General features: G+C 32.2%; 10 protein-coding genes, 1 long non-coding RNA gene and 1 other non-coding gene across 27 annotated transcripts; 8 read left to right on the top strand and 4 right to left on the bottom strand.

Moving 5' to 3' along the window:
• The first annotated feature begins 8796 nt into the window (after positions 1-8796).
• On the top strand, positions 8797-12255 carry LOC100793785 (methylsterol monooxygenase 1-1). The gene is made up of 5 exons (XM_003525724.4): positions 8797-9307; positions 9476-9798; positions 11272-11419; positions 11519-11551; positions 11745-12255. The coding sequence occupies exons 1-5, from the start codon at positions 8978-8980 to the stop codon at positions 11802-11804; spliced, it is 894 nt and encodes a 297-aa protein (XP_003525772.3). The 5' UTR covers positions 8797-8977; the 3' UTR covers positions 11805-12255.
• Positions 12256-13571: 1316 nt separating this feature from the next.
• On the top strand, positions 13572-13644 carry TRNAK-CUU (transfer RNA lysine (anticodon CUU)). The gene has a single exon. It is a non-coding gene; the product is annotated as a tRNA-Lys (tRNA).
• A 13202-nt stretch (positions 13645-26846) lies between these two features.
• Positions 26847-30006, top strand: LOC100804722 (uncharacterized). Its single transcript, XM_003525505.5, has one exon. The coding sequence runs from the start codon at positions 27385-27387 to the stop codon at positions 29650-29652; it is 2268 nt and encodes a 755-aa protein (XP_003525553.1). The 5' UTR covers positions 26847-27384; the 3' UTR covers positions 29653-30006.
• Positions 30007-34035: 4029 nt separating this feature from the next.
• On the top strand, positions 34036-36022 carry LOC106798876 (uncharacterized). 2 transcript variants are annotated; one of them, XR_001388547.3, is made up of 3 exons: positions 34036-34228; positions 34464-34560; positions 35819-36022. It is a non-coding gene; the product is annotated as an uncharacterized lncRNA (long non-coding RNA). The 2 variants fall into 2 exon arrangements; XR_001388546.2 differs by having other exon boundaries at positions 34036-34560.
• Positions 36023-42338: 6316 nt separating this feature from the next.
• On the bottom strand, positions 42339-56810 carry LOC100791669 (SNARE-interacting protein KEULE). 2 transcript variants are annotated; one of them, XM_006579554.4, is made up of 22 exons: positions 56573-56810; positions 56291-56472; positions 54637-54695; positions 53493-53574; positions 52943-53021; positions 51755-51805; positions 51566-51662; positions 51430-51462; positions 50899-51024; positions 50600-50791; positions 50425-50508; positions 50238-50336; positions 50043-50119; positions 48733-48829; positions 44516-44641; positions 44264-44359; positions 44009-44134; positions 43858-43935; positions 43235-43425; positions 42876-42966; positions 42695-42784; positions 42339-42597 (listed from the first exon to the last, which is right to left on the bottom strand). In XM_006579554.4, exons 2-22 carry the CDS (start codon positions 56364-56366, stop codon positions 42544-42546), a joined length of 2004 nt encoding a protein of 667 aa, XP_006579617.1. In that variant the 5' UTR covers positions 56367-56472; positions 56573-56810; the 3' UTR covers positions 42339-42543. The 2 variants fall into 2 exon arrangements, with proteins under 2 accessions (XP_006579617.1, XP_003525770.1); XM_003525722.5 differs by having other exon boundaries at positions 44015-44134.
• A 1122-nt stretch (positions 56811-57932) lies between these two features.
• On the top strand, positions 57933-64144 carry LOC100804193 (uncharacterized). Of its 4 annotated transcripts, none has more exons than XM_014775481.3 (5): positions 57933-58208; positions 58881-58942; positions 61807-62547; positions 62643-63612; positions 63686-64144. In XM_014775481.3, exons 3-5 carry the CDS (start codon positions 61820-61822, stop codon positions 64127-64129), a joined length of 2142 nt encoding a protein of 713 aa, XP_014630967.1. In that variant the 5' UTR covers positions 57933-58208; positions 58881-58942; positions 61807-61819; the 3' UTR covers positions 64130-64144. The 4 variants fall into 4 exon arrangements, with proteins under 4 accessions (XP_014630967.1, XP_014630966.1, XP_014630965.1 ...); XM_014775480.3 differs by having other exon boundaries at positions 58881-59014; XM_006579553.4 differs by lacking the exon at positions 58881-58942 and having other exon boundaries at positions 57934-58208; positions 63686-63877; positions 63965-64144.
• Positions 64145-74774: 10630 nt separating this feature from the next.
• On the top strand, positions 74775-79145 carry LOC100790082 (uncharacterized). Of its 2 annotated transcripts, XM_041015917.1 has the most exons (8): positions 74777-74997; positions 75444-75934; positions 76044-76204; positions 76292-76372; positions 76507-76582; positions 77633-77707; positions 78321-78383; positions 78720-78858. In XM_041015917.1, exons 2-7 carry the CDS (start codon positions 75487-75489, stop codon positions 78338-78340), a joined length of 861 nt encoding a protein of 286 aa, XP_040871851.1. In that variant the 5' UTR covers positions 74777-74997; positions 75444-75486; the 3' UTR covers positions 78341-78383; positions 78720-78858. The 2 variants fall into 2 exon arrangements, with proteins under 2 accessions (XP_003525769.1, XP_040871851.1); XM_003525721.4 differs by lacking the exon at positions 78321-78383 and having other exon boundaries at positions 74775-74997; positions 78720-79145.
• A 2119-nt stretch (positions 79146-81264) lies between these two features.
• Positions 81265-84846, top strand: LOC100789553 (peptidyl-tRNA hydrolase ICT1, mitochondrial). Of its 9 annotated transcripts, none has more exons than XR_005891289.1 (8): positions 81266-81601; positions 81667-81726; positions 81814-81896; positions 82479-82543; positions 82644-82677; positions 84179-84249; positions 84346-84530; positions 84630-84846. XR_005891289.1 is itself a non-coding variant. In XM_003525720.5 (8 exons), exons 1-7 carry the CDS (start codon positions 81334-81336, stop codon positions 84487-84489), a joined length of 672 nt encoding a protein of 223 aa, XP_003525768.1. In that variant the 5' UTR covers positions 81266-81333; the 3' UTR covers positions 84490-84530; positions 84630-84846. The 9 variants fall into 9 exon arrangements, 5 of the variants coding, with proteins under 5 accessions (XP_040871131.1, XP_040871132.1, XP_003525768.1 ...); XM_003525720.5 differs by having other exon boundaries at positions 84399-84530; NM_001379564.1 differs by having other exon boundaries at positions 81276-81601; positions 84399-84530; positions 84624-84844.
• A 1559-nt stretch (positions 84847-86405) lies between these two features.
• On the bottom strand, positions 86406-87535 carry LOC100788494 (uncharacterized). Its single transcript, XM_003525719.4, has 2 exons — positions 87326-87535; positions 86406-87240 (listed from the first exon to the last, which is right to left on the bottom strand). The coding sequence occupies exons 1-2, from the start codon at positions 87383-87385 to the stop codon at positions 86650-86652; spliced, it is 651 nt and encodes a 216-aa protein (XP_003525767.1). The 5' UTR covers positions 87386-87535; the 3' UTR covers positions 86406-86649.
• Positions 87536-94413: 6878 nt separating this feature from the next.
• Positions 94414-98231, bottom strand: LOC100779591 (protein NSP-INTERACTING KINASE 2). 2 transcript variants are annotated; one of them, XM_003525712.5, is made up of 4 exons: positions 97469-98228; positions 96546-96806; positions 95581-96453; positions 94414-95201 (listed from the first exon to the last, which is right to left on the bottom strand). In XM_003525712.5, the coding sequence occupies exons 1-4, from the start codon at positions 97893-97895 to the stop codon at positions 94711-94713; spliced, it is 2052 nt and encodes a 683-aa protein (XP_003525760.1). In that variant the 5' UTR covers positions 97896-98228; the 3' UTR covers positions 94414-94710. The 2 variants fall into 2 exon arrangements, with proteins under 2 accessions (XP_003525760.1, XP_025984432.1); XM_026128647.2 differs by lacking the exon at positions 94414-95201 and having other exon boundaries at positions 95576-96453; positions 97469-98231.
• A 4496-nt stretch (positions 98232-102727) lies between these two features.
• On the top strand, positions 102728-104705 carry LOC100782821 (40S ribosomal protein S13). The gene is made up of 5 exons (NM_001354116.1): positions 102728-102835; positions 102931-103003; positions 103084-103222; positions 103532-103718; positions 104351-104705. Exons 1-5 carry the CDS (start codon positions 102813-102815, stop codon positions 104382-104384), a joined length of 456 nt encoding a protein of 151 aa, NP_001341045.1. The 5' UTR covers positions 102728-102812; the 3' UTR covers positions 104385-104705.
• Positions 104706-106089: 1384 nt separating this feature from the next.
• On the bottom strand, positions 106090-111583 carry LOC100776401 (maspardin). Its single transcript, XM_003525710.4, has 8 exons — positions 111166-111583; positions 110876-111001; positions 109650-109748; positions 108204-108346; positions 107582-107690; positions 107221-107328; positions 106694-106834; positions 106090-106603 (listed from the first exon to the last, which is right to left on the bottom strand). Exons 1-8 carry the CDS (start codon positions 111235-111237, stop codon positions 106178-106180), a joined length of 1224 nt encoding a protein of 407 aa, XP_003525758.1. The 5' UTR covers positions 111238-111583; the 3' UTR covers positions 106090-106177.
• Positions 111584-115045: the final 3462 nt, after the last annotated feature.

Here is a 115045-nt window from a genome sequence, read left to right as displayed (position 1 = left end):
TTGACGCCGTTAGGAGACTAGCTAGCTCACTATGCGTGTGCTCTTTTGCTGAGGTAACTGGCAAAGTGAATCGATTGTATATAATGACCAGGTTAAAAAAAAAACAATGAGTGGGTGATACAGTGGATGTTCAACTTGGTCAAGAAACCAAAAGCTATAGAGATATAATTTCAGGTAATATGATATAATATAATGTAAGATAAATTTTAAGACAAAATTCAAAAAGAGGTGTGGTACATGTAAATCCAGGAGCAAGAAAGACCCACATTGTGGTTTTTAATGAATGGATCCGCCATCGTTTAAAGCTCCTTTTTTGAGAAAAGCCAGCATGCATGAGCATTAACAGTCACAATTACTCTGCATCACTAGATTGATCATTTATATATAGGCCACATGGTACTCGATCAATGCTTAAACTCCGCATGCAAATCAGTTCGCACCATAATATTGCAGATCCTATGATATGTAACACATTTTTGTCAACATTTTACAGCTAGAAGAAAGCACACACATACATGCAACACTTGGGAGAATCTTTTTCAGTGGTCATTTTAGTCCACGCACCAAATCATTTGCACCCATCACATCATCGTCACCGCTTAGACCACTCATCCAATTGATGGGTAGGGGCTCATCATCGGATCCAATCATCATCTCAGTCTCAAAGTATCTATCCCCTGTCCCACCCCATCATTTTTTTGTCCATATAGATAGCCGTATAATATTTAAAACTGTTTCTACAGTTAGGAGCTAGATTCGTATAATGCTTTTTTTTTTCTATCCATGCTAATTGAAGATAGCTACTAAAAAATAAGTACTTGGTTTAATCAACTGAACTAATTCTTTCGTGCAATTAATGCACGTTGTTGATTATATTTGATCATATTTTGTACACTCAGGAGCACCATTTAAATAGATATTATTTTAAGAGACTATTCTTTAATTTTTGCCTAGAAAATATCCGGAGCTAAAAAAAAGCAGCATTTAAATAGCACTAGTGAATTAGTTTGAAGTACTTCAGATATATGTGAGCAGAATGCCGTTTCAAAATAGCACTACTCGTCCAATTTTTAATGGAGCATGCTTGATGAAGGAGGAGTATATTGCATTATTGCAGTTCTGATATTACAATTATGGCACTTATGAGTCTCGTAATAAAGGTGGGGCTGAAATATTGATAGCAGTAACTCGGAGTGATCAGCTGGATGAAGATGACGTTGCTTTCACTTTGGAGTTTGCCAAAGTTGCAGAAAAGGGGAAGGGAATTGATTGATAGTAATTATAGTCAAACCAAGAAGTAAAAGAAAAAGAAATTAGGTAGTATTAATTACACTTGATTAATGATCACTGCACTGATAATCAATTTTTAAGTAAGATGAGAGTAGGCTAGGATAACAATGTTGTCGATGCAAATATATATGATTGAGAAATAATAACCGCGAATTTCCATGACTAAGAGTAATATATCAATATCTACGACATTTATAGATTATAATCAAGGTAAGAATCGAAGTATATAATTATCATGATCGGAGAGAGAGATATAGAGAGAGAGTGATCTGTGAAATGTGAACATTAATCAAAGACATAATCGATTGCAAAGGGTATATGAATAAGCTGACTAGAAGGACAGCAACCAAGAGCGTGAAGGGAACAAATGATTAAAAGATAGGGGTGATAAGTACTCATGCTCCCGGTTGGCTCATGTGAAGGACTAGAGCTAGCTCCTTTTCCATTGCAAAAAAGATTATCACACCTGTGTTCTAATGTTAATTGTCTAATACCAGAATTTCAAAGCTTAATTAAGCATCATGGTAATATCTAGGTGTAATTAACAAGGAGCCAAAAATGTATAATTAATTGACACGTCCTAGCATTTTAGATTGGCATGAGAAACATTGGTTTTCACCTTTTGAAAGGGTGGCCAGCTTTTTATAGTCATATCTTGCTATATATTACTATGTGTCCTAATTGATGTGGAATAGCCAAGAGTCAAAAAGATGCACAGGGATTGTACTTTATGAACGGCGAGGGATGGAGCCCCCTGTGACCTCCACCTGTGCTAGGTTTTACCAGCTGCGCCGTTGTTTTTCATGATTTATTAGTTAATTATGGATTAATTTATTTTTTAAATAAGTGTTTTTTAAATGTAATAAACAGTTTTCTTTTTGTTTTTTTAAGAAACACATCTGATGTATTTCTTAAAAAAATACTTATTTTATAATTATTATTTTTTTATGTTTAAACAAACTTATCCTATATGTAGTACTAGATACATGCATGCTACTATATTTTCATTAAAAAAAAGATTATACTATTATACAAATACATACACATGTGAGATGATCCTGTGAGAGCACGGGTCTATTTAGACAAAACTGACATATATGTATCCATCTATCTATTATTTGCTTATAAAATATACTTTATCAAAATTAATTCTCATTTTACTTAAAGAAATGGATCTGTAATTAATTTGAAGGCATAAATAGGTGTGATGATATTTAAAATTAACCTATGTCCCTTCTCAATGTTCCCGTATTATTTTTAAAAAAGACATCATTTTGAAGAGACAGCACGATGACAACTTGAGAAGGGACAGCACAAAAATTAAATCTATCATCTTTTTATTTTCTCCTTTAGATATATACAAAAATTGAGACACTTGAAAGTTATCAGTTGAACTAACTGATTAATTATGTTATTATTTACCTATACAATAGGGGCGGGACTCATCTAATTCTATTTTTATTATATTTCTCATTTATTTCTTTCGTTCCTATTAATAAAACATCCTGAATCAGTTTTTTTTATATTTTATTTTAAACTTATTCTTCTTTAAATAGAACAGTTATTTTATGCGCAGTATTTTATTTTAAACTATAGTTCACGAGCTTACGCCTAATAATAAGAGAACAATATCGTTTAAGCGTATATACTGCGCATCTTAATGACATGACAGAATGTAGTTGATACTTGGATATTTTATTACGGATACTTAACCATTCCATTATTATAATACTACATTAAAACTTCAAATTTGTTGGCCTTTTGCGGCGATCAAAACATTGGAGCTTGGTTAATCAATTAAATTGTCAGTATACACAATACTTCTTGTGTCACATTATACTTATTATAATTATAGTGTAAAAAAAAATTATCTCAAAATAATTATTATAGTATTAATTTAATTTTTCAACATATCATTAATTATTTTATTTATTTATATTCCTTATAATATTTATGATATATAACAAATCAATAAATAAATTATATATAAGATTGATTTTATAAAATTAATATCTTCTTTCATTTATTTATTATTATTTTATATGTATAAAATAACTTAAAATAATAATTATTTTAGAAAGGAAAAAATAATAATAAAAATATATATTATCAAATGAGAACATTATATATATATATATATAATGCACACACTTTATTTTCATTATGAGTGCATTAGTAATCAATATCATAAATATTTGAAAAAAAAATCAATAAATTTATTTTTATTAGTAAGTTTAATATATATAAGGATATTAAATTAATTTATAATTTAATTTTAAAATAATCATTTATCTTTCTTTTTTCATCTCTTTCAGCATTGAATTTTTAGACAATATTTTCTCTACTCTTTCATTAATATTAAATCATCTCTTTCCTTTTTTCTCTCGTAAACATTAACTTTTTAATCTCTCTCCTTTTTCATCTCTCATCATAATAAATGTATTATGGAAATTTTGATAAATGTATACTTTAATTTATAGTATTTTTTTTTATAATTTCAGGAACATATTAAGTGGAAATAAATCAAAATAATATGAAAATGTTGATTTTTATACAATACACAATGAACATATAATTGAGTATAAGGAAAAGATTAGGTAATTTTTTTTAAACAAATGATTACTTTTTTTAAAAAAAAAGTAATTAAAAAGGATTTGCTTCATAAAGATTACAAAAAATTTATTTATTTTTAAATATGGCTCAAAGAGAGCAACAATTTGGTTGAAAAAAAATATAAAAAAATATAATTTACTATTATATTTTACTATAATTGTTTTTGGAAAAATAGTTATTTTCCAAATTCATTTAAATAGAACAACTATTATTATTATTTATAAATAAATCTAAATCAGACACACTTAATATTTTTAAAATATATATATTAATTTAATGTTTATGAGAGATAAAAAATAATTGATAATTTAATGTTTATGAGAGAGGAGAAAGAGTGACCACATAGTATTAAAAAGGTTACGTATTACTCTAAAGAAACCAAACATCACTAGCAAAACTATAAACTAGTGCTATTTACCAAAAAAATGAATGAGAACCAATGGCACGGAGCGTGTTTGCTCTTTGCCGATAATACTATCTCAAAATTGATTTACTGACACATAGAAGTTTATTGATTTTTTATTTAAATATTTATGTTATTGAAAAACACATGTGTGCATTAGTCATCCCCATATTAATTTAATCATAATTTACACCCCCACTTTTCTTAATTAACTACATTTTCTTCTAAGTGAATTTACACGATTAATTACTAAATCTATTAATCGCATTTTTAATATAAAAAATGTTGAATACTAATTAACTTAGCGTGTTTCTAATGTATCAAGAAAACTAGCATTTTAATTATATATATATATATATATATATATATATATATATATATATATATATATATATATATATATATATATATATATATATATATATATATATAATCATTTACTCTCTTTTTTTTATACAACAATCATTTACTTATATAAATTAAAATGATTTTATATTATTTTTTAATAATATAAAAGAAGTGATCAAAGTTATTTCAAGAATAACTCTTGCTAACCTTATTTGTTTTGATAACTCTATAGATTATATTTTGTTTTTTTTAAATTGTTAAGAAATTGCACACAAATTATTATTATTTAAAATAAACTAATACAAACATCTATTAATACTTTTAATTATATAAAGGTAAGGAACTATTTACATACAAATTATGGAGTTAATGTGCTTTTATGTTTTTTTATAGGCATTAATGTGCTTTATGTAATAGTAGCACTACAAACAGGGGAGAATTTTTTTTAAAAAAAATAACCCATGGAAATCCTTTACATCAGTCTGGGAACATATACTGAAAGAATCAAAGTTTGTAGGATACATGATTGGAATATAATTGGCTTTTGCCCTAAAAACACATTCGTGTGTTCAAATTCCTAGTAAGTAATAAGTAACCTTGAAATTGTTTTTTTAAACACAACTCAATATACTTCCTACATTATCCTTTATAATTAACTGGACAAAATGGTGTTGAATCATTTTTTTTATGCGAAGAAATAAAAAATAAATATCAAAAGTTTTAAAAGAATTCACGTATTCTACTTAATTAAGTAAATTAAACCCTTCGTTAGTGCTGAATCATATTTCGTAAATGTTACGTTCTGGCATTACAAATTTGTCATCTTTTCCTAGAAAATATCATTGCATTGTAAACATAAGAGCTGAGAGTATCGAGAAGTGAAAATGGTCATCATGCTACACGTACAGTATGCTTATGCTCAGTACTTAAATTTAAAATCTTTCATTAAACTGAAATAATCTTACACTAATTCATCTAAGTGTTTGGTAATAATATATTGTTGTTTTGTACGTACATTTATTTATTCATTGGAATATAATTAAGGTTAAATTAAATTTTGACTTTTTTTTTAGTTTTTAACTTAAAATTTAGGCATTTTGTTATTTTCAAAAAACAAGTTAGAGTTACGAAAATGTCTTTCGATCTAATAATTTTGATGTCTTCCAAAATACATGACGTGACAAATAGAAATAGAGGCAAACAGATGGAAGGGTGAAAGTTAAAAAATAATAATATGTTGATCTATTAAATAAATAATTTATTAACAATTACCTCTTATAATTAATTTTAAATAATTAAAGAAAAAGATTTTAGCTGGGATAAAATGAATACCTTTCAAATTAAAAACCTTATACCTTTAGTTATTTTTCATATTGACAAATATTAGTTATTAATGATCAATTTTTTTTAGTGAAAAGAATCGAATCCGTGATTTTTTTTTATTTTCTTCTCATTTTACTGCCAAATCATCTTATAACTCCACTATATACTTTTACTTAATTAAAATCAATTCTCAAGACAAATGTTAACAAAATTGTAAAACAAAACAGTTAGAGAAAAAATCTTATTAATAAAATGATAAAGATGAAATAAAAAATACACATAATAATAATTTTATTTATTTTTATAACAACTATTTTACAAATCATTCTTAATATAATTTTTAGTTAGTTTACAGTGTAAACAGTATTACGTTGAAAATGCTTAAAAATCGAATTATTGATTTACTAGGAATGACTAATATTTTATTAAAAAGAATTATCTTTTTTATGACATTTTCTCTTCACATTGGTTTATTATTTCATTCTCTTCATTGATTAATGTCATCTTTTTTTAATATGTAGTATCTGATCATTACATAATATTATTTTTTAAAATTTTTTATTGAATAAAAAAGCTTACGCCCTTCTATTAAGGATTGAAAAAAATTGAAAGAGATTTATTATAGTAAATAAATAAGTTTACAATCCTAAAGTTTCAAAGGATAATTTAAAACCAAACATATTCAATAAATTATTTTCCTTCCATAAAAAATATTTTCCTTAGTTTGAAAAATTCTCATTATTAAGTGAGATAAATTTCTGTTAAAAAAAGTGAGCTAAATAAATGTTTAGTCGGCCTTGTCCTTTTCAAAATTATTTCCATTAGTTTGAATTTTGAAAAGGTTTATTTCTTAAGTTTGTAATTATTTCTTACAACTTAAAAATAAATATTTTTGTAAATATTTATAAAAACAAAACTTATCACGGAAATATGCTTTTCATTAAGTTTTGACCAACAATAAATACTTCGTTATTTTTCTTATATAATAAATATATCGATATAAAATAACTTTTCCAATACAGCATATAATTTAATACAAATAGAATATATATTTTATCAGTCTCAATTATTAATTTATTACATTACATATGGCTACAGGCCCACAGAAAAAAGAACAAAACAATGGTGCCAAATAAGAAAAAAAGTTGTTTTGGTTCAAGGGAGAAAAAAACAAAAGTAAAAGAGATTAAGAAAAACGAATGGTAAGGACTAATTTTTTGTGAATATGAGCAAAATTTGTTGGGAATTAGTATGTACAAAGATTACTCTATTAAAAATTAATTTTGTGAATATGAGCAAAATTTGTTGGGAATTAGTATGTACAAAGATTACTCTATTAAAAATTAATTTTGTATTTCAAAGAATAGAAAAAATTTATGTCAGAAAAAAAAAGTAGATGTGGACGGCCGAAATCTATTATCTACGTGTTTGGAATCACCTTGACATAATTTTTTTTTGTACATTTAACGAGTAATTTCCACGTCATAATGAGAGTGGTATTATCATTCATTGGGGGATCTAGAATCGGAAGCCAATGGAAACAATGTATTTAAAAAAATCTAATAAAAATTACCATATACATGAAGGTAAGGACAAGTATTAAAATTATAAATTTCAAATAAAAGTTATCATGGCTTAATTAAGATGTGTTTATATGAGAAGAAAACATATTATAATAAAAGTCGTGAATCAAACTATTTAGTTACACAATATAAAATAGGATCAAAATGCTATAAAAGTAAATGACAGCTACAAAGGAAAAAAAAATGCAAGAAAATAAAGGAAGTGAGAGATGAAAAAGTAGAAAGAAACATTTGAGATAAATAACAAAAAATTACTAAATTTATTGGAGACTTTGAAATCAATATATAAATGAAACAATGATAAACATATAAGAAAAGTGAGAAAAAAGAAATAATTGGTTCAAACACTTAAAATAAGTGATATAAATATTAAAATTAGGGTGTTTATTTATTTATTCTCACCTAAAAATAAGTGAGATGATGCAAACATATAAAATTGGGGATACCAAATATCAAATTTTGACACAAATACAAGTGACCTTATTACCCTCAAATACACAGAGGTTCCTCGTTATCACTCCAAACATGTACCGTGGAAGAAACAAATATCAATTTGATTAAAAATATTGACTATTAAGATATTAACTTGATTATAACGTAAATTAAATAAATAATTTAATGTTATATAACTCTTATCATATATTTTTTATCTTATCCTAATTTGATAAGGGAAAAAGGGCCATGATTAATCTAAATTTTTTATTAATTAATGTTTTCTGAATTTGATGAAATTGAAAAAAAATCAAAATTACATATTTTTTAAAATTGAATAATCAAATATTTTTATTTTAAAATAAGAGACCAAAATCACATATGTTAAAAAATAAGAATTAAATATCTTTAATTTAAAATATGAAAATTAAAATTATATATTTAAAAAAATAAAAAGAACAAAATTACATTTAACTCATTTTTTTAATAATGTATGATAGAAATACATAATATTTGTAGATTTTTTTATCATCTTTAACAAAAGTATTTGTTATATTAAAAAGGTTATGATATTTAATTTCTTATTCTATATATAGAAAAACGGATGCTTTTCTTATTTCAGGTAATAATATCTAGATAAGTTTTCCTCGGAAAGAAAAAGGCAGTAAAAGATTTTAGCAATCAGCATCATCCTTGTGTATCAGTATCATAACATCATTCACATGCATTAAAAAAAAAAAAAAAGGTGTTCCGTTGTAAAAAAAAAAAGAGAAAAGGAGTTCTATAAATAAGGGCAGTTATGCATTTTGAAAATTCCCGCAAATATTTGTGGCAACAGACAAGCATCCAGCGCAGCATCCACCACGTCCGCAAAAATCACACACCGCTTCCCTGTCCCCTCCCCTCTCTCACATCCATTTCACATCACTCTACACTAACAGAAAAACAGTCCTCCGCTGCCGCCAATCCTAGGGTTCCGGTGACAATGCTCCCCTATGGTTCCATTCCGGAGGCCGCGGCGGCGCTGGGCCGCAACCTCACCTCCGCGGAAACCCTCTGGTTCAACTACTCCGCCTCCAAGTCTGATTACTTCCTCTACTGCCACAACATTCTGTTCCTCTTCCTCGTCTTCTCCCTCGTCCCCCTCCCCCTCGTCTTCCTCGAACTCAAGCGCTTCTCCTTCGTCGCTTCCCACAAGATCCAACCTAAAGTCCGTTTGTCCCTCGCCGAAACCTTCAAGTGCTACAAAGACGTCATGCGCATGTTCTTCCTCGTCGTCGGCCCCCTCCAACTCATCTCTTATCCTTCCATCCAGGTTCCCCTCTCCGCGCACTATCTTTTAGTTTGTTAATTTTGTTTGAAATGTCACTTTGGGCATTCGAACCCATAACCTCTCCCTTTTTCCTTCACCTTCACCGTCACCGTGATTTTTTTATTTATTGATTTATTAATCACTTTTTTCTTCTTCTTCTTCATCTTTTAGATGATTGGGATCAGGACGGGGTTGCAATTACCGTCGTGGAGGGAGATCCTGTCGCAGCTTCTGGTCTACTTTCTCGTAGAGGATTACACCAATTACTGGATCCACCGGTTTCTGCACAACGATTGGGGTTACGAGAAGATTCACCGCGTGCACCATGAGTACCATGCTCCCATTGGATTTGCGGCGCCCTATGCCCACTGGGCCGAGATCTTGATCCTCGGGATTCCCTCCTTTCTCGGGCCTGCCATGGTTCCTGGTCACATTATCACCTTTTGGCTATGGATAGCCTTGCGCCAGATTGAAGCCATTGACACCCACAGCGGGTAACAAAAACTTACTTTCGATCTCTAACAGTCCCTTGCTCGCTTTTTCTCACCTTTTTCTTTTTAAAACCTTCATTGCTTTATTCTAATTTTCCACTGATAAAATGCTTGCCAAGTAATAGAAATCTCTTATAGCTAATGTGCTGCATTTTTTGGAAAGAAATCTGGATTCTCTCCATTCAAATTATGTATCAACAGTAATACAGTAACTGTGTGGATGTGTGCAAATTTGACTGCACTGAATCAGGGTTCCATCTCTTCCTGCTTTGCGCACGGACACTCCGTTCTGTTCTGTTCTCCTTTGTTTCATCCGTTTAGATTTAGTGGAGGCAAAGTGTATTACTTTTTCTTTTTTAAACTTTATGTCCTTTTTCCGTACTATCTTTGAACTGCACCTAAGATTTATTACTGTTACTTGTGACCTATCTACCAAATTCTATCTTGTTTGGTAACGCATTTTGTACCATGGAACTAAGTACGTGTTTGGAAACGGATCACCGATGTGGTTTTTCACATCAAAGTGTGCTTTTCACATCATAGGCATGAGGTTTTTGGCCTCAGAATTTGTTTCCAAACACGCTCTAATAGTTGCTTTTACGTTGGCTTGGTTTGGGTGTGAATTTGTGCGTATGTGAATCCTGGATGGTAAATCAAACACGCATGTAAACACAATGATTTATTAGCCAAGTTTCCGATTTTAACTGAAGAGAAGTCTGGACGAAGGTTGAGGAGCATTATATTTTCTGTTTGTAATCATTTAATAATGTGAAATCATTATATTTGATTTGATTGAGAGTTCTGTGCCGAAGAAGAAACTTGGTTACGAACTTGTGGGACCTCTGTAGTTTATCAGGAAGCAAAAGTTTCTTGAAGGGTTACTATTGTAGGGGAACATTTTGTTTGTTGTGATCAATCTAGCAACCACAAGTTAAAATTGAAATTTGTCTTGGACAAACCTTTGCTAGTTTTTGCATTAGTACATATAATGTTCTTAATCATGCTGAGAAATGGATCTTTCTGGTGTTTGCTGTCTCAACAATATACAGGTCAAATTGTTATTTGTCTAGGACAATTTGCCAATTTTTGATTAAGTAAACTACACCAAGAAATAAATCTTTCTGGTGTTTGCTGTCTCAGCAATATAGAGAACTAGTCCAGGTTGATGCAAAACTGAGAGTCAAACTGATTTCTATAAAGGTTTTGTTTATAGAAGGGCACAATTATAAGGACGATGGTTAATTTTGCGGGGATGGAATATCCTTGTGGTGTGTCCAACTTGAAGTTCCTAATAATTGCTGATTTTGCCTGTAGGATTTACCAGAGGCCACTCTTTCTTTCCCATTGATAAACACCAGCATACTCCCCTCTCTCCTTTCTCCCCTTTATGAGAAGTTTGCTCATCATTCTTTAGTTCCTGCATTGTAATTTTGGCACCTGGCCTTATATTGTATTGCCGACCTTATCATGTCACAGGTATGACTTTCCCAGGAGTATCACAAAATATATTCCATTTTATGGTGGCGCTGAGTATCACGATTACCATCATTATGTTGGAAGACAAAGCCAAAGCAATTTTGCTTCAGTTTTCACATACTGTGATTACATCTATGGAACTGACAAGGTTATATCATCATTCTGGAATTATTTTGCTGCATAAATATCTGCACAGTCTTTCCACATGTCATATTGATTTGCTAAGATTCTACTTTGTTTGTCACAGGGATATAGGTATCAGAAAAAAATACTTCAGAAGGTAAATTTATAAGCTTTGTCATTGAGAAATGTGATTGCTTCTTGTGACTTCAGTTACATTAAGAACCTTTTATTTTGCTTAGATTCTGTTGACACTTCTCTTTTTGTTTTGGACAATTTATATAATATGGGTATACTATATGCAATGATTGACTTTTTCCTCCCCATCTCTGTTGCTTTGTAAATTGATTTAGTTGAAGGAAGAGTTGGCAAATGGTGTTGAGCAGAACGGAGGATCATACAAGACTGACTGAGAGACTGAAGTGTCCTAGGTGGTTTCAGAATGCATTGCCTGTTGACTCTTTGGAACCACCAAAATTCTTGTTGACAAATATATCTGTTGGTGGTAAAATATATGTCTTTGGTTAGCTTCAGGGTGGATATTAGTAGAATGGAGCTTTACAATTTGTAGTCTCGTGTTAGAAGAGGGGGCGCGGGAGGAATTTCTTCTGTTGTCATGTTCTGGAATACCAACATTTTGGTTTTGGTTTCATGTCTGTCAGAATGCTCCTTCCCCAATGGGTTGTAAATTCAGAATCTTCTTTTGTCATGTTCTGGAATTCAAACATTTTGGTTTTGGTTCATGTCTGTCAGAATGTTCCTTCACCAATGGGTTGTAAACTCAGAAATACTATGAAATAGGCTTCCTCTGCTCGGATGTAACTCGAAAATTATAATAAAATTTGGAAATTCGGTTTTATGAAATTGCACCAAGTGTTCATAATCAGTCCCTCATATGTGCAAGTCTGCGCGGTTGCTTGCTGATGGCTACAATTCTGTGCTGTTTGGTTTGGTTTGTGCAATATCTTATGCACGGAATTTATTTAATATTGAAATTTGAAACTGGTTTAGTGGGTGTTTGGATTGACATTTATTCACCTTTCAATGTGTATCCGAAGTTAGAAACAACAGTTTACATACTCAAATTATACCATCTGTCCATGTCCAGTTTATAATTTTCAGTTGAACGTGATAATTTTTCTTTAAAACTATATTCTCCACAAAAAAGGGATCAGGAAGTTTGGAGCGTGCAAGTATAAAATTTGACATTTGAGTTAAAAGCCATCAATAAAGTTTCTTTAGATAAACGATGTGATAGGAATGAGAAGGTTAAACATCCTATAAGTGAAGGAAAAATATATAAATTTTAGGTTTAAGGTTTTGGATTAAAATGTGGTGTCAAGTTCAATTATGTAATTATTCATGTCTCATTGGTAAAAATATTTTCAATATTTACCCCTTTGATTGACCAACAATTGGTATCAAAGTCGATGGTTTGATTTGGTAACCGATTCGGATGAATAAAATGGAGGCGATAGATCCATGGACGTTGGAATCTCTTGTATCGAAAGTGTACTTGGCGAGTGAGTTCATGTATGAGGGCCAAACAATGGGTCTCACAGTGTTGGAGTGGTACAAGGTATTAGAGCATGTTGGTGACAATGGTTAGGTGGGTCAATACAATCATGATTAAGCTCTAACGGTCACTACTGAATACTAGTGGATTGAAAATGACTTTCATTCGAGAAGGAGACTATCATGTGAAAGAGATTCACATTTGAGGAAAAAATTATTGAAGTACAAGTGTGAGGTGAAGTCCTACATTTTATATCAATGAGAAGGTTAAATACCATATAAAAGTGAAGGAAAAATTCATAAACCCAAATTTTAAAGTTTTGTGTTAAAGTGTGATATGTAGTTGCATATGTCCCATTAATAAAAAAATTTCCAATATTTACTCTCCTCAATTGTCCAATAAGAATTTATTCAAGAATTCTTATTATATGAAAATTTAATCACATATATCTGATTGTGAATTTAATTAAAATAAGTTAAAAAATATTTGGACAACTTTATTAAGAAAGTTAATGAAAATATTTTGTTTTTTTATAGGAGCTTATTTTCATAATTCTTAACAAGTTATTCATGACTTTTTTCAAATGTCCCACTCAATATACCACACTACAGTATGAGAACATAGTTATTCATCTTATATTTTGATACAAATGAATTCTACAAGTGCCCGTCTAGCTCAGTTGGTAGAGCGCAAGGCTCTTAACCTTGTGGTCGTGGGTTCGAGCCCCACGGTGGGCGTTTATTTTATTTTATTCAAACTAATTCTATTGTTATGAGATTCTACTGAGCGACCTCTTAGGCCCACTGTATATTAGGTTAGGTCCAATTCGTAATTATTGCCCAAAACCATCGATGGATCGTGAAATGTGATTTTTTCTCTGACCAAAAACCAAAATAGTGGCGATTTTCTTCGCAGTAGTGGTCCATATTCTCCGTTGCACATATTGACTTCAGCACAGATAAAAGAGTTTTTTTTTCTTCCAAAAAGTAAAAACGTCAAAGCAGAGAAATATTAATATAAATATGGTGTACATGTCTCAGTGTTGTTAATTTTCTTCTCTCTTATCCTTACTCCTTAGTATTACCATTAAGTGAACATTTCTTACATTGGAGTTGGAATTGAGGATGATGAACTTATTAATCATCCCATGTAGCTTCCAGCTTATGCAGGTAATTCTTCTAATGGAAGCAGAAAATCTCCCAGAATGTCACCGATTATTGAAGCCGACAATCACATGGTCTTTGTGGCCAGCTGTTTATAATCTAAACAATTTTCATGCTTCAAAGTTTTCAGGATATGTTGCCCATGATGCTTGCTTTTTTGTTTTTTTTTTTTCCACCACTTTTTATAAAGTCAGTGAAATTGCAAATGTGCTTTCTCATTGTTCCAGACATTCTGTGTATCATTGTATCATTTATAAATATGAACTTCCCACTATTTTCCATACGCGTGGGTAAGAATCACAACGTAACCATAGGATCCGACCCGAATCCATGACCAAATAAGGAGAGAATATTAAGCTATTTAGAATTATCATTATTTTTTTATCGATAAATATTAATTTTTTGATTTTGTTAGAAATATCAGTCCAAAAATCTGAATCCACAGTTTTTTTCCTCTCTATCTTGTTTCCCTACTATACATCTCCACGGATTATCATTATTTTCACTAATCTTGGAAATTTTCTTCTGCTCAACATCCGAAGAAGTATATTCCATGTGTATCACTAATTTTTTTTTTACTTTCTTTTACACATAAGTTATATATGGATATTAATTAGAAAATTAACATCCTCTGAGAGAAGTGGATCGGTGGCGGTGTTTAAGTCAAATCAAATTTAAGATACGTGATTATACATAATATATATATATATATATATATATATATATATATATATATATATAATATAATATAATATAATATAATATAGGCTTTCTACCCATCACTAGAACTCGGCTGAAATAAAAGTTGTTTCTTTTTGCCTTTAATTAGTTACTGTTTGTGTCGTAGTGAAATGCTTGCATTTCGTGTGTTTTTTGCCTCCTTTTTTGTTCTTCGTATTGGAATATTGAAGAGTCTCGATGGGTGCTGAGAATCAATTAATGAAAATTCAATCGTGATACAAATTCAGGAGGATAAACAAATTAAAATTTATTAACAATTTTGATAATTTCTTCTTGCATTGTGAATTACAAGTATGTGATGCAAAATTAATAACGAGGATTCTAATTCGCATGTGTATGTAAAAACTAAAAACTGGCTGAATGGGGCAAGTATGGTTGGAGCTTGAAAATATGATTGATTGTGCAGTTGTATTTCTAAGACCCGTGACTACATTTTGGATGGACTTGTGCGGATTTATGATAGCTAATCGTTTTTTAGAACTAACTTGTTACGGTACGATAAATAAATGGGAGGACTTTGTGCATGTCACATTATTGTTGATAAAGGTCATCAAAGAGTGTGAGGTTCGTGCACTGGTTCAATATTTTCATTTTCTACAAGTGACTTAATTAATTTTGGTTTAAAATTGTTGATAACTGACAATGACATCTTCAGGAACTTCTATTTTCCCACTCAATAAGTGAAGATTGCATCTTTCTTGTTCAGTCAGATGCAGAAGCTGATGCTGCATGAATATTGGATATTGCTATTTGCTAGACAGTAAAACTTAAGTTTATTTTTTAATGTTGTTTAACAGGTTTAAGAACAATATTTTTTTTTTTATAATTATCAAAACTTCAAACCTCTTAGAATTTTGTTTCGGGCTGCATGATATTTCTTAAAACAATTGCTCAACACTTTATTGTTTTTGGTACACTTGATAGTTTTTTGGGTACGTGCGTAACACTTTTATTTGGAGGAAGAGTGAAATATGAAAGAAAGAAATAAAAGAAAAAAATGAGATGGAAATAAAAAGAAAATAGAATGGTTTATATATATAAAAATAAAAAAAAAAAGTCAAGAAAAAAAATCTGTCAGAACTTTTCACTATCATTAATGATGTCATATTTATTAAAAAAATTAAATTCTCATTATTAGAAGTTTTCACTAGCAACTCCAATTTCTCAAGACCACATCAACTGGTTTATTTTGGTACTAATTAAAAGAACTTCATTATTCTATATAAAAAAAATCCGATGATAAAATGAATTAATACCCGACACTGACCTCAAAAATGAAAAATACGAGAAAGAAAAATATTCGACTTTTGTAAACTGTAGTACTATATATTTTTCAGATTCTTGTTCATATGTTGAGATGGAAAGAATTACCATATTCTTCTGGTTCCAGTGGAAGAAAATAAAAGCTAGCTAGGAAAAGGACTTATATAGCAGAAACTAATGAACACAAATTTCCTATAGTAAACATAAGAAAATGACACGCTTAAAGAATAGAGCGCACATGCCATTGCTGAAATGATCACACACAAGAGAGTCTATGTTTAATTAATTAAGGCCCAATTGTAGTTTGTTCAGTGTATAGGGAAGACAAAACCCAGTAGGCATTGTTTAGCAATCCCATCCCAAAATTATCTGTTTTGTTTGTATTACAGATCACATCACATGCCTTTTTATTTTATTTTCTGAGCATTGGGTCACCAGAACAGCACAATGAAGTGTAGAACTTCACCTAATTCGGGGCTTGATTAATACACATTTGAATTTCTATTCAAAATTGACCAATGCGTGCCAGAGGGGTCTGTTTCATCTTTTTACGTATTCAAAAATTGCTTTCATTGGGAAGGTGGATCATGGATGCCAATTTTTTCATCCGGTTATTGACTCCTTCAACATTGACTATTTGCACCTTCTGATTCGGCAATAGTTGTGTGGTCTGTACCTTTGTGTAACTGTCATATATTACAAGCATGCTTGAAAATATGCTTATAATTTATTTAGGTTAAATGTTACTTTTTTATCCATTATGATTTTAGTGTTGTTCCATTTTGGGACATTAAATTTTAAAGGTTTTATTTTGATCTTTTATGTTTTTAAAAGTTTCATTTTGATCTTTTTTTATTTCCGTTAACAAATTTTAATGTGTCATTAACTTTTAATTTTATCTATTTAGAATGCATTCAATCACCTATTTTTTTAACCTTCATCATCTTTTTCAGCAAACTCCATAACTACTACAACACAAACAATACAACCACGGTCAACCACTGGCCACTCATATCTACATCCCATGCAACACTATAATCATCATCAACAAATAAATTAGATCTACAACCTCTATCCACAAGACAACACCATGGTGCCTTTCTGTAACCACATAACGATTCAACACCAACATAGGTTAGAAATGTTGGATCCTGACGATGATGACAAACTTTAGTTTGATGTCGTGGTAGTAATTTTGAATCTTGTATCAATTTGCTAACAAAAATAAAAATGAAATTTTCAAAAACATAAAATATTAAGATAAATTTTCAAAAACATCAAATATCAAAATGAAACATTTAAAACTTAATGTACCAAAACAAAAAAAAAAACACTAAAACTTCAATGTCGTGATAATAATTTTGGATATTGTGTCGATTTGCTAACAAAAATCAAAATGAAACTTTCTAAAACATAAAATATCAATGAAATTTTTAAAAACATAAAATACTAAAATAAAACTTTTAAAACTTAATAGAACAAAAGTTACATTTAATCATTTATTTACTACTAAAACTTAACCACTTGCTAGATGATTTATGCAGCGAAACTAAGGATCTGCTTGGGTAGAACGAAATAAAATGCAATAAAAGTGAATTGAGATAATTTTTTTGAATTAAAGTATAATGTAAAAATATGAGTGTCATCTCATTTAATGATCATTTAACTCATTTTCAATTTCCTTTTACTACAAAAAACCAATTCTAGTTTTCTTTTTCTTTTCTGGCGGGTTAGAGATGGTAATTACTAATGAGTTTTCTGTTTATTCTTTCATATTATTGTCACAAAAAAGGTGCATTGACGATGCTTAATCTACTAAAAAACAGTAATACAGTTTAATCTCATTAATTTAATATTGGTAAATTGCTGTCACACTGTTTCAACTTATGTACTGCATGTTTGTTTTGAAGCGTTTCCGATCATGTCAAAACAGACTCCAGCAACTATTGACTGCTTTTGTAATGCGCATCAAGCTGGTGAGAATGAAAATCCAAACATGCTAGCAGTATTACACAGGATTTCCTTTTGACATAATGCTCACATGAGCACTGCAACTTAAATTTAAGCCAATTCCATTACCACATATCGTGGGGTTGAATTATATAATTGAAATAAGACTATATATAATATCTATTGGGTAAGTAAATTTTCATGTTATTAAATTAAATAAATATCTGAATAAAGGTTTTGAATTTTTTTTATTTGTTATTTACACTTTTAAAAACTAGTGAATAAGTTAACTACTTTAAGTTGCTGCTTGGTATATTTATAAGAATAGAAACTACCTTTTTTTAATCTATGAATGCGGATTTTTTTATATTAATTTTAAATTCTAATCTAATTTTTTCATACCTCGGTCTAGGTTTTAAATGATTCATTAGGCAAATCCACTAATCATATAAGTCTAATAATTAACAATAGATAATTCTCTTATTTTTAAGCATAATTAATAAATAATTTTTTTATTTCTAAGATAAAAATATTTCATTTACCATTCAATAGTAGATCAAAAAGGTTTCAGATATCTCATACCACCTATATAAGATATGTTATCTCTCTATCCCACATATTTCTATTCTAACTCTTATTGACTTGAATGTTAGAGTCATTGCAAGTAACATCACACCGTCAACAAATAATTTTCATGGAAGAACCATTGCACAAAAACAAATAATTTAATTTGACAAACAAAAGTTTCAAAACAATATTAGATTTTGAAAACTATGTTAGACTGTGTGTTTCTAAACAACCAACACACAATTTAATATGGTTTATAGAGTTTGAAAACATGGTACGAAAGGCTAGTGTCTTGAAAACTTGGTGGTTGTTTTACAAAATCTCCTTGCATAAAACCATTAAAAAAATTTATATCCATTTCAAAAAGTTTAATGTTTCTATATGTAGCAAATGCAAGTAAGACCATAATAACTTTTATTTTAACTACAAGTATTTGGTAAAGTTTGTATCCTTTTTGTTGGTTAGTCTTGAGCTACTAATATTGTTTCTTACAACTTTGAGTCTGTTTGAATACAAGACTAAAAGTACTTTTGAAAGCTTCTTTATGGGAAGAAAACTTTATATTTTTAGTAGAGAAACTTTCATAAGTACCATAGCTTATATCCAAACAAGCCCTTTACCATCTTCATCAAGCTTGTTGCAAAACACTCATTTGGTTCCATTGACGTTTTTGTATTTAGGTTTATTGGTTTAGGGACTAAGGTCCACACTGTTTTTGACGAATATGTTGAATTCTTCTTTTATAGCCAAGATCAGTCCATCATTTGTTAGTGTTTCTTCCATGATCTTAGGTTTAAACTCTGAATATAAAGCAAAAAAAGCATTTTTCATAAGAAAAACAATTTGGTTCTTATTCCTTTAGTCTTTTTACCAATGATAAGATCTTTTGGGTGATGCACATAAAAAACTTCCAATCATGATAAGTATGTCATTCTAGTTGACTACTTTGGATCGTTTATTGAGATTGATTATCTTAGATTTTTTTATTGCTTCTAACAATGTTAAGTGAACCAATCCTCAAATTTACAAATTTGTTTTTAAGATTTGATATTCTCTTATTAGTCATTAGTTCATCATTCAATCTAACATGAATAAATTCTTCTACTTAGAGTTAAATGAGATTCTATATGACTTTAAAATATATCGGTATACAAGAAAGATTCATTTATCAATCTTGAATCAAACTTTTTAAGTTGATCCTTTTTGTTTAAAATAAAACATTCACATCTAAGTTGGATCTTCTACCTCCACATAAGATTTCCTATTAAACTATGATCTTATTAATATCTTGTGTTTGAGTAGTCATAATATCTTATATCGCTTAAGAGTCGAGACCAATAATCGTTTATAAATATTTTCTCCTTTCAACCCACTAAGATGTTTTTATAAGAATAAAATTGTGATATTGAACCAAACACCTAAGCAAATAATAGGTGAATTTGAGGTCGAAACATCATATTTTAAACATAATATGTCATATTAACATATATAAAATCATTTCAATATGTTTAATTAGGTAATTTATAATGATAGCTAGTTTTTTAAAAAAATAAGTAAATAATTATCTTTTTAATTGCATAGATATTAAAACCATGATAGTATATAATAGATTGTTGTCAAAATTTTTGACCCACATCATCACAAAACAAAAGGAACATTTTAGGGGTGGGGAGTTAAGAACAAATTCTATTAAATAATAATTCTTGTAAAAAAATAATCTTATACAAAAATTGAATTCATCCACATGTGTTGCATCATTTCTGTCCTAAATCAACAGGAAAAAAAATCATTGTTGTCCTAAGATGTTCTAACACGTTTTTAGTAATTCTTTTTTTAATGCTTTTTCACAAATTATTCAATGTATATGATCCGTAAATATTTTATATCATTATTCAAATATTGCGCTGACATTATACCAAATCAAGTATTGCATTGGGAAATCATTCAACTTAATATATAAAATGAAAATCAAAACGTAAAAGTTACTCAAGTTGTCTCGTTGTACGATCTACAGTGCAATACTTGTTTCATGTTTCACAACAAATTGAATAAACTATTTAGGAATAACTAAGTCTTTTGTTCTTAATTTTAGTTTTCGAGTTCTCAGATAAAAGTTTGAATAGTAAAATTTCTTGATTTTTTTTTTCTGGTTTTAGTTCTTGAAATAAAAATTTAATTGATTAAGGTCATTAAACTTTTTTAAAAAATAATTTTTAATCCCTTAATAAAAATGAAATCTTGTTATTTTTATTTATTTAATATGTATACCGGTACAATTTAGTATTCCATTGGGATGGTCTAATACTCATTCAACCACAACCTAGAATCTCTTAGGCATGACTTAAGATCCTTTTGACATAACCTAGTACTCTTTTGGCCTGAACTTGGAACTCCTTTGGCATGACCTAAGTCCCTTTCGACGTGGTTTAGCCTAAACCTGGAACTCCTTTGACATGACCTATGCACTCCTTCGACATGGCCTAGCACCCCTCTGGCCACAACTTGTAACCCTTTCAGCATAGCCTAGTACCCTGTTGGCAACCATTCCATTGAGGTTAAGAAATTTAACTTATCTTATCTTAATATTATATTAACATTGTCATGTAATCCCATATTACACCCCCTCAATTAATAGGGCCGACTTAAAGTCCAAGCAGCCCAAGCAAGGGCTTTAGACTCCAAAAAAAAGGTCCTAATTTTTTTTTAGTACGAATATACCTAAAAAAAATTATTGTAAAATTATATTTGAAAATAAATTTTAATTAAAATATTATAAGTAACTGTTAATCCTTTTATTGGTACCGTAAGTAACAATTAATGAGCAACAACTCTTCACCAATGTCATAACTTTGTTTAAAAAAAAGAGATTTAATAGTTAATAGCTAAAGAAACCCTAAAACTTTTATTTTATTTTGAGTAAATAAAAGACATTATTCTCAAATTTGCTTTAAGTCTCTCAAGTCTTTGAGAAGAGGTAAAACCCATTATTATGTGTATATAAAGAGTTAAGTTCTCAAGGTAACACACATTTTTCTATCCACTCTCATTATTTTTAGTGTCTAGACCTAACTAACTTGAGTGTGGGAGTGCCTTTTACAGGCATCTAACCTTTCAAAGGATTGTTTCATTGAGTGCCAACGACACATCAAAGTGCCATAAGGAATAAAGTATTCGACCATATGACAAGGAGTAAAGTATTTGACCATCTTTAAACAGAAACAATATGATTTCAAGAATTAAAAACCAAAATTTTTAAATAGATAAATAAATTTGACTGGTCAAACTTTTATTAAGGGACTAACAACCTTAATGAAAAAGTTGACTTTTTATTAAAGAAATACAAACTCAACTAGTCCATTACTTTATTATTTGTCTTAAACAAGGAAATAAAACAGTTCACAAATACTAGTAAAATTAAAATGTTTAGGAAATTAGATTTTCATCGAAAATTTCTTAAATCATGAGTAAAATATTGTTAGTTTAAACATGTTTTAATGCAATAATTTTTTTTTAGTCTGCAATTTAAATTTTTGATGATCTTGATATTTACCATCACTTATTTATATTACTCTTATGAGATAATGACTAAAAATAAAAATTACCATATTTCGTAAAGACCCAAATTAAAAAACTAAAAACAAAAACAAATATATTTATGAAGTCTACAACAAAAATTGTTATATTTTCAAATATATAAAATCAAAATTGTTATTATATTTAAAAATATGAAATATAATATTGCTAACAACAACTTCATGGTTGGGAACAAAAACAGATAAGGACAAACATTACATAGATAAAAACAGATATTTGTTACACAAACTAAAAATGGAAATTGTTATATTTGCGTAGAAATTTAATATATTTAAGCCAATATTTTTTGTTTTACTTTTGTCCAAATTGTAGTTTTGAGTTTCTAATAAGTGCAAAAACAAAAAAAAAAAATTGTTATGCATGAAAAACAATAAATATCCAATTAGTGTGCATTAAATTTAATTTATTTAAAATAAAATATTTTAATTTATAAAAAATATTTTATTCAAATTAATTTTTTTAACATATGTTGCAAGTATAATATTACTATTTTTAACATGTGTAGCTATATTCAAATCCTTAGAGTACAGTCCACATAGTACTTCCTCTGATCAAATTAATTAATTTATCGAGATTAAATAAATAAATTAATTAGTAGCATTATATTTATTCTAAATTATATGTTTTTCTTTTCAAAATTATCTCTGATGTCAACGACACATGCTTTCATTCATTTTTTTTCAAATATTATTATTAGTTTTAATTTCTTTAATATCTCTTATCATTGTTATATTTATAACTTTAATTTTTATTGACTATGAATGTAAATAGTGAAAGTAAAATTTCCAAAAAAAAAAAATAGAATCTTTCTTTACATATAAGTACTTATATCATTTCATTCAAAATTCATAGAAACTATAAAGACTAGTAAAGATGAAGTCATACTAGCCAATTTATGGGCAACACATTGACTTGTCTCTTGATAAAGCCAATAACAAAACTTGGATTATTTAATAACAACTTCCTGCATCATTCATCTAACAGGGACCCTAGCTCTGAATGATCAACAACAAATTTATTAACCTTATGGAAAGTAGTCTTATTTTCCACCTTAAAATTAGACTTTTAAAGAGCATAACACATTAATGTATTTTCTTTACTATTTATTAAACTCTGGATAATTCATAATTAAGAATATTTTTATGAAAAATAATTAACACATGATATATTATGGATTGAGTCTTACCGAACATCACCTTTTAAATTAGGTCTTATAAGAAAATTAGAAATATTATCTTTTTCAGAATCAATTTGAAATTCGACAATTTTCATGTTCTCAATATATTTAATGAAAAAATTCATGAGAAAAATCTCTAAAAATGAAAATAAAAAGAAAAAGTTATTCATTTTGGTCTCTGTAGTTGCACAAAGTTTACCTTTTAGTTTTATGCATTTAAAAATTATTTTTTTAATCCTTGTGCAAGCATTTTTTCTAATTCTATTTTAGTTCCAATCATTAAAAAAATTGACGTCATTAACTTATGCTAATGTGACATCAACATGTGTTGAAAACTTCATTTTAGTCTATATATTTGCACTATTTTTATGTTTTGGTCTATATAGTTGTACAAACTTTACATTTTAGTTCATACACTTAAAAACATCCCTTTTTGGTTTTATTTTGGTCCATGCCATTAAAAAAACTTATTAATAGTGAATTGTGTGGCATTGATGTGTGTTGCATCCTAAAACTATTCTTTTAGTCCTTATATGACCAATTTTTTATGTTCTAGTCCCTTTCAATGCCCTTTTTATTTCTTTTTCTTCCTTATTCTTTTTCTCTCCCTTATTCGTTTCATTTTTTTTCTTTTTTCTTATCAACATCCCCTATTTTTTTTCTTAATTCTCACCGACCATAAATAAGAGAGTTTTGATATTGTAGAGATCATATGTACTTCTTAGACAAGACACGTAGCCTGGGAGAAGTGACTTGTGTTAGCACTTCTTGCAATGACAAGACTTACTACATTATTTTAATATATGACCGTTAGAAACATGAAAGTTGTCATTTAATTTTTCTTAGATTACATAATGCTTTCGCCATGCATTGCCAACAAAAAACTATCTTTATTGGCGATGCATGACAAAAGTGTTTTCATTTTCAAAATTATCATAGTTTAACAATCATCAAAATAAATCTAGTAGTTTCACATCGTCAATTTTGATTATGTGGCACTATTAGAGAACCTAGAGTAAATGGAGTTACATGACACAAATATCCAAGCAATTGAAACGATGTAGCAAGACCTTGCCATTACAAGGATAAATTATTACTCACAAACTACCTCGTCTTTTCTAAGAAGTGCAACTAAGCTTTGCAATCTCAAAACTCTATGAATTAGGATAAATGGGAATTAGTTAATGAAAACGAATTAAAAAGAAATAAAACTCACAAAATAAAAGGAGAAGACAAGTATTGAGGAAAAAGAAAAAGGGGAAGAAGAAAAGACAATCATGCAATTCATTACTACAAGAAACCTTTTAACAACAGTTCTGGAAGGCCAATGCAACATCACATTAACACCCGTTATCTATGTTAATTTTTATTTTTAATGGCAAGGACAAAACATGACCAAAAGTGATTGCAATGGGCTAAAAGGGGCAATTTTTAAGTTGGGGACTCAAAGCTAAAGTTCGTGCAATTACAAAGACCAAATAATTAAATTTCAAAATAAAAATAAGCATACTAAAAAAATTCAACTATATTTTTACTTAGATTTAAATGTTTTAAATTTTTTCACATATCTTTTTATTTGGTTTTGATCTCTAAAAAAAAAATGTAACTTTCAAATTCCCAACATTTTGTTAGTGTTTCCTTTTGGTCCTTGGTATCAACTTCTATTGATTTGCTGCTAATGTGACTAATAGATTGAGACTTCACACACTCAAATTAGTGAGACTATTTATGATGAGTTTGTGATTAAAATTCTAAGTTAAGTTCCAAATCAATTCTTTGTCAAACCAACTTCATCACACAACTGATTTGCATCATGTTAAGGGGATGACGTACAAGATGATGCATCAAGTGAGTGATTGTGTGCACACATTAAAGCTAATATACAATCATCATGAAGAGTCAATACATCAACATATTTATTTGGAATTCCAAACCCTCTAGGATGTGGACAATCTAAATGTGTTGAAGAGCCACAAGATGTATGATCAAAACAAAGAAATCTATGCTCTTCTCAACTTCATAGACACTATCTGAAAAGAAAACATAATCTACACGAGAAACAACTGACAAATCTCTTTTATCAGATTCTTCAAGGGCTGACATAACCTCGATCCACATCACATCATGCACAAGAACATTAAGTTGTCAAATTTGGCAATAAACTCATAGAAGAAGGTAAAGATTTGGGTCATTGGATTTTAAAGAAGATGATGGATCCATGCACTTAATCAATAGGAATGATTGTGTACATTAGTCTGAAGAGGATCAACATTGACAACAATGATGAGCAATAGGATGCATATACAGGGGAGCATGTGAAGCTTTAGGATTAGCTTCAGAGTTCTACATCACACATCATTAGATGAGGGTAAAGGTTCAAAGGATGTTCTCCTTTGTCATGAACCCAATTTGGTAAAGAACTAGTTTAGTAGATTTCGTCTACTCTGAGTTTGATTGGGTCAAATTAAAAAGAATGAAAGAGAATTCACAATAAATATTTAAATTAAAATAATGTGTGAAAATATGAGATCTATACCAATTTTTAAAAATTTCCCTTCAATTTCCTTTCATTTCTCAACATCCAAATCCAAACCTCTATATTTTAACCCTAAACTTATACATATTCTTACTAATCTTACATGACATAACTCAAGTGTTACTTTTTTAAGTCCCATCAATCACAAATTAGCTTAAGTTGATGATAATAACTAAACAAGAGTCCTAAAAATGTCAGAAATTTAAAGTTACAAAAAATTTAAAAATACTAAAACCAAATAGAGCTATATTTGTTAATAGAAAATATTTTTAAGACTTTTAGTCATTTTAAATATATAAAATTTAAGTTAAAATCCTTTGAAATAAAAGTGCATGATTAATATACAACTTTTTTTTATTATTGTTCAATCATAAACTATGAATTTATTATTATATCTCTTACTTATTTTATATCAATTAATTTTTTCTTTACATTATTCAAAAAATACTGTTCAACTAATTCTTGATAATGGAAGTGGAAAAAATGTTTTTAACAAATGTTAATTAGTATCTAAAATACTAGTTAAGAAATTAAAAGTAATATTTTTTTATTAAAATGCATCAGTAATATATTTTTATTGTAATTTTTAATGTGCTATTGGCATGAATTTCAATAAAAAAATTCATTTACTATTATTTTAAGATATTATTAATGAAACTCAATATTTTTATTATTACCAAAACTTCAATATGATAAAAACTGAAAGGAACATTAAGAAACTCATTAAAAGTCATAATAAAACATAATATTCATGTTTTAATTAAAATGTTTCACATTTAATACTTTAGGCTAATTAGAGCATGATTAACACTTGCCTAAAAGCATCAATTAATTAATACTCACCTAAAAGAATTCAGCCCACAAAACAAAAAAAATGATTAAAAACAACATAGAGAGGATAATTTTATGGCTAAAAACAGCATTATAAAAAAAAACCCGAAAAAAAATTAAAGAAAGGAAAAAAGAAAGCGACAAGGACAAAGGAAGACCCACACGAAGACCCGAAAAACAAAAGAGAAAATAAACAAAACTAAAGGGGAAAACGAGGAAAGAAAAGTCTCTAATGGCGCGTGTGTCTCACTCCCCAATCATGAACTACGTGGGAGTCGCGTTCCCGGAAAGCTGTTTCCCACGCGCAGACTCAAGCGCGTGAAAAAGCGTCGCCCTTTTTCTCTGTCATTGATCTGAGAGTGGAGTAGTAGCCGTACGTGTATCTGTTCCACTCTCATTCGCTTTGCTATTTCGGTCTCATTCACTCACTCTCTTCACCCACTCACTCAAAAACCTCTCCTTTTTTCTTTCATCATTGTAACAACAAACAAACCCTCTTCTATGGACTCTCGCCGGAACTTCAAATTCCGGCCACTCTCCGGCTAAATGCTCCCTTCCTCGGAGCCCGACGACGACGACGATGACGTGAAATCGTGATCGTGAATCGTGATCGCCCCTTTTTTTTTACACTCTCATTTGTTCACTGTCACTCGCAATGGCGGCGACGAACGCCGGCTTGGCGGCGGCGGACTCGGCCTCCGCCGACGAGGCGGCGGCGAAGACGGCGCAGAAGCGCTACGAGGGGCTTCTGATGGTTCGAAACAAAGCGATAAAAGGAAAAGGCGCATGGTACTGGACACACTTAGAACCCTTGCTGGTTCACAACACCGAAACGGGGCTCCCCAAAGCGGTGAAACTCCGTTGCACCCTCTGCGACGCCGTTTTCTCCGCCTCCAACCCTTCCCGCACCGCCTCCGAGCACCTCAAGCGCGGCACGTGCCCCAATTTCAACTCCGCCGCCAAACCCATTTCTTCTGTTTCCCCTGTTCTCCTTCCTTCTTCCACTTCTCCTCCTCCTTCAGCTTCTCCCTTCAACCACCGCAAGAGAACCACCACTTCCCCTTCAGCTTCGGGTTCAGGCTCGGGTTCTCTCTACCACGCACCCTCTCGGTTCGGGTCAGGTTTGATTCCTCAGCAGCAGCATTTGATGCTATCTGGTGGGAAAGATGATTTGGGAGCTTTAGCTATGTTGGAGGACAGTGTGAAGAAGCTCAAGAGTCCCAAAACTTCTCCTGGGCTCGCTTTGAGTAAGGCCCAAATCGACAGCGCGATTGAGTTTCTCGGCGATTGGGTCTACGAGTCTTGCGGCGCCGTCTCTTTCTCGAGCTTGGAGCATCCAAAGTTCCGAGCTTTTCTCGCGCAGGTTGGTTTGCCGGCGGTTTTTCCGAGGGAGTTCACCGGTACGAGGTTGGATGCGAGGTTCGAGGAGGCTAAGGTTGAGTCGGAGGCGAGGATTAGGGACGCGATGTTCTTTCAGATTGCGTCTGATGGGTGGAAGTGGAAGAGGGAGAGGGAGAGTTATTATGAGGATGATTCTAATTCTAATTCGGGGTTGGTGAATTTGAGCGTGAATCTACCGAATGGGACCAGTTTGTACAGAAGGGCGTTGTTTGTTACTGCTTCTGCGCCTTCAAAGTATGCGGAGGAGGTTATGTGGGAGACAATCACTAGCATTTGTGGGAATCTCGTGCAACAGTGTGTTGGGATAGTTGCGGACAGGTTCAAGGCCAAGGCCTTGAAAAATCTCGAGAATCAGAATCATTGGATGGTTAATCTCACTTGTCAGTATCAGGGCTTCAACACTTTGATCAAGGACTTCGCCAAGGAGCTCCCTTTGTTCAGGACCGTCGTTCAGAATTGTCTCAAGCTCGCCAATTTGTTCAATTACACCTCTCAGGTGAGGAACAGTTTCCACAAGTACCAGCTGCAGGAGTATGGCCACACCTGGCTGCTCCGGGTGCCGGCTCACGAGTTCGAGTTTGGGCCCGTGTGTGCTATGATGGAGGACACACTGAGCTCCGTCCGCGCCTTGCAGCTGGTGCTCATGGATGAGCCTTTCAAGATGGTGGCCATTGAGGACCAGGGCGCGAGGGAGGTCGGAGACATGATTCGCGATGTGGGGTTTTGGAATGACTTGGAGGCTGTCCATGGTTTGGTTAAATTGGTGAAGGACATGGCTCAGGAGATTGAGGCAGAGAGGCCTCTGGTTGGGCAATGCCTTCCCCTTTGGGATGAGTTGAGGGCAAAAGTTAAAGATTGGTGCTCTAAGTTCCACATTGCAGAAGGGGTTGTGGATAAGCTTGTTGAGAAAAGGTTCAAGAAGAATTACCATCCTGCTTGGGCTGCTGCTTACATTCTTGACCCGCTTTACTTAGTGAGGGACACTAGTGGGAAGTACCTTCCGCCGTTTAAGTACTTGACACCAGAACAGGAGAAGGATGTCGATAGGCTCATAACTAGACTCGTTGCAAGAGATGAAGCGCATATTGCTCTGATGGAGCTCATGAAGTGGAGGACAGAAGGGCTTGACCCGGTTTACGCTCAAGCTGTTCAGATGAAGGAGAGGGATCCGGTCACCGGGAAGATGAGGATTGTCAATCCACAGAGCAGTAGGCTTGTGTGGGAAACTTATTTGACTGAATTCAAGTCCTTGGGGAAAGTTGCAGTGAGGCTAATATTCCTTCACGCAACCTCGTGTGGCTTCAAATGCAATTGGTCATTGTGGAGATGGGTTTGTGCACAAGGCCACCATTCCAGAACTGCACTCAACAAGGTGCAGAAGTTGATATTTATTGCAGCTCATTCCAAACTTGAGAGAAGGGATTTTTCCAGTGATCAAGATAAGGATGCAGAGCTGTTTACCTTGGCAAATGGTGAGGATGATGTGTTAAACGACGTTCTTGTTGATACATCCTCAGTGTAACATTTTTTTTTTTTTGCCCTCTTTTTTTTATTATTTTTGGGTTAATTAATCAGTTAGGAATTTTAATTTTTTAGGATTTATTGAATTCTTTCCACTACCCTCTTCTTTTTCATGTCTTCTTCCATCCTCCTTTTTTTATTCACTCCCTTTGCATTTTGAACACTCACTGGAAGGACTTTGAGCAATTCTCCATCTTTTACCCTGACATGATCGTTAAGTTGTTAAATACGGGAAAGCGGGAAAGATTATAACGCCAGAACTGGAAGGATGTTGTAGAAATTTTATTCCTCTTGTAGTTTGAGATAAATAAGATTTGTAAAGGGGAAGTTTTTATCGATTCTCCTTTGATTTTAAGACCGTTTCCCCACTCAAACTTTGTCACCATATTTGTAAATTCAGAAGCAAGCATGCATGCATTTTCAAGGGGACTTAATTGTGAAAACAGTGTTCTTCTGTTTTGCATCTTTCAGCTAAAAGCTGCAATTGATGCCTGCCTATGAATGCATATTTAGTTTTATAGTTTGTGTAGCCTTTGGCATTAGAAATTAGAAATTGTCTTAATGGAATGTGTGGTTTATTTATTTTTCAAACTCATGTTTATATAGAATCTTCAAAGGTACAACACCATTGGATTTGTAAAATCTGGAAAGGTGCTTCGCTTTCAATCACTCTAGATTGAAGGCTGCCATTCCAAAGGCAATCAGCTTTCTGTCCCAAAGTCAAAGTTGAGTATGAATCATCCTAATCTCGACTTGAACTCACATAAGCCATGTGGTGTAACTTTATGGCCGCTTAATTAGTCACCATGTTGATTCCTTAATCATCTTGGTATCCAGATTCTTTTGTCAGCAGAATATAAAGAAGCTAGGTACTTTGATCCTTCTTCGTTTGTTATCTAAAGCTGTTGTCCGGTCACAAATTGACTTCACTTTCCGCTGGCAAAAAAGCCTCCTCATCAACCTCCGTTTACAGAGAATCACACACAAGGATACTAAACATCTTTATGGTTTTAGCTATAAAAAAATAAAAATCCAAAATTTTGTTGTTTCCTCTTGTGAATTTTTTGAGCTCAAATTCATATTTCCATTCAATAAAGGAGCAACTATAATTGAGTTCTTAAGTAGCAGAATATAGAGGTTTCTGTTATATCTCTAAAGCATGTCACATTACTTCATGACAAGCTTCAGAGGTATAACCTAGGGGCACCATAACTATACCCACGAGAAAAAAAACGTTGTACTTGTCAAGGGTATTCCTGTTTAGATGTTAAAAACACTGGAGAGCAAGGCCTGGAAATGTTGGTTGGTGGTAGAACTTATTGGACCATTTATCAAGAGGAGTTAACCAAAAGTATCCGATAATGGAATTGACTTGAAATCTTTTTGGCACTAAGGAGTCCTTACCAGTCAAGCGTCAAACGCATGATTCTCAAACTCGAGAGAAAAAAAATAAAGGGTTTGGTTCCTAAGTGGCAGGTCTACCTAAATCTATCCAATCTTTGCTCCTCTGGTCTCAACTGTGAACCCACCTTGAAACAAACCAAAAAATTATTACGTGTTCATGAAGCAGCAACTAATGCATGTTTTTTTTTTTTTTTTTTTTAAGTTTTACACCATTGATTCTAGACTCATACACGTAGATTTTACGCACTCATAACTTAAAATTAACGGTGAAAGATCTTGAAAACATTTGCTAATTGCTGTTCCAAGAGTAATATTTTTATAATATTAGAATCTCTCTCTATTTTATCAAGCATTGTTTGTTAAAACACTAGATATCAAAGTTTTCTTGAGTCAAATCATTAATCTTTGTGGTTTGGCTAACTTCTCTTTAAACATTCCAAAGGTTGTGAGGTTCATGCAGAGCCATTGGATGATGCACCCCATGACCATGATTTTGTGAGAAAGCTTCTGAGAAGACCTGCAAGGGAAGATTGTCGGCATGAAGCAGCACAGAAGATGCCGAGGAGCATTCTTCAACAACCAAGTTTTACAAAGTTCCTTCTTTTTTGGTTTTCTCTTCTCTTTTCTCTTTCAAACGCTAACTATCTCCACTTTACATGTGGTTGTGGGGTTGAAGGAAAATTTATTAAAATTGATTTGTCTGCTAAAAAGTCCCATTCCTTAAAGTCTTAATTAAACTGCTTTCGAGAACTGTTGGTTGAAGGAGAGAAAAGGTGCTCTTAACAGTTTATTTGAAAGTAAAAGGGAAGGATTTATGTTGTTGTTATCGCATGTATCAAATTCAAACGACAGTATCACATATGGATGCTCATATTCTTTTGAAATAACAACATAACATCATAGAATAGATAAGTCCAAGACACAGTTATATCTGTATCAAGGGGTGGAATCCAGCTCGATCAAGTGAAATACTACGTAGATTAGTTTTTCTCCCACTTACATTACAATTTACAAAGTATAAACAAAACTTTGATTCTATAAGAAACCTAAAGATTTGATATAGTTTATTTCTCGTTTCTTCTTTCCCTCCCTTTAGGTTTGAAACGAGGCTAGATTAGATTTAATATTGCCACCAAAGTAGTTAAACAAGCTTTGTGCTCTTTTTTTATTTTATTAATGAAAAATAAGTGATTTTTTTAAATAATTTAAAATAACCATGCTAACAAGTTTTTTTCAATGGGAACGAGCTCAAAACTCAATTCAATGTTTGGCAGAGAGGGGCTAAATATAAAAAATCCATCTTCACAAAATACTGAAAGAGTTCCATCTACATATTTGAATTTAATACTATAATCAAGTTGAAATCGAACACAGGGAAGTTAGCCTAGCTAGCTAACAAGTGTTTTGATTAGCTAACTTTCAGGAACAGCCAACAACATTTGACATCTGAATTCAAACCATTTATTTCTTCACAAATTAAGGGAGTTAATAGAATTTTTCAGGCGGTTTTTTTTTCTCCTTAATTTGTGAAGTTAGTCTAGCTAGCTAACAAGTGTTTTGATTAGCTAACTTTCAGTAACAGCCAAACCATTTGACATCTGAATTCAAACCATTTATTTCTTCTCATTAGATCATACTGTTTGCATTTTTTTATAATTTAATTTTCTCAGCAGGTTCTTATATGTGCCATAAAACAAGAATTAAAACATTGATTTTTGTAATAATTTCATGATGTGCTTTGTATGTCTTCCTTTTCGGTAAAAAACAAAGGCTAATTGATAGTGTACTTATTATGCTCATATGTGGCAATTATGCTGCCATTGATAATGGCTGAGATGGACCCTCTCTTCTTTTTGAGAGAGTGGATTTAAGTTATCGATCATTTTCCCTCATGAGCAAAGCAGTTACTCATTATGGAAAAGCTGCCACTATTCTATTTCACTCCTATTTTTACAGAATAATTCTTAATAAATAGTATCATATATACTTCTACCCCCAAGGAAAAATAAAACTTCACGTATTATATATAAAGAAATAAATGGAAACAGAAACCTGACATACCCTCTATTCCATGAGACTATGATCTAATGTCATTATAATCATAATATATATCCTCGGAACTGTTTGAAATACGAATCTCTCTTTTGGATGATGGTTTTCACATTCACACACCCACCACTGCAAACAGTAAAAGGGTGAAAGGGTTAACCTAAGTGGGGGAGTAGTCTTTAACTTTAGGCGAATATCGTAACAGATCTATTATTTAAACTTCTAAAAATTAACATTTTTGAGTTATACATTGATGTAAGTGTATATACAAGGGTTTGTTAACGACTCATTTCTATTAGATAATTTCATTAACAACCTCCACTAAGATTTCATTTTACAATCACGTTTTTATATAACTGAATTCAAGATAGGAGATTTAAGTCTAGCTAGTAACCATATGTTAATATAAAAAACAATATAATATTTGGTATTTTATATACATATATTGAAAAATATAGCTCAAAATATAAAAAGGATTTTTATTTATTGTAGGCATAAATATTTTTTTATCTTTAATAAATATTTAATTTTTGTGTTTATTTTTTAATAATTTTTTTATGTTTTACTTTGAGTTTCTAATAAATAATAATTTTGTTTTTAGTACTTGATATTTTATTTTAATCTTTAATAAATTAACGAATTTTTTGTTTGTTTTATGATAAAATAACGAATTTTGTTATAGCTCTGACTAATAAAAAATGAAAAAGAAATTACTAGAAAATAAATATAAAATTCATTAATTTATTATAAATTAAAAAAAATTCAAGGAACAAAAATAAAACTATTATTTTATTAGAAATTTAACATAAAATAAAAATTTATTAAAAAATAAATATAAAATTAGATATTTATTAGGAATAAAAATTTATTTAAGGTTTTTATATTTTGATGTTTATGAAACATATATTTGTCAATGAAGTGAGTAGGAAAGTAGCTAGAAGGAAGAAAATGGAGTATAGTAGTTGTATCTTATCTCCACCTCTCCCTGGTTGGGTCTTCTAATTACTCATTTAGTGGACAGACAGAAATCATTGTCGGCAAAGCCTTACCAAAGCTAAAAGTTCATTCATTCTCTCTCTCTCTCTCTCTCTCTCTCTAGAGATTGATCCTTTTTCACCAGTATGGTATGCAGTGCACCTCTCTACATTTGTGGTTTCAAGGGAAAGGAAAAGGGAAATATTATGATTAGTATTGGACGACACTCTCTTTATACGAGAATCTTCCCCTGTTCCAATGCACTAATTATGCAACCTTTTTTAATCTTTCCCTCCCCCATTTTATTTTATTAATTATTATTATTGTTGTTGGTTTTACTTAATACTAGCTGACTTTATTTGTATGTCCTTTTCCTCTCGGAAGAGCATTGATGCTTGGCAGAAAGAAGAATGCCGTTGTGACTTGTGCTTCAAGATGGGTACCCACACGAGTACCTGACATCTCTTAGTTTTAATCTTTGGTAATCATTCCATTGCAGCCTTTGTTTCGTTATTTTCACAAAATTTAATGACATCCCATCCTTCAAACTATGTCTCACCCCTTTTACTCCTTTTTTTCTTTTTCTCGATCTTCTGCTATAGCTAGTTCAAATCAAATTATGCGTCCTTCTAATTGCTGACTTTTTGATTTCAACTTTGAATATTTGGAAATACTGCCCAAATTAAGCAACCAGCATATGCCTTTTCCTTTTACTTAGCATAGCAAGAAGTGCATGAAAATGGTGCATGTTCAAGAACCAATAATCAACAACAACCATCTTAACATGTGGACTTTATAAATTATCAATCAAAGACTTTAATTCGGTGGTTTGATGTGGTTGATTAATTCTACATGCAATTAAGATTGTAATTAAGGTTTGAGCTTATTGTGTTACAATTAGTGACCTCAAACTTATGAGATTTGTTATTAGAATGGATGAGAAAAAGACTTAGTTGTTATCAGTTGTTAAGCAGCTTCATGTAGATTGATTTTGATTTAACATGGTGGATTCCTTTCTTATGATGGTATGTTTATAAACTTCATTTTCACCCGGAGAAACCAAGAAGGACATAAAAAGAAAAGGTGCTTTACTAAATATAATTGATCATTGACTATAGATTGAATTAAGAATGAACAGTATACAAATTTTAAATCAAAAGTCCTTGGACAACTACTCACATCTTTTAAAGTTCCATATGTTTTAATTTTGCATGTCCCTATACATGAATTGAAAATGTTTCTTCCCTCTTCAAGACCAAAACAGTGCATGAAGCATGGACCACCCTAGAATTTTTACCCTTCAACACGTTATTTCCGTTCTTAGTCAAAACTGGACATATATTTATAACCTGAATTGAAAATGCTTCTCCTTTGTAGAGAAAGATACGAATTGAACTACTTGACTACTTCTTCACTGTTGTTTCACATGGAAAGTATAGTACATATTTTTTTTTTTTATCGTACCCTTAGGTTAAGAAATTTATCTCTCTCTCTCTCTTTCATAAACACGAGTCCAAAAAGTCTTCAATCTTTATGTATTTTCCACCAGCCCCAGGCTCAACTTGGTTTTCCTTATACGTTTTTGCTTTGATTATCTATATACATTTGTCTGTGGTCCTTTCCCTTTACGCTCATGTACATATATATAAAGACTATATTATTGTACGATTGCTCCCTCCACAGTGACTAGTCAGAATTAATTATTGTTCCTTTTAACCAATTCTAGCTAAAATTTTCAGGCGCACAGCAGCTACTAGCAAGCATGAGTGTATTTTCTTTCCTACTCCGTTTGAGATAAGAGAACCATAGGGATAGAGCAAACCAAATAGCAGTTCCTTCAACAGATTGGATTTAAATTGTGAAAGAAACACTTGATCTTTTTTTTCTTCTGTTCCCTTTTTCTGTATCTATTTCATGAAAGTAACCTGTGTCATGTTTCCTTATGCATGCTTCTTATTATTTTTCTTACTATTCTCCTAGTAATTTATAATTGAGAAATTGTATTTGTATAAATTTTTTTATATAAAAAGAAAGAGATTTAATTTAAAAAAGAAAAAAATGTGTGACAAAATGACTGATATAATAGAAAAGATAAAATCATAAATAAATGTTATATAAATTATATAACCCTTTACAATTTGAGTTACTTTTTAAATATAATTTTTAAATATAATATCGGACTGTATTATTTTTTTTGGTGGGGGAGGGGTGTTTAAGTAAAATCATTCATATGTGCCAAAGTGTTTATGACTTACTTTTACGGCTTTTTAAATCCTTGAGAAACCTAATTATATGGTGTACAATTCAGCCTGGCCCTCACAATTTATTCGGACCAGGTTTTTCTTCTTTTTGTAAGACACACTTTTTTGTTTTTAATATCACTTGGATTCAATTTAATTAAAAATTTAGCATTATGAAAAGAAAAAACTCTCACGTGTTGAGATTAAGTTAATCAAGCATACAGATTTCAATAATAATACCTTCCCCGAATTGTAATCGATATTAACAATGTAAGACACATCTAATTAATTCGATAAGTTATGTGTCACAATCACTCAAACTGTGTTATACTCTAATGGTTAAAATATTTCTCTCCCAACTTTTATGTAGGTCGTCACAGGCTCGAATAAATTAAACTGAACTAGTAAATTAATCCATGATGATACATAAGTTCAACCTAGAGTTTTAATTTTTTAGTCTTATTATACTGCTATAATTTCCCACAACTGTGTATTGCTTCAACGTGGACACCTAGAACTAGATACACCATCATGGTTCCTCATGGAGATGTTTTATGAAAGGACTAATATACCCTTGATACAACTGAGAATCCAATGCAATGGGGAAAGGGTAGAAACTGTAGTTTGGGCTTGAATGAAGTTGCTTTCGTTGCCTGTTTGTCCCTGTACAGAATCTCTAAACGAGATATGGTGGGTACCAGAATTGGCATTTCATTGGCTAGCTTAGTGCTAAAGAAAATTTTGGTTGGATTAGTTATCCACCTTCACATGATATGATGGCTAAGCACCTCTTTTAAATTTTGCCCAATTGCTCAATTTACAAGTCACCTCACCTTGGCCAGTCACTAGAGGAAATACGACAAATACGCCAACATACGTGATAAATAATATGAAATATTGTAATATGAATTTATAATATGATGCTAATTCAAGAGGACTTTAAGCAATCCTGAACTGTTACGTTCACTTATAAAAAATAATTTATTTAACAAAAAGGACATGTGTTTATTTATTTTTGTAAATAATCACATACCCAAATAATAATAATCTTTAATCCAGTGAATTGAAAAACATCCCATACCTATGACTCACAACAATAAATAATAATCTAAGAGGGCCTTGTTTTTTCAGTGGACCTTTTGGCCGCTACGCTACGCAATGTATTTGCTAGCACCAGCAACTCATATCAAAGTAGGTTTTTGTGTCTGCCATAGTGAGTGAATCCGTTTATAAGGCTAGTTTTTGTTTAGGCCTTTGAATTTGCCCACTCGTCAATAGGGCCATTCCATACACACACACACAAAATAACCGAAAGGGATTGGTCTGTAGCCTGTTTTTAGGTTAATACGTTCAATGTTTTTCGACTTCAGACGAGGATCAACGATCAACATTTATCGTTGAATGCTTCATACATATCCTCTTTTACTTTTAGGACCAACAGGATTTTGAATGAGATACTCTTGTGTCAATGTCCGTGTCCATGTCTGCATGTATATGGTGGAATTATAATCGGATGAGCTCCAATAAGCCGGTAATGTACGTGCATTCACATCATTTGAAGCCAAACCAAAAAATGAGTCATGACTGTCAAACTCTAGTGCAATTGGTGTGAAGTTATTTTAGTTTAATAAATAATCTTGCATTCAAGTTTCAAATATGTAATTACATTAAATATTTGTAAAAAAAAGTTTTATCATCCATAATAATCATACTTTATTAAAACAAGATTATATAATAACAAATATTTGTGATCCAGAAAAAAAAATCAAGTCACATATTACAACATGATGATTACTGAATATGATTGTGTAAACTTAATTTGATTTAAAAAGTTGAATAATCGTTTACAGTTACAAATATGTCAATTTTACATATAGACATGCATTAGGACCATCAAAATATGAGGAAAAAATATTATTGTTTATTATTTAAATTCAAAAGTGATAGTTGAGTATTTTAACTAATGATTGAGTATAGTTTGAGTGAAGGATATAAAACTGCGTTAAATACTTGGATAAAGAATTTTATTGTTTATAAAGATATTATTCGATTTGAATAAGATTGTCTGTAATGAAAAAAATATATGTGGTTTAAAAAAAAATTGTAAGTTTCCCCCAAAGAAGGGAAAGAGGAAAAACATATATGGATTAAAATTTATAAATTTAAATATGAATGATTTTTTTAACTGAGTTTTTGTAAAATTAATATTCTATTTTCTTTTGTTTCAAATTGAGGTAAAATTTAGTTTACAACCCAAACAAACTGAAAATTGAATAAGAGATCGAATTTTTTCAATATTAATTTTTTAATGGACGTTTGAGCATCACAACTGAAAGCAAAACATAATCTAAGTTTTCCCCTCCATGTCCCATTTCTATTCCTTCTATTCTATGCTCTGTACTCTCACGGATGAAAGAGTCAATCACTTTCTACATTATCGTACCCACCAAACTTACATTCCCTACACATGATAACTTGGGGTCGGGTAAATTTCTTAATTCACAGGAAACAATCTGCATTCTACAATATTACTGAAATATGCTCCTTGGAAACTTTCAGATCTCTGAGATTTTCTATTATTATTAATTATTTCCCATATTTGCTGAATTCTAATCTGTATATGATCAATCCTGATTTGCTGAATAAAGGGTGGTTTTCAGTTTTTACCTTGTTAATGTCTGTTTCTTTCATTAGAAAAATTTATGTACAGAATGCATTGGGAAAAGAAGATATTTGAGTGATGATGGAATCTGAAGCAGCATTTGAAGATTTTAATGTATTTAAAAAAAGCAATCTACTTAATTAGCAGCTACCACTAGGCAATATGGAGAAGTAATCTACTTATTTGAATGACGAAACAATTTCACCCAATGACTTTTTACTACATACAGTATGAAATATATGGGAGGGATCCAAATGGTTATGTTATGTTGGCTGCATGTGGTCAATGTGCGAGGTAAATGATCAGATTACAGGTACAGTGCATTTGTTTCTCTAAATAGTTACGTATCTGCAGGCATGCACATGCAGCTAGTTGAGTTTATTGAACTAATTAGTAATTACATTTCTCTTTGGATCAAGGAGTGGTTGTTGCTGGATATTCTAAAACAGATAGTTTTTAATTTAAAGACAATGGCATTGTCCTCCCATCATATATAAATCATCATTTATATTTTTTAAGGATAGCTCTCAACAAGTTCTTTTCTTTTTCAATAACTCTTTGTATATATTAAATTTTAATAATTTAGTCATTAAATTAAAAAAAAGTTAGTAGATCAAAGTCTACAAATTTTTATAAAATTTTGAAATTATTTGATATTTTAGTAAATAGATTCAATTTAATGTACAATATACTTTTTAAATATACACGTAAATATTGCTTTAAAATTACATAATTATAAATATCATGGCCATTGTGTTATCAAGATATTTAACTATTATATTAATAAAATTTAATATATAAAAAGTTATTTAAAGGAACATGACTTTAACAAGAATTATTCCGAAAATATGTGTGTGGACTGTGGAGGGCAACTCATATTTGGAAATTTTCGACAAACAAACATTGCATATTTCAAAAATTTACAAGTAAACTTAAAATATGAATTTTTCAATTGTAATTTTTTTATGTATATAACTTAATTGCATTTTTTATCCTTAGACTTTTAATTTTTAATGAATTTTATCCCAACAAATTAATTTGACATATTTTAAACTTAAATTTTAAGAAATTTATCAGTTTTACTCATGTCATTTTACTCATAACATAATTATATTTTTATCCTCAACTTTTATTTTTTGGCAAATTTTCCATCCGACTTTTTCATTTTTTTGTTGAATTTTAATTTTTTTTAACAAATTTTACCCCAACTTTTATCCTTATTAATACATAAATAGTCAGCGAGTGAATTTATAAATTTTTTAAAAGTTGGAGATAAAATACATCAATTTAATTTATTGAAAATAAAATTGGTTAAAAAATAAAAAGTTAAAAATAAAAATACAATTAAGCCTATGTATCAACGTGCAACACAAAAAAAAAAAAGTCTCATTAATTCATATTATAATAATTGATTGAAAGAATTATAAAAGAATCCGACCTGCCGGATACTAGTCCACTGCAGTCCTCCGCTTTACCAACTGAGCTAAGGTCAGATCATGTTTATAAGCTTTCACGTGTTATATATATTACTTTGTTATATTAAGATTTAAAAATTGATACCAAATTTTTGGCATCAATAAAAGTTCATAGAACAGTGTAGAAAAAAAGTTAGTTGAAGAGGGGAAAGACACATAAAAATTCATTAAATAAGAAATGAAACTTTATTGTTTTTGACGATAATAAAAAATATATATTTAAAAGATTATATTAAACATGTATTGTTAGGATTTCTCAAAAATTAATGTTTTGAAAAAAAATTGTACTGCTACCATTGTCTTTTTGTATAAAATTTTTAAAAACTATAAAATCATGAATAGATTTCATTAAATAAAAAGTAAGACCTCTATTTTTTATATGATTTTTAATAAATTTTAGTTAATAGTAAAAATTATGTTACAGTGAAAAAAACAAAAATGTTAGTAAATGATTTTCCTCAATCTTCACGAGAGAAAAAAAAATCATTGCTTTACAACATTTGTTGTTTATTGACTATGAAAAAATTATAAAATACTAAAAAATAAGTTAGTAAAAAAATTACAAATTTCTCAAAAAGCTACTAGATACTACCTCTGGTTCTTATTATATAATCCAATTAATAATTCACCAAAATAAAAAAATTGATAAATTTAGTTGAAAATATTAAATTTATCTTAAATTAGTATTTTTTTTCTTCTTTCAAAACTACTCCTTGAACAAAACTAACAACCTTTTTAAATTTTCAATATCATTTGTATGAATTAGCATACATGTATTAACATAAATAATATATTAATAAAAAAATCAATGGATGGTTAGAAACACCAAAATACACAAAGAATTAGTAACATACATTTTTTTAAAATATCCAAAGGAACATTTATGTATAATAGAAAAAGAATACTAATGGGAACATTAATGAATTATATTTTTCTAACTATCACATCATTCTAGAAGTAACTTTAGTTAATAATATATTTGTTAAAAAATAATTAATGCATAAGAAATTTTAAATTAGACCTTATAAAAAAACCAAACCATACTTTTAATTTAAATCTTATAACAAGGGCCATAAGTATTAAAAAAAAAAAGGTAGTATTGAAATTCATACAAACTCAATTTGGCTTGTAAAACAAATAGTACAAATATTTTTATTTTAAATTATATATGAAAAAAAATATTATTAGATCAAAATTAATTATTACAAAATTTATTATGTAAACTTATATACGTATTAAATATACATTAAAAATTTTAGTGTTATATATAATAATGTTAATTATTTTTATAATACAACTAGCTTATTAGCTTAATTAGTTAAATTGTCATATTAACAACTTAAAAATCATAGACTCAAGACCTGTATGAACCTTTATTTTGTAAAACATATTTTTAATATAATATGAATCACACGGATTATCAATCAATCCGTAAGTCTGTATGAGATTATATGTAAGAATTTTTTTATAAGTCTGTATGAGATTATATGTAAGAATTTTTTTATTTTTTCCTCTTACTGCTGGGTATATTAAAAAAATACTAGATACTGGAAGAAAATCCCTTTAATTAGCTGCCTACAGTGGGAGCCCTTGCCTTATTAGTCAAAAGATTTTGCTCCCAGTAACCCCTTTTTTGGTCCAATCATTCTGTGTTGTTTAAAAATTGCTTCCTGCACCTTTCCAGAATGTGTTTTTACCTAGATTGATCATTTTGGAAGCCAAAAGGTGTACCAATCCGAAATGTAATTTTACATACCGGATTGCCAAATCCGGAAGCCAAAAAAGGGTGCAGGAAGCAACAGCCCTCGTTCTGCTCCTAATATCCAATCCAACCAATTCTTGTAAAGCCGCTTTTAACGAAAGTGTGTTGAACGAATAGCAGTTACCAGAAATTTTTCAAAATTTAAAATTGTCTCTATCCAATGAACAATTCCTAATATATGCACAGTTTAACATTCAGTGGCTTGACTATACCACGGGTCAAATGTCCAAAGAATTTGTTACATGAGATGAATAAACACTATGGATACAACACGTATATTAGAGAAGCAGAAGATCATCTTCCAGTTTTCAAGTGGGTGACATCGTCATATCTGGAGATCATCCAATGAAAGTTCCTGTGCTGTCAGCATCTTCAATTTCTACAAAACGAAAAACAATATGAAAGGGCGGTTATGGGAAATTGCAATATAAGGAACAACATATTTGACCTTGAAGAAAAGGTAAACACTATAATACCGTGATATATTGTGCAGGATCATCAATACTTGACGAGCCTAGTATAACTTCCCTCTTCAGCTTGCCAGTAAGCTTGTGGCATATCCTAAGCTGATGATTAAAACAACGTATCAGACCAGAAAAGCTAGAAGGAAAAAGAGTGAATATGACAACCTCTTTTTATCAAAAGTATTATTCAAACCTCAGATCTGGTCGCTCCACCAACAATGAATATAAATATTCTTTGCCCCATTTTCTTGAAATCACTGGATGCGTGTTTTAGCACCGAATCGCTATATACCAGCAGAAAAGGATGAAAATTAAATGTGAGTTTTGGAATGCAATTCCAACAGATACTCAGTAGTCCCCTACAAATTATTATCTATAATAGCAAACTGATGCAAGTATACAACACAAGTACACAGCTCAGAAGTTGGGAAGAATAATAAGGCAGTGGCAAAGACAGAACAGGGTTCATAAATGAAGTGAAAAAAAAAACTGATTTCACTAGAAGCGCTCATCATATTAATGACTTGTATTGAGGAGGAAAGAAAGTAAAACCTTGAATATCCATCATCAGAGCCTCTAGGTCGAGCCCAAGTTGGTGTACGCCTTGATCTCATTGAATGAGCAGGAGGATTTTGAGTTACTGGTCCAGCATAAGGTGTACCGTGGAAAGTTGGACTTGGGTCATTTAGACAAGGATAGTCCAGTTTTGATAATTCATTTTTGCTAACTTTTTCGATGAGTTCCTGAATAATGATCATCCAGTCACCACATATGAGGCTCTAAAGGCTTTATAAGCAACCCATCAAATCATCATAAAGATAACATTATAAATTAAAAACGTCATGACTTGGAAATGCAGTGTCCTTTATTTTCTTAATAATACAATGAGACTAAAAGACTGTAAGACATAATAGCAAATAACCACTAGCTGAGTGAGTGCCCTACTCCGAGTCTCTGTTAGCCAGCATATTTACAACAAGACTTGTAGGAATATTCAAAGAACCAACTACTTCTGATTCTTTAGGCCCTAGAAAACATCATAGGCTCATCTATCATGCAAAGTTCATAACTAAATAAGAGAAGATTGTTCAACAGTAGCTTTACATCCTCCCCATTAAATTTTCATAAAATTAAATATGTTTTATGTGGGAAAATTGTATCAACTTAATTTGTACCTCTATTATGGGATAAAAACGTGATAACTGCCATGTCTCCTCTTCACCAGAACGATCTTTCCTTGCTGCACGCTTTTTCTGACAATTTAAAGAAACAATTTTCAGAAATAACATTACACTGGAAAAATAATATATTTAAACTAAAAATTACCTTTACCTTGTGCATATCAAATTTAAGAGCAAAAGAACTCGTCGAAGTCTTTTTGGTATCAGGTTCTCCCCCAAGCATTCTCAAATTATTTATGGCAATTGTATCCTCATCTGTCAACTTTGCTACCTGAAAAGTATTTGAAAGGTTACATGTTACAAGAATATTGCATAGCACCATCATTGATAACAGTATTATTTGACATATTAAGTCAACAGCAAGAGGCAATAGTTGACACCAAGTCTAAAGAAACCACACCTTCATTAAATTCAGACCCTTTTCACCCTCAAATTTCTCAGGATATATGGACGCAAGAATCATTAACAAGCGCAACTTATTTTCACGACTTGTATCCTGCATAAACATGGTAAGTAAATGAATTTTAACAAATGAAAAAGCAAAAGTTCTATTTGTAATTTCATGACCTTTTCTGCAATAAAAAACTTTCTTATTTTGTCGACTAACTAGGTGTAAGGTACACCCTTTTCATTTCCTATATCTTAGAATTACTTCGTATGTAGTCAAAAATTTGATCACATCTTTCATCCCTGCATCTCCAAAAACAAGATCTTGCTCTAGCTTCCCAAGTTCCCGAAGTCCTGACTCCCTAATGATTCTGTTAATTTTTCCTGCAATCTGGACAAAGAAGCTCATCATTTGTACACATATGAAACTCATTATCATAATCCATTCCACCATTGTAATAAATTCAATTAACAGGTTAAACTTAAAACCCTAATGGCAATTGCTGAAGAAAGAACTATCAGAAATACTCAAATATCTAACAAACTTAATTAAGCACAAAAGTTATTTATTCAGTCACAATCAGCAAAGATCTTAATGAAAATCAAATATTACACACCGGGGGAGGGGGGGGGGGTCTTTGACCAGGGTATTCCCATGTGAATTAACCCTCAGCCACTGTTGTGACAGGTCACTGGTCTCAATTGTAACAGTTCCCAAGGGGTTAATCTCAATGTGAGGGATGCCCTACCAAAAATGGAAAATATGTTACCAAGCATAATATTATTATTCATTTATTTACTGCATGATAACAGATAATATCTATAAGTTCTATATTTTTCAGTAACAAGGAACTAAAATTTTGGCTTAAAACAGGCACCTAGGGCCTGGTATGAAAGGTTAACCAAAACACTTCTGACTTTTGGCTTTGTTCAAAACAAGTGTGATCCTTCCCTTCTAGTGTTCAAAACTGTTTCTGACTTCCTTTATCTGTTGATATATGTTAATGATATTATCATCACAGGGTCATCTTCTGTTCTTATTCCAAAATTAATTACCAAACTACATGCTGTCTTTGCTCTTAAACAACTAGGTAATTTGGATTATTTTCTGGGTATTGAAGTAAAACATTTGAGTAATGGTTCTTTGTTGTTATCTCAAGCTAAATACATTTGTGATCTACTTGAAAAGGCTAAGATGGTTGATGCCAAACCTATACTCACTCCTCTGCCAAGATTGTTTCAGTCCCTGTTGCTGATGCTACTATCTATCGGTCAGTTGTTGGGGCACTTCAGTACATCACTGTAATTAGGCCAGAACTAAGTTACAATGTAAACAAGGTCTGTCAGTTTATGTCAGAACCTACGGAGGAACATTGGAAGGTTGTCAGGCATACTTTAAGGTATCTGAAGGGTGCTATAGACTATGGGTTGTCTTTAAAATCTGCTCCTTGAGGAGAACCCTATACTTTGGAAGCTTTTTGTGGTGCTGATTTGGTAATGGATATGGTTGACAAAAGATCAATTTCAGGGGGTTGTATTTTCTTCGGTCCTAATCCTGTTTCTTGGTGGTCAAAGAAGCAAACATCTGTTGCTCGATCAACGACAGAAGCTGAATATCGAAGCCTGGCTGTTACTGCATCAGAACTTCTATGGACTAAATCCTTACTAAGAGAACTCTGCATTAAAATCACTACTCCAGCTGTCTACTGTGATAATCTCAGCACTGTTGCCTTGAGTCATAATCCTGTTCTTCATTCAAGGACAAAACACATGGAACTAGACATATTTTTTGAGAGAAAAAGTTTTGGATAAATCCTTGTTGGTGTGTCATGTGCCTGCCTGCCTATGCTCAACTAGTTGATGTGTTGACAAAGCCTCTTGCCAAGCAATCTTTTCTGGATTTGAGGTCCAAACTCACAGTGCTTTCTTTCACTGCGTTTCAGAACACTCTGCGTTTGAGGGAGGAATAATAGATATAGACGGTTAGTTAGTTAGCAGCTGAGTCATTGTTGACTCAGTATAACAGTTAGTCAGTTATACAGACAGTTAGTTAGCAGTTGAGTCATTGCTGACTCAGCACAATAGTTAGTAGGTTAGACTAACTGTTATGTAGTTAGAATTCTCTATAAATACACTGCTGAGCATTCAGTTGTAACTAACCAATTTCATAATAAAATAACAGTTTCTTAACTTTCAGTTTTATCTCTTTCTCTTTCACTGATATGAATTTCTTCATGGTATCCAGAGCTTCCTAAAGCCTTCAATGGCAGTTTGATCCTAATTTTTTTTGCTTCCGCCAACATATTCTATTCAGTTTGTTATTTTTGTTCGTGTGATTCAAGCGAATCCTCGATTTTTCATTCTGTTTGGCATTCCGATGCTGTGTCTTCTTCAATCGAGTTTTTAATCCTGTTTGGATGTGATTTTTGGTTTGCAATTCTGTTTCTCCGTTGATCGCAATTTCCTTTTGCATCACGATCTCAGTGTTTAAGTGTTGAAGTTTTGCTTCTCACAATCTCCATATCAGGTTCTCAGTTGTGTTTTCTTGTTTCTGTTCGATTTCGCGTCCTGTGTTTGCTATGTCGTCGTCACCAATCAATAATGTTCCGGTGACCGGAGGTCCAGTCAACTCCTCTGGTGTTGACAATAATTTTGCGTATCATGTTACGGCTAAACTTACGGATGATAACTTTTTGCTTTGGAAGCAGCAAATTGAACCAGTTCTAAAGGTTCATCGTCTTCAACGTTTTGTTGTCAGTCCTCTTATTCCTCCAAAGTATCTTACACAAGAAGATGCAGACATGGATAAAGAAAATCCAGCTTATGCAGCAAGGGAATATCAAGACCAGTCACTACTTGTTTGGCTTCAGTCGTCCTTATCTGAGGCAATTCTGTCAAAAGTTGTTGGCTGTGTTCATGCACATCAAGTATGGGAAAAGATACATAATCACTTTCAAGCTAAAACAAAAGCAAAATCCAGATATCTTCATGGAACTTAGGAATACCAGAAAAGGTGAACGCTCCATAGGTGAATTTCTCACTCGTATAAAGACAATTGTTGATTCTTTACTAGCCATTGGACAAACTGTTTCTGTTCAGGAACAGATAGATGTTATTCTTGAAGGTTTGCCAAGTGAATATAAATCACTGGTTACTGCAATAAGCAACATGATTGATCAGTTTGAATTTGAGGAGATCCAATCTCTTCTTTTGGCTCAAGAACAGAGGCTTGAAAAGTTAAGAGAATTCTAACTACATAACAGTTAGTCTAACTAACTAACTGTTATGCTAAGTCAACAATGACTCAGCTGCTAACTAACTGTCTGTATAACTGACTAACTGTTATGCTGAGTCAACAATGACTCAGCTGCTAACTAACTAACTGTCTATATCTATTAACTTCTATTTTATGTCCTTGTAGCTAATCAATTAGTTCTTACTGAATAAGTTTCTTTGCAAAGATGGAGCCCAGAATGCAGATGAACCTAGTTAGAGCTACCAATCATGAACATGTTATCACTCAATAGAGCTTCATTGATAACAAGGACCAATTGTGAACATTTCAAATAAAATAGGGATCAAAAGAACAAAAATTAACGAGTCAAGGATCAAAACCAAAATTCACAACCTTTGTAGGGACCAAAAACATATTTACTCATTTAGTTTTACCATGATAACGTACCACTTTGTTAGCCACTTCAATGCCCACGTTATCATTTAACATTAGGTAATTAACAAGGACTGATTTTGCATATATTGAATTAATGAGGGACTAAAATCAAAAGTTTAGAATTTTGTTGGGGCAAAAAATATTTAACCCATTAGAATATTGTAAGTAATGAGTAATCGCTGTAACTTCAAAAGTAAGGAACCTACTAATGAAATAATAAGCCTTTAGGGAAGGAGGAATGTGTTTCTCCTTTCTTTTCTGTCAACAAAATATTTCCTCAACAATAACAACTTTATCCCACTAGAGGAGGTTGGTTACATGGATCACATGACACCGTTGAACTTGGTCAAAAACCAAATCCTCATATACATTATACACCATGCGATAGCTTTTAATAATTTCCTCCAATGTCCTCCTTGGTCTTCCTCTGCCCCTTTTCAGACTAGAACCCATGCAATCTACTCTCCTCATTGGTTCCTTTAGTGGTTTTCCTTACACAAGTTTTAACCAATTTTCTGTCATCTTGTCTTCAACAAGTGTCTTACAAATATCTCCTTGTATACAATTATTTTGTATCTTGTCCTTTTTTATGTGGCTATACATCCACCTTAACATTCTTATTCCCAAAACATAAATAAAGGCCATTACTTATGGTGTCACTTTCCTTCTTTTTTTTCTAAACAGGGAGAAGGTGGTAATAAGGGCAAAAACAAAACTCAAACAAATGCCCAACTAATCCTACATGCAATTAAAATATGGTATTACCAGAGTGTAAAAATTTAAAATGTTTATAGAAAATCTATAGAACTAACCTCTACATGGAGGGAGAGCTTGTCAATTTGTTCACTGTATTGTGGAAGTGCTTGAACCATCTTTTGTAAGTCCCTTGTCGACATTTCACCACTACCTCTATAGATGAAAAGCAAAGTTGTTTAAAGTTTATGATGACAGTAACTAGATAATGAATAAACATATAAATTACAGATCTAGGCTTCATTAAATTTTACAAGGGCCACACTATTTTAACAAGAAAATAAGCATGCCTCTGGTTTATTTTTCAAATCAAGGATTTGATCATTTTACACTACACTACAGTATATATTAGCTTTTAAAAGGATTGGTCCTTGACATGCAATCAGGACCAAGTGGTCAAGAGTTCGATCCATCGATGCCCATTCTTCTAAACAAAAAGTTGAATCTTAACACAAAGTGGAGTGGGCTTGAATACTGTCTATGCTTTTAGCCCAAGCTCTCTCTGCATGAGGGGGTGTTAACTGATATAAAAACATAAGAAAAATGATAAATGGTACAAAACTACAAATATGTTTTTTGTAAAACATTCATGATAAAGGTGAAAAGATTGAATTTTGTCAATTGCCTATTTACTTTTCAACTTTGTTTCTCTCTCTTTCCAACTATGATTAAATATTAGGCATGCAAATTTTTAAATAATGTAACTCAGCCATGCATAATACATATTTGAATATTCCTACTGTTGGATAAAACTGTCAAATTACATATTCACATAGTACAAATATCATTGTGAAATGATATCTGAAAGGAACTGGTTCAGATTAAGCACACAAGGAATGAATTTTATTAAGAACCCTAATTCCCAATCCTGGTCCCAATTGGTTTCACAATCAAAAACAAGGCAAAGACAATGAAGTGAACGCTCCTGGACTTTTGAAAGATCCAACTCTCTCCAAATTCCCACACAATGAGTGATTCCCTCATGACCCCTCTTCCTTTTTATATACATCATCACCCACTTCACTCACTAACTAACTAACTAACCAGGGGTTACCTATCAATATCCAAATGTTATTTGTATCCTTGGGTGGTAAGTGGAGGTGTTACTACTGATACAGATAAACAGAACTTTCAACACTCCATGTTTGGGCCCCCCCCCCCCCCCCCCCGCATGCACGCACAAGCACACAAAAAAGAAATAAATTTTTTCCTATCTTCTCAAATCATAAAAGCTTTGGATACGAATTACAAAATTAGACAATTTTTTATTTCCAATATATTTTACACCATTACTACAGTTAGGGCAGAATCAATAGCCTCTTAGATCACCATGTCGTTGATGAAAAACTCCCACAAAATTAAGACTAACCTTGAACCATGTTGGATTTGTGCAGCTTTATTCTTTGAAATGAAGTTGGTCATCTTCTCATGCAGCCGTTCACTAGCCTGGCATTGGCAAGGCCATCAATACCCAAAGGATCATGTTGCTTAAGTTGTAAATGGAAGAGATAACCCTAAATAGTAAACTATAGAGCCTACACCAAATAGTAAAAGAAGGACATACATCTGCAATATGTGCATGACGAAGTTCAAGCCATATAGGATCATGATCCTCCAAAAGAACCTCTTTTCGCTCAGGTGGACCACCAGTCTTGCTAGGAACCTTAAGAATACAGTATATTTGTATTTATAACAAGAAAGTGGACACAAGTCACAACAGTTTAGAGGGGGAAAAAGATATTATAGAACACCTCATGAACATATTTATTTCCCTCCATATTCAACAAATCACGGCACATGGCATCATATGTCCATTCATGTATCACAGGAGCAATCTACATATCCAGAATAGCATTATAAGCAATATGATAACAGTTTGTTGAAATAATACCACACATCCATAACTGGCAAATGGAGATAAGAAACCTGATCAATAGTTCTATCAATGATGAGCAACTCGCAGGACTCAGTCTGAGGGAAATTAGGTACAGTTTTTTTATATTTCATAAGACAGTCCCAGACACCAGCAGCAAGTTTTGTAGGAATAAGATCATGGAAGGTAGTCATTGTGGTTGCATCTAGGGACTTGGCAGCACGAAAGCGGACAAAAGGAAATTCCTAGAGAAACATTTACAGAACATTGATTACAATTTTAGAACAATTATAGAACATTGATTACAATTTTTTAATTTCTATGATAAAAGAGCAAGGCATTGACTACATACTCTTAATGAAGCAAAAACTGTAGCAATCCGAGTAGCCATCACATTTAAACATGCAACAGCTTTACGATTATTCTCCTCATCCCCAAATAGCTCCACTAAAGCTCTCTCATTGTTTGTAATGAAGCCCTGCATTATCATGACAAAGATTACATTACACAGAAGAATGACAACACCAAATAATGTGATGTGGATGGCATTAGAAATTAACAAAGAAACCATAATGAGCACATTTGAAGGTTGATAAATATCTCTAAGGGGAAGAACCTCAGCAAGCAGGTTTCATGAATTTTGAGTTCCAACAACATAACTATACATATCAATTTTTTTGTTGGTGAGATCTTGTAAAAGCAATATACATGAATGATTAAAATTGTCAACTTGCTAAGTAATATACATGTCGCACTCCTACATGTCATAAGTTTTAAAACTTACTAAGTAATGAAACAAAGGAAAGTAATTGTATTCATATGAAAAGAGATGACAATATGATGGTCGAGCAGTGAAATAAAGTACAAATGTACAACCACATACCTGACTGTCTATGGTAAAATACTCCAAGTTCATCTGCATTCAAATGAGGGGACAAAATTACACTAAGCAAAATGTGAAATTATTTTGGGGAAAATTCAATTTTCATGTAGATTCTAAATAAAAAAAAAATCTTCACCTCTCTCAGAGCACCTATACGAGGCAACACCTGTGCATCTTTTTTAATTTCCATAACCAATTCTCTGGCAATAGGTGAACTAAAGAAAACAAAGGCCCTACAAGAACACAGGACAAAACAGGATTGAAGACCAATTCCCGAAGTCAAGATGAACTTGCACTCACAGGAGATAGCATAAAGATCACATACTTCCTGTACAAGGGTTTCCTTCCAGACATGTCGGACAAAAACATAATAATACTGCCAACAAAAAGAATAAGGAAAATAATTAGGTGTGAAACAATTCTATAAAACCCCATTGCATAGGTTAACTAAAGCCTCCATCAAAGCTAAATGGAACCATTTTACAGCCACAAAAGATCAGAATATTTATCATTCAATAACTTCAATGATATGTGCATCACTAGAAGGGAGAGAAAGAAGGACAAAGTGATAGAACGAATGACAATATAATAGTTATGTTTCATGATACATTTAGTAGATAAGAGGAAAAAATATTAAAAAGTGCAGTATAATTCATGAAATATTGAGTAGACATGAGGGAGGAAGTTTAACAAAGAATCAGATTCATAAACAATAAAATAAAAGGGAAATTAATTGGCAGAAAATATAAGAGACCGAAGAACAAAAATTAAAAGAAATAATACACTCAAATTCAAAACCCTTTACTGGGCCACTTTGTTCACAATTATAAAAAATAATTTTAAATAAGCACTTTTAAAAAAAATGCTTTTTCAATAAGCAGATAGGATTTGCTTCTTAAAATAAGCAGAAAACTATTTTTTTTTAAGTAGAAGCAGTTTAGACAAACACATTAAAGAAACAAAAAACTGCTTATTTTATTAAAATAAGCACTTTTTCAACAAATAAGTTTAAACAAACTGGCCCATTAACTGAGATTTTATTTTCAACCAAGAATTAGAGTTATACTCACAAAATAACTTTGAAACTGCATGTCTATAGAGATTAGCGACATACTTCACAACAAACTTTGAAATATACATACCAAACAAGCAGATAAATATACAGGAAGAGTCATGCACAACAATGATAAATTCCTTGCACATTTTCAAAACAATAATGCTAAAACTGAAAACTATCAGTAACACAATCTCTCCTTTTGTTTTCTTGGCCAGCATCAACACTCTTACTTTCCTCACAAGTATTTTTGACACGATGCCAAACAATAATCTTCAGCATGAGCAAGTTTAATTTTTCCAGTAAAACTAACAGAAATCATGCAAAAACAACCATGACATGCCAACAGAAAATCAGCCTCTAGGCCCTCTACTACTGTGTTTACGGTCTATAAGGAATTCAAATTAATTTAAGACAACACATTAAATATGCCACAAACGTGAGAGAAAAGATATGTACTTCTCTCTGGTTGGCTGGATGAAGTATATAGCATCCATGGTGGGCAATGGTTGCCTTCGCTTGAATATGTCTTCAACCACTACAAAAAGAAAAACAAATCACATACCATACAAGAATTAGAACTAGTTGAGCAAAATATGGGTGTCTATGGAATAATTTTCTTCCGAAAGTGTAATCATATTCCTTCAATGGCATCAAGCTAGAAAGGAAGCAACTGTGTTTTTTCTTAACTCTTTTTGTTTAGGTAACTTTTTCTTTTAATTCTTAGAAAAGAGAAAGTGAAGGCAAAGGGATGGTGGTATTAGAAACAACAAATTAACAGAAAATTAACCACATATAACAGAGTTAAAATATCTAGAATAGCGTATATTCAGATTGCAATTTTTGGAGTATAAATAAGTTAAATTTTACATTTGAATATCAGAACTCAGAATAAATCAAGCATGGCATTACACCCAAATCATGAAAAATTCATGGAAAGTCTTTCACTGACAGTGGACAGAAGAAAAATAATTACTTATTGTTTAAGAATCAATCTTGGGATTCTTACATGAAACGCCTTCATCAGTGATATCAGCCATCTTGCAAGAATGAGACATTATCTTTACAGTAAGTTTGTCCATTATTAGTACCTGCAGGCAAGCAGCTCATGAACCAATACAAGATGATAAACAATTGAAGTATCAATGTTTTTACTAGATTTCAAGCTCTAGCAGATTTCTTGAAAAAGAAAGGAGTGTGTGTGACTGTGTCTGTGTGTGGATTTAAAGTCATCCTCCATGTGAAGAACCAAGAATCCCAAAAGCTTATTTTTTAGAAGGCTCGTGCATGGTTCTTACATCCAACACAATCCCTCACAATCTTGCACTAGAGTCCTTTGAGCTTGAAGCATGAATAATGCACAAGCCCAATCGAACTCTAGACCACTTGGTCGTTATAAGTTCTAATACCACGTAATGAACCAACTATTCCAAAGGGTTATGTTGTCCAGTAAAGGTTTATGAATGGTTTTGATATCTAACACTCCTATACATTAAAAGGAAAGAACATTGCAAAAGCTCTAAAATCACTCTACATACCTAACAAGGAGAGTACACTGTGAGGAGAACATTGAAGAGAAACCCCCCAAAAAAAAATTACTCAACAGCAGTGATAAAAAGATCTCATCCTGACAAACTGCTAAATGTTATATTAACCTTCTTAAATTGAAAGGAAAAAGATTCACAATATTTTTAATGCTCCAGGAATCTCCTGATCAGGCCAGCACTTTGTCTCCAAACTCAATCCCCCTCCCTTCTCTCTCTCGCACACACAGACTAATAGTCATCAAACTCTGCTGCTCACTTAATAGTTGATAGTAGTACAGAATGTACAGAAAAATGACAAATTTCCATAATGAAACTATAAATTGCTAACTAGTAACTACTTGGACATGCAGCTCATAGATATAGATCCAATGGATAAAGAAACCATTCTAAACATGATTTAGCTAATTGACTGTACTTACAAGAAGGTGAAATATTGGAAAGATTTTCTAAATATGTCCTATGTCCAATCATCAGCATCATAAAATGAAATTTCTTCTAAAAATTCCTAGAATGAAATTACAGACTGAGGCCAAAAAAGACAGAAGGATGGTCCATCTGTAATTATGGTGAAGCAGAAAAACTCAGGAAGAATTCAGCATCTTATACCTTCCATGTAGATTTTGAATCCCCTGTTTTCGCTGACCTAAGCATTTCATGTAATAATCCTACAGAAAATTTCACAACAGAGAAATTAAACGAGATGATCAGATCAGAAAGCAATTAATCATGGTTAACTTTTAAGCAATTTACTATTAAAATGTTAAAGGGAAGAAAAAGAAAATACAAAAGCACTTCAACTATTCAAAACATGTTTTAAACTTTCAATGTCCATCTGCTTATGAGGAGGATAAAACAATCCTGTATTGAGTTTGGTGTCAATATTAATAGCAAAAAAAATCATAAGACATTGTACAGTAATAGAGTGTTCTCTCAACTCTTTAAAGAACAGTAAAAGTTATTTGGAGTGATTTCATTCATCTTGTATTTTTCCTTGTTTTGTTTCTGGAGACATAAGTAGATATACAGTTAGAGAAAAAAAAGTGGCGTACAATAACAAACAAATAGATAATCAACTAAACAAATGAAAAACACAAATAGCCAACAAACATGAAAAACACATAAATTAACCAAAGCTTGTCAATCTCCATACATGTTTGCTACTAAAAAGACTCCTCTAAAATAATTATGATATGCACACCATAAGGACACTAGGAACAAGGAAGACCACTTCTAGCCTGATAGGATACCATTTCAAATGGAGTTTTGATGTCAAAACACGCATTCCAAAGCAGTTTTAGCAGGAGCAAAAACAATTTTGCAGTAGTGTAACAGAGATTCAGACAAACTCTTCATCCCACAGAGATAAAATGGTTAATAGCAAGAAATTATCCCAAAACTCTATCATTCCTCTCTAACCATAAGCACCAAGTAATAACATACATACAACATCAACAACAACAAATGCCTTATCCCACTAAGTGGGATTGGCTACATGGACCACACAATGTCATTCAGCTCGATTGAAGACCAAATTTCAAAGATATAATCTACCATGAGATCCCTCTTAACAACTTCCCCTAATGTCCTTCTTAGTCTCCCTCTCTTCCTTTTTCAAAGGACAGAAAACCATGCAATCTATTCTCCTCATTGGTGCTTTCAGTGGCCTTCTTTGTAGGTATTCAAACCATCTTAACCAATTTCCTGTTATCTTTTCCTCAATCAGTGTTACACCAATATCTTCTCATAATCGTATACAATCATTTCTTAACATGTCCTTTCTTGTGTGTCCTTTCTTAACAATTTTCACCGCAAACAAGAAAAGTGCAGAAACTTGATCCTAATGACTGAATGTCACTCTAGCAAATTCCTTATCTCCCGGACTAGAAGATCCGAATCCCCACTAAGTAAAATGTCCGCAGAGTTCCCCTTAAAGCAGTTGAATCTACTGTCCAGCATTACCACAAACAGATGCCACTACCGGCAAGCTTCACATTTTAACTCACCAGCTGCTGGCTTGCCTTCACGCGCTCTGTCATTTAGCTGACAACACTCACCAAGCACAAATTGTATTTGTATTCACCGAGATCAGAACCTCTAACAGAACCAAAAGCGAAAAAGAGAAACAAAGAGAAAAGAAAAGTTTGACTATCCTCACAGACACTTAAAGTGAGTTTAGAACTTAAATGCGAATTGCTGAGAGAAGCAAATCAGGAATCAGGAATCAAATTAATTACAAAAAAAAAAAGGAAGAGATACTCACGCTCGCGGCTAACTTGTTTGAGACTCTTGTATTCAGCGCCATAAGAGGAGGACGAATCGGAATCCGACATTGACATGGCGGCGACCTTGGTCTCTGTGCCCTAAAACCTCCAACCGGTGATGGATCGCGAACTGAGAGAGAGAGAGAGAGAGATCGCCGACGAAACGGAAAATCTGATCAGGCTGCGAAAACGGAAACGGTATCTTCAATTTGAATGAATAAACTAAAATCAAAAGAAGAGGAAGAACGGAAGAGTAAATTTATGGTGCCATTGTTATTTACCGAGAGTTGAAGGGAGCATGATGACGACGTGTTGAATGGTGCAAAGGGTTGAAGGAGTTAGGAATCGAGAAGGCGTTAGGAGGTCAGAGACAGAGACGAAGAAATTTCGCAGAAGCGGAGTGGACCGATTGAGGACGAGGTCCTTTCCTGAGCCGGAACCGCATGTCGCTGAACCGCCAGTGGGCTCCACCCCCCTAACGCCAACTCATTCTGCTATCATGCGCCTCTCTACAACTACCTCCCTCCTTATCGTCGGATTCGTTTACTTTTCAGAGAAAAAAAAATGATAAAGAAAGTTTTATACCGCGTTCAATTATAACTTTTTTTTATTTTTATGATAATTATTTTAAAAATTATATTATTAATATATTATAATTAAATAATAGTATAAAACTATTTTATATTATTAATATTGATCATTAAATTCTATTTTTTAAGTTTTTATCCGATTTCTTCATTAAGGATAAAAATATTCTATGATTTAACGTTTCAACAAACTTTTTTTTTTTTGCGTTTACTCATTCTGCTATCTAGCTTTTATCCAATTGGTTCTTTTTTTTAAGAAAAAAATATTTTAAAATTTCAACAAACTCTTTTTTTTTTTTTTGCTTGGACGTTTATTGCAAAAATTTTAGCGTACGAAGACAATGTACTAACTTAAGGGAGAAAAAGCTTCTACATCTAAACAGTAATCTCCTAAATTTATTTTTATTTGTATCCTTAAAAAATAGAAGAAAAAAATGGATACAAATTGAAACACTGAAATAAGTAATTTGTTAAATAGAATATAAGAATTAATTAGATTTGCATTGAGAATTGGAATAATAAAAAGGTTACAATAAATTACTTATTTTCTGAAGTATCTTTCTGAAAATATAATACAATAATACATTGTAATCAATTTGCAAAAATATAAGTACTTAATTATGTCAAGAGCAAGATTTATTTCTTTTACTTTACGTGTGTTTGGATTTCAATTTCATTTTATTGAACTCACTTTCTACTCAATCCAACGCTTACATTACTTCTCATTTTATACATTGAACAAGACAATTCTCCATTTAAAGTGATTCTAATAAATTTCCAAACATACCATTAGGACATAGATGATAATGATCATTCCTCTCCATTAAAGCATTATTCATATTTTTCAATAAAAAAATATTAACATTTTCATTTAATAAAAATTATTAACATTTACGTTCAAAAATATATCTTATATTTTTGTCTAATCCAATCAAAATTACTACACCGATCATCATTTAATGACAAATTCGTTAGTTGGTTTGTGTCATTAAACTATTTTATTAAGTTAACAACCATTTAAATTTTAATCTTTCAAGTTACACCTTTAAAAATACAAAAGTGACTAGGAAATACTTCTCCTCCCCGAAAGACCCTGAGTTGCTCTCAGTTTCATTGAGCCGTATTCCTGTCTGTTCTATCCTTCATTTCAATCTTCAACCACGAACCCAACCCTAGCGGCAAGCCCGTTTCTAAGCCTCGCCGGCGCACAACCCTGGCCCCTTTCTCAATCTCGCCGGCCCACTCCCTCTCTGAATCTCGACGGCGTAACCGTAGTTGGAGTTGTTTGAACGGAGACACGTGCAGAGTTGGAGCCGTTCGTCGAGTTCAGGTACTTAATTGCAAGAATTTGGGCTGTCAAAATTGCTGACTTAAACGGCTGCATTATGCTGTAAAAAATTGCAAACGTTCAATGGGCCTTTCCTTTCTCCTCTTTTTCGTTAGGACTTAGGAGGCAAGGCTCGGGGGATTGTTTTTGTGACTTTTCTGTTTGATTGTTTGTGTGAAACTTGTTTGATTGGTGCACCTGTATTTTATAAATTGGACCTATCCTTATTTCGTTGTCATCCTCCTCCTACTGGTTTATTGTGCGTGTGAAATTTGTTTGATTGCCAATTATTATTTTCTGCTAGTGGTTTGGAACTTGTAAAGCTTTAGATGCTATGAGTAGTTCACCATTGGTTCTGTTTAGATGCTGTTAGTAGTTCACTAATGCTAATATGAAAATTCTAATATTGAAATAATAATGGATCGGTTGTTCAGTAATGGTGATATGAAAATCTTGTCCAATACTTCCTACTTATAAGCAGATTTTCTTAAAAGTACAAAGGTGATTCTTGGTCCTTTACTTTTGAGATTTTTATTTTAATTAATTGTTCTGTATCTATGTATTTTAGAAGGCATCAAAGCATGACAACTACTATCGTGGATTGTTGATGTCAGCTTTATAGAGTTTTTATTGCTGTCCTAATCTGGATTTGTTTTTTCTGTAATCTTTCGTAAGGGCAAGTGTTTTCCCTTGGATGATCTTGGTGCATTTTTCAAATTATGAATGCAACACTAGAGGTCAGTCACTCATTTGTTAAGTTGAGGGAATTGCCCAAGAACTAAAGTTATTTACTTGTCATCCTATGTAAGGTGAGCACTAAGCATCATTTCATCTGTTAGTATTTAGTAACCGTGCATAGATCGATTTCCCCCCATCGATGCCTCTTAACAGTGATTGGCTAAGATGTTTTAAAAGATAGCCATTGACATCGATGGTTGATACCAAGGCTAAGGGATGGATAAAGACTAGTTCTTTTGGGGTGCAAATCAAGACTTAGGAATTATGATATTCACTAAAGAGAGACTAGGGATATAGGAGAGAGAATGAATAAAAATGATTTTTTTGATGTTTGATTGATTGATGAACAAAACAAGGAGAGAATTTTTCCTCCAAGGGTTTCCCCTTTAACAAAAGGCTTCCTGTTTTACAACTGAGCTATTGCTTGTTTATGAAATACTAACGGATCTGAATGCCCCTCTTCTACCCGTCTCCTACTATTTAAGCTAAATCCCTAATTACCTACTCTTGACCACTTTAACTGTGCATACTGTTGTAAGACTACTCTAACTGACCATTCTCTGTGCCCCATCAAGTTCCTTCTTACAACCCCTTATGATTTTTATTTTTTTTCCTTTTCCTTGAATAAGGAGTAAAATATGATTTAGGGCTCGGGTGTAGTTTTATGGACTGACTTTTAAATCACGCTGGCTAAACATTATCTGGCTAAATGCAGCAAGTAATCTGTTTTTTTTTATTTTAATGAAGGGTATAATACTTGTACATTATTAGGTATTCAGTATGAACTTTTTTTTTTTTTTTTTACATTTCCCTCTTATTTGATCAACCATGCTAGATAGCAATATTGTTAAAAACCAGACCATAATAGCTGGTTACTGTGAACCTGATATGCCTTTAGGTCAAACACTATCCAGCTCTTAATCACATTTTCAAAAACCGCAAATTGAACTGGTTGGACAATCAAAACCAGGATTCTGATGTTTTGTGGTTCAATCTCTGCTTCTGGTTGTAAAAAAAGTCCCTTAACCTAAATACTGGGTATGAGCATCTTGCAATATTATTGGTGATAGGCCAAGTTCTAAATTAGGAAGTTGTAATTTTATCAGGAAGATATTAGACAGCTTTTTTTAGTTTTATTTTTTAATTAATTAATTATATGTTATGGTTTATATATTTATAGTGATTTATAGGTTATGTGATGGACTTGTAGAAGGCAATTAAGGTGTCAATTTGTTATTTCTAGTGTTTTGAAGGAGGAAACTCCTTATTAGGGGGAAAACCTGTTTGTTGATGATGTTTATACTCAAATTTGGCCTAAAACCCACATTATTTCTATAATTTATTAAGAATTCAGTGCGTTTATTTCTTGAGTCCAACAACAGGTGCTGTCATGTTTCTACTGTAGTTATTTTTTTAATTAAATTGCCTGATGATCATGTCTTAGTTCCCCTTTGATAGAATACTAGTTGATAAACCAATCAAATATAATGCTGAGCACAAATTACATTCAATACAGCAATACACTTGGTGTCCCAGATACAAAAGTCTCTTACAAAGAGTATTCTCTATCCAAAAACTTCAAATAGCAACACCTGCCTCATTACACAACTTAGTGAACTTACTATCAAATCTACCCCAATACATCAATGCTATCAATTATTTCTATGAATAACCATCATCAAGGCAATTTCTCATTCTAATACAGAATAACTAATGCAAAATAAGTTATTTTCTATCACATAATTATTAATGCATTACTTCTCCTACCCTTTAACTGCCAACATTACAGTTATTATTACACTTATATCTAGTAATATTTGACTGCTCATGACAACTATTATCATCCCATCACTCTATGCATATGAACAAAAGATATATATACTGGCAATCTCTTCATCTACCACTGGATATGATTGCTCAAGTCACCTTTAGAAATTCCAAAATTTCATCCTTCACGGACAATATATATAGATAACAATAGCAATTCTTTTTCAAATTCAATTTTTAAATGAGTTACATCAACGTGTTGAGGGGCCTTTTACTGCATTGTCTTGGTAGTTTTTCTCTAAAATGGGGAATGAATACTAACCAAACACTAAACATACTTTGATGTTCTTCAGAATTTGTTTTTCAAGATCTATGAACACAAACTTGTCCTTGTTCCAAGTGAAGATTTTTTGCTTTATTATGTAAAAGTTGTAGCGGAATTTTATTTTTTGTATGCCAATTTTCTTTAACATTTACTTCCTTTGCTTAGGCTTTGAAGGATAATGTAACAAAAAAAAAAAAATCTAAAACATTTATGCCAGCTTGTGGAAAACAATAGATGTTGTGCAGTTTGATTTGGATTGTTGTACTATGACTTGTCAGGTTGCCACTTTCATAATTTTGAAGCTTCTCAAAATACCTACATCAATCTCCAACTCGTAGATGCACATAGAATAAATTATAGTTTGAACTGGCTTCACCATTTGTTTAATTATTTTGTAGTGATTTTATCTTCAAGAGTTCATACGCATTTCTGCTGGGTGTGCATGAGTTGGGTGGTCTGTAAATCATACAGTTCAAGTTGATCCATATGTTGAATATCAACATACAAATCAACTGATCCGTATAAGCGTTATGGATGAAGTTGATCCATAAGCTTATACGGATTTTGAATTTGTAACATTTATTTAAGTTTATTTTTTTTTTAATTATTACTTTGTTTGTATTGTCATTTTAAAAAATAATTTAATTGTTTATACGTGTAGAATGATATAGGGTTTTTGTATTTTACTAATCATGAGTTATTGTGATTGACAGTAAAAGATTAGTTGTATTATATGCATATTGCGGTTACTAATCATGAGTTATTATGTAGAGTTTTGTATTATATGGATGCAAGAAGTGCATGTCGTTCTTCCATTAGAAGAAGTGATACTGAAATGCAACATCTAATAAAGCTTCTTGAACGGGATCAATATATTTATTGGCATAGATTAAAGGATAAAGACGTGGTACGTGATATCTTTTGGTGTCACCCTGATACAGTGAAGTTAGTCAATGCATGTAATTTGGTATTTTTTATAGACAGTACCTACAAAACAAACAGGTACAAACTCCCACTACTTGATTTTGTTGGGGTGACACCAACAGGGATGACATTCTCTGCTGGTTTTGCATATCTGGAGGGTGAACGTCTTAATAATGTGGTATGGGCTTTAAAACGATTTCGAGGTATATTTTTAAGACGCGATGCCCTTCCTGGAGTTATTGTGACTGACAGAAATCTAGCATTGATGAATGCAGTGAAAACTGTATTTCCTGAGTGTACAAATTTGTTGTGCAACTTTCACATAAATAAGAATATCAAGGCTAAATGTAAATCATTAATTGGTTCAAAACATGCTTGGGAGTATGTCATGGATGCCTGGGGAAGTTTGGTTGATTGTCCTTCTGAGCAACAGTTCGATGAATGCCTGAAAAAGTTTGAAATGGCTTGTTCACCTTGGCCAATGTTTGTTGATTATGTCAACGAAACATGGATAATCCCACACAAGAAAAAATTTGTTACTGCTTGGACAAATAAGGTGATGCACTTAGGAAACACAACAACAAACAGGTATGAAAATGTTCAATTATTTCTATTAACGTTGATGAATTGATGGAATTTTATTGTTGTATATGTTTATTGTTATTTGTGTATTTGAAATGTAGGTTTGAATCTGCTCACTGGGCTTTAAAAAGAATGTTACAGAATAACCTTGGAGACTTATGCAGTGTCTGGGATGTCATGAACAACATGATGACGCTGCAGCACACTGAAATTAAAGCATCCTTTGAAACAAGTACACATGTAGTTGGATATGTCTTTAAAAAAACCTTATACAAGAGACTTCTTGGAATGATTTCAAGATATGCTTTAAATCAGATTGCTGCTGAGTTTGAGCGTGTACATTATGCTGGCAAGAATCCTTCCACTTGTGGTTGTGTTATGAGAACTACACACGGTCTTCCTTGTGCATGTGAACTATCTAAATATGTTCTTGGTTGCATCCCATTAGATTCAATTCATATGTTTTGGAGGAGACTCAATTTTTCAGATCAAGGGTTATCTATGTTCGAAGTGAGCATCAAGGAAGAGATAGAAATCATATTTAAAAGATTTGAAGAACTTGATGTTTGTGGTAAGTTAATGCTGAAGAGTAAACTTCGGGAAATTGCATACCCTGATCAAAATTCTATGTGTCATCCTCCAGCAAAGGTTAACACAAAAGGTGCACCGAAGAAATCGATGAACAGAAATCCAAGGTCAACAAAGCGTGATCCATCTTACTGGAAGTATGTAGATGCTTTTCATTCTGTGCAAAATAGCAATTCGTCAGTGAGGCATAGTGTATCATCTTCTTATCAGCCCAATCCAAGAAGGATCATGCCTATGTTGGACCAATTTCAGTCATTTATCCAGGATTTCATTGATAACATTGTGGATGTCAAACCTGACAGAAACTGTGGATATCGATCGGTTGCTAGTTTATTAGGTATGGGTGAAAACTCTTGGTCGTTGGTCTGCAATCATCTGCTTAAAGAACTTGACAAATTTTCAAATGACTATATTAAGCTCTTTGGTGGCATGGACAGATTTAAGGAATTAAGGATGTCACTACTTGTTGATGGGTTAACCAAGGTATGTAATTTATGTTTTGTTTTTAAGAGTTAACTTTAAAATTAATTTTGACGTGTATATTTGTTTCATTCAGGTGAATATGGATAAGTGGATGGATATAATCGACATGGGATATGTTATTGCATCAAGGTATAATGTAATCCTTGTATTATTGTCTCAACAGCAAAGCATGACATTTTTTCCTCTTAGAAGTCAACCACCCACAGATTCCTCAGTGCATCGCATAATTTGTGTCGGTCACGTCTATAACAATCATTTTGTTCAGGTGCATTCTAGATATATAACGTTATTTTTAAATTTATGCAATCAGTTGTCTACGGTTGAGTTAATATTGTTTTTGCATGTACAACAGGTTTATTTAAAAGACTGTTGTCCTTTACCGCCTGTATCATTGTTATGGTCTAGGAATTGTTATCCTCAAGCAAAACATTGGCCAACTTTATATATTAGTAGAATGCAGCATTACCAAAGCTTCATGATGTTCAAAAGAGACTATGTTGATATAAATGAAGACTGAACATGTACCTTTTAATGGTTGATTGTTATGAATTTTAATATCACATTAGAGTTATATGTCTTTGTATATTTGTTGAATTAAGTTTGAACACATTAATTTTAACATATAGAATTAGTCCCTTAATTATATTTTAAGATTTAACTTGGTTTCTTAATTTTTTAATGTATGCATGTATGATAAATTGTTGTCTGAGTTGACAACACATTGTGAAATGCATGCGTATTAACATAAAGCGTGACAGGACATTGTTAGACTTAACATAAACAGAAATCATATGCACGCGTATCTATTTTAAAAAAAAAATTGAAGCAATGATCGTGAAAATCATTTATATGTATGACACACTCGAGCATTGTAAAAAATCACACATTTTCTTCCAATCCAATTCTTAGAACAAAGTATGACATTCTTGTGAGAAATAAGCAGTCAGACAATTGTGAACTTGACATTAGGTTTTATTTTTTCAAATTGATCAATTATTCACAATGACAGTGATGTTTATTTTCAAACTTTTACTCCAGTACCTATTCGAGTACCTAACGCTTGTGATTTTCAAACGTTAAAAATCAAAATACATAATATCCTTCAGTTAATCGACAAACAATATTTGGATGAAATTTACTATTGGTAGCCATTCACAGATATAGGTAACTAATTTCGCTTTCGATGTATGCAACTAAAAAATGATGATAATATTAACACAATGTTAAAGTGTAATCATCAATTTTCATGTGTTGGACCAATTGAGTTATTATGCACCACTGGTAGAACACCAGATGGTATATAGGTGGAACATGTCACGCCAACATGAATTTGTTGGTTACTCGTTCAGAGGAAAAAATCCCAAAAAAGTTTGACATTCCTTCCAGATGTACCATGGATGAACGGAAGGATTTGATCAAACAAGTTACGCCTCATGGGATCCCCCCGTACGATATTCATGAAACACAAACGGCAAAGCGATTATTTTTTTGACAACCAAGTCACCATGAGTATTTAGATAAAATTATCAAATTCGAAATTATTGAACTGAAAATCAACAATGACGTGCTAAAGGTCTTAGTGCAGTCTAACTACCGGAAACAATTTTGGCCAATAGAAATTTTAGCTATTTTTAGTAAACATGTGAAAATGGAAAATGACGTGTCCTTGTCACAAATTTAGCATTACTTAGTTGTAGTATTTCATGTCAATTTTATTTCTTTCCACTGTGTTGAAGTTAATGTAATGTTTGAATTCATGTCTATTATGGAGTGAAATCGTATGATTATTATTTTATGTTCATGGTTTACCTAAATCAAGAAATTGGTTAAATTAAAATCATAATAGTGGGAGCAGAAAATAAATTTGTTGGTAAATAAACAAGTATAGAAAGATAAAAAACAAAGAGAGTAAATAAAAAATAAAAAAAAATCCCCCATCAATCAACTAAATAAAAAACAAAGAGAGTAAATAAAATATAAAAAACAAAGAGAGTAAATAAAAAATAAAAAAATTGTGATCATACTACTTCTATGAAATTTAAATCCCATGTTCATTTCAACGTCAATTTTTTTTAAAAAAAATCAAACTAGTTGTTTTATGTAAACTAATTTATCTAATAACTTTCTAAATGGGTAATAAAAGTTCTCAAATAATCTAAAACAAATAACTGTATATACATATTTTTGAATTTCATAATTAATTATGAAGTTATAATTAATTCTGAATTTTTTTGTAAAATAAAACTAAAATATAATTAAAAAATATATCTAAAATTAATTTTAAACTCTCAAACAATTTACTAACGTGAAACAAAACACACACTTCACATAATTTAGATGCAACACATAATGACTAAAGATACTTTAAGCCTATGTTTGTAACAAAAGAGAAAGATAATATTGACGAGATAGAAATGAGGTAGGGATGTTTGGTAAGTAAGAGAATAAGAAAAAATAATTTCAAAATTACTCAGATCCATATTGTATTATTTCAAAATAGTTTTTAGTTGTTTACTTCAATTTGGAATCACATTCATACTATTTCGATGAATTTGGAATCAAGTAATTTAAAAATAAGGTTTTAACGTTAACACTAATATTATAAACCAAAGTAACTTAAAATATACAAAATGTTCAGTCAAAAACAAAATATTTTCAAATACAAGAAAAGTATATACATAGTCCAAATATGATAATATAAAATGTGTAAAGAAATTATGGTTGATCCGTGCGTCGCCTACATCGAGACCTCACATATACATTGTCGTCTTCTGTGACACCCCTAACAATCCTGATGCATTCTTCCATGACCTCATGTGTCTCTGTGCCTGCCGTGACTATCCTAAGGTTGAGCAGAAGCTCCAATGTTTCAGCGATCGCATGGCAAGCATCCTGTTAAATAGAAAACAAACAAATTAGACAAATTAGTATTAAAATAATTGACGTAAATGGCATTTGATACAACTAAGCAAATATTAACACTTACCATTGCATGTCTAAGTTGGTCCACATGAGAATAGGCATGAGTCAATGTTGTTACTAGTGGCTCTGGGACCTGAGGGATATGTGGCTCCACAAATGAGGCATCATGCATCGCAGGTGGATGTTGCAGCATATCTGATTGTTGTGCCGTGGTCATGAATGGATGAGAAATGATGAAGAACTAATCCATGTACTCGAGCGCACACTGACCTAGCACAAGACATATCTCACCTGCTGGTGCAAGATGGTCTGAGTAGTTCATCCACATGTCGTCTATTTCTTCAAATGACACCCATGAATCGACAGCCTCTGTAGGAATACTCTGGACGTATCTGAACTGGCGCATGACCCTCTCTGGTCAGTGCCTGACGGCAACGGGCCCCCATCGTAGCTAACCAGAAAAGCATGAAATCAAATCAATCTCTTGAACGGGTCGATGCTCCCCATAAGGCATCCAACAGACATCAGGAATCCTGAGTTGATTCAGACATTGCATGTACGTCGCTGTAGATATGCACTACTCAGTTGCCTTCGTAGCAATCCACTGACATGCACGTGGTGACACCTCATCGTAGTCCGGATCAGCCATACACTCCGCAACTGATGGAAAGTGCTCATATATCCAACACTACAAAGATTACATGAAAATCATACAAATTTTAAATGAGCGTCTTAAATACCCTATTTAAAACATTATTGTAATTAATTTATGAAAAACATATTAATTGCCAGTGATGTAACCAGCAAGTTGTCGACTACTGCTCCTATAAGCATCATTCAAATGATCGTACATATGCACTAAAGCAGCAGCTCCCCATGCATAGCTCCCACTCTGACTCAAGTCACGCAGAGCGTCTAAGAAGACAACATGAACATGGGTTGCACTCTTGTTAGCAAAAAGAGTGGAACCTAAAAGATAAAGAACATAGGCACGAGCTACAATAGTCCAATGTCCGGCCTGACATCTGCTTTGATATATATCTCGTAGTCAAGATAGGCATACGTATGGTCCATGACACTGTGTTGTCTCGGCCCTGACTACCTCTTCGGATACCTCTAGTAACTCAACCAACATCAACACATCCTCGTTGACATGCAGAGGCTCGAAGGTATGGAAGGCACCAACAATTGGAAGATGAAGCAGAGATGTCACATCATCCAAGGTGATGCTAACCTCTCCCACGGGAAGATGGAAACTGCTAGTTTTCCTGTGCCACTTCTCCACAAACGCGAATATAAGTCCCCGATTGCTAGTGTTTACTGAACACGCGATCAAAGAACTTAGTCTTATGGCAGCAACTAGACCCTCAATTTCATGAGCAGGCCTACCAAATTTCTACACCTTCCTCCCATGGGAGGATAACTTCAATTCAAGATGTTCCTGAATTGAAGTATAAAAGGAATAAACACTTTATTAACATAATAATTTAAAGGAACACAAATTTCAATAATAACAGATACTTAACAAATAAATTAACTTCAAAATTATAAATACCTCTCCATTCCATATGCTAACTGCAACATGGTTAGCATACTCGGTAAGCACTGATGGGTCACGTGGCCCACCTGGAAATCCCTCAGCATCATCACCAGTGTCTGCACCAGGTGCATGTACATCTGCAGCTATAACAGGGTCATCTGCAGCTACCACAGGCTCATGCTCGACAATAGGGGCAGCTTCCCGTTGCCTACGTGCCGATGCTGTAGGCCTTCGCCGCTGGGGGACATCATCTGAATGATGATCATCCTCTCTCCCCAAGGCTTTGCTTATAACCTTACCTAAGGCACGACCCAAACCTCTAGTTCTAACCATGATATACAAATGTTTACCACAAATTCCATCACTAAACCACACAAATTCATCACAATATTACTTTTTCAAACAAAACACAATTCAACAACTTATACCCTTAAAAAAGTAATTTCATTTTCAGTTGTTACAGTGTTTGAATCAATCATTTGGAAAGGACATTTTGTGTTAAATTTTGCTAGACTTTGATGTTTCTCCCAATCATTTTTTATTCAGTCAACAAATTTTGCATTCATACATGTGATATTTTGCAGGATAATCCTTGTAGGCATAAACCAGAAATGGAAAACACACTTGAGTCTTCTGGCAGTCCATGACATAGAAAGGTATTTAGCATGATCTACTATGCTGTGAATGTGTCTTTGTGTACTCTATGAAGTCAGATACTAATTTCAATCTCTTAAACATATTTCCTATAGATATCAGTTTGGATATTTTTTATGGTGAATAAATATCAGTTTGGATATTCAAAAGAAAAAATGATTTAAAAATTACTATGCATATATATCGTTGTCATGTTGCAGATATCAGCCAGATGGGATTCGGTTGAAGCATGCCGGCCTATAGTTGATGAAGCACCTATGTTTTATCCAAATATTAAGGTACTTATAATTATCACTATCATAGTATTATAGTTTTTGGTGGTGGCTATATTGTATTTTGAATTAACTTTTTGTTTATACTCTAATTAGGAGTTTGAAGACACACTTGGTTACATAGCTAAAATTCGCTCCCAAGCTGAACCTTATGGCATATGTAGGATTGTCCCTCCAGCTTGATGGGTACCACCTTGCCCTCTTCAGGAGAAAGATTTATGGGAAAATGCAAAATTTTCCACTCGTATTCAGCAAATTGACTTGCTTCAGAATAGGGAACCCATAAGAAAAAAAATTAGGGGAAGGAAACGAAAATGTAGAAAGCAGTCAAAGATGGGCATGGGTATGAGAATTGCCAAATCAGGTTTTGAAGCTAATGTTGCTTCTGAGCCTGAGGAGAAGTTTGGATTCCAATCAGGGTCAGACTTCACACTTAAAGAATTTCAACAATATGCTAATGTTTTTAAAGATTTCTACTTTGGATTGAATGATGCCAATGAATATGAAAAAGTTAGCGATAGTAGTCACTAGTAGAGATGAAAACCCTCTGTGGTGGAAATTGAAGGTGAATATTGGCGAATAATAGAGCAACCAATTGATGAGGTTGAGGTACTAATTGCGGTTCATTGATAATATCGTTAGTCTTACTATCACATAATTATGCAAAAAAATTATATATTATTCTATTATTTTTGAAGGTGTATTATGAAGCTGACTTGGAAACTAGATCACTTGGAAGTGGTTTTCCTAAGACATCATCCTTAACTAAGAATGAGTCAGATAGATATGCCCTGTCTGGTTGGAATTTGAATAAGTTCCCGCGACTGCCAGATTCTGCCTTATGTTTTGAAGGAAGTGATATCTCAGGAGTTGTAGTTCCAGGGTTGTATGATGGAATGTGCTTTCCCTCATTTTGTTGGGTAAGTAGTGAGAATTACATTTTCTCAGTCTAAATCTATGCTAGAAACAAAGTTTAAGGCATAACAGATGATTTTACTAATTTTCTTCTTAATCACTTTCTGTATATGTCTGTGGAGTTATAAAGTTTAAGTTATTTTTCATGAAAGCTTTGTTGAAAATTTTAAAATTTGTCTGTTTTTTTTAAATATAATTTAATTAAAGGTTCAGTGGAGAAAATAAAGGACTAGAACTAGTGTTAGACATAGACTAGAATCCAGATAGGGGTTGCTACAAACTGCATAATTATTGCATCCTACACATATACAAATTGTATAACTACGCAAATTCATCACAATCTAATTAATAGGCTAAATACTTATCTAAAGTATGTGGTTCACATTTACTTTAGGTATGTCAATGAAATTCTCCATAACTACTTATAGGATAAGTAATTAAAAAGGTAAAAGGTTGAGTTCCTCCTATAACCAAAAATAAAGTTATGCGCTTAAGTTATTCGCTTAACCAATGGTTTGGCTTGAGGTATTTGCTTATTTTAAGTCATTTGGCTTAAGGTATTCCACTAAAATGAAAAGTAATGCAAACTAACCACATTTCCAACCAATATCAACATGTTCAAACAATTAAAACATTATACAATACAAACCAAAAAGCCTCAAAACTAATATCAACTTCAATTCAAACCAAAAAGCCTCAAAACCAAACCAAAAAGCCTCAACATGTTCAAACAATTCAAACATTATACAATACAAACCAAAAAGCCTCAAAACCAAATTTCAAACCAACATCAACTTCATCAAAGAATTAACGCATAATTTGAAACTTATTTCATTACTCAATCGTACTCTACTTCATCCTAAAAGCCTCAAAACTAACCATAAACCCTCATAAAAACCATTTTTCATAAATTATAACCTATTTTGCATTTTTTAAATTAAAATAGATTCATACGAATCAAGTTGATCCGTAACACTCGTACAAATCACCTTGATTCGTAAGAGTCTTACGGATCAAGGTGATCCGTATGACTCTTATGGATCAACTTGATCCATCAGGCATATACGGATCAACTTGATCCGTAAGAGGGAACTTCATTCGTAAGACTCGTACGGATCAACTTGATTTGTATTATGCTTATTTCATCCGTAAGTCTGCATACTATTACGGATCATCTACCTCCTACTTGATCCGTATGCATAACCCTATCACCTACCTCTAATGCGGATCTACTAAATCCCTATGCGGATCAACTTAAACACATTACAAACCAAAAAAGAAGTAGAAACAAAAATCATGGGGAGAAAAGGCTTACCTCGATGTCGACGGTGGAGCACAGCCCAATGCACGTCCTCAATGCCGTCAAAGCAAAGCTCCAAAGCACAATGCAAGGACAAACAAGGGGATGAAGAAGAAGACAACTACGCAAGAAGAAGCAGAGCGACCCAATAAGAGGTAAAGAAGAAGAGTCGCGTGAGAGAAGGAAATGGGGAGGCATTGGGTGCACAGTCGTGTGAGAGAAGAAGAAGAGAAATGGGGGCGTTGCACATTTGTTTAAAAAAAATACCCAGGGATATTTTTGTCCCTTAACATAATATGTTGGGTGCACCAGCAATAATGTTAGATGCATCTAGCATCAGCCTCTATATAAATACCAATCTCATGTTTATTGAGACTAGGGATTAGAATAGGCCAGACCAAGACTTTGAATAAGTAGGTCTAACCTATTTTTATAAAACTAAGGCTTTAGTATGATCTATTATTTATCATGTTTATCGAGAATTTTTTTATTATCAAAATGTTAGTAATAAGATTTAAATCTTCTTTTTTTAAAAAAAAATAATTCAAATCTCTCACCCGATACTCCAATAACACTAGGCCACATGCTAATGGATTTTTTTGATACATTTATAAAGTTTATAATATATAGAGAAAAGGAGTTAGATACTGTGTAAAAAAATTTGCACGATTATCCAATATATATATATATATATACCTTAAACTCGAACAAAAGTTACACATACATGTACTACCGAAATACATTAAAAGGTTAATTAATAATATATGATATAAATATTGACCATTTAACTGGCATATTCTAGTCACGAAAAATTATATTTATTTGAGATATAATGTATTTATATTTTGTAAAAGTATATTGATCTATACTAATTTATATATTAACTTATTAATTTATCTATAAATATAATACTACTACTAATGATAATTTATCAATAATAATAATAATATATGTTAATTAATTTATTTAATAGTAGTAAATATGCATTCTTTGGTACATGAATGAAAATTATAATTTATATAACTCTTGTAGTTTTTTTGTTTTTTTAAAGTAGTATAATATAATGTTTTAAATCCTTGCAATATATTAATACACCAATAATTAATAATATCATTAGTATTAATTTGTCCAAAAAATTATTAATACTGATAATATATATATATATATATATATATATATATATATATATAATATGTAATTTTTTTTATTTAGTTATAGTAAATATATGTACAATTTTAATTCTTATTTAAGGTATATATGTATTATCACTTTTATTTACGAGTTAAAAGATTCTATTAAATATCAACAAGTTATTGGTTTAAGTGGTCCTAAGCTTGATCTACCTAGCATGATTATGGAAGTTAAGGGTGTGGACTTCAAATCATTGACCATTCTAATGGAAGGAGGTTAAAAGTGCATTTAAATATAAGTTTTTTAATTAAAAAATCCCAAAAAAGATTTTTTTTAATTTTAAAATATTTTTTTCCCAAAAAAGCATTATCCTTTTTAAGCTTTGACTTTTTTTTTTTATAAACTAAAAAAATAAGAAAATTTCCTTATAAATTCTAAATATCTCCTTTTTTCATTTTATAAAGATAAAAAATCCTTTCATAAAAAAATAGGTATCTTTTAAAATTTTAATTTAAAAATATTTTTTTGTTAAAATAAAAAATATTGTTATCTTTAATAATATGGAAAAATAATAATAACTAAAATTCTAAAAAAAAAACTTGTTCTTACCATGGTAATAAAATATTTTCTATGTAATTTTGTTTCATTAATTAGAGATGTTGCTCCCAGAATTATACTTAAGAATTAACTTTTTTTTAGGATTTTCCAATATTTTTTTCCTTCAAAATAAAAAATGGTGATAACTCCATTGAAATATTTTTTGTTGTCCTCGTCGTGATCCTTGTTTTGATAATATACCAAATGTATCTCTTGGATTTCTTCTTGTTATATACCTTGATATTCCAAGAGAGAACCGTGATATCATTAAACACATTTGTCATTAATAATCATGCGAAGAAGGACTTAACGCTTAAAGGGGCTTCAATGGGCATGAAAGTCCATTGTAGGAATAATTTAATTTGGTATTTCATCAACCAAAAATATCAAAAATTGCATAATCATTATTATGAGAGGCTCCAATACGATGGGGGTCTAGCGGTATTGCCCCACTAAGTAGCCATAGCAACCACATTTAGCACAAATGATGCGCAAGCCTTTATATTTGAGCATATAACTGTGATCATTAAGCCATTCCTTCCAAACGATAAGTTGACCAAGGTCAATTTCGACCTAGATCCTCATAAAACATCCTCTTTTGACCCTGATAGTATTACAAATGACCTTCATAAGGTGGCTCAGTTGCTAACAGGAAACTATTGTCATAATACACCAAGTTTAATCTAGAAAAAAAATACTTAGAACACAATTGTTCAACTTTCGCATAGGGGATGTGAATTTTAGATTCCATTTTATTATTGCCACTAAGTGTTAAAATTGTTGTGTTTTTTTGGACTGTCTTCTTATGTGGAGTAAAAACCCAAATGAGAAATACTCTTATTATCTCATTTAGTTAAATGGAGAAGGGATTAGGATGAGGGAGACTCATTTGTGAGGAAAAAATAGTTACAAAGAGAGAAAGGAAATAAAAAATCATTTTGATTTTCTACACCCATCAAAGAGCGTTTTTCATATTGTAACTGCGGATTCTTTCATCATTAGATCGAGCTGATTTTTGGACCGCAGTTTTGTTTGGTTGGATTGTCAAAACAATATATGGAAATAGAGATAAGTGTTTCACATTCTCTATTCTACATTTTGGGGGTTTTATCTTCTTGTCTCTCTATTATAAGCATTGGTGTTCTGTTTTGATTTAGCTACTTGTAACACGTTTAAATGCACTTGTTTGATTGAAAACTCTCTTTGTACCTTTATTGATTATAATGAAGTTATTTTTTTGGTCTAGACGACTCGTGATTTTTACTCTTATTGTATTCAGGGGTTTTTCACATTAAACAAATTGTGTGTCTTGTTTTATTTCCGATCCCCTATTGATTCGTAACATATCCTTGCAAATTTTGAAGAATTTATTTCTGCTGCTTTATTATTTATTGAGTTTGTTATTGTGTTGATTTTTTTCCCTTAAAAAATATCATTCAAACACCTGTAATATTTTCTCTAACCTTCGATATTGTCATACCAATGTTCTTCACCAAAAGTTTAACATTAAAATCCTGTCATAGGCAGCATAAATCATGAAATACGCGTTCATCCAAATGCGGCAAACAATTGCCATTTTTTTTTTTTCATTCTACGCGAACCAAGTTCTAGGATTGTTTAAGTCAATAATAATGTGTGGCGGTGTAATTATTTCGTTAAACAGATGCTCTGTCGATCGTCGTTACAGAGAAAGTAAAACATCTTCTGTCACCATTTTCGTTCTTTAAAATAATATTTACTTACATATATTCTTATAAATTTAAAAATTAAAAATTTAATACCGGTTAATTGGACAAATTATTACACTAGTAATGTATGCATAATACGTTGTTGGGCTCATATGGTTATGGTGAGAAACAAAGCCCAAAGCCCATGTGATGTTCGTGCACGGTGAATGATATCTCTTGGCTATACACTTATAAATACTAGAGAGTTCTAATTCCAGAATTGAATTACGAATTATCCAAAGAATCTTTATAAATAGGGGACTATATTTTTTGTTTAAAGTAAATTCATCGATCTTTCACTTCCACTTTCGTTTTTCTCCCTCTCAGGTACTCGTCTCTTTCAACATCTCGTTTTCATTTTAGGGCTTTGAATTTTAATTGTGTCGATCTCTTTTCGTTCTATGCTTGCTCGTTTTTCATTCGTGTGTGTTATTTGCTTCGTTTCACCGACCTTCGTGTTTAATTCTGCTCGTTATGACGCTGTTTGGTGGATTGATTCGGTATTTGAAACTCGGTGTATGCGAATTAGCCTTTTGTTCTTCTTCTTTTCTGAGGCCTTTCTAGGGATTATGACGAAGCCGCTAGTGTTTGCATTTGAAAAATAATGATTAATATTTTTATATCCTCTGACAACTTACGCTTGCAGCAAAAATTGAATAAAAATATAGGATCATTAGGCTTCCTAAGGAGGATTTACTATAAGATTATTGTTGAAAAACTTGTAATCCTTGATTGTTAGTTGAATGGTTTATTGCGATTTAATTACCTTGCAGGACATCCTGTATTAACAGTGAAAAGTGCATCTGAAGAGACAGAATGCAAGGACCCGGGGGTGGCAGGGATCGTTTCTTTGATTTTGGCGATCCTTTTGGTGGTTTTGGAGGCTTTGGTTCCTTTGGACCTCCCAGGAGTTTAATCTCAAGCTTTTTTGGGGGTAGGGACCCATTTAATGATCCTTTCTTCGCCCGACCTTTTGGAGGGATGTTTGAGTCTAGTCCCTTTGGTGGTCCTACTGGATTTCCTTTCCCCCCTGGTATGAATCCATCTGGGTTCCTTGAGCATCCAGCCCCGGGTTTGGATCCATCTGGCTTCCTTGTGCGTCAAGCTCCAGAGCCTAGTAGACAAAGGAGGGGACCAATCATTCAGGAATTGAACTCTGATGAAGAAAATGAGGAAGCAACGGAGGAGAGGAAAGGCAATCCGAGAAAGCATGGTAGGTCAGACAGTGAACCCTCTGTTGAACATCCAGATGATGAAATTGAAGGTAACGTGTGTTTTGCCTTCTGCAGTAGGTGCTTTTGCTCTATTTCCCAAAAGGGGCAGCTTGGTTTTGCTTAGGCTGATTCCCCCCCTCTTTTTGGTTCATGTTGCAGGGAAGAGGAGTAGACTGGCTGGAAATGAGAGCAGAATCAATATAACTGGGCCTCGGCCTCAATCTCACAGCTTCTGCTTCCAGAGCTCAACTGTCAGCTACGGTGGTCCAAATGGGATGTATTATACATCCTCAAGGGCAAGGAGGAGTGGAAGTGATGGAGTAAGCATTTGGATTGTTGTTTAAAACCTAGACCGAATCCAAGATTTGCAGAATAATATTTCTCTGATGCCGTCTTTGTTGTGTTAGGTGACCTTTGAAGAGAGGAAGGAGGCTGATAGTTCAACAAGGAAAGCTTCTCACCTAATTTCTAGAGGCATTCGTGGCAAGGTATTCATATACTATTCTCTTTGGTTGCTATGTTAGATTCAGTTGGTTTGGTTTTGGAATTGCTGTTAAATTTTTAATGGTTTAACTTCTAACAGGTCTCTTATTTTATTTTACTTACATATGATATTTTATAGGGACATTCTCTCTCAAGAAATCTGAATTCAGATGGTAGGGTAGATACTATGCAGACTCTGCACAATATAAATGAAGGTATGCCATGAATCTGATATTCATGATTCTTATGGTGTGATATGACCATAGTAGTCAATGGTGCGTTATAGTGCCACTATAGCAGTGTTGCCAAGGGTCCCGGCTGCTCCATGGAAGCCTGGTGTGTTACAGCTCATCGTTGTGCCTGGAGTGGCGTGAGTCCTTGCTGTTATTGCGGTGATCATGACCGGCATTGCATCAGTGAAAAAAAACCATTTTTTGGCCCCCCAAACGATGTCGTTTATTGCTGGGGGAGGGGATCTTGGGATTTCTTGCCCCTCATCAGGATGCAAACCTTATTTCCCCATTCCCCCTCCTTTGGAAGGCAAAACATTGCACTACTCTTATTGGTCTATTCTCTCTTTAACGCAAACCATCTGACCTAGAGCTTTCAGCTATGTTTCCAGCCAACCTGCATTCTGTGGAACTCTGGCACACCACTCTGTGGTCTTTACTCTGTTCACATGCTTTGGGTTCTGTTATGCTGACGTCAAAGAGGGTTCATGTTTTGTTGTGTGTGCAATATGTCCATGTTTTGTTTTATGTTTCTTTAACTGTTGTGTTCAAATAGTTAAATCTTATGTTGCCGTTTCTTGCTGTACTTTTTTCTTTTTCTTTTATATTACTGGCTTGACTCTTGTTATTAAGCTGTGTTTGGCTATAGTTATGACTTTTAATTATTAATTATGAACATGCCTTTAATTATGGACATTTTTTAATTATTTATATTATGGTCATGGGTTCAAATCCGGAAACAGTCTCTTTGCATATGCAAGGGTAAGGCTGCGTACAACATCCCTCCCCCATACCTTCGCATAGCGAAGAGCCTCCGGGCAATGGGGTACGAAGTAAAAGTAAAATTTATATTAATATAAAAATTATTTAATTTATATGAAGTAATTTCGTAATTGTGGAATTTGTGATCATCCTGCTATCCGCTATCTCACTATAGTGGTTGATAAATGATAAATATGGATATGACATCTACTTTCACAATTCCATATCCTTGTATGTCAGCATTCCTGAAGGTTTTGGGTTGTTATTTTGTAGATGAGCTTGCTGGCTTTGAAGAAGAATGGGAGGAAAAGGGTCAAAAGTATTTGCCTGGATGGACTGGCAGTGTTGGTGAGTAATTATCCTTTCTGCTACTTGGGGATGTGGATGCTTAATCTCATTCTCTAGAAGATATCTCTACAATTTATTAGAGAATATTGACAGTTTTATGTTTAAATATCGGTACCAAAAGTTTCCAAAATGACTTTCTTGTCCTCTTTTTTCTGTGTTTTGTTGTTTTAAATTCATGTTCAATTCTTTCCCCTGTTCTTTTAGTTTCTAGTGTTTGCTTTTGCTCATTTTTATCTGTTTATTTATTTTAAACAGCTGTAAGTATGTTTTGACGGAAATCAGTGCAAATGAAATGACATGCTGTTTTGCTATTTTTAGAAACTACATGGCCATCTTATTCATGAGCACATTCATAGCACCACTGTTTTTGTGTTTTCTTTTTCCGGTCCTTTTTTCTCCAATCTCATTTTCATTTTTCTTTCAACTTTCACATTCTTCCACACATTTCTGAAATAATTTTTAACTTGAACATACGAAAGTGTATGCCCACTTCTAGTATGTATTAAGAGATATGGCTTTCACATATGTGCTTTCTATTGTACATGGTTATGAATTTTCTATTGTATTATTGTATGGAAAACTAAATTAATCATTAGTATGATGATATTCTTAGCTTGCGTCCTTTATTGGTGAGAAGTAAAGGTGACAATGGCAGAGAAGTGCAGTACATTCAGTGGTATGGAGAGGATGGCTTCAGTGTGCCTGTTGTTATTATAGTTAATTGTATTTTAAATGCTATGCTATAATATGAATGATTAATGAACAATATATATCTCTTGTGAGTATGCTTTTTATGTTGGTATACTTTCATTTATCTATTATATTTGCAAATTTTTTGTGTCGTAGCTATCATGTTTATACATAATTTAGAAAAGAAGCAAACCAAATATCAGATTCCGTTGCAGCATAAGTCAAATAGTACCATATGGTTGTTAGAGTGTATATTTCTTTCTTCAAAGCAGCAATAGTCCATTTGTTTGTCATTTTTAATGTGTGTTTTTCGGTGTTTCAGAAGCTAGCGGTAGTAATAGACAAGCAGTGCAGGCCAGGCGCGGAGGTTGGGCACTCCCTTCTTCGGAGCATAGTCATGCCGTGGGAACAATATCTGAAGCTAGAGATGAAGTTGGTCCTCGCACACAGGAGAGGGTTAGGACAAATTCAACTGGTAGGAATGCATACCGTCCAGGAGTAGAGCGTGGCCGAAACTAAGGCCCTAATGTTTTGCTCAAATACCTGACTCCCAAATTAACCATCTACTAACCCCTCTGCAATCTTCATGTTAGTAACTGATAGTGTGCTTCTTCCTTTTCCCTATATAGCTATATGACCATTTTGGCCGTTACTCTTATGCTTTTATTGGATGGGTTTGTCCATTGAAATTGTTATGGTGATCATAGGGGTCTGAGACCTGAATGCATAACAAAATTTATAGCTGTCATTCATGAGGCATGAGGTGTTTAGTTGTTTTATGGTGCGCATGATTACTTGCACCATATCCAGAATATATTATATCGGTGAGGTAGGGGCGTGACAAAAGAAAAACAGATTTGAACTGAACTGTTTTAAAAAAATTGAACCAAATCATTTTCATGAAAGATTTGGTTTGGTTCTTTGAAAAGACTGAACCATGTGTGTCAAACGGTTGACCAAATTGGATTGAAATGAAATGATCCAAAAAAGAACCAAACTGTTTTGATAAAAAAAAAAAAAAAAAGCCGACCTATTTTTAGAAACAGTTTGGTTTGAATCAAATCATATAGTTCGATTCAGATGGTTTTTTTGTAAAAGCCAATTTTTTCAGTTCTATCCGTGAGTCGACTAAGTGTGGACTTAATTAAATTAATTTTAAACGAGCAATTTTGTTTTGGGCGTGGAACACGAACGAGCCACTTACGGTTAGGTGGCGCGCTGCCTTATGATTTACGTAACGCTGGGTAATAGGTTAGTTAAATTGGATAACCATTTCTTATTGGGTAAATAATGAATCATCGAATGTACTCCATTTTTAAAATCCATTTTAAATATTTTAGGCTTCGGCCTTTTTATCATTTGGGTCTTGGATTTTAGTGTTGAGATATAATATGTATAAATATTGAATTTATTATAGAATTTTTTTATTGTTATAAAATATATAATGCTTTTAAAAAATAATTTGTTAAATAACTTAAAATTTATTAATCTTCATTTATAAGATTTTTTATTTATTTAGAGTGAAGATATTTGTATATAAAAATAATTAATAAATTATATTTTCTTATTAAATGATTTATGAATGTATAAATTTGTGTTAAGATCCGATTATTGATTATTTGAGCTGTTAGTGATTCATCTACATTAAAACTTGGCAAATTATCTTACAATTTATGATACTTTTTTTTTTACGTCTCTAGAGATTGACTAAGTGCAACATTGTTTACCCAAAAGACCATAATTTTCAGCTTATTTTGAATACTTAAGTATGTAATCTTTTTTTTAATTAGCCAAAAAGACCTGAAAACATAATTCAATGTTTTTCTTGTATTTTTTTTAATTTTCCTTTTTCTAGCGTGACGTGAAAATTTATTTACAAGAAAACTTTGTAGATAAGCATATAAAACCTACCTATTGGCTGAAACTTTTAGTCGGTAAGTCTTTAAATATGCTAACTAATATATACATTTAAAATAAAAGGTAAATAGTTGATCACTTGATTTTTATTTATTTTTATTTTGGTTTGATCTTCTAATTTCTTTAGTTGTATTATGATTTTTTTTAATTGATTATTTTGTTAAGTAAATAGTTTCAATGATGATAAAAAAATTGTCAGAGTTGATAAAAAAATATCATAATTGACTGAAAAATAAATTGAAACAAAAGAATAATAGAGGAAGTGACATAAACTCAAAATGAGAGTAGATTGGATTCTTAAAGAAATTAAAAAAAAAATTGTCCAATATAGCATGTTTTGGAATTACATGAGAAACTTGTTTGACATTATAAGTCATGTCTACAAAAAGCTACAACTATTTTTTTTTACTGAAATAAAAAGCTACTACTTATTTCTTTATTTTTTTCACAGATTTGGAATATTTTTTGGATTAATAACGTGTTTGTGGTTCCCAAACATATGTTTTAACTTTTTCAAATATTTAACGTCACTGTAAAAGGATAAAAAGAAAAAAACATATATATAAAAAATTAGAAACTGAATGCTAGTGTTTCAAAATTGATACAAATTATTAAAAAATTATTTATGAAATAAATAAATGATTTTTTTAACTAATAAAAAAAATTAACTGAAATATCTGGTTGAATATAGCTATAATTATGAAATAAATTATAAAAATATACGGCAAAAAAAAAATAAAGCTAGAGGAATAAAACATTTAATTTTATTTTAAAAATATTACAATAAATTTTTTATACAATAGCAATAATAATATTTTTATAATAATAATAATAATAATATCATAATGTTACTTATATTTATTTAAATAAATGAAAATCAACTTCTCAAACTTATTTTTTTAAATAACTTAAAATCTTATACTATTTTTTAGTTAAATAACTAAAAAAAACCGGTACCAATAGTCGAATACCATAACGCAAATTGAAGACGAAGCAGGAACCACAATCTGGGTTGATCTATGAGTACCGGCACCACTAGAATGCTAGTGAAGGAGATGTTGCAACTCTCTTCTTCCACACTTCACTTCTCTTCTGCGTTTCGCGCCCTTTCTCCTCCTTTGCCATTCTCGATTCAATTGCGACGCTCGCGCCGCCCTGCAATTCGATGCGCTTCCTCAGACTCCGACAAAGTATCGTCTCGGCTGTCGCAGGTTCAGCACCTTCTTCAACAGGCCGAACACCGTGCTCTCTCCGCCGACCAGGGCCCACCTCCTAAAATCACCTTAGGTTAGGTCCCTTATGTCTCTTCTTATCATTTTTCAAATAATTATTTTGTTTTGGTTTGGTTTCAGATCATGTTACGGTGAGCTTTGCCAGAAGTGGAGGACCTGGGGGTCAGAATGTCAATAAAGGTTCGTTCGTTCGTTGTTTTGTTTCATTTTACTTTCTGTCATGCTTAGGAGGCTCTTTAGTTGTCTTTGTTTGTGCTGATTGGGCAGTGAACACTAAGGTGGACATGCGCTTCAACGTTAAAAATGCATATTGGTTAAGTGACAGGGTCAGGGAGAAGATTTTGCAAACGGTATGTCACTACTCACCACTAATCTTTTCTGGCGCAAAATCCTGTCACTAACTGTTTACATAAGCCTTAAGGGGACGTTGGGTAGGAAACAAGTCTTTTCATACCCGGAAAACATAGATTCCTACGAAAGTTGATTCTTGGGAATCATTATTCCTGTGAATGTGTAAAATAAGTTGATTGATGTAAAATATGTAACTAAAACTTTTCCTCCACCTGTGAAAGTTTAATTCCGACCCCCACCTTAGGAATGTTTTTGAGAAAAAGTGAGCTAAAATTGATTCCCAGGAATCATAGTTTCCTGACAATTTTTTTTATTAATTGCATACCAAACATGAGAATCATAGTTTTCCACTTTAAGATTCTTGAGAAAGTAAAAACTTTCCATCTACTTAACACCCCTAAATGTTACTATATGTCAATTAATATTTGATGTGTATCGAGTAGTGCACAAATTTCACTCTATATCTTAACTGGTCACTTTTTTTAATCTCGACCTTTGTTGGTTTATTCCTGGTTTGAATGATCATCTACTTACATCTACCATACGTTCTATTGATATTTGATTTTGTTGGTGCTGAGCAGGAGAAAAACCGTATTAACAAGGATGGGGAGCTTGTGATTTCTTCAACCAAAACTAGAACGCAGAAGTTTGTGTCTCCCCTTTTGTACTATTTGTTTTCTCTTTTCTTTGTATGTTGCAAGATTGGTTGGCCTTATTCTGCCCTCTCTTTTTTTCTTTCCTCTCAGGGATAACATTGAGGATGCTTTGGCAAAGCTTCAGGTAACACTGGAAAATTTAGTATATAATTTTTTTTATTGAAATTGTTCAAGAGAATGTGTTTAGCTTTAGGTGTTATTGTCAAAGCATATATCTGATATCTCCAAAAAGCTTATACTCTTTGGTGGAGACCCAGGAATTTTTTTCTTCTTCTTACTTTTGGTTCTCTACAGTTATCACTTATCATTGCTTGGTACATTTGGAAATGATTATATTTCTATCTCTTGTTTTCTTACCGGAAACACAGTGAAAAGAAAGTGATACTTTTGTCTTCTTAAAGATGTTTGCCAAGTAACGTCAACTACAGGAGACAGACTTTTTTTACTTTCTGATAGCTCTGAATTTGGTTACTTCTTAGTCTTTTCTGGTTTTGGGGATTGGAGGTGTTCACTTGTGAAAAATGTGCGGTTTGTAATAATTCAATCTCTTACAGATAAACAAACCGGTGGAAGAATGCAGCTTAGGATGGTGACTTGGTGGTAGACATATCTCTTCCTCATTTCTGTATTCTTGTATTGTACTCAGACATTATAATTCAAATTTGAAGATTTCTGTTGTTGGCTATTTTTTTTTATTTTCTTATGAGTTAGAGTAGCATCTTAATGGAAAATGGAATATATCTTGGAGGAGTTTGTACAGTGGTTCCTTATTGTCTTCTCCGCTACTCATTGGTTGCTTTCTTCTTTATCATTGAGTTGGTTGATTGTCATATCCACATTTTGGATCGTTCATTCTCAACATAGGTCATTTGTGCCATAATAGAAAAAAATAACAGAGAAAAGAAAGGGGAGAAGAATCAGTTCCATTAACCCCAATGAATCAGTGGTTACAATCCTGTATTTATAAACTGATCAGTTAGAACAACTAACTAACTCTAACTGACTTAGTAACTAACTCTTAACTAAATAAGCTAACCTAACTCAGGTTATAAACTACCCAGGACTGCAGTAGAATAACTGCATGTCCTTTACAGTACTCCAATATTCCAAAATGCCCATAGTAGTGTTTCTATTTTTAGACCTTATTGGAGCATAGGACAGCGACTTTACTCTGCTTCTGCATATGTGACCATTCTCTGCTTGAGTTTGATGAAGGCTGTGCATTTGAAGGAGGTGGCTACTTGAGATAGAGATTGATTGGGTGATTTTTTCTTAAAACAAAACCTGACTGCTGCATTGTGAAAGCATGTCTATCACTGGTCCATGGTACTTGTTTGGATCCAGATAAGGACTAATGGGAAGGAAAATGTCTTAGTTTTATTGCAATATACACCAAATATTTTGTATGAAACAACCATGCATGCTAGTGATTCCCTTTAAAAATATTGGTTAGGGTCATCTATGGTATGATGTGTTTATTTGGATATTAGATTTAAGTTATCTAATATTCCTTTTTCCCCCTTTTCAACAACATAAATTGAGTTCATTCACTTCTTTTCTTGTTCCTAAAAACTGGCTTTTACCTAGCAATGGTGCTTTTCTGTTTATTTAATGGCAAAAAATAGGAAATCATTGATGCAGCATCTCATGTCCCACCACCTCCCTCAGAAGATCAAAAGAAGAAAATTGCAAAGATGTAAGAGCACTTCTCTTTTTGTGTTTTCTAGTACTTCAGGTTAAATACAATTTCTTATTTTCACCACCATTTTGTTTGTGGCTTCTATTACACTAGAATGATGAAGGGCATGTGACTGACAGCTGTTAATCAAATTTGCACTTTTGAAGGGCTGCCATAGGAGAACAGAAACGCCTCAAAAGCAAGAAGGTGCTTTCAGATAAGAAGGCGTTCAGGAGAAGTAAAAATAGCTGGGACTAATACGGTGTTGTCCAGAATCTTGAAACTGTTTTATGATTTTTGTAAGTTCCCCATTATCGGTTACTTGAGATTCATTCGTCAAACATTCTGTAGTCGATTTCACCATGCCTATATTCTCAATTGATGTCTTTGAGCTGCAGGACGCAGAACCACAGTCCTCTGAATTCTAATACTACCATATTGGATACACACAGTAGATGAATGGTTGAATATAACCGTGAATTCGAGTAGCATAGCCCAACAAGCAACCAACCCACTGGATGGACCTCAATGGTGGTTAGTTAGCCAAAATTGTGATGTAGCTAGGATCTAAACGAATACGATATTTTCAATTAGAAATATCATATATTGGTTGAATCTGTAGTGTTTTTCTTTGTCAGCTTTTTGCCCTTTTAATGCGCCCTTGGCACGTGTCCAGATTGATGGATCTATATAGGCATTGAATGTCAACAACCCTGGGAACGTGCTTCACGTAAAAACACGTCAATACATAATGCCGTTGCCAAAATTTTGTCAAATAAATGACTCCTGGCTGAAGAAGGATTCTTCGAAAAGTTAAGGATTAGTAATCCTTTTAAAAATTAAAAATAGAAAGGTTAAGGATTAGTAATCCTTTTAAAAATTAAATTTGGTGTTATACATATGCAAGGAACTTGTAAGTAAAAATATTTAAAGTACTAATTAAGAAAGTTAGTTAATATTATTACTTTTTAAATTTCAAGTAAAAAATAAGATTATTTTTAAAATATTTTTTATTGGAACCTGTGTTATGAATAAAAATAAGTTCTTGAAAATATTATTATAATTAAATGGAAAAGTGTTTTAGAAATGATAGTATTAAATATGATAAAACTAATTAGATTTATTTATATTTAAATTTAATATATAAGATAATTTTTTTACTTATATATAAGTTGAAAGGGAATAGCCGGAAAGGGTTGGTTCCTTAGTAGGTTCGTATTGTTACATTTCCGCGATAGAATTTTTATTTAATCGCAGTAGGTAGAAGAACAGTGCCACTTGTATTACCCGCAATTTGCTAAAAATTGATAATTGAATGCATTGCTCTTAAACAAATACACGATAAATATCAGTTTATTTTCTTATTGCTTTTAACCATAACTCATGGTGGTCCTATAAACTACAAGATTCGGGATGTCGTGACTAAAATGTGTTTTCGTGCTGTAGGGGCTAGGCCCTAGGACCATATATGATTGCAAATTGAATTTTTCTTGCAGTAGCACAAAAAACGACAGTATGAAAGTAAGAAAAAGATATGAAGAAAAAAATAAGTAAATAACAGAGACACGAAAAAATAGAGATAGAGGGGAAGCAGATGGATGTGCTTTAACTGATTCAATATATATGGGGTGTTATCCGTGTGCTGTGAATGATTCAAATTTCAAAGATAGATGGGGTGTTATCCTTTCCCTTCCCCAAAATCTGAGCTGGTAAATTCTTACTTGATAGATAAAAGAAAATATTGAATGTTTTAAAAGTTTTAAAACATTAAGTTTCTTTATTTTTCATTTAATAATTTTTACAAAGAAAAAAAATGTTTTTAGTTTTTATACTTCCGATTAAGTGTGTGATTGTTTTTTTGTTGAACAAGCTTCAACCATAGGGGTGAGTTGCGGACCTAGAGGACCTAGCAAACTTTATCCACACACTCGTGGGCTATTAGCTTAATTCGCCAAATTTATGAAATATATGAATTTCATCTTTAATAACATTAAAAAGCAAGATGAACTTCTTGAAATGACATACTAAATTTACAAGTTTTTTAAAGTTTAAGGAACAAATTCAGTGATACAAAAACAGAGGGACCAAATTTATAAGAGAATTTTTTAAAAAAATATATATTAGTTGGGTTAAGAAAAGGGACAATCTACAGAAGAGAAGATCAGTCATCAGAGTAATTAAGGTGCTATATTATAACGAATCATAAAACAAATAGAATGGTCTGTGCCATACACAATTCATGCAGTATTGTATCTGCGTATTTACACAAGAGCAAAATTGTATACCAGTTACGGACATGCCTTTCGTAAAACAAGTTAAGAAAAAAAAAGACAAGATAACCTAGGCAACTATACTTAAGTTTTGTCCTAATAGAAGCACTGCTGCTAAACCTAAAAACGTGACCCGAGTGAGACAAATTCATCGTCTAATAACGTGCACCTCCCCTGATTGTTGGTCAACATGCTTGAACCATTTCTTAGCAGCCGAGCCTCCCCCAATGGCCGACACGTGTGCTATCTCAAGCCCCTTCCCCACTGGTAGATACACCGAACGAACAACACGACGCGACCCTTCTTCCAGCACGCTCCGCCATCTGAAACCGGAAGTAGCACTATTGGTGGCGGAGTTCACGTTCTTGCTTATCAAAACTGCACCTTTGTTACTCAGCTTCGCGAGCCTCAGCACTCTCGAGAAGTTCACGCGCGTGGAATCCACCACCATGACGTCTATCCCGCCGGCCAACCCCTCCATCACCTCCTCCGCCTCCCCCACCACTATCTCCGCCGACATCCCCGCCTCCCCCATTCTCTCCGCGTACTTCGATCTCGACCTCTCGTCCGGCACCACGCACACGTGCCTCCCTCCCGTGTGCGTCCTCGCCACGGCCAACCCCACGCTCGTCGCCATCACTCCCCCCTCCGACCACGTTTCCACAATCAGCTGCGCGTTCCACCCCGCCGCCATTGCCGACACTAGCTCCGCCACCCCCGATTCCCGGAAAATCCGACACTGCAAATAAAACAAGAGTTAGATATGCTTACATAAATAAACGAAATAATGCCGTAGAAAACACAAAGAGCGTGCTTATGCTTACAGATTGAACTGTTTCGATGTATGCTTTGGATGCTGTCTCTGGGGACCAAACTAGTTTCATTCTCCTCCGATTGGTTTTTCTCTGTCTGTGATTGTGAATAACTGAATATGGGAGGAATTGAGTCACGAGGGATGAATATATAGTATGAATAATGTTAGCGAGACAGAGAGATGGAGAAAGAAAGGGTTTCTAGAGAGAGAGAGAAAAGTAGGACCGTTGACATTTATTCCATCCCAATCTGACGTGGTTGTTAGATTCGGATAACTCCGATTTTTCTCTGCTTGTTTTTCTTCACAAATGTTATTCTTGTCTCTCTGTCTCACTGTTAACAATGCTTTCCCTGTCATGTCTTACGTGTACTGTGCAAACGGAATTTAGTTGCACATTCATGACCGAAGATTGGAAAGAAATAAAGGAAAAAAAAAATTAAATTGAAGTTAGTATTGTAAGTTTTGTTGGACGAATATTACATATAAAGAAATAAAGTGTGAGATAAAATAAATAGTTTATTTTTCATATACTAATTTTACACTATTAGTTGTCTATCAATAAAAGATATTATTAATGACTTTTGAGATAATTTTTATAAAAATTAATGCACTAATTATACTAATTTATGATAGAGTGTATATATTATTTATTCTAAAATAAGTTATGTAATGAAGAGAGAGAAAATATGTATTGTAATAAGAATTTGTTAAAAGAAAAAAAATATATATATATTAATGAAGAGAGAGAAAATATGTATTGTAACAAGAAATGCAAATGAAATTATGTACTAGTAGTATATATGTTGTTAATCAAGAATCCGATTTGGTGCATTTATGCATTCACAAATCAATATCATTATAGGAACATTGAACAATTTAAATTTTGAATGTATATTTTAAAGTGTAATTTACAAGATAAAATATTATCTGTTTTTTGTAAACATGACTGTAACTGTGTTAAATTCGAAGCACCGGGATATCTTACTATATTGTCCCACAAATCATCCCCTTATTCTTTAAGGAAAGTATTTAAATTTTTAAAATATCAAATATATATTTACTTTTTATCCAATATTTTATCATGATAGGTATTAGGAGAATAAAGTAGGATGATGGAACAAGATGATTTATAATTATTTTGATTGGTATATGTTTTTTCTAAGATTTGTTTAACTAGAACATGTGTGTAATTTATTTAACCTTAGTCATATCTTTTAATATCTTACTATATCTTATCTAGTCACATCTAATCATATCTATCATCCAGGTTGTTTTTATATTAAATAAATAAAATTATCTCAATAATAAATGCTTTACAAATTACAACTTACAAGTATTTTCTTAATAAATCTTTAACTATTAAGGAATTTTTTATTAAATAGAACAATAATAAAAAAGTTATAAAAAAATAAAATATCATAAATAGCCAATCATTATTTTAATTTTATGTACAATGTTTATAAACCTTCAAGAAAAATTAGCACCCAAACACTGTGAGTCCCAATAGTTTTTTTTTTTCAACATGCATATGTAAGCCCTAAACACTAACGCACATGAAGTGTCGTGTTCTCTTCTATGTCGTTGTGTTCTCCTTCATGTGTCATCTTCTTCACGTTAGTGTCTTCTCCTCCACACAAACATTCTTCACTCCATCGTCTTCTCCATGGGGTGTTCTCCTATGCACAAATAGAGGGTCGTTCTCTCCATTGTCTTCTTCGTGTGTCTTTTCCTTTGTGGTTGTGCTAGGCTCGTCTTCTCCTTCCACGCTCATGTATCTCCTGAGAACTTAAAGCTATTACAAATGTATCCCATGAGGTCTTAAAAATGTTATACATGTAATCTCTGACATTTTAAAAATATTACACTTATACCCTCTATCTTTTACAAATAATAGACGTATTCTTCTCTATTTTACAAAAATTACACCTAATATCCATCTTCCCTCTCACTTGTTGGAATGTCAACAAGATACAATAAAATAATTGGACATCATCAAAAACAAAAAATAATCAACACCAAGATCATTACCCTACCAAAACAAATTAGCACGAGCTTCACCGTATTCAACAACAGTAGTGATTAATAAAGATTCAACTAATGATGTGTCAAAGATAAGATTTTAAACGAAAGAAGGAGATGAAATTAATTTTAAGATTAAAATTTTAATAAAAATCATGTACCTATCATATGATCTAAAAAATAAATGAAGTTAATATTATTACTTGTAAGAGATGTAAGTGTCACAGAATCACAAAAGCTAAAAAAAATTTCGTAGTGTAAAAAAAAGTATGTATAAATAGTACAAATATGATGAAAAATTGTTGTAAGTCACTCATTTATTTATAACGAACCTTTGGAATACTGATAAGAAAAACTTTTGCGCGCCTGTCGGAAAGGAATGCCTTGTCTGTAATAAAGTGGGGAAAACGACCGCAACTACGCATATTCTACGTTTGTTTAATATTAAAATATACAATATAGTACAAAAGACAGAAAGAATACATGGGGGATAGATGGATAGTGAGTCATGACATGATAAGAAAGAAAAATAAAAAGAGCATGCAAATGGAGAATTGGACATTGTCAAATGAATGACTTATATTCGTTGGTGTGCAATCTTAGAGAATAAGAATTCACGGTATAAGAGTTAGATTACTTCCAGAATTGTCTCAGGGGTTTCAAGGTCACCGCGTCCATAACGATATTGATATGAAGAGGATCTCATCTGAGTCTGAGTCCCATTCAAAACCACATTTTCTAAGTAGGTATCTATGCTGACCAGGTGCTGATATGTTCGAATACTTACCCAAAAACCCTGATTTCATTCTATGCTTAAATATGTATTAGGTTCTGGTAAGTTAAGTTTTTTTAATAAAAACTTCGTACCCCATTGTTCAGAGGCTCATGGGGAGAGATATTGTACGGGAGAGATGTTGTACGCAGCCTTACCCTTGTATATGCAAAGAGGCTGTTTCCGGATTCGAACCCATGACCAACAAGTCACCAAGACACAACTTTACCACTGCACCAGGGTTCGTCCTCAAGTTAAGTTTTTTTAATATTTTATTTATTTTTAGTTTCTTTAATTTATTTATTTTTTCAATTTTAATCCTTATAAATACAAATTTATGGGATTTTATATGAAAAAAATTAAAATATTAAATTTGAAAAAACACAAATTTATTAGACTAAAAATGAAAAAAAAAATTACCAGGATCAAAAATAAAAATAAAAATAAAAAACTCTAACCAAAAATATATTTAACCCTTAATTTTAAATTTGCAGAATTAATCTCATAAAAAATAATGTGCTACTTAGCTTCGATGTTACGCTTACAGTAACTCCACAAAGCCAAATACTACATCATTAAATCACATTCCATCTGTTGATTAACGTCACCTAGTTAGGTTATGGTACTTATCCTCCCCTCGTTATCGCCCATTTGCCCAGTCCACCGTATCTGGACCACTTGGGGTGCACATACACAAATTTTTTAACATGTTAAACTTATAACCATACGATATAATATTTCAATTAATCAACGTAACGATGTATTATAGTCAAATAATTGTTTTTTTGTGGCGATACAAATTAATGGGTTAGCATTAACAAGATTTAAAATATGCTGACCCGGGCCCACGTTCCGATTATGACCCTCCAAAGTTATTATCAGCACCAAATTCACCAGCTCCATTTTAGTATATAAAGTATATTCCTTTGCAGATTAAAAAGTGACACTTACCTCCCCCTGTTTGTTTGAGAGTTTAAGAGGGAAAAAACAGACAGAGAAAATTAAATCAAAGAAAAAATGGAAAAAAAAATTGTTTTTAAAAGTCTAATTTTTATTTTTATTTAATCAAATAAAAAAATATATTTTGTATGTTTTCTCTCCTATTTATTTAATTTCTTTCCTCTTATATCAAGCAACTTTGACTCAATTGTTTAAACTGCTTTTTAAATTATGAAACCAAAGTATAAATGGTTGAAACATTAGAGAGCAATAAAGTGTGAGTTACCAATGGGAAATCGTATCTTATGAAGTTATGAGTGAGTCATGGACTCATGGTTACTGACCTGACACATGGGCATAATGTGCAGCTATCTTTTTCATATGAAAATTTGAATTATACAACATTATTAATTAACGACTTTCACCAATACAGATGCTCTTTATCCTTTTTTTAATATTTTTTTCTTCTAGAATTAATTTTTTAAGAGTAAGTTAGGTCTAGTCTATTTTTAATATAAAGTAACATTAATTTTTTATTTATAGAAACATGAAAAAATAATGAAGAAAAAGAGAAAATTTCCTTCCACTTGGGTCCGAATTTCTTTTATTCACATGTTCACGAGCTTAAGACCATTGTAACTTCAATAAAAAAAATAAATAAAAAATTGAACCTAGCTTTTGTTAGCCCCCTTATAAATGAGCAACTTGCAAAAACACACTTTTTAAAACTAAACTAACCAAACAAATTGAGAAGCCTTGACAATTTCGTGGGCAAAACAAAACAACTATTTAAAATTCGGTATACGCTACTTTGTATAGAGAACACTATAAATTAATTCCAAGGTCTCATCATGTCGATTGATCAAGTTCTACTTAAATCAAAACATAGATGATAATAAAAAAAGCACTACAACAAACTTTGACTTTGTCAATTAAAAGCTGTCAGTAATATGTAATTTTCTTCAGGTAATCATCAACCAAATTTCTCTTAAAGTTAGTAAGGGCATCAGAAAAGAAAAGTTCTACAATTAAAGTGAAACTGTTGTTAAGTTGGTTTATACTAAAATACATCAGTGTGCCCATGCATACAGATAAAAAAAAGGGGGAGAGAAAGTGAAGGGAAAAAAATTATGAGGATCATTTAAGAAAAGTGTAAGGACTAAAATATAAAAGCAGTATATTATAAGAATCAAAAACATGTTTAAATCATATAGACTAAATGTTTTCAATAATTTTTTTTAAAACTAATTGCTTAGTTTATAAACATACTTATTTGAATGAGTTTTCCCCTTAATTTCAGTGTCAGCATGCTATATGTAAAAAATATTGATATTAATACGAGACAAATGTACATTTGTAAACACTTTTTTGGACATATCTTGAAAATATTCCTGATAAGATGTGATTAAGTGTTTATACTAAGATGTATCGTTTTCATTTTTTGAACTTTTTTTTATAAGCTCTCATTCTTTGAAGTTTGAACTGAATCCAATTGTGAGACCATGTCAAGACAATATTCATGAACGGATGGACGTTACCGCGTTGCTAAAGGAAGACACAATCGTCTATTTTTCTCCAGCGTGAGTTTGTGACCAGTAGCTACACCAAGATAATTACCAACTTGTCTAGATACTTAGCAGAAAAGATATTAATTTAACAAAACTAGAATTCCATTAGATAAGAAAACAATTAGATATTTCAATCTGAAATATTGAAATCTATTAATGTAATTACTTAAGGTGTAAAATGAAATAATGTTATCTTACTTCTCGATTTTGGTGAGACTTTTGAAGAATTTATAAACTTATTTGATCAGTGTATATTTTTTCAAAAAATAAAGAGTTAATCTAGTAGTATATAAAAGTAGAAAAAGTTAACATAATGTCACATAACTTAAGGATAACTAATGCAATTTATTCTATTTAATTAGATTTTTTAATTTGAAAAGAACTATTGTGATATAAACAACATTTTTTTCCTTTGATTTCTGCACTCCGTTTATCTTTACGTTGATTCAGAAATTTCGTAGTTCAAAATTTTTAAAAAGGGGAAGATGAAAATAAAATCAAGGGAGATCATCAGTATCATTGGAAGGATTATTTAACAATGTGTTTGGAATTTTTTTTAAAAAAAGTGTTTGGAAACACACCCAAAGTATAACTGGAAACTTCTAATTGGACGTGTAAAACCACGTTAATGACGCAGGATCAAACATACTCTAGGCAACACATTCTAGGACTTAAGAACATAAGAGAAGAGAGGTTTCAGAAAATTATTTCAAAATTAATTATCCAAGTACGTAGATGTATAACTTAATCCTCAAAGTGATTTTTTTTCACTTTTTTTTAGTAAAAATATGCATTTATACAAACCAAATTTTGAAATTCATGACTTTTATATATAAGTATCAATGCCTTTGCCCATGCCATGCTTTTGTGATCTCCTGACAAATCTGCGGGTGGGTTGCACTATACCAGTATAGCTTATGACAATTTAGAATCATTCCCTGCAAAAATATTGTTACTGATATTTTTCAAAACCCAGATTGTCTTGTCATCTCGAAAAGTCTTCAATGAAACGACTCATCCAAATCAACCACTCCTTTCAAAATGCATACCCAAAATCAAGTCCAAAGAATAAGTTTTCGCCAAATGCAATTAGGCCTTGCCCACACCACGGTGTGTGACTCAAGTTAGTTAAGACTTAAGAGGCAATCTTAATTGACTACTGGTAGAAAAAGTCGTAAAAGGCAAATTTCGTAAGGTTGACAAAACACGGGAAGATTAAGCGCTTTTGTTTTGGTTAAATGCTAACAAGTGTCCCCCAGTTAAATAATTAAAAATAGAAAAATTTTCTTTGGAAGGTATAAAATTATATCTTTTATAATTTTTTTTGTATTTTCTTATAATTTTTTTAAAATTCTTTAACCAATGTGTACATTAGATCCTTTATTTTAAAGCTAAAGATATAACTATACGGCGATCCCCAGGTCCCGTATTGAACAAGACGTTCAGATGACTTTTGAATTGGCATTTTGACGGTTTAATTATTAGTTAAAATTGTATATTTAAATAAGGATTTTATTTAGTGAAAGATATGATACATTCTCTCATTGGAGAAACGCTCAAATTAATTATTGAAAAATATATTCCCATGACTTGGTATCAAAAAAAATTTACCGGTGGAATGATAAAGGAATAGTATTCAACAATAAATCATGAGTTATGATCAAAAGGGATGATCATTAACAATTTCTTCCATAATCTTTTTTTTTTTCTTAACCCTCCACAATCTAAAGTTACGATTGAATTCCCTTCGAATTGACGATTTATTTACAGGAAAAGAGCATCCTTCAACGCTATGAATCGTGCAGAACAAACAATTATTTGGCAAAGGATATGTTATGATGTATGAAGCACCAATATCGACACGACACAGACACTGGACATGTGAACATCTATAATATTTAAAATATAGAATGTAGTATAGGTGTCGTGTCGATGTCGGACACTGACATAAACGCGTGTCGGACACCAGACACGACAAGGAGGTGGGATGTCCGTGCTTCTTAGGTTAAGACTTATGACTATGCTAAAGAAAAAGCAAGCCGAGATGTTAGCAAGTACTCCACTGTCTCACTCATTATACACAGAAAAAGTGGTAGATTATGAAGAATGTGAAGGATTAGGAAGCATGGTCAGCTCTTGAATCACCTCCACCATGGTTGGTCTTTGCTCTGGCACTTCAAGAGTGCACTGAATTGCAAGCTTTGAAAGAATTGCGGCTTCAGATTTAGAATAATCTCCCTTCAGATTTGTGTCAACAAAATCTTCAAATCTGAAAGCTTCAACTGCCACCCGGATTGTACCCCCCATCAATACCTTTCCGGATAGAACTTGAAGAACAATAACCCCAAATGCATATATGTCACTCTTCTCAGTAAAGCGTCCAGTGGTAAGGTATTCGGGAGCTAGATATCCCATGGCAGCACTTGCTTTAAGAGCTGAGAAGACAACATCATCTGCAAGAAGCTTAGGGAGGCCGGCATCTGTGATCAAGGGGTTAAATTCATGGTCTAGAATAACTTTTTCTACTGAAATGTTTTGGTGTACTATTGTAGGCTTGCTTGCTTCATTGCTGTGCAAATAACCAATACCTGATCATCAAGAAATAGTCAGTGCCAAAAAGAAAATTCCAATATAATCCACTAGGGTCAGCATGTTGGTGCACCATCACATACCTATGATACCTACCAGCCAATATCTATAGGAAACATATTCAAGTTTTTCAGAGTTATAAAAAATAATAATTTAGTAACACTTGATTACATATCATATGGGATTAGTCAAGATCATTGTTCCGGATTACCTAATACTTTATCTGGAATTCAATTAGTTTGCATGACGTCCTATGTTCAAACCTCATTACTGGCATGACAATACACGCACACAAAAAAAAATAGTAGAAGAAGAAGAAGAAATTGATACTATCTAGAGTAGCATCTGATGCAGAATTGAGAGTAAGAAAGAACTAACCTTTTGCAATGCCCCTGATAATAGAAACTCTCTTGGACCATTCAATTACATGGGCACTTCCATCTTCCTTGTCAAGATATTGAGACAGATTACCCCTAGTGGCAAAGTCACAGACAAAAAACCATTCACCTCTACTCCTTGAGCAACAGAAGCCTCTCATCTTAACAATATTTTCATGTCTCAGTGAGGTTAACAGGCTCAAACCCTTCAAAAATTCACCTTCCTCGGCTTTGCAGCAAGTCACACTAATACTCCTAATAGCCACAAGAGAACCGTCTCTAAGAATTCCTTTATAGACAGCTGAGAATTTGCTCTTACTCAATAAATTGGCCTCAGAAAGGTGCCCTGATGCTGATTCAATCTCATCAATATTAAATCTAAAACGGTTCAAATATTCAAGGGATAATCCACTCTCATTATGACCATCAGCCAATGAATCCCAACCAGTATAATAATGCTCAAGATTAACAAGTGGAGATGAACTTCTGTAGAACTCTTTAGGCTGGTAAGGACTATGTTGGCCTTCAGAATAATCTGATGGGTTCCTAACCTTCTGCCTTTGGCGCCGGTATCTGACAAATATGAAAATTCCAGAACTTATTAATGTGATAACAGTAGTTGTAACACTTGCTGCAATGACAAGAAGAAGAAAGCTTCTTGACTTTGAGCAATGGGTCTGGTTACAATGCAAGTGGGCATTTACAGGCTTCGGGAATGTTATTGGAGGATTTCTGTATATGGATATATTTGGGGCACTAATCTGACTAACGCCAAATATTCTATCTTTGTTGCAAGTTTTCAAAGCAGAAAAGTCATCTCCACATAGATCTCGGTTGTTTGCACCTTGGAATCCTTCCCTTAATCTCTGCAATGCTTCATTTTCATTTTAAAGCATCAATTAGTACGCGTCCAAATGCACAAAAACAGGCGAATTTTGTTGCAATAAAATACGGACAGAGGCATACCAGAAGGAATAGTTCCTGAAAGATGATTGTTTTGAATATCTAGAACTTCCAAGTTTGCAACATCAGCTAGTTTTACAGGAATTGTGCCACTGAAGTTGTTATAGCTCAAATATAGCTTCCTTAGCTTCTCCAAGTGACCCAAGCTTTGAGGAATTTCACCAGTTAATTTGTTATGTTGCAAAGAAATAACATTAAGCTGCTTCAATGAACCCAGTTCCTCAGGTATGGTCCCCTCTAGCTGGTTATAGCCTAACTGCAGCACTAAAAGTATGAAGAGCAAGAGAACTTGGATTAACATACAGAACTCTAACTAAAACCCCATCATGTTTGATACCAAGTACCAGTAGCCTCGTTAAAAATCAATTACAAGGGGATTAATTGGCCCCATTCAATATCATTCATTTTTAACACAAGTGGACTTAATAATACAGACCCACAACTCACAAGCATGGAAAGTAGAAGTACATTTACAGTTCTGGACATTTTTTTTCCTCTCCCCTTTGTCGAAACAAATTACATAAGTACTATTTCCAAGAGGGGAAAAGGGCAAAATGGAGAAAATCATCTACATACAACTTGGAAGCTGGACTAAGTCACATCCGTATCAACAATAGTTGTCATGCAACTTAACTAACAGAGAGTGTTTGGCAAATAATTTACATAATTTAAATCAATTCAATTCATTTTACCCCATCAAAGGTCTTCAACTAAATGCAATCCATGATTAATGAAGCCTCTACCCATTGTTTTCTATATTCAATTTCAATCATGATTATAACCAAATTGTACGTCTAGAATTTAGACATATCCTCCATGTACATGAATTTAAACTCAAAAACAGCTAACCATATAAAAACAAAACCGGAGTAGAAAACTTGATACACCAAACTAAAGTATAAACTACCAACAAACTATATACGAACCTTGGAGGCTAGTCATGTTCCCGATATCAGAAGGAATGGTTCCAGATAGATTATTAAAGTTGAGATAAAGATCGAGCAATTCTTTAAGATTTGCAATCTCTCCTGGTATGTCCCCAGAGAGCAGGTTGTAATGCAAGTATAAACCTGACAAGCATTTGAGTTCAGCCACAGCAGGAGAGACACGGCCAGAAAGACCTCTTCCTGGCAATGATATATTAGCCACTTTGTTGTGCTCGTTGCACACAACTCCTAAGAACGAACCACTGCATGGATCACCATCACTGGTCCACGAACCAAGGAGCTTGTCTTTTGGGTCCAAAGAAGATTTCAAGTCCATCAGAGCTCTTAGTTCTGCATTTCCATGAACTATCTGTGGAATAAATGCAACCAACAAAAAGAGATGAAAGAAGAGATGAAGGAAACTCATTTGCAATTTTGGAGCAAAAATTCTCCAAAAGTACTAAGCTAAAAGAGAGGCCCCCATGTGAGCTTTTGTTTCAAAGATTATAACTATGGTTTCGGGTTGTTGGTCAATAGTCACCAAGCATGACTTTGTTAGTCTTTGTTTATAGACTTTGTCGTGAGACATTGAATGTGGTAGTTTGTGCTTCTGCATAGAGAATGAAGTGAAGGAAGGAGAAGCATCTTTTTCAAATAGTGAACGTAGCTATTTAATTAATTTTATGAGTTGCTGACAGATAGGTTGATTCACATAGCTTCTCCACGAGGAGATGGCAGTCAGCAAGGATGGTTGCCACTGCTTGGAAAAGAAATTTATTGCAGAATATTAATGGCAATAATCAATGATGTGGGTACAGTGGACCACCTCAGTTTGACTATTTGGCTTTCAAGTTTCCAATTTGGCTATAAAAATTGAAAAGCAATGCTATGGTGTTCATTATTTACTATTTTTCTCATAATGAGATTGGTTTATGTTGTCTTTATTCCAAGGCTATATGCTTTAGTGCTTCTTTATCTTGGATCCTTTTCACAATGTAAACAACTTCGGCTCATGAAGAAAGGAGTCTTTCATGGGTTTGGATATGAGAAAAATATTACGACAAATTTGTCCTGTTTTACTGAACCCGATTTGATTTGTGCGTATAGTTGGTTCTAAGTGAAGAAGAGCTTAATTTATATAAACTATTCATAGAAAATATTTTTAATGACATTTAATGAAAATTGATTTTATCATCACTTTATATTAATGAATTCGACGATATGACAAAATGATAAAATCTTAATCTTATTAGATATACGTAGAAAAATGTTTTATACTTAAATGCTAGTGAAAAAGAAATTCCTTATTGTAAGAAAAGTTGTTAACGTTTGAAAAATACTTCTCCTAATTTGGAGAAACGAATTCCCTTATTATTACGCAAGAGAAGCATAAGGGTGATGTATGAAAAAGAATCAACGTGGATCATCGACCCTCGACCCACAAGGCAATGGAAGCATAGGGACGATGTGAGTGAAAAAGAACCAACGAGTGGATCATTGTACCACGGCTTAAATTATGGCCTTTTAGAACGTATACTTTGGGATCATTAAACTTTTTGAACTGTAAAAAGCCAGGATTGGTCCGGTGCTAGCAGTGTCAATTATCAATTTGTCATGTGTGTGGTCATCCTTTTCAATGCTCTCCACTTTACCAAACTCTATTTCTGCATTATCAATAAAGTATAAACTTGTTTATGCGAGAAACTTTCGCTAATGGTAAGGAAAAGAGTAATCGCGGCCTTTACATTTTGTTTTTGTTTGTTTCTGCTGAAAGAGACCTTAGTTGTCCTTAAGTCAAGACTACATCATAGGTAAAAGTCATGCCGCCACTCAAATCTCTGCCTCCATTCTCGATATGATTTAGATCAGAAAATAAATGGTAACTATCACTAGGAAAATTCAAATCCTTTCGTTGCTCAAAAGAGTTTGTTTATGTTGAGGATTTTTTTTATGAAAATATGTAGTTTTATTTAATTATGTTATAGGTGTAAAATATTTATTTATTTTATTGATGATTAATTTCTATTAGGTCATCTTTATATAATGTTTCATAGGAAGAAAATGAAAGAAAAAAACTTTTTTTTGTAACCGTTGTTTTTATCATTGTTATTTTTTTTGGTGGGATTCCGATGTATTTTTATAAGTTTCAATCTTTTTTAGGTAGACTATAAATAATTTTTAGATCAAAATTTAATCATACTTAAAATTTATTATTCATTTCCAATAATATATATTATGAGGATCAAACTCAAGTTTTCTCCCACAATTTCGATAAGCATTATCAATTGAGTTAAACTCATTAATTGGAAGTGTTCTATTAAAATCTTTCTTGATTAGTTCAATTTTAGGAGGAGAATAAAAGGGAACAAAAATCTTGCAGGAGAGAAGAGACAATTTAAGTACCCTAACTAAAATAATCATACTTATAAATTTTCAAAATAATTATTTTGTAAAATCCCACACTCTCTTGTCAATCAAACAATAAAAAGATTAATTCCCTTCCCTTAAGATCCCTCCCCTTCTGTAAATATGATATTTAATAAATAAATAGAAAACCTCTTTGTTTTCTTCCTTTTCTCTCCACTGTTCCATTAAAATACCTTATCTCCTTTGAATCAAACAATTCCCCATTAGTATTAGTGATGTTTTTTCTTTTAATCACATGGTTTCTTCATTCATAAAATTTGAATATAAAATCTTACTTAAATTTTTTTAGTTCATTTTCACTTAGAACCAATGACTTATTGGCAAAATATAATAAGATTAATTATGAAAAAATAGTTTTTATTTTTAAAAATTAGCAACAAAAAAGTATTATTAATAGTGTTTGTCTTAGTCTTTTTTTGTTTTTAAATGTCACTTTTAGTTTTTTTTGTTTTGATTTTTTAAGTTTTGAAAATCTCAATTTGGTATTTTATATTTTTTAAAGTTTTATTTTGAATAAATGTTGTTTTGGTCTTTTGTTGGTCAAAAAGGTCATTTGATTTCTATTCTTTTGAAAGATAATAATAATAATCTCAATACAAATTGAATTTAGAGGTCGATATCCTTGGAAGAATTTAGTTGTGTATATTTTATAATTAAGGGATGTATGATATGTTTAACAATTAATGCCTAATTCCTTAGTGGTTGAGCCCTTCCACACGAGTTCTATATTTGGGCTCAACTCCCGCTTAAACTCCCTTCAAACTAGTTAAAATAACCAAAAAGTAAATTTTTGTGGAACGGACTTCAACTTATTTCCTAAATTTCTTGTATAAGTATTTAATGATACTAGCTTATATATAATAAATTATAAATTTTGTTAAAATACACTTTCTCTTGTTTGATTAGGGAGTTGCTAGGTGCACCAGCAACATTGTTGGTGCACCCAGCAATTATGTGAATGGGCAAAATTGTCCTTATTTAAAAAACACGAATACCTTCGTACGGAAGAAAGTTCTTTCGTTGTTGTTATTTTCAACTGCAGAAAGCTACAGAAGAAGGTTCTTTCGCAGTTCAAAATAACAACAGCGGGAGAACCTTCTTCCGTGGATTCCTGCGGAAGAACTTCTTCCGCGAGATCGCGCACGGAAGAAGGTTCTTCCGCTGTTGCTATTTTCAACTGCAGAAAAACCTTCTTCCGTGAGTTAATTTGTTTTTTTATTTTTAAATTTTTGAATTATTTTGTATTTGCCTATGTTATTTTGTATTTTATATTTTACTATTACAAAATTTAATGCATATTTAATTCGGGTTATTATTACAAAATAAAAAATATTTATGTAATAAATATTAAATTTTGTAATTGTAAAAAAAATTATGATAATAAATATTTTTTATTTTTTAAAAAATATACGAATTAAATATTTTTTACTTAATTTGGGTTATTATTACAAAAATTAATGTATATTTAATTTGGATTACAATTACAAAATTTAATGTATTAAATATTTTTGTATTAATAACCCGAATTAAATATGCATTAAATATTTTTTATTTAATTCAGGTTACTATTACAAAATTTAATGCATATTTAATTCGAGTTACTATTATAAAATAAAAAATATTTATTTAATATATATTAAATTTTGTAATAGTAAAAAATTTATGATAGTAAATATTTTTTATTTTAAAAAAAAGTATACAGATTAAATAATTCATATGATTTATATCAAAATTAATTATCACAAAATTAATTATTTAAATTTACATGCGCATTAAATATACATTAGAAATTGTAGTAATATGTATAATAATATTATTTATTTTATAACCTAATTGACTCATTATCCTAGTTGGTTAGACTGCTGTGCTAATAATTTATATATTTTTTAATCAGTATATTTTTTAAAAATAAAAATATTTACTATCACAATTTTTTTTTACTATTACAAAATTTAATATATATTAAATAAATATTTTTTATTTTGTAATAATAACCCGAATTAAATATACACTAAATTTTATAATAGTAACCCGAATTAAATAAAAAATATTTAATGCATATTTAATTCTGGTTACTATTAAAAAAATATTTAATGCATTAAATTTTATAATAGTAATCTGAATTAAATAAAAAATATTTAATACATTAATTCGGGTAACTACGAAAATATTTAATGCATTAAATTTTGTAATAATAATCCAAATTAAGTATAAATTAAATTTTGTAATAATAACCCATATTAAATAAAAAATATTTAATTCGTATATTTTTTAAAAAATAAAAAATATTTACCACCATAAATTTTTTTTACTATTAAAAAATTTAATATATATTAAATAAATATTTTTTATTTTGTAATAATAACCTGAATTAAATATGCATTAAATTTTGTAATAGTAAAATACAAAATAACATAGACAAATGCAAAATAATCCAAAAATTTAAAAATCAAAAAAATAAATTAACTCATGAAAGAAGGTTATTCCGTGCGATTTCGCGGAATAAGTTTTTCCGCAGGAATTCATGGATGAAAGTTATTCCGCTGTTATAATTTACAATTAAGGAAGAACCTTCTTCCATGACTTTTTGCGAAAGAAATTCTTCCATGCGATGACACGAAAGAAGGTTCTTTCACAGATGTAACATTAATTGTGAAAGAAAGTTTTTCCGTAAAAACATTAAAGAGTATTTTGGGAATTATAAAAAATTGCTGGGTGCACCAGCAATCTTGCCGGGTGCCCGTAGCAATTTCCTTTCAAAAACTATCAAACCTATTGGGCTTGACACTTTTTATCCTTATAAAATACATAAACTGCATAATCTAGGTTTTCAGAGTGGTGGAGTGTGCAAAAGAGCGTCGTAGTCGCAACCCTAATCAGAAGAAGCGCAGCTTCAAGCGAGTGACAGCCACCAGCCATGGGTCGTATGCACAGCCGCGGGTTTGTATTCATTCTTTCAATCTCTGTCATCGAATTCATTCTCTTCTTTCCTATTTTTCAAAACTAACATTTGATTTTTTTTCCTTTGGTTACAGTAAGGGTATATCCTCTTCTGCTTTGCCCTACAAAAGGACACCTCCTAGCTGGCTCAAGATCTCTTCGCAAGATGTAATTTTCTCTCGTTTCACGGTTTTTTCGCATTGTTAATGATATAATGTGATGTTTTTATCCTTAATTTTTTGTTCTAGGTCGAAGAAAATATCTGCAAGTTTGCGAAGAAAGGTTTGACCCCGTCTCAGATTGGTGTCATTCTCAGAGATTCTCACGGTATTGCTCAGGTCAATAGCGTCACTGGCAGCAAAATCCTTCGCATCCTCAAAGCTCACGGTTTGTGCTTTCTCTCTGCAATTTCGGTTACAATTTTCTGTTATTTTAGGTCACGGTTTGTGCTTTCTCTCTGCAATTTCGGTTACAATTTTCTGTTATTTTAGGTAATAATGATAAGTATAATGTTAATGGATATTGGATAGTTGTAAAATATGCGAATGGGAAAAGTAGAGAGCAGTGTAAAAAACTGAGATGGACGAGACAGTGTGTGTATATTTATAATGGTTTTTGGCTACGGATACCTTGCTTTTCAGCAAAAAAACATAGGTGATAATAATAATGAAGAAATGTTTTGGTGGTTGGTTTCAGGACTTGCGCCTGAAATTCCAGAGGACCTGTACCATTTGATTAAGAAGGCAGTTTCAATTAGGAAGCATCTTGAGAGGAACAGGAAGGACAAGGACTCCAAGTTCAGGTTGATTCTTGTTGAGAGCAGAATCCACCGACTTGCTCGCTATTACAAGAAGACTAAGAAGCTCCCACCAGTCTGGAAGTAGTAAGTACCTTCCCACCCCTCACCCTACTATGACTTTCTTGCTATTATTTTATCAATGGATTTTTAGTTGAATAGCTGATTATTATGTTGTATTTCTATGCTTGAGATGTGGCCTTTGTGAAATGGAGTGGAAATGAAGGGAAGTGGTTTGGTTCATTTTTCCCCTGCCTATCCAAACACAGTATTATTAATAAATTTTTCCATAGGATTATTAAGTTATTTAAATTCTGTATTCTGTATACTTCTATTCTGTTTCGGAAGCATGTTTTAAGTATTTATTTTAGATGGACCACATTGGTAAGTATTTGTTTTAGATCTATTTTTTACCTGCTGAATGTGTTGTATAATAGTCAAAATAAGATTGTCATGTAGATAGACATACTTTCCTAGAGGTGTTGTTATTCAATAGGTAATGCATACGTTATATTATTTGGATGTTACATAAGATGATCTTCTAAATGAAATTCTATTGATTTTCACTGGTAGTTATGTATTTTTTGTTTTGAGTGCACATGTGTATGATGCTTGCTGAAGTCTTTGTGCATTTGTAATTTGAATGCCAACCTTGTAACTTTTTTTTTATCCATGTGCACTGTCCCTTTCTTGCTATTAATGACTTGTGAATTTTGCAGCGAATCAACAACTGCTAGCACTCTGGTTGCTTAGAGAATGTATCAACTTTCATGGGTTTTGCTTCCTTGCAGTCACCGTTGAGCCAGCAATTTGCCATATCATTTTGATGTTTATTTGAAGGCTGGATAGGTTATGTGGCTTAGTTTTGTTCAGAACCTATGGTTAGACTGAGAAAGATAATTTAACTTGTTAAGTCAATTTATCAATGTGGTGTTCTTTTTCTTTTAGCCGTTGGAGGTTGTCCTTTAAAGAGATGACTATGGTTTTTGGTTTTATTTTCAAGTAATATATATGCTGAGAAGATTTGAAGGATCGTATTCTTTACTGCTTATGCATTCAATTGGTTTCCAAAGGAAAACTATTACTTTTAACTGAACTTGAGTTCATAAAGTTAAGTTTAATCAAATTCCACTTCTTATAATGTAATCCATACAGACAGTTAGTTTTTACGTCATTTACTTATTTTAGCGTTTCTAATCAAATAACTGATCTTTTGAATCGTATTTTTAGTCTCAATGTTTTCCCATTACCAATCCGAACTCTTAAATACATTGGTTATTATTTTACATGTTAACTAATGTTTGTTATAGGTTAAAAAAGTTTTACATTTCAACCTATTCTCTTTTAGTTTTATCTTTAAATTAATTTTTAATGGGTTTAAGGAAAATTATCATTTGTCAAAAATAATATTATTACTTTAAATTGGTTATTAAAAATTAAATATGGAATTTATGTATTTAAAAATATGGTATTATGAATTTTTAATGTACTTTATATTTTTTTTATTACAATTTTAATTTTAATTGTGTAAATAAATATTTATCATGTCATAGTTTTTTGTGTTTGGTTACCATGGCTAATAGTCGGGAAGATAATATTGGCTTACGGTTGTTCATGCTCTTGAGTGTACTGTATTTTGCTTTCAGAGCTACCCTTTGTAAACCACTTTCTTTTCAAGTTTATGTTGTATCAAGTGCAGTAATATTCGGATTCGTTTTCGATTGAGTCTTATATTAAGTAAAATAAGAAATTTAACGTGATACTTAAGCTATAATGTTCTTTCACTCAATGGATTAATATTTTGTGTTAAGATCTCCTGTTCTGCATAAGTCATGACAGCTGATATTAGCCAATAAAAGCGTATCAACGTTAATACAACATAGTGACATACTATACCCAGAAAGAATAAGCCAGTATTTTCCAGCACAATATGGTGAAATCCGAGATAAACAATCATAAAGTTGTGATTTTATGTTGTTAAGAATGTATGGAATTATGGTACAATTTTAGACTTTAGGCAAAGTAATCGATCTCATAAGGAAGTGTAATTGAGGTAGATATCTTATAATGCAAGCTGATGCAGTTCAGAAGCTCTGATTTGACTCAATACATTTAGCCTGTTAGTCAAGACTGTTGAATTACAACTTAAGAAAACATTTCAATGGCTTACCACCATTTTGGACCATAATTTCGAGCCTGTTCTTTGTTTTCAATAATCGTTTAAATTTTTTTTAAAAAAAATGGAATTTTACATTAACACTATCCGACTTCCGAGAGAGAAATTCCACAAAACATTTCGAGTCACATAAGTACTTAAAACCTGAAATATAAATTTTGATGGTATAGCAGTTTAAACTTTTAAACCCTACCTTCAAAAATGGAAATAATAGTTCCAACTTACACAAGTAACTTGCAACGTAGCTATCTCAACTTCATCCAGCCGAAAGGAACTAAGAAATCCAATCCACAATATTGTCCATCTTAATAACTTTGTTTCACGCACAAGGTTCTCATGATACATATAGTATATCCAAAAGAATTCCAACTTACACAACTTGCCTAAATTCCAAAGAATAGTTCCATATAATGTATAGACAACTGACGTGACGAAGAAGACAAAAAAGAACAATATATTCCCACACGAAATGTAAAGGAGTTCCTGGAGGCACAATGCGCTTTTCCCTTGTGAATCCACCAGGAAAGGCATATAAGGTGAGCTCATGATCCAAATGGCAACGTTTTGAACTATCGAGGGGCTGCTTGTCTAAATTACCGGATCCCGAGCTTTCTGGGCAAGTAGGATTTATCTCATATTTAGCAGGTGGATTTTCTGACCCTCCTCTATCATCCTTATGAGACTTGTCAGAGTCATCTTGGTTATTTTCTTTGCTATGGCTTCCTCCAATATCACCTTTAGGTACGTTGTGAACCAAATCTGGCCGAGCTTCCACACCAACACGCCTAAGGTGCAACTGCCATGATATAGACAACAGTTAAATCCATGAGCCAAAGACTATCGGAACAAATCACATGTAAAGTAAGAAAAGTCAGATATGACATACCTGAAGATGCAAGTTAACTTCATCCGGTCTTGAAAGAAAAGGAAAATCTCCCCCTGTTTTTAAATATGCACGCCTTGCCTCAGGATACCTTTCACCCAGTTGATCTTTAAGTTGTTGAGGAATTGCACAGTAGTCATTAGTCTTTAAGAAAGGAGCAAGACCATGTAAAAAGATGAAAGTGGAGTTATTAAAAAATTCATATCATACTTTTCTGGGTCATAATAATAAGAAAAATAATAGCTTTAGACATTATCATCACAATGTCACAACTCACAAGCAAAATGTATATAGAATTATGTTGATGGTGGATTATGGAAAGAACTGCCAGCGGAACTTAACATAACTAGAGTGGAATGGTATTACTAAAAAAGAGCTTTTACTAGGCACACCAAAACAATAAGATTAGCAATTAATCTAGAGACTGAATAATTAACATTTTTTAGAAGAAAAGAGCCATGCAAAAAAATCAAATCTTTTGACAACAGCATGATACAGAAATACGCAAATTATGACTTGAGATGACATACATCCATTATAGTGATAAATGAATCTGAAAGAAGAAGAGGTCCCACTGAAGCAGCATCAGTTGTCAGCGACAATCTGGAGGCCAAGTCTTCTCTAGAGAGGGTTTCTACCTGAATCAAGTAAATCAAACAAGCTATTTAACACAATAAATGCAAACATAAACAAGTAGGGAAAAAATAGGATATAGATTAGCCGCATTAGCATTTTAAGGAAATATGGAGTGCCTTAGGATAGTCAACTAGTCCCCAGTCTAAAGTATGGTGGACACTCTTTTTTGTCCAAAAACAAGACAAATTCTTGCAAACTGAAAGGCACAAATAGCAGTTTGCTACTAAGCATTAGATTATGCAAGACAAAGGTTACCTGAGAAACAACAAAGTCCACTGAATCTGCAATAAATGGTTCATGGGGACCATCACGAATTCCTGTTAAGACATATCGCTTCAGCAAAAAAGAAGGAGTCCAACTAACACTGCAAATGCAATAGTACAGCTACATCGGTTAATAAATGGAAAACTGAATAGATCTAATGAAAAACTATCAGGAAGTATAACAAGAAATTCCCAGTAAGAAAGATGATGCATTTTTGTTGTACAAAAAGTTTAAGGGGAGGGGATATTGCATCATTCTAAGGTCAGGCATACCATACATATCCGCAAGTGCTCACAAAGGTAATTATGGATGATGCTTAGTTTAATGGAATATTAAGGAATAATTTGTCTAATGGTACAGGAATAAATCTGCAATTTTGAAGATATTATCTAGTTTCCTTGTGTTTCATACCTATTGTAATTTCTGGACAGTGCTATAGTCCTACGTGTATAGGTAAAGTAATCATTGATGCTTTTGTTTGTTACAAATTCTACTAGATCAGCATATAAGGCAGTTTATCTTTCGTAAATTAAAAGGAAACAACCACAAGAAGTTTGCTCATTTCTAGCCTATATCTACTATTATTCTTTACAATAGAATCTGAGAAAAGTACATGGGTGCCCATGGCATTGCAGCAGAGAAACTCCGTGTCTCCAAAAATGTGTTTGATAGAACTAACGATCGAACTCTTCTAGGACGTTGCTGAGCAAAGAGTTGTGCTAGGAAACCACCAAGTGACGTACCATAAAGATGTATCTGTAAGAGATATTAAACTAATTTACTGAACATTTTCTCTGGTTGTTTGAAGCTATGTCACCAATTATAGATTCAAAAGATGACATTACATAGACAGTCATATAGACATATTGAGCAGTTAGTAGAGAGATTTGCGGTAAAAACTACTAAAATCATGTATTGTGTAGATCATATTTTATACTAAGCAATCATATGAATTACACATTTGGATTTATGGTTAGAAATTTCCCTTTTGCTGATACTTGACAGAATTAACTTCCAGAACAGATTAATCCTACAAGATATAATGAATGAAAATATAATTGAAGAACAAGAACTGAAGTCTTTCACCAAACAAAACATATTTCCAGTGGCAAACTACATCCTCACTGAAATGGTTGTGGTAAAGAGCATTTGGAATTTTATCCAAATACACCTAAAACTTAACTATATAAAAACCATGCATGATATCATAAGAGACAGGTGGCTTGAACAACCTTCAACTTGGTAAGCAGGCTAGCCTGTATAGGTGGGATTGAAATATATTTAGGCTCACATGCTGGGTCTTCAAATATATTGCAAAAGAACTTGGCTTCAAAAATCTGGGAAGGAAGAAGATATATCAATCTAATTCATTATGATCAATCAGTTCATTGAAATTAACAATTTTAGGTGAGCTAGTTCAAAGAGGCTCATAAACCAAATTTTATAGTGTACAGTTCCATATTTGGGCTGATGCTCCACGATTGTTAGTAGGTTGGGGTTAAGATTTAGCTTGGGCTTGTGTTGTTTGGCCTAATTAAATCCTATAACATCTCACAAATCCTTGGAAATGTCTAGGAACCATTCCCTCCTTAGGATACATGTGTATGGACATCTCACATAATATCCAAATTCCAAAGTTGTAACATGTTACAGCTCCCAACAAAATTATATGGTGCACAATGGACAGTGTTATCAATGACAGATGGCAGAACATGGTGGAAGGCAAAAATTCTGCCATATAAACACACCATTGCGCCTTATGGCACTGACAACAGAAGCAAAAAAGTTTTTCTATTATATATGAACACTAGAAGATGCGGAAAACTGGACTATAAGAACCTCGAGATTTTAGAAAAACTTTGTTTAAATGAATTGAAGACTAGCTAAGTAGGGCTTTCCATTAATTGAAATGATCAATGTCTCCAACATAGAATAAAGGTATCAAATTCTTCGATACCAAATTAAGCATAAGTGGCTTTAAAAGCAAACAATTTATAGATGTAGCATCTATATGAGTAAAAAGTTGGCAGTAGAAAGCATGATGAGTTTGAGATCATACATGGTGTACATCAATAGCATCCAAGAACTTTTCAAATGCTTGAATCCACTCAGTATTATTCCATACACGAGGTATGTCAACAGATATGACACGGTAACCCTGTACAAAATGGAAACTTTGGTTACTCTGTCCAGAATTGCAATATGAGGATTGATAAAAGTAAATACAAGCATACACACAACAAGTAAACAAAACTCTAGTCAAATCCTGTTAGTAAGCAACATACAATGAGATCTTATTGTATCAGTTACAAAGATGGAGCACTAATAGGAATAGGGAAAAAGTGAACTCAAAATGGTATTCTGATTAATAATTGGAATGTGAGGAATTCAATTCCCTAAACAAAGGCTGTCAGTGCTGGAAAAGATAAAAGGAACAAAGTAAAAGATATCTCTCAGCTCAGAGCTGTGAGCCCAAACCTATGGCTGAAAAACGCACTACCTTCCCTTCCAGGCAGCACACTCTATAAAACCGTTTCTGACCCCACCATTCTTCCACCCAGGGTAATAACCTCTTCCTCTCTCTAATTTCCACGTGTCCCTTTTTGCTCTTCCAGAGTAAACTCTCCATATCTTTAGGCCAGGACTTTATTGATCTAACATTTGGCCCATATCTCCTTCAGGCATGTATTCTTTGCCTCTATCAAGCGCACATTTTAAAAATTCACACACACACACTCACACATCACAACAAGCATCTTTTGCACATGATTTTCTAAAGAGCAATCCATATATTTAGCATTAAGCTTTCTTACAAGTTATGATGTAAAGAGATATCCAGTAGATTATTTAAATAGCCAAAACAAGTTTAATCATTAACTATACTTCACCCTGCAGTTAGCTGAGTTTCTAGGTTATGGCTCTCTCTCGTTTAGCAGCAGCAGAAGAACTTCTGCAGAAGAGCATTTTTGAAGTTAGCCATCCATTGCCTAACATTCAAAGGGTTACGTGAAGCTCTTGTGTGTGTGGAGGGTGGAGGGTGGATGGTGTCATTTCAACAAGCACGATGTCCACACGTCAAATCTTAACAATTGAATCATCCATGTACAGCTAAGTTTAAAACATAAAGTCAAGTAACTCTTTAAATAACTTGCAATCTCGACTATTCACGTAAGATGAATGAGTCAAGATTAGGCCATTCCAAACCCCACAACAAGGTAGTGATGGTGATGAGTGGAAACACATTGGATGTGATAACATTTAGGCCATTGAAATATGATGCAGTACCTTCATAGACAATGACATGATCTGTTTATAATATACATCAGCAGTTCCTGCGGTTCCAGGAAGGCATATAAGGGGAGGCACAGCTTTCGGACCGAAATCGTAATACCGCCACTGCTTAGTGCCAATCTGTCAAAAAGAAGAAAAAAAAAGGATCAAACAGAATAGTAGAAATTCACAATTCATTCGTTCATAAACACATCGTATCTGTGGATGCTACGATGGAGAAAGGAGGAGGGTGTAATAGAAAACCTAGAAGAGAGGAATTGGGAGAAAGAAAGAAAGGAACATACTGGGATTTTGTGAAGAGGGACTTGAGACTTGAAGTGAACGTAATCACCGGGCGCCGAAAAGACGCCTTTCATGGTTAATTCGAAACGGAAGGGAAGGGTGCCTATGCTTCAATTCCTATGCATTATTGGGATTGCAGGCACGCACATGCCTTCTAATCTAACCCTCCTATGGACCCCGCGACTTCAAAATTAAATTCTATCTACAATTTACGCTCCCATTATTAAATACTACTATTGCATAATTTAAATTCACTTTAGGCATGGTCACGCAGGAATTCCAACATTGATTCACTCTGTCATGGGAGATTAGTCCCGCTACCAGACTTTATCTAGTTGGTAATTTACATTCACTTTTTTCTTTTCTTTTCCTTTCTTTTTCTTCTTTCATTTTAGAATTTTTTTTCCGGACATTCAACTTGCCTTTATTACCCCACCCAAACCAAATATTATGTGTCGTGTTGTGACTTGATAACCGACAATTGCTATTTCTTTAAAGTAGGCTGTCTTGTTTCAATGTAAACAAAGTTTTAAAAAAATATAGGTGTGACAGTTGAAATTAAGATTAAATTATTTAGATAATATTTAAATTTGATTTTTGATCAAAATAATTATTAATTAAATTTAAATTAATAGTTTCTCCTAATAAATTAAAGGGTTAAAAAAATATACATAAAACTTCAATTGGTCACGGATGAGTAGTTCATTGAAAGGGGGATGTTAGTGACTTGAGGATGTTATGCTTCTTAATCATAGTAATAATTTATTGGCTAAAAACCCTATTTGATTATTTATTTTATTTTTTGTCTAATTTGATCTTTTATTTTAGTTTTTTTTTAGTTTAGTCATTTATTTTTTTAAAATTTATTGAATCATTTATTTTTATTTTTTCAATTTAATGTTTTTTGTTATTTTTTTGCTCAAATTGATCATTTAATGTATTTAAGATTGATGTCATTAATAATCTAAAAATAAACTTTTTTTAGTTCAATTTTCTCTTCTTTCCCTCCACTTCATTTTTAATAAAAAAGTTTATTCTTAAATGATTCATGAAATCAATCTTAAATGAATCAAAGGACTAACTTAGACAAAAAAAATAGATAACTAATTATTTTTTTAAAAGATAAAAGATTAAATTGAATATAAAAAAATAAAATTAAAGACCAAATTAAATTTTTTAAAAAATAAAAAATCAAATTAAAAAAAAAAAGAATCATCATTTGAACTAATTTATTCTTTAGGATATGCTTGAATTTTAATAACTTTAGAGGACCTATAAGTTACCATCGAATAGTCCATCTCTTCAAATATTTGCTACGTTGTCATTACACAGCATTACTTATTCCTACTTTACTCAAGAGTCAAGACAACTTAGATGAACACCCTTATTAAATAAATAACTTCGATGAACATCCAATTTATATTTCTGAACTGTTTTAAATTTTGTTATTTGCCATCCAACAGTCCACAAGTCCATGGAATGGAAAAATGGTATCGCAGCAAAGGGATCGTGATCGTTAAGCTAAGCACGAGTGGCAACTGGACAATCTTAGTAGAAACAAATTCTTAATAATTTCTTTAATTGAAAACTAACAGACCATAATAAATTAAGCTATCTGTAAAGTATTGAAACTAATTAGTTAAATAGTTGATTAAGCTCATTAATTTAAGTAAATAAAATAAATTAGGTTTAAATTATTTTAAAATAGTTAGTCCAAATTTTATAAACATTAAATTGATAAATTGTAATAATTACCTAATAAAGTGTGTGTGTATATATATATATATATATATATATATATATATATATATATATATATATATATATATATAATCACTTAATTTTAATTTTAATAAAGAGTCAAAATTTAAGTGAACGAATCAATGATTTTCTTAAAAAATCTTCTTCTTTATTAAAAAATTTATTTTATACTCTTGACTCTTGAATCATATTTATGAGTACAAAAATCGATTTTTATTCTTACTTTATCTTTTAGTTTAAAAATGTCAACTAAATAATAAATAATAAAATTAACAAATAAATAAAAAATAAATTTAGTGAAACAAAAAACAAAAACAATGAAATCATGAACAAATTAAATAACTTATATTCAAAATTTGTTTTTTTAAACAAATAATATTTAAGTTAAAGCTTTAAATTTGATTGCTCTAAATAAATGATTTAAACTAGAATAATATTTTATTTTTAATTACTTTATTGTTTATATCACTTTTCTTTTGTGTAAAGATATATGGTACAAATATTTTGTTCGTCAATGTCAAAATTTTCTTACTAGCACCTATATCATCAATTGGAGATAGTAGAGACTTTAGACCAAATTGACCCTCGTAGGTTGGAGTCTTACTTGAGATAAAAGTTATATGATTTACTAAGCATTAGGACACAACACAATATATCAACATTTATTTATTTCCATTAAATACAGAGAATCCAAACAATCATGATAATCCAATGTAATCTTCTTCCTTATCGTTGTAAACATCAGTGTTCGACTCTCCAATTATCCCCACAGGTAAATCAGAATCTACAACTATACTTGCAATGACAACATGCAAATACCAGACATAATAATTGCATATCAATTCAGCAACAATCTATAGAAATATGAGATTAATGAAAGGAATTCAAAAAATGTGGAAAATACTTGCATTTGATATGGTTGCAGCTAGAAACTCTTTGAACAAGGGCTTCGCACCTTGGGCATCTTTGCCATTTTTCTTTTATTTTCATAACCAAAATTTGAACCTCTGGTTAAGGGAAGTCCTACGAATCAAGATGACATATTTTATAGTTTGTCATCTTCTTAAAAAGCTCCATGGAATAATTGTTTGGAGGTTCTTTGGCTCTTTATCCAAAGGATAGTTTAGTTCTAGGCACCCAACATTTATGTCGTTTTCTTGTACTACTTGTTGAACAACAAACATTTTTGCACACTGTGTGCAAAATCCATGGCTACAGGGTCCCATCATATCCATTTTTCCTTTGTGTCTAGGCATATGGTTCAAATATTTTGTCCATCAATGTAAAAAATTTTCTTCAATGGCACCCAAACCACCATTTTCATGGTTGTGACTTTCATCAGGCAGAGACTTCAGACCAGATTGACCCTTAAAGATTGGTATCTTTCCTTGAGAAGTTGGAGATAAAAGTTATATGATTTACTAAGCATCAAGGCATAACACATTATAGTGACATTTAATTATTTTCACTAAGAAAATTCATCCATCTTACCATTCACCTTTCCATACTCAGTAGCATGATGAATACCTTCATCATCAACATTTTCCCCTTATCATGAATTTTAACATAGGGGTTGGGCGACTTTGAACTAGATGTTGCATCTTTGTTCCTTTTTGTATCTAAGCACCAAAACACACAATATAGTTATTTGAGGAATATATTGGAGTACATTTTCATATTATTGAACTATGGGAATATTGGTCTTGGACTATATTTTTTTTTTCAAACTCCTGGTATGCCAAATTTATCAATCAACCCAACATAGAGAACCCGAAACATCATGATAATCCAACGTGTTCTCCTTCCTTGTTGCTCTCAACATTAGTGTTCGACTCTCCAATTATCCTCATAGGTAAAGCAGAATCTACAACCATATCGCCAATGGCAGCACATGAATAGTGATAGAGTAGTGTTAAAGTATATGCATATTAGTTCAACAACAACCTAACAACCTATGGAAATATGGGATTGAGGAAAAGAATTCAAAAGACGTGAAAAATACTTGCATTTGATATGTTTGCAACCAAAAAGCTCGTTAAACAAGCGATTCACACCTTGGGCATCTTTACCTCTTTTTTTTTTCATAACCAAATTTTGGACCTTTGGTTCTATTTCTTCTAA

The sequence above is a fragment of the Glycine max genome, chromosome 5, assembly GCF_000004515.6.
Source record: "Glycine max cultivar Williams 82 chromosome 5, Glycine_max_v4.0, whole genome shotgun sequence".
Classification (NCBI taxonomy): domain Eukaryota; kingdom Viridiplantae; phylum Streptophyta; class Magnoliopsida; order Fabales; family Fabaceae; genus Glycine; species Glycine max.
The sequence above is the reverse complement of the archived record's forward strand: the minus strand, read 5'-3'. Positions and strand labels throughout refer to the sequence as shown.

Coding starts and splice junctions, on each gene's coding strand:
- LOC100779591 (XM_003525712.5), bottom strand. CDS start 97,895: ATGAGTTTCCTTCATCTCTTCTTTCATCTCTTTTTGTTGGTTGCATTT. Junction 96,454..96,545: donor TTCAGGAACTATTCCTTCTG/GTATGCCTCTGT, acceptor ATGAAAATGAAG/CATTGCAGAGATTAAGGGAA. Junction 95,202..95,580: donor TATCAGGGGCATTGCAAAAG/GTTAGTTCTTTC, acceptor CTTGATGATCAG/GTATTGGTTATTTGCACAGC.
- LOC100789553 (XM_041015197.1), top strand. CDS start 81,334: ATGAGTACCGGCACCACTAGAATGCTAGTGAAGGAGATGTTGCAACTC. Junction 81,897..82,478: donor GGGAGAAGATTTTGCAAACG/GTATGTCACTAC, acceptor GGTGCTGAGCAG/GAGAAAAACCGTATTAACAA. Junction 82,678..84,178: donor ATGCTTTGGCAAAGCTTCAG/GTAACACTGGAA, acceptor GGCAAAAAATAG/GAAATCATTGATGCAGCATC.
- LOC100793785 (XM_003525724.4), top strand. CDS start 8,978: ATGCTCCCCTATGGTTCCATTCCGGAGGCCGCGGCGGCGCTGGGCCGC. Junction 11,420..11,518: donor ACATCTATGGAACTGACAAG/GTTATATCATCA, acceptor TGTTTGTCACAG/GGATATAGGTATCAGAAAAA. Junction 11,552..11,744: donor AGAAAAAAATACTTCAGAAG/GTAAATTTATAA, acceptor AAATTGATTTAG/TTGAAGGAAGAGTTGGCAAA.
- LOC100790082 (XM_003525721.4), top strand. CDS start 75,487: ATGCAAGGACCCGGGGGTGGCAGGGATCGTTTCTTTGATTTTGGCGAT. Junction 76,373..76,506: donor CTAGAGGCATTCGTGGCAAG/GTATTCATATAC, acceptor GATATTTTATAG/GGACATTCTCTCTCAAGAAA. Junction 76,583..77,632: donor TCTGCACAATATAAATGAAG/GTATGCCATGAA, acceptor GTTATTTTGTAG/ATGAGCTTGCTGGCTTTGAA.
- LOC100804722 (XM_003525505.5), top strand. CDS start 27,385: ATGGCGGCGACGAACGCCGGCTTGGCGGCGGCGGACTCGGCCTCCGCC.
- LOC100788494 (XM_003525719.4), bottom strand. CDS start 87,385: ATGAAACTAGTTTGGTCCCCAGAGACAGCATCCAAAGCATACATCGAA. Junction 87,241..87,325: donor ACATCGAAACAGTTCAATCT/GTAAGCATAAGC, acceptor TTTTATTTGCAG/TGTCGGATTTTCCGGGAATC.
- LOC100782821 (NM_001354116.1), top strand. CDS start 102,813: ATGGGTCGTATGCACAGCCGCGG. Junction 102,836..102,930: donor GGTCGTATGCACAGCCGCGG/GTTTGTATTCAT, acceptor CTTTGGTTACAG/TAAGGGTATATCCTCTTCTG. Junction 103,004..103,083: donor TCAAGATCTCTTCGCAAGAT/GTAATTTTCTCT, acceptor TTTTTGTTCTAG/GTCGAAGAAAATATCTGCAA.
- LOC100791669 (XM_006579554.4), bottom strand. CDS start 56,366: ATGTCAATGTCGGATTCCGATTCGTCCTCCTCTTATGGCGCTGAATAC. Junction 48,830..50,042: donor CAAATCCAACATGGTTCAAG/GTTAGTCTTAAT, acceptor TTTCATCTATAG/AGGTAGTGGTGAAATGTCGA. Junction 44,135..44,263: donor AGGGTCTGAATTTAATGAAG/GTGTGGTTTCTT, acceptor AATACTTTTCAG/GTAGCAAAGTTGACAGATGA.
- LOC100776401 (XM_003525710.4), bottom strand. CDS start 111,237: ATGAAAGGCGTCTTTTCGGCGCCCGGTGATTACGTTCACTTCAAGTCT. Junction 107,329..107,581: donor TGGACTTTGTTGTTTCTCAG/GTAACCTTTGTC, acceptor TACTTGATTCAG/GTAGAAACCCTCTCTAGAGA. Junction 106,835..107,220: donor CATTTATCACTATAATGGAT/GTATGTCATCTC, acceptor CCTTTCTTAAAG/ACTAATGACTACTGTGCAAT.
- LOC100804193 (XM_014775479.3), top strand. CDS start 61,820: ATGGATGCAAGAAGTGCATGTCGTTCTTCCATTAGAAGAAGTGATACT. Junction 62,548..62,642: donor GGAAACACAACAACAAACAG/GTATGAAAATGT, acceptor TTTGAAATGTAG/GTTTGAATCTGCTCACTGGG. Junction 63,613..63,685: donor TTGTTGATGGGTTAACCAAG/GTATGTAATTTA, acceptor TGTTTCATTCAG/GTGAATATGGATAAGTGGAT.